This window comes from Lepisosteus oculatus, chromosome 18 (assembly GCF_040954835.1).
Source record: "Lepisosteus oculatus isolate fLepOcu1 chromosome 18, fLepOcu1.hap2, whole genome shotgun sequence".
Taxonomy (NCBI): Eukaryota; Metazoa; Chordata; class Actinopteri; order Semionotiformes; family Lepisosteidae; genus Lepisosteus; species Lepisosteus oculatus.
In genome coordinates, this window is record NC_090713.1 from 13997328 (window position 1) to 14119223 (window position 121896).

General features: G+C 39.8%; 1 long non-coding RNA gene, 1 pseudogene and 2 gene segments (V, D, J or C); 2 read left to right on the plus strand and 2 right to left on the minus strand.

Annotated features, from left to right (window-relative positions):
• Positions 1 to 47048: 47048 nt before the first annotated feature.
• LOC138223993 (uncharacterized) lies at positions 47049 to 61514 on the minus strand (annotated as a pseudogene).
• Positions 61515 to 81696: 20182 nt separating this feature from the next.
• LOC138223994 (Ig kappa chain V region K29-213-like) lies at positions 81697 to 85766 on the minus strand. The segment is given in 2 exon segments: positions 81697 to 82028; positions 85694 to 85766. Coding segments are annotated over 2 exon segments (402 nt in total).
• Positions 85767 to 96277: 10511 nt separating this feature from the next.
• LOC138223935 (uncharacterized) lies at positions 96278 to 102297 on the plus strand. The gene is made up of 2 exons (XR_011182354.1): positions 96278 to 96527; positions 101733 to 102297. It is a non-coding gene; the product is annotated as an uncharacterized lncRNA (long non-coding RNA).
• A 3287-nt stretch (positions 102298 to 105584) lies between these two features.
• On the plus strand, positions 105585 to 110477 carry LOC138223995 (Ig lambda-3 chain C region-like). The segment is given in 3 exon segments: positions 105585 to 105590; positions 106897 to 106960; positions 109929 to 110477. Coding segments are annotated over 3 exon segments (399 nt in total).
• The last annotated feature ends 11419 nt before the right edge of the window (positions 110478 to 121896 follow it).

Genomic DNA, 121896 nt, shown 5'->3' on the forward strand with positions numbered 1-121896 from the left:
TAAATTGATACAGTATCTTTGTCTTCTAAGTATCTTAATAAACTTTCAGCATAGCTTTCTACCCGTTAAGATTTATATTTCTTGGGATTTTGGGATCAAACGTGGAAGGATTAGATTGTAATCGTTTTTATTTGTCAAATACGTGATTGTATTTCTGAATGTTATGTGACACCTACAGTAGTTCGCTGCTTTAAATACATCGAATTAAGAAAGTTTTGTGTAGCACTTTAGATCTTTTTTCTGAACCAGGGAAAATCTGATCATGTTTCTCTATATCAATAATAAAAAACTTTATTTTACATATCGCCTTTAAAAGTGGCATCTCAAAGCAATAGAGTAGATCGAAAAACAGTTAAAAGGGACCAAAGTAAATACCAGACAATCGCAAACGCGTTTTCAATAAAATTCTTTTATTCATTCAGCAGAGAGTGAGAGGGACATCCAGCAGAGAGAGACACACACACCGGTTTTCATTGACAAAAAATAATTGTTTTTTTTTTCCTTTTTTTTTACATTTTGTTTGTGGACAGACTATCCACAAACGTGAGACTGTCTTTCTCAGACTCATATACCCGAATGTCCCCGCCCCGGTCAACAATCCTAGGAAGAACACGAAACAGCCTGTTAATAAAATTGTTACAATTTTGTTCGGTCAGTTCTTCCTCCCAGAATTTATAGATCGCATCGATCATTTCCTGCTTTGTGACGGGCTTAGCGGTTTTCCGAACGTAGTCTTTCAACGAATGCCAAACCATCTCTATCGGATTTAGATCTGGGGATTCGGCTGGAGTTTTCACCCAGTTCACTCCTTCTGCTATAAGCCTCGCCCTTGCTGCTGTGTGTTTCGGATCGTTGTCTTGAAAGAGACGGTGCCTTGATCCAAACTGCTCCCTGATATATGGGGCAGCATGCTGTGTGACCACGACTTCCTCGAAGAATACACGGTCCATAATTCCTTCGAAAATAAGAAGTGGTCCTGGGCCTCTTCTAGATATATCCCCCCAGACGTGAACCTTCAGTGGATGTTTGGGCTTTGGCTTGTCCACATATCTCCCCTTTTTGCAAAATGCCATTGTTGAAAACTGTTCCAGAGCCACTGTTGTTTCGTCGGTAAAAAGTACATCCTGAAATGCCTCCCCCTGTTCAATCCATTGGAGCGCTTGCTTGAGTCTTTCCTCTTTGTTTTTTAGCCTTATCATGGGGCATGTGTTGGTTTTTCTGTATCTCCATCCAAGCCTCCTGCGTACTCTTCTTATCGATGTCGGGCTAATATTCGCACCGAGGTCAGCCCATAGCCGTCTTTGGACTTGCATCGCCGGTAGCTCATCATTTTCATCAGTCAGTTTGTCGATAGCTCGCACAATAGGACTTGAAAAAAAAGAGATCAGCAGTTCGTTTTAAAAATAATGTGCGTAGTTGTATTTACATGCAAGAAAGGTATTTTTAGAAATTTATTTACCTTTGAATCGTCCTCGGTTTAGATTCTCTTTGCCTCCTCTCCCTTTTATAATGCCGTCTCACTGTGCTTTCAGAAACGAAGATGTCCATCGAAGCCAACTGCTGTACAATGTCCCGTGTTGACTTCCCGTTTCTTTTCATCTTCATTATTTGGTGTGAGAGAGTCTTCGTGATTTTGGTCATTGTCCGTCCCCTTACCAAAGCGATACAGTGGTGCAGCTTGAATTCTGTACCTATATACTGTATGGTATGGTACAGATAAAACTTACACCATACCGATGAGCTAATGCCAGGGAAAGACACTCCTATTTTATTTAAAACACAATACGCCAGGAAATGTGTCTGATGCATTAGCAAGTTAAAACAATTGGGTCGAAAACCTGGGCGTAACACCATTTCCTTTTTCTGATCACTCGCTTTCTGGATACACATCTCACCTGTCCTGTTCTTTGTTTTCCTGGTTTGCTGATTATGCCTGCTGCGGTCCACTCCTACCCTCACACCTAAAGAATACTATTTTAAATTTCTTGGCGCAGTTCATTAACCCTTGTATGTGCTGTCCGCGCCCAAAATGCAATTTAAAAAAAGTCAAAAACCGCATTCAAAATGCAATTTAGAGATACACTCCACAGGCATTCACAACAGCAACATATGAAATGTTTATTTTTTAATCGCGTATCTAAGGAAATCTCAGTATAACTTTGTTCATGAACAAACAGTGGCATGTTACATTATTATTAGTTTTTTTGTTAACAAGGCTCGCCAGCTAATGTGAATCGAGACCTGTCTTGCTAGCTTTTAAAGTCGTGCGATGTGTAAACGACAATTGAAATAGAGAAAAAAGACCTGACTGACAAGCCGATACATACTCTTAGAGTTTGATTAATAGGGAATATAATACAAAAAATAGTACTAAAAAAGGTACTACCACTTTTAAAGGTGATATGTAAAATAAAGTTTTTTATTATTGTTATAGAGAAACATGATCAGATTTTCCCTGGTTCAGAAAAAAAGATCTAAAGTGCTACACATAACTTTCTTAATTCGATGTATTTAAAACAGTGAACTACTGCAGGTGTAACATAACATTCAGAAATACAATCGAGAATAGTTTTGTGGTGTTTGTTTAGATGAAACGTTCCTAAAACGTATAACGTAACAAAATTAAAGACGATTAAAATCTGTAATCTTTCCACTTGTACTGTAGTCATCGGAAAGTTTCTGCTTTGTGTAAGGATGGTATCAAAATCAATCTTAAGTGGTGAGAAAGCTGTGCTCAATGTATTTAAGGGACTTAAAAGTAAAAGGAGATGCTTCATATTGCTTGACTAATTTTAAAAACTAATTTTAAATGCAGACGCTCCCTCGGTGCCGCGCCGGGTGTAAATATCTAAATATACATTCGTCCCGGGCAGAGGCCGAAGAGTGCCCAGTTGGGGTGCGCGGGGAAGAGCAAGACAGGAGTGAAAGTGGTCAGGGCGGGGTTTAGGAAGGCGTACAGTCTGGGCAGGTATAGATTACACTTTTCTAAAACGTATTTGAAAAATAAAAACGATTACAATCGAATCCTTCCACGTTTGATCCCAAAATCCCAAGAAAAATAAATCTAAACGGGTAGAAAGCTATGCTGAAAGTTTATTAAGATACTTAGAAGACAAAGATACTGTATCAATTTATGTTGCATTAGCCTGATTATGATTAAAAAACACATATAATTAAACATGCGTTTGCGATTTAAATCAGAACACGATTTAAATCAATATAAATGTTTATATTGTAACACATACTGTCCAGCCTCCTTTTCTCTATAACAATTTACTCTGTTGCACACACACACACAATAGAAGCAGGAAGCAGAAGCAGGGACCGTTGTCAGAAGGGAAGAAGGTGACTATTCATTGTTATCAAAAATGACTTAGAATCGATCATGTTGCGATATTTTGAAATATAAAAGTCAATTGATTGTCCATAATATCGCTATTCTATTTTTTCGAAGAAATGTTTGTTAAAAGAAAAGTCCAGCACCAGATGGATTTAAACACACAACCTGTGAGTTGTTAGTCAGTCACATAGACCAGTAGGCTACAAGACAACTTGTATGAAGAGGGAGGCGAAACAGCCCTACACAGCCCTGTCGCAGTACACGAATATAATCATATCGTTATTAAATTCTTTAGATACGCGATTCCATCTTATATTAGCAGAAAAGCTTAAAACTACCACTTTTTCACATGCTATTTCACATGCTAGTTAAATTTAATTTATTTATATATTATATATTTATATCTCTGAACAAGGGAAACGTCTCATTTTTTCAAAGAAATGTTTGTTTGTTGATTGTTGCCAAAAATGACTTAGAATCGATCATGTGATATTTTGAAATATAAAAGTCAATTGATTGTCTATAATATCGCTATTCTATTTTTTCGAAGAAATGTTTGTTAAAAGAAAAGTCCAGCACCAGCTGGATTTGAACACACAACCTGCGAGTTGTTAGTCAGGCACATAGACCAGTAGGCTATAAAACAACACACATGAACAGGGAGGCGAAACAGCCCTACACAGCCCTGTCACAGTACACGAATATAATCATACCGTTATAAAATTCTTTCGATACGCGATTCCATATTATATTCCCTATTAATCAAATTCTAAAAGTATGCTTGTTGACTCCGGTATCACGTTAGTTAAAGACTTCGAAGCTTAAAATGTTTAGGGAGAAATGGAATACTGGTGTGTATTTTTTTCTTTAAAGTACCAAGACCAGCTATATACTGTATGTTTATGTTCCAAAATTAATATCGTTTATGGCCTTCACACGCGTTACAGTATGCTCCTATTCTTTTTATGCTCAGCTACTAAGATTTCCCTTCAGTGGTAAAATTCAATATCTACAACAGGCACAGTAAAGACGTTTACTGTAAGTCTTTCTACGACAGACCAACGGACCACGAGTGCCCCTGTCTGTCAACCAATCACGTACCGCAGTACCCCGCGTCATTTTGCGTCATGATGCGCGACACCGCAGCCAATTACCTGCGGTACGTGTCTGTACCGGTCACTTTGAATGGCTGCATCTGTAGATAAGATAGGTATATGAGACGACATGACTCCTTTGATCTATCAGAGAGAATAAAATCGGATGAGTTTCCCGGACACATGGTCAAACTGTAAGAGAAGCCAATAACCTCACAGTTGCATCTCTATCCAGTATTGTCCTTGCCCAGCATCTCAATTTGGAGGTACACCTCCTATTTGACAGTATCGAGATTTAACTGAAGGATCCTTTTAATATCTTTGGAATCGAACTGTTACTGTGTTTAATTTGAGCAAATGACTATTTCCATGTCTTGTCAAGATCTTCTGTAAATTAAAACACTGAAGTGGTATTAAATTGTCCCATGGGAAAGGGAAAAACAATACATTTTCAGTCATTATTTCTCCATGTTATGTGCAGAACATTTACAATGTTGAGGAATTAAGAAAGTAGAATTTAAAGTGACTCAGAAAACAGACCTTTGGAACCTGAGCTTGTACAATCTTATCAGTCGGTCAGTATTTTAAGCAAACATAATTTGATTATATAGCTTTCTAAGCTGGAATCATAACTGTTTAAAAAATCATACACGTGCTAATAACATCTTGTTTTCACTTCAGTGTGAAAGATAAGTTAGGCTTTTGTATAGCACACCTTGTATTAGAAAAGGAAACTTTTCACAGCCAATTTCGGGGCACCAACATTTCTTTTATCTCCCTATTTCTAATTAAATATATTTTTGCTTAATTGCATTTCTAATGAAACAATGATTCATGAGTTATGTGTTTATATGTTATGTTTAAATTAGGTGTTGACAGAGATGGATTTCTATTATCAGGTAAGGAGAAATATATCATTGAAACCAGAAAAAACATTGTGAGGCTCGTTCAGTAATTTACTGAAAGAATCTGAAATTGAGCAATACTATATATGTGGAACCTTTTTTGCATGTTTTATTTCCTTACGGGATGTACAACTGTTTAGATGTATACAAAAGACATTACATATTGCTCTTTTATATTAATTAATTTGCAAAAAGAAAAGTATAACAATATTCTTTAATGAAATTTGAACTTTGCATGGAGCAATATTATTGCATATGTATTGCAATGTATAAATAGGGGACAAAGTCGATAGAAAAATATTCACAGTACTAGTGGGTTTTGTGAGTGCAAATCATTATTTTTTCATTTATAAAATAAATGTTCAATTTTGTAACGTTCTATTAAAAAAAGGAACAGGACATACCAAGGAAACCATGTACTGTACCACAGTTTTTAATGAGGCACGTGGGCCGAATACCTGGACATTGTCGCATATCGAGTTATAAAGAATTCAAAGCAGGTCTTCCAAATGAGCCCGAAGGGCTATGAGTCCAAGAAGAGCGAGGCAGAAGAGTAGTCGGGAGTTCTAGGTGAGGCGGTCAAATCCAAGTAGTGAAAACAGAGAGGCAAACAAATCAGAGCGGGGCAAGACGAAAGGGAAGTCGAAAGGGATCGAGGCAAGAAGAGTCTTCATTGTAGTTGTCAAAGACAAAGGTGAGCTCAGGAGGCAGATGAATTCCTAATACCGAGCGAGGACTAGGAGGGTTTAAGTAGTGAAGGAAGAGGAGATTGAATAATGAGGATCAATTGATGCGGGTTGTGCTCGTAACAGACATCCAAAACTACATTTTCCAACCTCCCACACAAGTTAAAAAATTCTGTGAAATTGCAAATTGAAATATTAAAATGACTACATACAATTACTACACAAAGACATATGATCATTAGACTAAGAAAAACACATTTTAAATGAAGCTGTGCACTGTCCAAAACTGTGGTATGCTTATTGTTAAAATTAAATCTGATGTTCTTTCTAGACGACTGCATCTGTAATGCAAAATGTTCCAGCACACACTCTTTCTGGCAGAAATGGCCTCTATATGGCTGGAAGTGGAAACCCACCAGTGTGCTTATGTTTAATCTCCTCTATACTTTGAAACATCTTAGTGACCATGTTTAAGCGCGTGTTGAGTGGGTTTGAATGCTGTGTCCTTTCATTGTTGCCAACACAGCTGTTCACCCAATTAAAAGGACATTGTTACATGCACTTTGGGAATGTTGCACTGTGGCTATCTGAAATGCACAGCTGCAGCTGCTGACAGGTAGAGATCCTGATTTTCAGAGGCTGGCGAGGATGCCAGAGTGGAGGATGAAAGAAGGTCACCAGAGACAGCTGAGAGAGAGGAGAAAGGAGAGAGGAGTTCTTTTGAAAGCATTAGTTGCATATCTGCATAGCAATGGAGTTAAAAAGGTATTGTATGGGCTTTGGTATTTCTGGGAGATGTCAGGGTCCAGGTCAGGAGTTTCAGGTGTTTAGCTTTCTAGTTTCTGGCAGATGAAAACAGGAAACACCCAGACAATAGAATCAAGAGACCTCTATAATTCTAGGGGGTATGGTTGAATTAACTTTCTTCCTTTTTATTCGTTATACTGTAGCTATGGCATAACTGCAACAGGCCTAAGTAAGATATATTCTAAAAGACTTCAGAAACTCAAAATTTTATATTTAGGCTCAAGTTATAAAATTACTATAATTACATTTATTGAAGATAATTTTATGTAAGTTCTGTCTAGAAAAGTACCCAAGCAGAAGGCAAATGCAAATTGCTTATTCCCTTAGGAAGTACACAGATTACAAATGTTTGGTGTGATCCTATTGCTTGTTTTTGAATATTGGGGAAGATTATCACTTGAAGAATGTGTTGTGTGAGATCCAGACTTTGGAGATGATCTGACATTTTTCAAGAGTGCAAGTACATCTGTTGCAGACTAGAGATGGTGGGTAGCATATCAAACTTTGCTTCCCTGGTTCAACAGAGCTATTCTCTACTTCCTCTTGTTTCTTGGATTCGTCTCTTACTGAGTTGTTTACTTTCCGTTTTTGGTTCTTTTCCGTGATATTCATTAGCTGCAGACAAACAATTTTTGCTTGGCTAGTTTAAATTTAACATTAAAATACACTGCCTCCAGAATGGACTGGATGAAATGTTGGAAAGTTCCCATGCATTTGTTAAAACATTAAACTTTTTATATTGATTGTAACAGGTATGATATTCAGATTTCTGAACTACTTGTTGTTGTTTTTTTTTCCTTTTACTTGTTATCAAACACTGCTTAATTCTTTCTATTCTTTCTTAAAGATAGATAGGAAAGACTTTATTGATCCCGAGGGGAAATTGAGGTTAATTAAAGCCTCAATTAATTTGAGGGAAATTAAAGCCATATGTTATGCAATATTATAGTAAGCATACACTTTTTTGTGGGAATGTCACCACATCGAGCACCTCATTCAATCTTTTACCAATAGAAGCAGTCACAATACTATTTTCTTGGTGTGAATTTCAAATTTTCTAATTGGTGTTTTTCCTCATTTCACCACTAGAGGTATTGATTGCTATTTCAAGACCCTTAATCCATGTGGCTTGGATTATTCCCTCAAATCAAAATCTTTTTGATCATTGCTTTTTGCAAAGTGAACTGTTTCATTTAGTATATTGTAAATACGTCTTTAAGACCAATTAAGTGATATTTACGAGAGTTCACTACAGTTTTTTGTTTCTTGGAATTCAGTAGCATTGGTTACAATGTTTCTGGATCTTCCCACACTATTGCTTTATTATCAACAAAATGTACTTCTGGGACATGTGGGTAATTATTAGGAACATTTCCCCAGTTTTTAAAGGATCTAATCTTTTGGAAGGAGTTATTGCACACCTTCCCATCTTTCTGAACCTTCTACTCTGTTACTGGGACAGGAGATATTCTCTTCTTGACTGGAGAGGTGCCATGCTTAATTAGCATTCCTACATGGCAGGAGATTGTATAATGCTGTCTCTTATATTTCCTTGATAAGTAGGTTTATAGTACTTATTGCCTTGTGAAGTCACAAGAAGAGCAGACTTTATTCCGAGATGTCACTTAAGTGGGAAAAGTATACAGACCTGTCTGTTGGCAGCACATGAACAGATTAGCAGATAGTATGTCTTACAGATCAGTGGAAAAATAAATGAGGAAAATAGAGAAAATAGCTTGGCTGTAGATAACAAGAAGAACACAAAAATACGAAGGAGGCAGCAGGAACAGAAGGACAAGACACATCTGTAGGCTCAGTAAATGGAGTCTTGGGCAGCTCAGGGGTCCTTGCAGCTGACTGGAGTGCTGCACCGTGAATGACATCATCAGGCATTGTAGAAGTATGCTGGAGCACCAAGCATTGAAGATCTTGAAGTATAGTGAGAAGCACTTTCCTTAGGTATTTTTTTTAATCCATGTTTCTGGAAATTTTACTGGAGTGTGGTACAGTCCAGCAGTCTTGATTGAATGGAAAAATAGTTGCCAGTGTTCTGAAGCACTTGTGTTCCTCCAGAGCCAGGGTATGCAGGAGAAATTGCCTGTGTTTCACTTCTATCCTAATATTCTGTTTGCCTATACTGCTGCTTCCCCACGTTGTCTAGAAAACATAAATAATGTAACAAAAGAAACACCCAATTCTTTTTTGGTCACTAGACTCTTGTATGTCAGTGCTCCCTTTTTTGTGTTACTATGTGCACAGGATGTGAAACCCTGCAGGTATCGATATTAAACTTCCCCTGCCCAGCGTTTACAGTCTCAAATTTGATCCAACTAATCTTTTTATTTGCTGATTATGGAGTATTTGTTAATCTTACTGATTGGATATCATATGCAAACAAGCCTAGTTTAACTAGATTAACTAGTGAATCTTGATCATTGACAGAAATTAAGAAATGCAAGGATTCTTGCACAGATCTCTGTATTGCTCCAGTTGACCAGAGTCAAAGGAGTTTCAGTAATTGTGCTGACTGAGAGTTTGTGTTCCTGTTGAACTTTGGAAGATTGCCAAATCACATGAAGATTAGAAACATTTCCATGGAAGTGTTGAGTAGGAATTCTTTTGTAACAGTATGGGTGTGTGACAGATGAATTACCTTGAACAAAAAGGTTACCGCAGTCTGCTCCCTACTGTATCCATGTTAATCCACACCCACATAACTGATAGTTATTTGGCCTTTTGAGTATCAGATGAATATGAAGCTACACAAATTAAAAAGTAAACTGTATTAGGTTACCAGAAATATTACAAATGATCAGAGGTCATTTATAGCACATCTAAAATATGTTGAGAATTGATTCAGGGGTATTATTTAGGTTGTTAGTTTTAAATACCATCTTCAACAATGTGGTTGGGTAGCTTATTCCATACTTTCACAATCCTTTTGGATAAAGATGTGCCTCCTGTTCATAGCTTTTACAGTTTTAAGAGCACTTCAACATAGTTTGCACTCGTGGCCTCTAGTTGGGTCCAACTGTTGACTTTTTCAATGCATTTGATTGTTTGAATACTAGTATCAGATCCCCTCCATATTTTTCTCTGTCCAAGGCTTAAAAGTTCAGTTTCTTCAGCCTGTCGGTATAGGACATTGCTTTAAGCCTCGGAATGGAGTTTTTGAAGCCAAGTCTTCACATCTCACAAAACATCCTATTTTCTCTCAGTCTTCGGCTGCTGTCATTCAGTTGCTCTTGAAGTAAGACACAAGATGTAAAAAGGGTTAACTTAAGTCAGTTCTGCCTGAAAATTAGACTTCTAATCAACAGGGGTTTATGGCAGGAAAGGGGGTTAACTGATAAGGATTCCAGATGCGAGCTAGGAACCCCCTGTGGGCGTAATCTTAAACTGACCATTTGGCCAGGGTCTCTTAACTGTCCAAATACCATGACCCCCCCTCTTTACCATAACACAGAATGACATCCGAAGCAGTAGTACTGTTTATTTCAAATATAAGGAATATAATGAATGACCTATTGATATATTGTACAGTATGTGAAATAAATGTCCGATTGCCATATATTTGACTCGCAAGTTCTCAATTTAAATTATATGTCTCAGAATTTATAGAGATGCAGTCATTCAAAGTGTGCGATCCAATCAAAGTGGAGATGTGGCCGGTGTTTGCTGTAGATGTACAGTAACACGCTCTGCTGGTGCAGCTGGCCAGACAAAATAAGAATAATTCAACAGGTAAATGTCACCAGTCAAGTCAAAACAACTTGCTCTGCAATCTTCTCACTCAAAGGAAAGTCGTGTCACTGCCTCTGATCGCTGATCTAAGAAATCTGTTGGCTATTTGGTTGCTTAATCAAAACTATCCACCTTGTTTCCCAAACAAAAGAACTGCTTCTGAAGCGCTAGTTGCTGCAGTGGTTAGGGCTCTGGAATTCTTTAAGGGAGAGTGGGAGTTCAGATCCTACAGTAGTTGAGTCACTGCAGCTACAGTATGCCCTTAAGTGAGATCATTTACTCAGTTTGCTTCAGTTCAGTTAAATCGCCTGCTGTATTAGGACAACATTTTATGGATCAACAAATAAAAGAAATTAATGTACTATTGCTGTTACTTCTTGCTGCTATTATTGTTGCTTTGATATCTGCTTATACATCTTGTAATGCAATAATCAGATTATATAATTATGGTATCTACAGCAAACATCTGAAATGAGAGTCTTTCCTTGTGTTTTTCCTTTTTCATCTGTGACTGGTCAAGAACTGTGCAGATGGGGTAAGGGTTAGTCATGTCCTCATCTCCCTCTATTGAAACTGAGTCTCACAGCACGGTGCTGCAGGTGTAGGCCTGGACTGGGCACAGAATTAATGAGGTGAAGGACAAGGACAGTGAGGTTGAAGAGAATCTTAACATGTTAATTGCAGTAATTACAAGAAATGCAGCTCAAAATGAACAGTAAGAATTATTGAATGTTACAGCTTATAAATATGTGATTTAACACAATTAACAAATTGTGTTTCTTAATATAATATTGTTGAAATCTTCTATAATATTGTTGAATTCAATAAATGTGTTTAACAAACGCTGAATTTTGTAATTTCTTCTTTTTTGTTGACCTGCATTAATAAGAATATACATTTTTACTAGTATTCCCAGTTGTGTATTTTGTGATCAATACCTACTACTGCAGCAGATAGTATTCGTATGGGAAACCTAACTTCACTGTTGCTTTTGACAATCAGTGGATAATTATCTGCTGTGGAAGATTTCTCATATCTGTAGGGTAGCCAGGATTCTCATACTTCAAATTCATCATGTCAGAACTAAGTTACTGTACCTGTTGAAGGTGTAAAAGAAGAACACAGAGTTGCAGTGTACTGTATCAATACAGCTTCCCTGACAGCTAAATCCCTCTGGAGAGTGCTGGTGTTTAACACTGACAAATCGGGTGCCCAGTGTCTGAGTTATGCAGATCTGGATCATTGTGTCCTCTAGTGGCCATCTGAGGTAGCTGCACTCATTTGTACTAAACACCCTTTCCTTCACTGTCCCAATCTGTCTTACTTTGCTGGAGTGCTTTATAAAATCATGGTTTTTTGTGTTATAAAGTATTATTAATAGCAATTTTTATTTAGCTAATTTTATCTCTAAAGACATGAAATTGAAATTAAATATTGAGTCAAGATCTCCCCTTCTCATTTTGAAATATGGCCCTTCTTCTTCAGGAGAAAAAAAGTATTGATAATAAAGTAGAGATGGGTAATAGATTCCTACAAAGGCTGTGTTACCCAAAGACTTCTGCAAAACAGGTTCACAAACACAACCAGACACATAGAAAGAGAACATACAGACAATTACACACAAGCATACACAAAAGGCAATGCTTTCACCACTTTGTAAACAAAACCGGCAGCCCATACTGTATGTCTGTTAAGGAAAAGCTCTCATCCTCTGTCAACTCATTAATTTTTGTCTCATTTTTGAAAAGCTGAAATTGTCCCTTTTGAGTGTTTCCACCATCTTTGACTCTGCATCCTCCACGTGAGAGGACCACTGTGGGTAATGGTTCAGAGAAGACATACACCTCCAGTGTTAGACACACAAACACACAAATCAGGAAGGAAACCGAAAACATTTCACCAGTGCATGGATTGTGCACAGCTGACTCCACGGCTCTCCCAGAACCTTCTGGACTGAAATCTGAATTTCCAGGGTTACACTGCACACCTGACTATCAACACAGATCTATTGCTGTTTCTCATCTTTCAGAAAGGGAACTGAATTCACAGGCTCACAGCTGATCTTGGAGCCCAGTCTCAGACTGACCAGGTGGATCCTGACACTCCACACAGGTACATGATGGTGTCCAGCAGGTTCTGAGCCCCCAGCTCACTTAAAGTCCCCATGAGAGCCACCATGGTGCGCAGACCCCTCCCCAGAGCCCAGCACAGCCATGGGGGAACACAGTCCTGATTGAGGAAGAGAGAAGAAGACAGAATCGAACACAGAGGAAGTTATGGACACCAGGTCTAGTGATTCAGTGACTTCTAAAATAACATTAATACTTATTCATTTTTATAGTATCATCCTTTCAGCCTCCTCTCATTCTGTTTCAGAGAGAATTGAGCTCATATGTATAGCACTTGAGAGGTTTGAGGTTTTCAGATGTGTAATTTTTTCTGAAGCTCTACTGTTCTGATGCAGTGTTGCCTCTCTATCATTTACAGGCAGTGTGCAGCAGTAATGTCTCTTATCTTGCAAACAGAGGGCTGTGGAATTGTTCTCCTATTGCAGCGCTGGCCATCTGCTGTGAGCCAGACACTTCACCTGAACTGCTCAAGTCTTCCCAGCTGTAGAAATGAGAGCAGCAATGCTGAGGATGACCCTATGGCAGACTGGTCTCCATTCCAGGAGGAGAACCTACAGACCTTCTGTCAGTCTGGATACTAGGATGTGTGTGGGGTTTAAGAGTAAGCTTTTGGACTGATAACAGACAGGCTGTTTTATTATATAAACTTAGTGTGTTTACAATATATACAGATATATTTCAGAACAATATTCTTCACTTTTTTGAGTGAACGATGTGAAACATAGTACTGTGTACCAGGCCAGTCTGATTCATATAACAAAAGCGCAGTTAATAATGTTCAAAATACAAAACTAAAAATATATTTTGTTAATATAGTTTAAAAATTGTGTGCAAATAACTGAAGGTATCTAAATTAGTATAGAACAAGAAATGAAGTGTGTATAAATGTTAGTAATTAATCATGTTTTAGTTTGTATCTAATCTAATCTAATATAATCTCTTTATTCCAAAGTTAAATGCTTGGTGTTTGTTCAATAAAACCTTGAATCCTGGGTTCCTGGCTCCTGTTTTTTTAAGGAGTTTTTGAATGGAGTTTGACTGGAGGTCAAATTGTGGTAGAAAACACACAAGGCCAGTACAGTCCCAATGTTCTCACAGACTAATGGAGCTGCACTCCATCTCTGATATCCACACATCAAAGCCAACTAGAGTCCATGGCTTGTGCTATTTTCTACACTAGTTGCTGCTCTTCCTCTAGATTCACACTCCATCTCGACAGTTTAACTAACACAGCAAATGCTGAGGCAAAAATGCCAAACCTTGATTCGGCACTAAAGAGTACTTTGTATTACTGTTGGAGAGTCCACCTGAGGAATGGCTCCAATTTACAGATGAAACAAGGGTGCTGTGTTCCTGATATATTAGAGGATACTGGTTCCTCTTTGTGTTTGTGTAGTGGGCTCGAAATTAGATGTATTAGTTAAAAAAGAAGCACACCTCTTTTTTGTTTGCTTGTTAAAATTTAGTATTTTTTTATTTTTCTTAAAGATAATACACACAATGAAAAATCTGGTTTGAGAACAAGTTTATATGCTGTTTAAAAGTTCATCCTGTAGATGGCATTTGGCAGTGTCAGTGATAAGAAAATGTGGTGTGGAAGTAATTAGAAAGTAATTAGTTAAGCCAGTGTAGAAGCCACACTGGGTAAGGATGTTGTTTAGAGTAAATGTTGATTGGAAATATTATTTTTGCTGTGCGGTTATGCAGGGAAGCAAGATGGCGAACTCCAGGGTAAGGAACGTGGTGCAGATGTAGAGCAACAGGTGACATGGGTGGAGTTGATGATAACAGTGGAACTGTGAATGGACTTCAGTTAAATATGTAAGATTTACACTTGATTTATACCAGGATTGATATTCAGCAGTGGAAAAACACTCCTCATCTCATCCCAATCAAACCCCCCCAAAAGAAGTCCTTTAATATCATTTAACACAACAAGATCATGTCAATATCAATTTGTCACAAACCACACGCAAGCATGCAAACGCTCCTGCGTTTCCACGAGCTCTACTCTCTCTAAACGCCCACGCACCAATTAACTCCACACTATTTAAACCCTCACACGTCTCCTTTTCCTCGCTCACTATTGAGGTTTCCTCCCTGAGCTCAGTACCCTATTACTTTCCCTGCGATTTCCAAATTACTACTCTCCCGGTATTTGACTCCTAGCTCTCGTCCTCGCCTCTCATTAATGTATTTCGCCTCCACGAAACCTTCCTGACCCCAAGCTTTCGTCCAAGACAACGACTGTGCCTACAGCCTTTGTACTTCGCCTCCTTGGAACCTTCCTGGCATTTGACCCCTAGCTCTTGTCCAAGACGACGACTTTGTCCCTAGATTTGGCACTGAACCACAAGGGATTTCCAGCACAGCCAGGCACAGGGTCCTACCTTCTGTTGCTTCGAGCTACGTGACACAATTAACCAAAATGATCCCAAAAACATTGAGTCCTAAATCCATCTTCCTTACTATTCTAAAATATACATTACAATAGAGTTTTTGGATTTTTTTATTTTAAATATGTTGTGCCAAACAAAGGGCATCGGCTGAGAGTTTGTGTGCTAAAAGTCGTCTTTATTTCATATGCATATGGAAGTCTTGCTTTTAGGCACAAGACTTAAAGATAATGCTTACAGTGCTCTTTTATACAGTGAAACAAACGATACAAGATACACTCCCATGTGACTCTCTACTTGCACTGTGCCTATGTATGGTCATTCTAGAAAGCTGACCAGGACATTTATTTTCTTTAATGCCAGCTTGCATGGCAAGCATCCCCTTCTGCTTAATAGACCATTTGTTCCAGGAAAGGTCACTGGTCATTTCCCTGAGAACTATGTAAGCTATGTGTAAAGACCCCATGTGACTATCTTATCTTTTGAGACCAGACATTTAGTAAAATCTAAGTAAAAAGATACACAGTTAACAAGATATAATACAAACTTTTAGTTAATTCCCTCAAATATGAAAAGTAAAATGCAACTTACTGATGGAAAAACATGATTTCTTGTTCAAATAGATTTTATTGCCGTCACTGTCAGTTCTACTATTTTGGCATTATTTTGTTGAAGATACAGTACTTGGATTAGTTTTATCACAACAACAATAATGTTTAGATGTTCCTTCAATGCACTTTTTTAACAAAATGAAATTGCTGTTTTTTCATTTTTCTGCAGTTCTCCATTGTGGCTTGCCAGTACTTCTGACGCTTGTGATTCAGCCCCTGTTCCTCACTGGGAGAAGGAGAACCTGCAGACACTTCTCTGACCTGTCTGCTTGCCAAGTGTCTTTTTTGACCCTGCCACCCTTACAAGTTGGTGCCAGTTAGAGGAGCAGAGAGTTTTTCACTGACACAGGGTCATCAGAAAAGTTAGAAAAGAGAGGAGGCCGTCCAGCCCATCTGCAATGAGGTAGTCAGCCGTTCAAATCGAGTACAAATTGAGTAGTACAAATTGACAAAGAATTGCTTCCTGTGCTCAATTTTAAATGCATGAAATTCAAAGTACAGAATTTTTCACTTCAGCTTGACTAACATTTTTTCTTTTACATTCAGTAAGACTGAGGTTCGGAAAGAGATGATAAGCCAAGGTCCTGACTCTCAGTGGTCATTAAAAATACCTGGGCATTTCTCACAAGAGTAGGGAGTTATCTTGGTGTCCGGTCCAAATTTTCCCCCTCGGCCTTTACCGTGGCCTCCAAATTGTACCCATGTGTGATTGGCTTGCACTTGCCCTGCGGTGGACTGACGCCCTGTCCAGGGTGTAACGAACAGTTCTTTCTGGACCCTATGTGGATGACTCAATCCGAAGAAGTGGGGAAACACTAGGAAAACGTCATGCAGAAATACGGGGCTGAAAACAGGGGGGCGTGTCCAAAGTGCGCTGGTGCACGGGGGAGGTGTGGCCGAGGCAAACAATCCAAAAGAGTAATCCATAGAGGGAATCCAAAAACACAAGAGTAAGTCCATAGCCAGGGGATCCATCCAAACAAGGAATTAAAAACACGAACTGGGTCGGAACCGGTGGACTAGGAACAGGAACAGAGGTTAAAACCTTAACGGGACCAGGCGCTTCCAGGTCCAGGACTCGCACGGTGCGGAAACGAAACCAGATGCAGAGCCAGGATGAGCGTCAGCACCTGGCTTTTAAGGTGGGCTGGGAAAAGGGATCAGGTGCACAGAATTAAGTCTAAAGTGAAAGGGCTGGAGCACCGTTAAGGAGGGGGGGGGGGACTATAATCGTGACACAGGGTGTACCCTGCCTTGTGCTTGTTGCTTTCCAGGTAGACTCTGGCTTCCCACGACACCATATGGTATAAAGCAGTTTAGTAAATGACATGACATGACATTCAGTTCAAAACAAATGGAGATGAGTTTGTGAACTGTATGTCCTCAATAATTGTGTATTAACACTGTGTTACCCTGGTAGTCTTCAAGTACTCAGAGTATAAGAAGGGAGTTGAAATGCTGGCTTTTATCAACTAATTAGAAGTAGTAAAATAACTATTCAACAGTTTATTGTAATAGGGAATTTCAGTACACAACTTGGGACAATATATTCTTAAAGGGCAATATTTGTTGCAGTCAGGACTAAATAGTTTACCATTTGAAATGGAAATCTAATAAGTAAATTGATTCTTAAAATGTAGAGAGCCATGCAAAAAAAAATATTGGTGCTTTTAGAAAATATATTTTAAGGATGTAACTGCTGTGCTACAGTACGTGCTGATTTTTAGAAAACAGTGCGTCAAAGTACACTGTTTAGGTTACTTTAGAAGACAATGTACCAAAACAATATATGCTGTCTGGGTCGTTAGATTAGCCGAAAGTAACTGAATTTGAATAACGAATCTAGTGGTGCTTCTTCTTTCGTTTTATGATATAATCTGTTTTGTCTTAGGGAAAGGGGAAGTTTTAGAAGGGACAAATGCTGAGCTTTCTCTTACAGCGCAACATCTTATAAAAACCCTGTACTGCTTGTAACAAATTGAGTCTCTGATGCACTTTGTAAAGTGGCAGCAGGGCTCCCAATATAACAATATTGAAATAAAGACCTTACTCAGGTGAGAACTCTCTCTTGTGGCTTCCTTGATAGTTATGTTTCCATGACAATTTGGGGGCTCGTCCGGGATCACAAACCTGAGCGCGATCGGCTGCTGAAACTCCATCCGGACCCGGACAATTTTAGCAAATTGGACGAACCTCGGAGGATAAACTGTTTATCCTTCCAGAGACGCGGCTGGAGAATTGGCAGCTGTCTGACGTCAGTAAGTGATCCTTAAAAAAATTAAAAGCGAGCCACAGGGGTGTTCTCACGTGGGTTTGATGAGTCTGGGACTAATATAAAGAACTGATCTTAACACAGACGTGTGGTTTTTGCTCTGCGGAGTAGTTAATGTGATAAGGTTCTAAGTTAGGCACCGATCGGTAAAAATGGGGATGAAAATTCAAAGATGAAAATGGGACCGAGCAGTCCAGCAAAAGTACATGTACGACAAATTCAGAAGCAGGAATAGGTGTAAACGATTATAGTCTGGGTTAGAGTCCCGGCAGAAGATTTTTTTTTTATGTTCATGAACTGTAAAGCTAGGGTAATAGGTGTAAGGGAACTTGCACATAATTTATATATGATAATTAGGGGCCCATAACTGTGAAGGATCTTTGTAAGTGAATCAGAATGGACAGAGGAAAGTGGAATTAGGAAAAAGAAGTTTACTGAAGAAGGCGAAACTTAGAAGAGAGGAGAAGAAAGGAAAGAAAGTGAATTGTAAAACTTATGTAATGGAAAGAGGAATCACAGAAATGATGGGAAGCTTCAAAAAAGACTAGTCTTCAAACTAAAGAACAGCAAGCTGCAGCTAAAGTCATGGCCATGCGTACTAAAAAGAAAAAGTCTCCACCGAAATTAGAAAGCAGTCTGGAGCCAAAGCCTTTTTACTTGTTCGTGAAATGCCAATGTGCACTTTTCCAGGTCCAGAAGGAACTCCAGCATATGTACATTGACCTTGGTCTCCTAGTGAATTATTGGCATTAGTCAAGTCTTTTCCTAAATTTCCTGATGATCGTAAAGAATTTAGAAGAAAGGCAAGCCTTGTTCTTGATTGTCTTAAGCCTAATTACAGTAACATAACCTTGTTGCTAGATTATAATGTTCCTAAAGGTTTACAACGTCCTCTAAAAAGGAGGAGGCAGATTGGCGGATACATGACCCAAATGATGAAGAAGTATCCATCTAAATTAAACCAAACAGACATGGAGAGGAAAAGTTAGGCGGCCGCTTCTAAAAAGAGGTAAGGACTCCTCTTTTCTAAAAAGTCCCTTGTCCTCTCCATGTTGCTGTGGTGGGTTCAGGGTTTTTCTGAAACTGAAGTGAGTACAACAGAAAAATTAGTTAATGGTGTATGTGTTTGTAGACACCTGTTTTGTGAAGGCGGGGTAGAAAAAGAGGGATTGCTGAAGGAATAGCGTCTCGCCCTGCCTGTGCGAAAAAAAAACTGCAGTACAGCTGAAGGTAGTAACTAGAACTGTACTTGCAGAAGAACATGGTTGTGTGTTTAAAGCCAGGATTTGGAACCTGGTCCGTGTTCCCGAATTGTGAGAGTTCGTCAGTTTGTCTCAACTGGGGGATTCCGAGGGGCGCGTGGGAGACGTGAAAATGGTATGGTGTGAAGAAAAAAAATTAGATTAATACAAAGTGAAACTTAAAAACGAAGTTATAGACTGTCAGACGGAATTTAGGCTGAACAGGAATGTAGAAAAGTGTTTGAACATTGGGATAAAAAATAAACAGAGAAGGGTTTTATTTTAGGGGAATATTTGAGAATTCAACAGAATATCATAGATGAGACGCAAAAATCCCTGACGGAAAAGCTAAAAACAATGGCTGAACGAAACGAAGTTATATATGTAGAAAAAGAAAAAGCAAAGGAAGAAATAGAACCCCTTAAGAAATCTGGGAGAAGGGTGGTAATTAGTGTGGAGATTTTTGAAAGAGCAATACCCACTGAAAACTGATTGGAGAAAAGTAACAGCATGTAAGCAGAAGGATTTGAGGATGTTTCTGATTTTACAGAAAGGTTTATAGCTTTATGGATAGTATACTTGGGGTTATCCGATGAAAAGGAAGTGAATGAAGATACTTCCACAGTAATAAAACAAATTTACTTGAGTGGGTTAAAACCTGATGTTGCCAAGAATGTACAACTATGCTTTCCTGATATTACGGAGAGCGGAGACAGATTTGATTTAATAACTCGCGAACCATGTATGCAGAGGTGCGAGCGCTGCAAATAGGAGGTAAAAAGACTCCCAAGGAGGAGAAAAAGGAGCCGCCAGTTTGTCGCAATTATAGTGCGACTTTAATATTATACCAAGATATAAGACCCCTTCAAGAAAATAATGAGGACTGGGATAAATCTCCTGATTGGGGATATCCAGATGGGGGGTGAGTTAACTAGCCCTGGGGGAAAAGGGGGGCAAAACCCCAAAGACAAAACTGCTAACAAGCTGGTGTGCAGTTACTAAAAGAAAAACAGGGTGTTTTTTAGAGAAATTGTAAGAAAGAGGCTTGATTTCATATTTAAAGAAATTGTCAAAAGCTGTAATGTAAAATAATAGATTTAATCTAGTTAGCCCCTTTGTAGCCTTCCTAGGTTTATCTCAGGATTTAAATAAAAGTGAAATAATCTTACAGTGTGCAGTAACTGGGGGACACAGGAGCACAGTTGTCCTGTTTTTCGACTAAAACAGCATAAACATGTGATATAAAGTTTCAAACAGGTAACAGGGGGCTACAGGAGTAGGGGGGCAAGGGTTGTGTTTAAAGCAGATACAGTACAAGTTGTCACAGTACGCTTGGGAAAAGATGTACAGTTTCAACTACTGATGTGGGTGGGGGACACCCCAGACTTATTGGGCTGGGATGCCCTGCAGCATTTATAAGGAATTACTGTATGAAATAGCATTTATGTGCATTACCTCAATAAAGCTATGTGATATTGTGATTGTTTACCTAATGCGGGAATCCATAAGGCCAGGCTTCTCCAAGTATTAGATCTTCAAATGGAAAAAAAGGGTATAAAACCAACTACATAATAAAGCCAGGATGAATTCCTTCTCAGACGTATCATCTGTATGTAATCTGTATGTGAGTGAAAGAAATGGGTTGTGAACTGCTGTGCTGGCTCAGGATCATGGAGGTAGGCATCGTCTGGTGGGTTATTATTCAGGACTCCTCGATGCGGTGACCAAGGGACCATGTTTATGTGTTGTGCAGGCTACCTGCCTGGCTGTATAAACTGTGAATAATCTGGTGTAGAACCAGCCGACCGAATGAAAAGATTTAATTGAAACTTGTAAATATGCTAAATGGAAAATTGTAGCGATTTATATAGACTCTATACAGTATATACATTTGGTGTATGCCACAATTTTGGATGGCGGTGGAGGAATAGGGATTTCCTCAACACGGCAGGGACTCCAGTTAAGAATGCTGGGTTTGTCTCTGAACTGTTAGAAGCTTTGCAGATGCTGACTGAAGTAGCTGTGGTAAAGTGTAAATCACATTATAAAGAAGTGTTTCCAGTAACTCGAGGGAACAACTTTGCAGATGCAGCTGTCAGGTGAGCAGTCCTGGTAGAGCAGGAGTCTGAGACCCCTGTGAAACCTCTGTTGGTGAAAACGGAACAGCTACAGGACATTCAGGCTGAGACCTCTAAGGCAGAGAAATGGACATGGTTAGAAAAGAATGTGGGGCTGCATGATGATTGGGTGTAGGGCTGCTAGCATACTGGACGCCTTGCATGCCCTCACAGCCTAATGCCCTTTGTAGTCCGACAAATGCACTCTGTCGGACACCCGGGTGTGTGTCAAATGGTGTGCCGGTTACCCAAAACTGGGTGGGGACCGGGTTTGAAGCAGTAGCCACTTATGTGGTATCTCGATGTGATGCTTATCAAAGGATCTCAACTACAGTTCAGGTGCGGGTGCTACAGCTCAAAAGGCCAGCTCCTGAGGAACCTTTCATGCACTGGCAAATTGACAATTGTAAAGGGAAACCTTGGCTCTTATAATCTGTTTTCCCAGTGGGTTGCTGCCACTGCCTCTGTGTCTACCAAACACTTGATGACAGAGATAAGCCCTCGGTGGGCACTGACCTGCCTCTTGTATTATGATCAAGGGACACACTTCACAGAGAAGGTGTGTCAGGCTGTGGCTGCGTTGTTTGAGGTGAGATGGGACCTTCATTGCACCCATCACCCTCACTCTACTGGAACAGTGGAATGAATGAACAGAACTCTGAAAGATCTACTAAACATCAGACTGAAGGAACGCCAGGGGTAGATGAAACTGCAAATAACAGCCCCCTAAACTGTTCCCTGACTTGGGAACCACCACTGGCCAGATCAGGAGGCCCTGAAGCAGATGACACCAGTCCTGTGCCACCGGGAACATCGCAGGCCCGGAGTAAAGGCCCAGAAGAAGATGATGGTGGGACACGAATTAAGTACAGTGAGAATTGATGAGCACACCCATGATAAGGGAAGTGAATGGCAATACATACATTTTAGCTTTGTCACATTTGTATGCGAGCAGAGAGAATCAGAGTTTGTGTTGGGTTCGCACAGCGGGGCCCCAACCTGCTGTAGGGGGGTTACCCTTGGGAGTGATTCTCCTAGATGCAAATGATTATTGTGGTTTGTTTGTTCATAATAAGATGTTTTGCAGGAATGGAACAAAGAGAAATTTTACAACTTCAGCTAGAATTGTTCTGCAAAACGGCACAGCTGAGGATTTTTCTAAGAGTTATTAACCAGCTGTTGACCTATCTTGTAAACCCCTTAAGATTATGCTGGGCTCCAGCCCACAGGGATTTACCTGTGCTGTAAGAACTAATGAGTGAATAAGGAGAGAGGCATCAAAGATGCACCCGCTTTTTTTTCATGGTTAAAATCATTATTTGGGTCATGAGGACTGTTTTTCTTGAAAATGTGTTTTTGCTGTTGTGCTGTTGTATGACTTGTATTATTCCTATGCTTCGATCTATGGTAATGGAAACCCTTACGCATCAATATGCAGTGCTCAGAACAGACTCCGAGGAGCCCTGGGACACACCAGGTGACCCCTATGAGGACTCTGTGGTGTGAACGTATTTAAGGATAAAAAGGAAGGAATGGAATGGAAAGTTACTGAGAAAAAGTGTTTTATCCTAAAATGTTGTTACGGACAGAGCTGTGCTGCAGAAGCAGCTGGATACTTAGAACAAAGTGTGATAGCACCCAACTCGTCAAGGGCACGGGATGTTTTAATGATGTTTATCTCTGCTGCTTGAAGAAGGGAGTATGAGAAACTATTTGAATAACTGCTCTTCTTTGCTAAAAGCAAAAACCTATAAGTAATGGAAAATTACTGCTTTGCATGTCCTTGAAGTGTTGCATCAGCTTAAAAAAGATACAAAATAAGGGCTCTCCCTGCTTGCTTTTGAATCAGCTTTCACTTCTCTGCACAGACGGGTGATGTCTTTTTCCCATATTGCAATATGAATAAAGACCTTACTGAGTGAATGAGAATCCCTCTCCTGGCTCTTCTTCGATAAGATTCCACGACAAGCGTTATGATCCTGATGTTAAGTGAAGAGCGCAGTAAGCATTGCTTAACCAAATTTTTGCAAAGTAGCTCATTAGGACTACAAGAGGTAGTTATTCTTGTGTTAGTCCTTAACTCTAAAAGAAAGGGGATGTGATATTTGTGTGCATCAGCAGTGAAACTGCATGTTGATTGGTGGAGGGCTGAGCGGGAATAATGGTTGCTCAGGGTAACAGGCCAAAATGAATGTAGGAGCTACCGGGTTCGGAGTTACAGGTTAAATAATTAAGAGTTTGTTCGAGTGTCACATCGTCGTCCTGGGTTGTTAATTTCTACACTATAAGTGTACAAGAAACAAGACAACTATCAAGAGGTATTAAATCAGAACAACTTTCATGAAATTCAAGTATTTTAAACGTTTAATTAAAAAATGGTTTTTAACTATCTAAACCATTTTTTACAGCCTTTAAAGTAACGCAATGTTTGAGTTAGGCAGGAACACGTCATCCTATCTTATTTTTGATTAAATTGTTGAAATTTTTTTTTAAATCGTTTGCCCATCGTGTTGAAAGGCTGTTCTTCGATTATTGCAATTGTAAAAAAAATAACCATTCCCCCCTGCCTTGTCTAACTTAAAAGATTTCCAGTAGGAAATGCTTAAACACAAAACCATCACGTGTCGATTTAAGTGTCCTTCTTTCAGTTGGGTATGCATGAGGAGCAACAAGGGGTCGTTGTTATGATTTCTCAATTATGTCAAATCCCTCAACTCATTCACTTGTGTTTATTTTGGAAACATTTTGACATGTTCCTTTTAACTACATTGCTGTCGATTATTGTAGGAATAGACAAAATGAAACGCTTGAAGTTTGTAATGTAGGGCGCTCTGAACGAGTTAAACTTTGATGCAGGACAAATAAATGTATTTCCCACAAACTATACTGTAGTGGCTTTAAAATTATACTGTACGTCATCGCACTATATGCATGTGGCTCATCTTTGTTCAAGTTATAAGGCTACATTACGGAAAAACGAGTGTTAAGAAAAATGGACATTTGAATGCTGGTTGCCTCATGTTAAAGAGCAACAATGACAACAGAGCATACTACTAAAAATGATCCTCTCCCCTGAGCAGAACTGTCTATTTTACATAACCAACAGTGGGGTGTAACACTCTTCTATAAATTGAAGGTTGTGAAAACAGTGAGTGACAAATCACCCCAAACAAAACACAACTTTAAAATACAAAAAATTTGAAATTATTCGTTGTTATTAATAAATCACTTAGCTTTGAACATGTTGTCATATTTAGAAATATAAAAAATGTCAATATAGTTTCTGTAATATTTGCTATTTTAGTTTTTCAAAGAAATATTTTCGTTAAAAGAAAACTCATCGTGACAGCTGGGTTCAAACTCTAAACCTCCAGCATACAAATCACACACCTAACCCATTAAACCAACGCACTGTTTAACAACTTAAGCTGTAGCTCAAAGGGGCAGGCAAAATGTTTTCATGTAATCACGGGTGAATGAGTTAAACTGATGCAGATGTTTACAAAGAAAGTGGACCACGGTAATACCTTGAGCTTACAGCCTGTCCAAGATCATTCATTATTAATACTATTAATAATATCTTCCGTATCGCATCAAAATTGGAACATTTTAACAAGCGGATGAGGTGATACACAGTGTGTCTACAATATAACTCTTCAGTATACAGAATAATTTCCACAGAGTTACACAACTTTGTCACAGCATAGTAAACAGTCACAGGCTTACTTCATTGTACCATCACTGTCATGGTACAGTTTCAACATACTGTACCGTATGTTCTCCTTTACCACTATAAGAACAATACACGCTTAAAAAAAAACAACGTCAAAATGTTTCTAAAATGTCCAAAATATGTTTCCAAAATATATTAGTTGATTAGTTACACGACTCCATATTAATATTACTATCAAGTGGTATTAAATCAGTACAACTTTTAGTTTTGTACAGTAACAGCAAGCGGTGTTCTTACTACTTATTCTTAGAAAAGAATAAAACATTATAACTTTTTATGAAGCATAGAATATGAAATTAATAATGCTAAAACAAGTAAGTTAAAACCAGAACCCATGTAAGTTACCAAGTTAAAGACTTTGATGCATAAAATATTTATGATGAAGGTGGAAGGTTGTGTACTTTTGTCCAACTGAGCAATCTTGCTCTTATAAAATATACTGACTTTTTAATGTTTAATGATTAACATGCTGTAATACACAGTTTAAAATTATTAAAAATCTAAAGAGTATACACCTTAAATTCTTAATTGGAAAAAGATTGTCCCTCAGCAGTGACCGAGATTTGAAACTGGATGTTTTCTGGCAACAGCTCACATGCTGTACATTAGATGTTAAGCTTTTTTAGCTCCACCTGGCACTTTTACAAGGTGCTTCCGGTTACTATTATCATATTTCAGTTTGCATGAGGTATGATGCACCACGCCCACCACGTTTTGACGCAGTGTACTCCGTGCATTTTGAATGGCTGGATCTGTATATTAAAGGGGAACTGCGATGGTTATTTTACATTTTGGGATTATAATGAATCTGCAATGATGAGTGCATTTCAAATCATTAGGAAACTACCAAGTACAAGATAACATGTACCATAACAATCTCCAATTTATATCACAAAACAGATGAAGTGTCAATGTATGGGTAGTGCCATATTGCCATCATTGTCTGTGATTCAGAATGAGGCATGCCTTAGACCAAGTGAATTTTGCTACTATGTTAATTCTAAATATTTTCATTTAACCGACACATACAAGACAACATGTTTTAGATTCTTTTAATGAGAGGTTAAGCTTTATTAGCTCCACCTGGAGGTATCACAAGGTGCTTCTGGATACTATTATTAGGCTGGGCAAACGATTTTTAAAATTTTTTAAAAAGAAATAAAAAATGAGATATAATGATGTGTTCCTGCTTAACTTAGACATTGCACAACTTTAAAACCTATAAAAATAGGTTTCAAGAGTTAAAAACCACTTTTTATGCGTGAAAAATGGGTGATTTTTCTTCCTCGTGATCAGCTCAGAATCTTTGTGTACGCTGTAAGGTTTTTACTTCTTAATTAAACGTTTAAAATACACGAATTTCATAAAGACAACACACGTTTCGAAGAGAAAAAATCCCATTCTTTTCTCTTCCTGTTGTGTGAAACTCATCAGCAGGTCTTTTTTTCCCAATCAGAGGCTCTGAAAATAGCGTACCGCCCACTGCGGCACCTAGAGAGGGAGGAGGCGCGGAGCTCAGCAGTACAGAACGAACGTTCTACTGCCTGGAGCGCTTATGGCAGCGATCGCGTCTGCATTTATAACTTAGTTTTTAAAATTAATCAAGCAATATGAAGCATCTCTTTTTACTTTTAAGTCACTTAATTATCATTAAGCACAACTTTCTCACCACTTAGACTACTTTTTGATACCATCCTTAGACAAAGCAGAAACTTCTTGTTCTGTCTAATGACATTACAAGTGGAAAGATTACAGAATTTAATCGTCTTTAATTTTGTTACGTTATACATTTTAGAAACGTTTCATCCATACAAACACCACAAAACTATTCTCGATTGTATTTCTGAATGGTATGTTACACTTAGTTCACTGTTTTAATTACACCTAATTAAGAAAGTTAGGTGTTCGCATAAACTATTAGCAATCAATATTAAATTTAGCACTGTAATAAGTTGTTGCACTTTCCCCCGCATCTTGTAAAAATATATTTTCATTGTTCAAATATACATTAAATCTGACTATCATATAATAAGTTAAATACAAAACTAAAGAAGAAATAGGGTTAAATATAATTCAAAATATTTTGCTAACAATGTTAACTGTTTATAAATAATAAATTGTATTAACTAAAGAGTAGGATGGCACAGTTGTTAGTATGCTTTTTGTTTTGTTTCTTTTTCATAAATACAACAGTAGTACCTGATGTCTCAGCGCCTTTCAAAATTAAATTATGCATGCAAACCTGTGAACTAGAAAGATAACTAAGATATCCATCCATTTTTAATGGTGGCAAAGTGGTTAGCATTGCTATCTTGGAGCACTGGGGTCCTAGATTCAATTCCTGCCATCCTGTGTGTGTGGGGTTTGCATGTTCTCTCTGGGTTACATGGTTTTTCTCCATATGTGTGATATGACTCCCTCTCGCACTCCAAAACATACTGGTAAGTTAATTGGTTTATGGGAAAACTGGCCCTGGTGTGTGTGTGTTTGTGTCTGTCTGTCCTGTGATGGACTGGCGCTATGTCCAGGGTGTATTCTGCCTTGTGTCCGTTGCTTACTGGGATAGGCTCCAAATCCTCTGTACTGGATAAAGAGATTAGAAATAGATGGAACTATACACAGTGTTAGAAACCCACTATGAAATGGCAGCATCTCACTGAGAATAAAATATTTTATAGTGCTGGCCTTTCCACCTCTCTTGCACATCAGTATCCATACCTAGTTATTTAAACAAATTACCTCTAATTATAAACATCTTAATATGCTGGCTCTGTGGCTCCGCATCAGCTATGTTTGCCCATTCCTTCAATTCATGTGCATCCAACACACAGTTCAATGCTAGTAACTGCACAAAATCTAAAATACAATCCTCATTTCAGTATCTATGTAAACATACAGTCTGTTAACTTCATCATCTTCATCAAAAGTATGCCTAACCCCATTAGGAAGTGTTCTTGTTATCAGTGTATTCCTTAGCTTTCCCAAAATTATCTTCTTCTTACCAACATCTCTAGTCTTTTATCCTGCAATAACTCAGCCAACACTTAAATCCCCAAAAGCTGCTTGTGTTAATTTCTTTAAATCACAAATATCATGTGTAAATACTGGCCATTTAATACTCTGCATTGTGGGATAATAGTTTATTTTAAAGGGAACTAGAGAAACTAAGAACTAGAGAAATTAAGAAAGTCTTTTTTTTCTAGAATTAATAAATGCACATCCTGTTCACTGGGGAAATTAAATCCACACTGAGCAATCTTCAATATGTTCAGAATATGACAGCGAGAATCCTATCAGGGATGCATTACACCTGTTTTCAAGTCCTTGCACTGGTTACCTATCAGGTTTCGAGTCAACTTCAAATTCCTCATCCTCATTCAGTACCTACAGTATATGGCTTATTATCTGTCTACCCCCCACCTTTGTCCGTCTGACTCTGGTCTTCTAGCTGTCCTCAAGAACATCTACATTCTGTGGGTGACAGGGTCTTCTCTAGCTGCACCCCAGAGCTCTCAATTTGTATTCCCAGTGATATTAGTCACATACCCTGAGTGCATTTAAATCTAACCTCAGAACCTTTCTTTTCAGAAGACTTAGTGTCTGTATCTGCTTCATTTTCTAATTTTGGTAGCACCTCTAACTGCTTGTCTTTCTTATATGTATTTACTTTGTAATCTGTGGTCCTTTTATCTGTTTTTATATCTACTGTATTGCTTTGAGATGCCACTTTTAAAGGTGATATATAAAATAAAGTTTTTTATTATTGTAATAGAGAAACATGATCAGTTTTCCCTGGTTCAGATAAAAAGATCTAAAGTATACTAGTTTGTCACTCTTCTCATTCCCTTTGCTAAATAACTTTTCATACTAATCTGATCAATCTAACTGCCTGTTTTCTGTGCTTTTTCTATCCTGCTAGATTTGCAATTATTCTGAAAATTTTCTTCTTGAAATAACTCATTTCTAAATACCTTTTTTCACTGTTAACATCTTGCAGCAACTCTGCGACAAAATATACACTTAGCACAGTTCATCCTGCTACCAACATTGAATAAAAAAATCTTATGATTTCTATATTTATGTCTTTATTTAGTGGTTTCATTAGTGACAAAGGCTAAACTTTCTTGGAAAAATGTATTTTATGTGTTGCGGAAAAAACTGACTTGCTTTAACAAAGTATGTTTACAAATCCTTTCACCTGGCAATCTACCTGAATGCCCAACTATCTGAGAAGCCCTCCATGAAACCATGGTTGCTATTAATTCATTTAGGGCTCATTGACAGAATTGCTGTTTTTTATGCATGCTAATTTTCTGATTCCTCACTCTGTTTCATGTTTATAGATAAGACTTTACTGATCGCGAAGGGAAATTGATGTACATGTTCATGTACATGATGAACATGTTTGCATGTTCTTTTGTAACATACACCTTTTTGAGATTTTTTTGTATATCTAAGCAAGTGTTCCTGCATCCCTCTTCTGCACTATAGTCATGGCTTTTTTTCTGTTTGTTTATTTCAAAGCAACACCTGCTCCATTTCTAAAACTTTTTGCCCATGTGCATTTTTGTGCACTTTAACGTCCTGAATTTTCATTTGCATTAATTTGTAGAATGAATTTGAGTTTTAGCCTTAAGTTTTCACTATCTTTTGTTTCTTGTCCTACAACTGTTATTATTGATCACCGAATTATTGTACTTGACATGACTTCATTCAGCCTTTCCTGAACGTCTATGACAGGCAGAGAGAGTGCTGTTTCTGGTGCGATCTTTTGCAGCTGACATTTCACTGTTTTAAACGAACAAGAAATTAGATTGCTCATAAATCACTTATTCTATATAAATACAGCGTAATTGCCCTCCGAAAATCCTCTTTTTCTTGTTCATTTTAGAGACCTTGATCGAAACTGATTTTAAATGTCAGAAAGGATTTATTTTCTCTGTATTTCCTACATTGCTTTGTCGAGATTTTAACTTTATATTTAGGCTCAGATTTCAACTATAAATCGTACACTAATTAATAGCAGTAAATACTGATGTTTTGCTCCCTCTTACCACAAAAATATATATGTTTTGTAGCTGGGATAAACTTTATTTCGTACGCGTAGCTACTGCGATTTGGACACGAAGCGGTTAAAGATGGCGGCAAATCAGGCACCCAGAGAGCGGGGGGGGGGGCGTCTTCTCGCCTCCATAACTAAAATGCCAAATAGGAGTGGCTTAAGCGACATACACAGTCGTGTAACTGACAGTTTGAGGTAGCCTATCGTGTAAATTTCGCTTTGTTGCTGATAGGTTAAGCTTTCGAAACTCTGCCCCAAAGTCATTTGACTGATTTTTCGCCCTGTTTCGTTGGTTAAACGCAATGATCACAAGCACCACCATGGTAACTGGGATGTGTAGTTTTTAATTCCGTTTGAATTATAACTGTACGTACTGTCTTCATATTTGGCCAGGGCTTTAAAGAGAAGGCGCGCCAAAAAAATTTGGTGCCGTCGTCTCCGCTTTAAAGGTACCCCCATGCTGGAAGAATTTGACCTCGGAACGTTTGCCCAGCGTACTGTTAAACCAACGCATTAGCATGTTAAAGCGATTCTATTGAGGGAGTAGCCCAGCTACCACTTAACACTGTACTTCCTACTTTGAATACCTGTGAAACCGGTTTAATTCGTCACAGCCAGCACTCTGGCAGAGAGAGGGTTGAGTAGTGGAAGCAGGCGAGATTTCCAGCGAAAGACACCTCCTCCTCAAAAACCCAGTAAGCAGTAATGCTTTAAGTTGAAAATCGAGGTAGATTTTGAGGATGATAAAGAGGGTAAACTGGGATGGGAGGAGGGTTTGGTTTTGCATAAGGAGCAGAAGATTTCCCTTCTGCTTTGTGTAAGGATGGTATCAAAAGCAATCTTAAGTGGTGAGAAAGCTGTGCTCAATGTATTTAAGGGACTTAAAAGTAAAAGGAGATGCTTCATATTGCTTGACTAATTTTAAAAACTAAGTTATAAATGCAGACGCTCCCTCGGTGCGCTGCTCTGGTACGCCGGCTCTTACACAGTGCCTGTCGGCCGTAAGCGTTACAATATACATACCCAACACTGCTTGTACCCATCTGTCATGCAAATAAAACACCTTGAATTGAATTGAATTGAGGGGAGAGGGGGGGAATACTAAAGCCAATACTGGCTCAATACCCTCAATGGGCTTTGACGTGCTAATGCGTTGGTTTAACAGTCCCGGTGTGGCAAGCTTCCAATGTCAACTCGACTCGATTGGAAGACAATGAACGTATTTTAGCCCTAAATGAATTAATAGCAAACATGGTTTACATAAAATACATTTTTCCAAGAAACTTTATAATAATACGATCTATAGTTGAAATCTGAGCCTACTGTAAATATAAAGGAAAAGCATTTTCAGAGAGCAATCACGCTGTGTTTATGTAGAAAAAGCGATTAGGTTTATGAGCAATCTAATTACCTATTCGCTTAAAACACTATATAAAATAAAGTTTATTTAGAGATGCATGATCAGTGTCGCAGTTTAAATCATTTTTGTAGGAGGGCTTGGACAGATTCCAAGTGCATTTTTGCAATTTACGTTGCATTGTCCAATGTTCTGTTGTAATACAGGCTAGAATACAGTTACAGTAGTCTAAGCTTTATCAGCCTATTTAAAATAATTTTTTTGAATCCCCGGCGAAACACACTCCATAGGAATCAGTGCTTTTATACAGTATATCGCCTTTAAACACATATATTTAAACACGCGTTTACGATTTAAATCAAAACGCGATTCAAATCAATATAAATGTATATTTTGTAACGCATAGGTGGCTATTCATTGTTATTAAAAAGACTTAAATTCGATCATGTCGTGATATTTAGAAATATAAATTTGTTTGGTGCGAGTGAGGTTTTATTTAATCTCTGACCAAGGGAAATGTTTCATTTTTTCAAAGAAATGTTTGTTAAAAAATAAAGTCATAGTTCCATGGGATTCAATCACAGACCATGTGACATGGGAGTCAGGAAACTAACACACAGCGCCACGGGATTTAATGACGCAATAAAAACGCTATAAAATCATAAATTTTATGATTTAAGAAGCATAAATTACCTTACACTCAATTTAAACACAAGCTGTCTTTCTGTATGAACCTCTAAGCTGGTTCATACAGAAAATGTAGAAATGCATTAGCCTGATTATGATTAAAAAACATAATTAAACACGCGTTTGCGATTTAAATCAGAACACGATTTAAATCAATATAAATGTTTATATTGTAACGCATACTGTCCAGCCTCCATTTCTCTATAAAAATTTACTCTGTTGCACACACACACACAATAGAAGCAGGAACCGCTGTCAGAAGGGAAGAAGGTGACTATTCATTGTTATCAAAAATGACTTAGAATCGATCATGTTGCGATATTTTGAAATATAAAAGTCAATTGATTGTCCATAATATCGCTATTCTATTTTTTCGAAGAAATGTTTGTTAAAAGAAAAGTCCAGCACCAGCTGGATTTGAGCACACAACCTGTGCGTTGTTAGTCACGCACCTAGACCAGTAGGTTACAAGACAACTCACATGAACAGGGAGGCGAAACAGCCCTACACAGCTCTGTCGCAGTACACGAAGATAATCATACCGTTATTAAATTCTTTAGATACGCGATTCCATATTATATTCCCTATTAATCAAATTCTAAAAGTATGCTTGTTGACTCCGGTATCACGTTAGTTAAAGACTTTGAAGCTTAAAATGTTTAGGGAGAAATGGAATACTGGTGTGTATTTTTTTCTTTAAAGTACCAAGACCAGCTATATACTGTATGTTTATGTTCCAAAATTAATATCGTTTATGGCCTTCACACGCGTTACAGTATGCTCCTATTCTTTTTATGCTCAGCTACTAAGATTTCCCTTCAGTGGTAAAATTCAATATCTACAACGGGCACAGTAAAGACGTTTACAGTAAGTCTTTCTACGACAGACCAACGGACCACGAGTGCCCCTGTCGGTCAACCAATCACGTACCGCGTCATCTTGCGTCATGATACGCGACACCGCAGCCAATTACCTGCGGTACGTGTCTGTACCGCGCACTTTGAATGGCTGCATCTGTACACACTATTTCTGTAAAGCTTGTTCACATAATATGCTAAAAGCTACTGTATATGATCTATCACAAATTCAAACTATTATGTTTAAGTCAACACCCAGCCATGTACTAAATTGTACTCTGAGCAGAGATGAGGAGTGTCCAGAGGAAGATGGTGATGAAGGTCATTGTGGCTGTGGGTTCTGTTGCCATGAAGGGCAGCTCTCAGTCATGAAGTGTTAAACTCACAGGGCTATAAACACTCCCAGAGCACTGAAGCATGTGCTGCCAATGCAAAGTGTCTCTTCTATGCAAATTGTCTTCCTGGGTTCAGCAGCACTTGTAGCCAGTCAGTGCTGGAAACACAGGCTTGGTGCTGTATGTTGTGACAGTGCAAGATGAGCAGTTTAGCATGAACACTCTCAGGACAGCAGGACTAGACAGAGAGCAGCTTTATAAGGAGCAGAGGATGAGACACAATCAGCTGAGCCCTTATTGCACTCAACATAGCTGGAATGGAGTGGAGTGTGGTGAGTCTGGTTACAGCAGCACTTAGCTCTGTGTGTTCAAATGTAAGTTGCCATTATAAGACATCATTTAACTTCTTCTTAATGTTCAGTGACACAGATGATTAAGTCTCTCCTCAGTTCCAGCACTTTGTATGTCGGGCTGGAGAGCAGCACATTGAACAGGACATCTCTGACTTCAGGGATAGACTCTGGAGGAGTTTGCCTTCTTGTGGCACCAAAGTGGTTTTACTTTTCTGTGAAAAAGAAATTGCAAAAACTGTGAAAAAGAAAAGTACATTGAATGTACAGTACTTTTCTAAGCCAATATAATTTTCCATTTCCAGAACTCACTGACCTTGTGTAAAACCTGAAAACCGTCAGAGAGCCAAACATCCCCTTGTAGCACCAGTTGTGCTTCCCCCTGAAGCACCTCAAATCCAGTACAGAACAGGCTCTTTGCAGGTCCTGGCAGGAAAATATCATCCTGGTTTCTTACAAAATACAATCATATTAAAAATGATACATACTGGAGATCATCGGATTTGTAATAGGTTTCAGATCTGTACATGTTTTGGAGTTTCACTCTGGTGCCTGAAATGCAACCAATTGGATCTGTAGAAGGAAAAACCTCTCTGGGTGTGTCTGATAACTTTTCTGTCTCCAAAGTGGTTCATAACGTGTCACTCCCACTGTGGGCGTGTGTGATACCACATCACTCCCACCTAACTATTCATCTTCAATTGATCAACTAGTAGGATCTGTTCAATCAGAATTAAAAGCTGACAAATTGAAACCAGGTCATGTAAAGATCTGTGTGCTGATGCTGCACAACTGAAGTGTGATAAAAGTCTAAACAAGCAAGAATATCAATAAAGTTATGAACACACACTGGAGCAGCAGAGCTCAGCTAGAATGAAAACCAGCAGACTGTGTTTCTGCAGCCCCAGGGCTGGGAGCCACTGCTCTGATTTATTTTCATGCCCAGGGAAATGTGAGAATGACTGTCAGTGAGGCTCTGATCTCTGGAGGGGCTGTGCCTGGGCGTACAGACCTCCAGCCTGTAAAGATCACTGTGCTTTAGAAAGAAGAGCCAAGAAGCCCTGCAGATTTTTTTAAAGCTCTGTCTTTTCATGTGGAACGTCTTCGGCAGATGCTCTGTCATTCACACACCAGTCCGCCTTCACATCAGACTTTCTGGGTGTCTTGATCCCCATGTGGGGCAGGGCTGTGTGCTCCCCTTTGAAGCAGACTCTCTGAAAGGGCATGAGCAGGTGCTGGTGATAATCCGTCAGCTGGAAGGGCGTGAAGAGTGCAAAGGTGCCCAGGCTGGACTCATCCAGGCTCCACTTCTTCACCAGCCGCCCTCGCCGTGGATGGCTGCCAGTAAGAACAGAGACTCGTCCGACCTCATGTGAGACACCACACCAGCCCGACCCCGCTCTCAAGTGCTTTGCTCATGTAGTAGATAAAGATCGAAGAGTGATCCGTGACAGACTTGTTCCCGCAGATCCCTTCCTTCTCCCAGAACCGCTCCTTGAAGCCCAGGAAGAGTTCAGTCCAGCTGTGGTAGGGGACTCTCTGCAGGGCCTCTCTTTTGTGCAGGAGGAGAGGGGGGTTAAATCTGACTTATACGAGGGTCCTATACTATGACAGTGAAACCAGGCACAGAGAAACAAGACCTATGGGTGTAATGAGGCTGTTTAAGGTGGAACTGTAATAAAGGTCTGTAGGTCATAAGATGAACCCTAAAGCTGGAACAGGTCAGCTGGTGAGCAGCAGGCAGGAGCAACAGACAGGCAAAGTACAGTCCAGAACTGAACTGAAGAAACAATCGTAGCTCGGAGCTGGAAAGACATAACAAAGGAACAAGGAAACATCTGATGAGAAGCAATCCAGGTACACAGTTGAAACTCAAGGAAAATGCAAAGCTGGAGTTGAGACAAATCAGGTTGATAGCCCAAAGAGAAATACAAGCACAGCCAGGAACAAGGCAGTGGCTCAGAGATAAAGCTCTATACAGGAGCCCAGAGCAGAGCTCAATCAGACCTTAAACAGCCTGCTTCACCAGGAGACAGGGAGGACATGGTGATACACAGGTGAAGCCATCTTCCTGTCGGACTGCATTACCATGGCAACCAGCTGACTGGTAGAACTAGTCAGCTCCATAGCGCCCCCGCGAGGACGGCAGAGACAAATGGTACATTGTACTAACAGCCAAACCCAGACGTCACTGTGTTCCTGAGATAATAAAACTGCAGGTGAATGTCTTTAGTTTCTTCTAAAGAAATAAGAACTGTCTGAAGAGCAGCAGTGTTTCAGTAGTACCCAGTAGTAGTAGGAGATATAATCTTACAATTTATGTTTGAAATATTCAAATGTAAACATAAACATAAAAGAATTTTAAAAAATATTAACAATTGGCAGGTTCAAAACATTTTCCTGAAGCTCTAGAGACTGGTATTGACCTCCCTAGGAAATGAAGAGGAAAAATTCAGCATCAGCCCAATGTAACATGACAAAATAAGGATGAGACTTTAGTGTTAGAGAGCTGTGATATACTGTACATCCATCCATCCATTTTCACTTCCGCTTTTCCTGGTGAGGGTCGCGGTGAAGCTGCGCAAGGCAGGGTACACCCTGGACAGGGTGCCAGTCCATCGCAGGGTAAGTGCAAGTCAATCATACATGAGACAATTTGGAGGCCACGGTAAGAGCAGAGGGTGGAAATTTGGCCCAGACACCAGGATAACTCCCTACTCTTATCAAGAAATGCCCGGGGACCTTTAATGACCACTGAGAGTCAGGACCTCGGTTTAACCTCTCATCCGAAAGACGGCACCCACTACAGTTCAGTGTCCCCGCCACTATACCAGGGCATTAGGACCCACACAGACCGCAGGGTGAGCACCCCCTACTGTTCCCACTTACACCTCTTCCAGCAGCAACCATAGCAACCATAGCTTCGCAGGAGGTCTCCCAAACACGTACAGTACTGACCAGGCTCCACCCTGCTTAGCTTCGGTGGGTTGCTAGTTGAGAGCTGGGAAAATTGACCCTGGCGTGAGTGTTTGTCTCTGTCTGTCCTGCAATGGACTCCTTCAGAGTGTATCCTTTCTTGCACTCTTTGGAAGTAATGAAAGTCATGTAGCATCATACTGTATTCTGTATATACTGTATGTGTTTGTATGGTTTTTATCTTTTTTCGTATCTTTGATATTTCAAGCACACCAGAAAAATCCCTAACAACACAAAGGCTTGGTTTGGCAATCAAGTTTACTTAGTTTAGAATGCTTTGCTGCCTGTACTGGATACAGTGGTTTGAAAATGGATTGATGGACTGTTTGGTGCCACCAGAGAACACACTTCCCATGAGCAAGAAAGCAAAACCCATTGAATATCAGAGATGGGAGACGTGATCAGTATCTCTCTCGGCAGCCTCAAAGTCAAAATGATTGAAATGATAAATAATATAATCAAAGTGTTTTGAATACTGTAACTGTGTTAAATGATCTCTTGCAGTAGAATAATAAACTTGTAAGTGCACCTGCAGGAGGTCCCAGCTGCAGCAGTGCAGTCGCCGTGCAGCCCTGCTGAGGGAGGTTTTTGTACAGCTGTGTAACACTGTGTGAGCAGAGCTTTACCACTGGGCTGATGGTAACTCTGACAGTAATAATCTGCTGCATCTCCAGCCTGGACCCCTGTGATGGTCAGAGTGAAGTCAGTCCCAGATCTACTGCCACTGAAACACCCTGGGATCCCAGTCTGACAGGTAGTTGCAAGATAGATCAGGAGTTTAGGAGCTTCTCCATCTTTCTGTTGGTACCAGGCTAGGTAGTTGTTATTCTACACTGCAGGCTTGGACTTACAGCTCATAGTAACTGTCTGTCCATGAAGAACAGATTTCACTGCTGGAGTCTGAGTCACAGTAACCTGCCCACTGGATTCTGAAAACAAGACAAAATACAGGAAGTGCAGCAATTAAATAATGTGAATGTTTTAGTTTCTTTCAGCTATTTTACACTTTTTTGTAAAGCTTCTTAACATAATAAGCTAAAAGCCATATCCTCCCTCATTAATTAAAAAAACATTTTAAGTCAGCATCCAGCCAAGTTTTATATTGTATCTTGAGCAGAGATGAGTAGCGTGCAGAGGAAGACAGTGATGAAAGTCATTGTTTCTGTGGGTTCTGTTACCTTGAAGGGCAGCTTTCAGTCATGAAGTGTTAAACTCACAGGGCTATAAACACTCCCAGAGCACTGAAGCATGTGCTGCCAATGCAAAGTGTCTCTTCTATGCAAATTGTCTTCCTGGGTTCAGCAGCACTTGTAGCCAGTCAGTGCTGGAAACACAGGCTTGGTGCTGTGTGTTATGACAGAGCAAGATGAGCAGTTTAGCATTAGACAACTGCTGTTTTGCCCTTTTAGAATGCACCTCAACCATATTGCTCTCATAAAATTGAATGGGACAGCCAAATTAAGTGGTAATTTTTTAATGATCTGAGATACTCATCCATCCTCTTCTTGACTAGAATCACCGTCAACATTGTAGCTATGACAGCTTGTTCCACACACCCACACTTCTGTGTGTAAAGAGTTACCTCCTGCTCTTGATGCTATAAACACTATTTCCACTCTGTGGTGGCTCAATCCAAGGCTTTGTCCAGGGCCTCTCCTGGGAGTGAGAATTGGACACACCTGGCTTAACTGCCTGCTTAGTGCCCTGTGTGACTGGAATGCCTCTGGAGCTCATGTGATTGGTCCAGTGAGAAATTCCACATCCCAGTGAATTTATTATCAGGTTATATGAGTAGAAAGGTGTACATAAGCTACAGGCTGTGTCTAAGCTCCTTCTGTTTAGGGAGAGAGGAGAGTAGACACTGTAATGCTTTAGGATCAAGGGAAAGGCTTTTGCTAAAACCCGTGGGTAAAGTGGAGTCTTTCAAACAGGATAAGGATAGGTGAATAGTTTTATATGGTGCACAGCTGGGGTTCTTGTGGCAGTTTTGTCTATGTTATGGAACCCTGTCGATTTGCTCCATTACTTTTGTGCACATACTGTACGTCTACCCAGTTTACACTACCTGACCCCAACCCATCAACCTTGATGCCTAATATTTTTATTAAATCCTTTCTATTTATGTCTATTTTCCATCTTATCATCCAGTTACCATTAGTAATAACTTCACATTTCATCTAATTTCATCTGATTAAAAAAAATTATTTAACATAGCTATTTTAAAGGTGGCTTCTTAAAGCACTTTACAGAAAGACAACAATAAAAAATATACAAGATATAAACAATGAAAATACACAGTGAGAGGATAAAGTAGATGGGGTTACTGAATACGGTAGTGTCATGATAGTTTGAACACACTCCCTAGAGTAAGCTGGCGAGAGTTCGAAGTTGGCTGACCTACGAACAAACTGCTAAATAATCCTTCAAGTACAAAGTTAAGTTAAACACATTCCTTGTGTTACGCTCAACTGTGTTTAAGATGTATATTTAAACGAACCCAAAAGGTGACAAGTTGGAGCAAAGGGATAAACAGAGCTGGTTAAGCAAAGGCCCTTCTAAACAAGAAGGTTTTAAGCTCTTTGAAAGAAGGAATCAGCTATTGCAGACAGCAGATCGTTTCACAAATATATTCTATTACATTTGTTATTTGTCATATATTTAGAACCCATGTGAAATACTGTAAATTACTGTATCATTTTTGATTGGTTCATAAAAGTTGTCAAGTGTTCACACAAATGTAACATTACAATTTCAGAATGTATTTCAATTTCAAAACCCCACATTATCTATACATTTAACACAGGTGTTTCACTGTAATTTAAGAATGTATCGAGTTAAAAACTAATGCGATTGTATTTCAATTCAAGAGTAAAGAGGGTTAGTAGGAACAGCCTTAGCAGCTCTTGAAAACTGCACCATCTGTAACGATCTCGTGTCTAAGGACCCTATGCAGAATTCCTCTGAACGTAAATTTTCTTGTAGACACAAATCCAAATTAATGAGTCCAAAATCCAGGCCAGAGTCAAAAGGCAAAAAAATACACAATCAAATCATGAACTAAGAGACCTACAGTAGTCAGTAAACAAGCCGACGTCACAATCACTAAAACTAGGAGTCTTTTAGAGAAGCACAGGAACGATGTAGCTCTGGATAGGAAAACCCTAATACTGAGCAAGGAGTGGAGTGTCAGGCTGCTTGAAGTAGACAGGTGGGAGAGGGTGTGTCTGATTATTTAATTAGAGACTCCACTGGAATGTGAAGGAGTTGATTGAGGATGATGAAACCTCCGGGGGCGTGATGCGAATGACATAACACCATTTCCAACTCAATAGGTATGATCAATGATAAAGTGCTGTACATGAAAAAAGCAAAGCTCATGCATAAACTGACTTGGTTTATCCAGTGTGCAGCCCCACCTAGATGAAGCACCAGCAGCCGGAGTGTGCCAGTAGGCTCCCCACACACTAGCTCTCAGAGTGATGGAGAGTGATGGAGCCAGTTCACAGATGGGGATTATTAGGAGGCCAGGGAGGCATTTGACCAGGACACTGGGGTTAACTCCCCAATCGTAAAACCCCAAATTTATCAAAAGAAAAGTTGGTTTAAATGTTGAAAACATAAGTTTTTTTGTCACAGCGGGTGTTATGAATTATAGCATTTATTAGCTTGAGCCACAACTAATAAATAAAATCACAAATCCCAGCAAAGCCCTCTTTTTCTAGGGAAGGAGTGGGAGGAGGGGTGGAGCAGAGGGGGTCAGAGTGACAGTACTGCTGGTCCAGTCCCTAGGGCAAATCTCTACAGTACTACAGTATAGTAACTAGCAATGTACCAAGCATGATTTGAGAAGTAGACGATACCTTTATTGTTTGAATTGGATGTGTACTTTGCTTTGATATGTCATTCAGTAGGACTACTTTATACAGTGACTGGGTGATTCAGTACATAACATATAATGTTTCTGGGTAAATGTCTGCGCTGAAACAATTGTGTCCTGTGAATGAACATCTCTGTGTTAAAATGCATAGAAAATTACAAAACATTCTCAATGAATCTTACAAAACTATCAGTGCACTTGGAACTTATACATGGTTCACCTCCATTATAATTTAGGAGAAGCTCAGGATGGCAGGACAGTAGTCAGTTACCACCTGGGCAACAGCAGCTTCAGGGAATAAAGTCCTGAGAAAGAAGAGCTGTGAGCTTCCCTGCTGAGCCTGTGTCTCTCTGAGCAGAAGGATAAAGAGAGAACTGGAGGGAGAGGAAAGAGAGATGAGGAGGAAAGCAGAAGCCAATAAGACTAGAGGACAGGAACAAGAAGCACAAGACCCGAATCCAAGTGCACAATGAGAAAACCAAACTGAAATGATTAAAAAGACACTTTTTCAGGGGGCACATCAACAAACCAACTCTGATCATTCCATGCCTGGCATGATACACATGGGGTCACTTTCTTGTCCATAAATGTAGACAAATTTAGAGTTATTTTTGGGAATTATTGGAAACGTAAACCGTGTTCCACTGAAGCCACAACACATTGTTGGAGTGTGTTTATAAAAGTGCTTTATAAAGTACTGGAAATAGTGGTTAGAAAATGGATGGATGGACTTTTTCGTTGTCACCAGAGAACACACTTCTCATGAGCAGGTAAATTAAACACCTTGAGTATCAGAGATGACATATTAGAATTTCTCTCCAGCCTCACAGTCAGAATGATGAAATAATATAATCCCAGTTCTTTCAATACTGTAACTGTGTTAAATGATCACTTGTAGTAGTAAAAAATATAGATTTTTTTTATTTTAAAATAAAGTTTTTTAAGTGCACCTGTAGTAGGTCCCAGCTGCAGCACTGCAGTCGCTGTGCAGTCCTGCTGAGGGAGGTTTTTGTATGGCTGTGTAACACTGTGTGAACACACCACCACTGTGGTAATAATCTGCTGAATCTTCAGCCTGGACTCCTGTGATGGTCAGAGTGAAATCAGTCCCAGATCCACTGCAACTGAAACGCTCTGGGATCCCAGTATACCGATTAGTTTTACACATTTTTTTTGTGTATCTGAACTTCCCAAAGATTTTATGATGGAAAGGCTATCTATTTTGTAGGACTGGAAAGACGTAATATTGTGGTTGGGAATCATCCAGGATGTTCCACTTGTTATTTAAGATGTAGACCAGAAGCTTGGGGACCACATCTCAGGTGGGTTTTAATAGAACATTAGGGATATGACTGCCAATTGTGTGGTGATTCATAGGACTGTTAATATATGATGATTGGCAAGTGTTGTGGAGTGCTGTGTCTTTTTTCCTTTAGTTCCCTCTCTTTAGTGTTCTGTCTGTCCCTCTATTCCAGGTGTGGGCCAGACTGCACACATCCATTCTGACTGTATGGTAATTGATGAGCATCCAGGCATCTAGACAAACTGTATGAATCTTCTTCTATATGTAAAGAAGCTTCTGTTGTGCTAATTGCACTAATAGAGATAGCTTTTAAAATTATTTTCAATCAGAGCAATCCAATTGTTAATTATGATATCATTGATGCATTTTCAATTTTTTTATCATACTATGTTGATCATCACATTCCATTGGAATATCCCTTACTGCCAAACTTTTATTAACTTTTTATTTCTGTATTTTGCTTGTGCAAAATGTTCTCCCCGTGTTCATATGGGTTTCCCACCAGGTGCTCTGATCTCCTCTCACAGTCCAAATACATTGTTAGAATAACTGGCTGCTGGGAAAATTGACCCCAGTGTGAGTGTTTGTGTGTCTTTTTGTGTCTATCTGCCTAGCAACTGACTGGCTTCTCTTCCAGAGTGTATCCTGCCTTGCAACCTTTGCAAGTAATTCAAGTCATGTAGTTTTACAGAGGGTTCTCAATTTATGTGGAGGTTGCATTCGGGAAACCCACGTGTACTGTAAATTTTGTGTATTTTTAAACACATTTTTCCTATTTAAAATATTGGTAATTTCTATAGTTGCATTCCACACGCGTAAGTTTGACTCTGCTTACACACTATAGATGTGAATGATGGGACGTGGCATTCGCTAAATACCTTCAATACATCAACTTGTGCTATGTATAAAATAAAAACACATGTATAAAATAAAAATTCCCAATGCACCAATGAGACACTCGCATCAAGCGGCCAACTGCATAACTATGTGGTGCTCGTTATTTTGACTCGCACTACATAATTCAAACAAAAATATACTTAAGGGTATATGGTTTTAAAAACGCATATTTCAAACTCCCGTAAGACTGTACCGTAAGATTTGCGCCCCTGTACTGGGTTCTGTGGTAAGAAAATGGACGGATGGACTTTTTGGTTGAATATGGTGGCATATGTGATTGGTATCTCTCTGTCCAGTCAGTATGATTGTAATGAGAAATAATATAATCACAGTTCTTTGAATACTGTGACTGTGTTAAATTATCTCTTACAGTAGTATAATAAACTTATAAGTGCACCTGCAATAAGTTCCAGCTGCAGCAGTGCAGTTGCTGTGCAGCCCTGCTGAGGGAGGTTTTTGTATGGCTGTGTAACACTGTGTAAACACCCATTTACTGCTGAGGTAGTGAGCACTCTGACAGTAATAATCTGCTGCATCTTCAGCCTGGACTCCTGTGATGGTCAGAGTGAAGTCAGTCCCAGATCCACTGCCGCTGAAACGCTCTGGGATCCCAGTCTGATGGTTAGTTGCATAATAGATCAGGAGTTTAGGAGCTTCTCCAGCTTTCTGTTGGTACCAGGCTAACCAATTGTTATTATACACTGCAGGACTAGTCTTACAGCTCACAGTGACTGTCTGTCCAGGGGGAACAGATTTCAATGCTGGAGTCTGAGTCACAGTAACCTGTCCACTGGATTCTGAAAACAAGAAAAAACACAGTAAATGCAGGAATTTAATAACTAGAATGCTTTAATTTCTTTAAGCTATTTTACACTTATCTGTAAAGCTTGTTTACATCATATGCCAACTGCTATATACTCCATCACAAATTTAAAAAAAATGTTCACATCAACACCTAGCCAAGTATTAAATCTTACCCTGAGCAGAGATGAGAAGTGTCCAGATGAAGATGGTGATGAAGATCATTGTTGCTGTGGGTTCTGTTGCCATGAAGGCAGCTCTTAGTCATGAAGTGTTAAACTCACAGGGCTATAAACACTCCCAGAGCACTGAAGCATGTGCTGTCAATGCAAAGTGTCTCTTTTATGCAAATTGTCTTACTGGCTTCAGCAGCACTTGTATCCAGTCAGTGCTGGATACACAGGCTTGGTGCTGTGTGTTGTGACAAAGCAAGATGAGCAGTTAAGCATGAACACTGCCAGGACAGCAGGACTAGACAGAGGGCAGCTTTATAAGGAGCAGAGGATGAGAAAGTCTTCTTAATGTTCAGTGACACAGGTGGTTAAGTTCCTTTCAGTTCCAGTATTTTCTGTGTGGGACGACTTCTTGGAGAGACTCTGGGGGAGTGCGCTCTCTTTTGGCACAAAAAGTGACTTTATTTTCAGTGAAATTATATTTACCGATATCTGCTCCCCACAAATTGTCTTGGCACCTGAAAACAATTCCTATACATTGTGTTTCAAAATGGAGCTTATACTTGTTTTGACTGGCTGGCTCTGGCTCTGAGGGAGGAATGAGTTACCACTGAACTGAAATGGGCTGTGTTAATTGGAACTCTTTACTTTGGGAACATGTACAGTACAAAGGACCACAAGTTGATTACCATAAGCCTGGTAAGGTAATTCTGTTAGTAAAATAGTACATATGAGCCAGTTTCTGCTGACTGAGGCTATAACTCCTAAACTATTCGTCTTCACAGAGCCTGTCCTGGTGTAAATCAGATGTTTCAGCCATTAAATGGCTCTGTGGCTAAGGATCTGCGCCTATGGCTGGAATGCAGCTGGTTTGAATCCCACGGCCGGCAGAGGAATCCTGCTCCGTTGAGCCCCTGAGAAAGGCCCTTAACCCCAACTGCTCCAGGGGTGCTGTATAAATGACTAACCCTGCGTTTTGACCCCAAGCTGTCTGCCTGTCTACTGTATATGTGTCTGTGTGTCTCATGGAGTGTAAGTTGGGGTAGGTGAAAAGATGAATTGCTAATACAAGAAAATTGTATTTGGCCAATAAAGTGTATCTTATGTTAAATTATTTTTCTTCCTCAGGCTGTGTGTGAAACATTTTACTACAACCAATGTATTAATGTTTTAATACATTATACATGCAGATATCTGGGTCTTTGCAGTAAGACTACTGGAGCAGTCCCTGTGTCCCCAGGAAGCAGCGATTCCATGAGGAAGCCATGAGGATAGTGTAGATTAGAAATGTGAAGATTAGAAGAGGTTTTGTGGGGAACAGACCTCACACTTCAATGTGATACTATGTACATAATGTCCTTTCATTTAGTGTAGACTGGATTTCATGAAATGTAAACTGACAGCAAGTTATTGAACTTTCTGTTTTTAAACAGTAATTGTCTTGTATAAGCATGTCTGAAACACTTCTCCAAATATAAACATAAAAACAAGATTTATTATAATGAATCTCAGTAGTTTCACTGACGAAATCATTGGTCCTGTTACAATGAAGACAGCAATGACCTGTTCTGTCCCCCTCTTGTGGTCATTATTAATATTGCAGTCATTGTTGATTCTTGTGGTTCTGTTTGATTAACTTATCTGAATGAAAAACATCCAGATATCCAGTGTCACACTGATGACGTACAGAATTCTGTCCAAGATATTCTTTCTGTAACCGAGGAAATCTTCTGTTGGTGAACCCACTCTTATCTTTGCCTTATATTTCAAAATAAGACAATTTGACACTTTCTTTTTATTGACACGTTGAATGGACAAATCGAGTTCACCCACCTGTCTACCTTGTGGCCAAACCCAGGAAATCAAACTGTGCAAGATTGTTTTTAAAGACCGAAGTTCAGTAAGACGTGGTTATCCACAGGTGAAACCAGCTTCCAGTCAGACTGCATTTCCACGGCAACCAGCCTGACTGGTAGAACTAGCCAACTCCACTGCAGCCCCACAAGAACGGAAGAGACAACTGGTACATTGTACTAACAGCCAGATCCAGACATCACTGTGTTCCTGAGCTGATAAAACTTCAAGTGAATTTCTTTAGCTTCTTCTAAAGTATAAGAAATAAAAACTGTATGAAGGACAGTAATGAATCAATAGTGCAAGCAGATATAACCCTGAAATATATCTTTGAAATTTTCAAAATCTAAATTATAAACAAAACGGGATTTTGCTAACATTTTTTGAAGTGCTGCAGTATGGTATTGAATGAAGGGCACAAAATTCAGCATCAGCAGAGTGTAAAATGACAAAGTGGGCAGGAGACTTCAGTGTTAGAGAGCTGTGATACACAGTTCAATGAATATCATGAAGCTGACAAGAGCTCCACACTCACATGTCATTCTGAGAGCGGTCTGAGTAAAACTACAGTTTATAGGAATGATTTTTTGAGTTATGGCATTGCTGCCTGGCAGTGCTGGAGCCCTGGATTCAATTCCCGGGGTGCTGACTGGGTGGAGTTTGCAAGTTCTCTCCGTGTTCATGTGGGTTTCCTTCATGTGCTCCTGCCACAGTCAGAAGTCATACTGGTAGAATAACAGGCTGCAGGCTGGAAACCTTACCCCAGTGTGAGTGTGTGAGTGTGTGTCTGTTTGTATCTGTCTGCACTGTAGTGGACTGGCTTCCCATCCAGAGTGTATCCTGCCGTGCGCCCTTTGCAAGTTATACAAGTAATGTAGCATCACATTGTATTCTGTATACATGGAACAAGTAATAGGTTCATTCCAGGCTGAAAAGAGAAGAAAGAAAACACAACGTTTCGGCCGTGGAGGTATGCACCTGAAAAAGGCTCCCTGACCTACCTGAACTTCTGTATACTGTATATGTATTCCTTAGGATTTTTCTTTCTGTTCTTGTATCTATATCTGTTATATCAAGCACACCATAAAAACATTCTTAGCAACCAAAATGTTTATTTTTGCAAGAGTGTTTATCTTGACCTTGCTCCCCTGTGTATAAAGTGGTTAGAAAATGGATGAATGGAATTTTTGGTGCCACCAGTGAACACAGTTCTCAAAGCAGAAAAGTAAAACCCATTGAATATCAGAGATCTCAGATGTAATCAGTATCTCTCCAGCCTGACACTCAAAATTATTGAAACAAGAGATCATTTAATCACACTTGTTTGAATACTGTGACTGTATTAAATGATCTCTTATAGTTTTAAAATAAACTTGTAAGTGCACCTGCAGTAGGTCCCCGCTGCAGCAGTGCAGTCCCTGTGCAGTCCTGTTGAGGAAGATTTTTATACGGCTGTGTAACACTGTTTGAACACCCATTTACTGCTGGGGTAATGCCAACTCTGACAGTAGTAATCTGCTGCATCTTTAGGCTGGACTCCTGTGATGGTCAGAGTGAAGTCAGTCCCAGATCCACTGCCACTGAAACGCCCTGGGATCCCAGTATAAAGATTAGTTGCATTATAGATCAGGAGTTTAGGACCTTCTCCAGCTTTCTGTTGGTACCAGGCTACAGATGCAGCCATTCAAAGTGAGCGGTACAGACACGTACCGCAGGTAATTGGCTGCGGTGTCGCGTATCATGACGTAAGATGACGCGGGGTACCGCGGTGCGTGATTGGTTGACCGACAGGGGCACTCGTGGTCCGTTGGTCTGTCGTAGAAAGACTTACTGTACAGTAAACGTCTTTACTGTGCCCGTTGTAGATATTGAATTTTACCACTGAAGGGAAATCTTAGTAGCTGAGCATAAAAAGAATAGGAGCATACTGTAACGCGTGTGAAGGCCATAAACGATATAAATTTTGGAACATAAACATACAGTACTGTATATAGCTGGTCTTGGTACTTTAAAGAAAAAAATACACACCAGTATTCCATTTCTCCCTAAACATTTTAAGCATCGAAGTCTTTAACTAAAGAGATACCAGAGTCAACAAGCATACTTTTAGAATTTGATTAATAGGGATATAATATGGAACCGCGTATCTAAAGAATTTAATGACGATATGATTATATTCGTGTACTGCGACAGGGCTGTGTAGGGCTGTTTCGCCTCCCTGCTCATACGAGTTGTCTTGTAGCCTACTGGTCTACGTGCCTGACTAACACCGCATAGGTTGTGTGTTCAAATCCAGCTGGTGCTGGACTTTTCCTTTAACAAACATTTCTTTGAAAAAATAGAATAGCGATATTATGGACAATCAATTGACTTTTATATTTCAAAATATCACAACATGATCGATTTTAAGTCATTTTTGATAACAATGAATAGTCACCTTCTTCCCTTCTGACAGCGGTTCCTGCTTCTATTGTGTGTGTGTGTGTGCAATAGAGTAAATTTTTATAGAGAAATGGAGGCTGGACAGTATGCGTTACAATATAAACATTTATATTGATTTAAATCGTGTTCTGATTTAAATCGCAAACGCGTGTTTAATTATGTGTTTTTTAATCATAATCAGGCTAATGCATTTCTACATTTCTGTATGAACCAGCTTAGAGGTTCATACAGAAAGACAGCTTGTGTTTAAATTGAGTGTAAGTTAATTTATGCTTCTAAAGTCATGGTCAGCATTTATTATTGTACTGTGCTGTAAACTTGTTCTGTGCCTAGTCACATTATTTTATAGCGTTTTTATTGCGTTATTGAATCCGGTGGCGCTGTGTGTTAGTTTCCTGACTCCCATGTCACATGGTCTGTGATTGAATCCCATGGAACTATGACTTTATGTTTTAACAAACATTTCTTTGAAAAAATGAAACGTTTCCCTTGGTCAGAGATTAAATAAAACCTCACTCGCACCAAACAAATTTATATTTCTAAATATCACAACATGATCGAATTTAAGTCTTTTTAATAACAATGAATAGTCACTTATGCGTTACAAAATAAACATTTATATTGATTTGAATCGCGTTTTGATTTAAATCATAAACGCGTGTTTAAATATATGTGTTTAAAAGCGATATACTGTATAAAAGCGCTGATTCTTATGGGTGTGTTCCGCCGGGGATTCAAAAAAATTTCTTTTTTAATCGCGTATCTAAGGGAAATTGCAGTATAACTTTGTTCATGCACAAACAGTGGCATGTTACATTATAATTTGGGTGTCTCCTCTTGCCAGAAAGCTCTAAATTGCAACGTAAATTGCAAAAATGCACTTGGAATCTGTCCAAGCCCTCCTACGAAAATTATATAAACTGCAACACTGATCATTCATCTCTAAATAAACTTTATTTTATATAGCGTTTTAAGCGAATAGGTAATAAGATTGCTCATAAACCTAATCGCTTTTTCTACATAAACACAGCGTGATTGCTCTCTGAAAATGCTTTTCCTTTATATTTAGGCTCAGATTTCAACTATAGATCGTATTATTATAAACTTTCTTGGAAAAATGTATTTTATGTAAACCATGTTTGCTATTAATTCATTTAGGGCTAAAATACGTTCATTGTCTTCCAATCGAGTCGAGTTGACATTGGAAGCTTGCCACTCCCGGACTGTTAAACCATCGTATTAGCATGTTAAAGCGATTCTATTGAGGGAGGAGCCCAGCTACCACTTAACACTGTACTTCCTACTTTGAAAATACCTGTGAAACCGGTTTAATTCGTCACAGCCAGCACTCCGGCAGAGAGGGGGTTGAGTAAAGTAGAAGCAGGCGAGATTTCCAGTGAAAGACACCTCCCCTTCAAAAACCCAGTAAGCAGTAATGCTTTAAGTTGAAAATCGAGGTAGATTTTGAGGATGATAAAGAGGATAAACTGGGATGGGAGGAGGGTTTGGTTTTGCATAAGGGGCGGGATTATGATAATTGGAGGAATTTGCGAGAGTATAATGGTTTGATCTATTTGATTTTGTATTGTGGTTGTTATCTATGTTTTTGGTTGGTATTATGTTTATATGGTTGTTTTTGTTGGTTGGTTGTTATTATGGTTATTAATAATACGATCTATAGTTGAAATCTGAGCCTAAATAAAAAGAAAAAGCAAGTGATTAGGTTTATGAGCAATCTAATTACTTATTCGTTTAAAACGCTATATAAAATAAAGTTTATTATTAATTTGCTAGACAGAGCGGTGAACATTATTATGCATAAGACAAAGATAACGAAATCTGTGTACGCTGTAAGGTTTTTACTTCTTAAACTTTTAAAATACACGTTTCGAACAGAAAGAAATCCTCTTCCTGGTACAGTACTGTATGTATAGCGAACCAGCACGTCTTTTTTCTCCAATCAGAGGGGTGTCAGATGGTGTCAGCCAATCACCATTCTGAAGCCCTACCATAATCTCTGGTATGGGGAGACCCCAGAATTCTGTCCCATAGTTTAGACAGATGATAGATACTTTTATTGATCCCGTGAGGGAAATAAAGTAAATCATTTTCATTTTAGGAAATTATTAAACGCTCGGTTAAAAGCAAAGGAGTTTGTCTGTTATAGTGGACATAAAATCAAGTTCGCTGGCATTATATCCTAGAAGACACAGACCAGGAGAATGCCCACAGCGTAAAAGAAAATGCCAGATGAACTGGGCATTTGCCCAGCGTAGTTATAGTGGACATAAAAACAAGAGTTTGCTGGCATTATATAATTATACGAATTACACGAATATAATTATATCTTATTAATTTCTTGAGATACGCGATTCTTTTAATACAGTCTTTGCTGTGCTCTAGAGGATCCTTGTGATATTTCGAGCTCTTGGTGAATGATAAGTGTCGCAGTTTAAATCATTTTCGTAGTTAGAAATTATGGAACGCTCTGTTAAAAGCAAGGGAGTTTTTATGTCCGTTGCAGTTCTTTTGAAACTGAACTTGTTTGAATTGACTGAGCTCCGTGCTGTACCACACAATGTCTGTTTTTTTTTGTGCTGTCCTACTGTACTTCCTACATTGAAAATACCCGTGAAACCGGTTTAATTCGTCACAGCCAGCCATCCCGCAGAGAGGGGGGTTGTACTCGTTAATGTCTTAGCACAAAGCAGAAACTTCTTGGAAAGATTACAGATTTTAATCGTCTTTTTTCTGAACCAGGGAAAATCTGATCATGTTTCTCTATAACAATAATAAAAAACTTTATTTTACATATCACCTTTAAAAGTGGCATCTCAAAACAATACAGTAGATGTAAACCACAGATTACAAAGTAAATACCCAGACAAAAGCAAACACGTTTTTAATAAGATGCTTTTATTCGTTCATAATCCGACGATCTCAGGAAGACTAATGGGGGTCTGGCTTTTTTTCTGGAAAACCATAACTCTGGTCTTGTCCAGATTGACTGTCAGCGCCCAGGTCTGACAGTGCTGCTCCAGCCTCTTCTGTGGGCGACAAAAAAAGGAGGAAAGAGGAGGAACTCGATTTCTGTAATTAATGAAGATCAGTAAATCAAGGGACAAAACAGTTATTGCGCCCGGCTCCTCAATGGGCTTCGACGTGCTAATGCGTTGGTTTAACAGTCCGGGTGTGGCAATGTATTTTATTATTGTTATAGAGAAACATGATCAGATTTTCCCCGGTTCAGAAAAAAAGATCTGAAGTACTTTACCGTATACTAGTTTGTCACTCTTCTCATCCCCTCTTTGCTAAATGGCTTTGGAATCGAGTCACATGAAGACAGAGGTGAAAGAGCCCTACACAGCCCTGTCGCAGTACACAAATATAATTATATCTTATTAATTTCTTGAGATACGCGATTCTTTTAATACAGTCTTTGCTGTGCTTTAGAGGATCCTTTTGATATTTCGAGCTCTTGGTGAATGATAAGTGTCGCAGTTTAAATCATTTTCGTAGTTAGAAATTATGGAACGCTCTGTTAAAAGCAAGGGAGTTTTTATGTCCGTTGCAGTTCTTTTGCAATATGAATATAATTACAGTATATCGTTATTAATTTCTTTAGATACGTGATTCCATATTATATTCCCTTTTAATCAAATTCTAAAAGTATGCTTGTTGACTCTGGTATCACGTTAGTTAAAGACTTTGATGCTTAAAATGTTTAGGGAGAAATGGAATACTGGTGTGTATGTTTTCTTTAAAGTACCGAGACCAGCCATATACTGTATGTTTAAGTTCCAAAATTAATATCGTTTATGGACTTCACACGCGTTGCAGTATGCTCCTATTCTTTTTATGCTCAGGCACTAAGATTTCCCTTCTGCTTCCCTTCTGCTTTGTGTAAGGACGGTATCAAAAGCAATCTTAAGTGGTGAGAAAGCTGTGCTCAATGTATTTAAGGGACTTAAAAGTAAAAGGAGATGCTTCATATTGCTTGACTAATTTTAAAAACTAAGTTATAAATGCAGACGCTCCCTCGGTGCCGCGCCGGGTGTAAATATCAAAATATACATACCCAACACTGCTTGTACCCATCTGTCATGCAAATAAAACACCTTGAATTGAATTGAATTGAGGGAGAGATGGCTATGGAGGGGGAGAGACATAGCCAGGACTCAAGGCAAATAAGATACTTATGGGTACACAGGCGTTTGCACGTATAGTTAAGTTATAGTTAACGTATGAAACGTTTGCACATATAGTTAAGTTATTACTTGGTTTTCAAAGTGCAATGAAATACAATATTGTTGTTGTTGCTGTTTTGGTTGTTTTTATCCTGTAAAGCGTTTTGAGAAGCCACCTTTAAAGGCAATATATACTGTAAAAGCGCTGATTCTTATGGAATGTGGATTCAAATTTTTTTTTTAATCGCGTATCTAAGGAAATCTCAGTTTAACTTTGTTCATGAACAAACAGTGGCATGTTACATTATTATTAGTTTTTTTGTTAACAAGGTTCGCCAGCTAATGTGAATCGAAACCTATCTTTCTAGCTTTTAAAGTCGTGCAATGTGTAAACCACAATTCAACTAGAGAAAAAAAGACCTGACTGACAAGATTTAAGATGTGGCTGTCAATGTTGAATTAAAAAAAACACATTGCCCGACGTTTGTTGCATTGCTTGAAAAATAACTTTATTTCGAGAGACTGGATAAGTAATTCAAGTGTTTTTTTTAACTTCCTGAAAAACAACTAATAATTTAACTATATGTGCAAACGTTTTATGGTATGTCGCTGTTGTGAATGTCTGTGGACACGTGCTGGCTGGACAGGAGGCTCCACTGCACACAGAGAGGGGCGGGAGGAGGGGACAAGCCGATACATACTCTTAGAGTTTGATTAATAGGGAATCTAATACAAAAATATACAGTGCCTTGCGAAAGTATTCGGCCCCCTTGAACTTTTCAACCTTTTGCCACATTTCAGGCTTCAAACATAAAGATATAAATTTTTTATTTTATGTGAAGAATCACCAACAAGTGGGACACAATTGTGAAGTGGAACAAAATCTATTGGATTTTTGAAACTTTTTTAACTAATAAAAAAATGAAAAGTGGGGCGTGCAAAATTATTCGGCCCCTTTACTTTCAGTGCAGCAAACTCACTCCAGAAGTTCAGCGAGGATCTCTGAATGATCCAATGTTGTCCTAAATGACTGATGGTGATAAATAGAATCCACCTGTGTGTAATCAAGTCTCTGTATAAATGCACCTGCTCTGTGATAGTCTCAAGGTTCTGTTGAAAGCGCAGAGAGCATCATGAAGACCAAGGAACACACCAGGCAGGTCCGTAATACTGTTGTGGAGAAGTTTAAAGCTGGATTTGGATACAAAAAGATTTCCCAAGCTTCAAACATCCCAAGGAGCACTGTGCAAGCGATCATCTTGAAATGGAAGGAGTATCAGACCACTGCAAATCTACCAAGACCTGGCCGTCCCTCTAAACTTTCAGCTCAGACAAGGAGAAGACTGATCAGAGATGCAGCCAAGAGGCCCATGATCACTCTGGATGAACTGCAGAGAACTACAGCTGAGGTGGGAGAGTCTGTCCATAGGACAACAATCAGTCTTACACTGCACAAATCTGGCCTTTATGGAAGAGTGGCAAGAAGAAAGCCATTTCTCAAAGATATCCATAAAAAGTCTCGTCTAAAGTTTGCCACAAGCCACCTGGGAGACACCCCAAACATGTGGAAGAAGGTGCTCTGGTCAGATGAAACCAAAATCGAACCTTTTGGCCACAATGCAAAACGATATGTTTGGCGTAAAAGCAACACAGCTCATCACCCTCAACATACCATCCCCACTGTCAAACATGGTGGTGGCAGCATCATGGTTTGGGCCTGCTTTTCTTCAGCAGGGACAGGGAAGATGGTTAAAATTGAGGGGAAGATGGATGCAGCCAAATACAGGACCATTCTGGATGAAAACCTGTTGGAGTCTGCAAAAGACCTGAAACTGGGACGAAGATTTATCTTCCAACAAGACAATGATCCCAAACATACAGCAAAATCTACAAAGGAATGGTTCACAAATAAACGTATCCAGGTGTTTGAATGCCCAAGTCAAAGTCCAGACCTGAATCCAATCGAGAATCTGTGGAAAGAGCTGAAAACTGCTGTTCACAAACGCTCTCCATCCAACCTCACTGAGCTCAAGCTGTTTTGCCAGGAAGAATGGGCAAGAATTTCAGTCTCTCGATGTGCAAAACTGATAGAGACATACCCCAAGCGACTTGCAGCTGTAATCGCAGCAAAAGGTGGCTCTACAAAGTATTAACGCAAGGGGGCCGAATAATTTTGCACGCCCCACTTTTCATTTTTTTATTAATTAAAAAAGTTTCAAAAATCCAATAGATTTCGTTCCACTTCACAATTGTGTCCCACTTGTTGGTGATTCTTCACATAAAATAAAAAATTTATATCTTTATGTTTGAAGCCTGAAATGTGGCAAAAGGTTGAAAAGTTCAAGGGGGCCGAATACTTTCGCAAGGCACTGTAGTACTAAAAATAAGATGCACTCTACAGACATTCACAACGGCGACTGTCAGAAGATAGGACACAGCGGCTCAGGCACCCGCTGAATGGAAAAGGGGCACTTTAATGTTCTGAATGGCTAATACTAAAGCCAATACTGGCTCAATACCCTCAATGGGCTTTGACCTGCTAATGCGTTGGTTTAACAGTCCGGGTGTGGCAAGCTTCCAATGTCAACTCGACTCGATTGGAAGACAATGAACGTTTTTTAGCCCTAAATGAATTAATAGCAAACATGGTTTACATAAAATACATTTTTCCAAGAAAGTTTATAATAATACGATCTATAGTTGAAATCTGAGCCTAAATATAAAGGAAAAGCATTTTCAGAGAGCAATCACGCTGTGTTTATGTAGAAAAAGCGATTAGGTTTATGAGCAATCTAATTACCTATTCGCTTAAAATGCTATATAAAATAAAGTTTATTTAGAGATGAATGATCAGTGTCGCAGTTTAAATAAGTTTTGTAGGAGGGCTTGGACAGATTCCAAGTGCATTTTTGCAATTTACGTTGCATTGTCCAGTGTTCTGTTGTAATACAGGCTAGAATACAGTTAGTCTAAGCTTTATCAGCTTATTTAAAATAAATAAATAAAACACACTCCATAAGAATCAGCGCTTTTATACAGTATATCGCCTTTAAACACATATATTTAAACACGCGTTTAAGATTTAAATCAAAATGCGATTCAAATCAATATAAATGTATATTTTGTAACGCATAGGTGACTGTTCATTGTTATTAAAAAGACTTAAATTCGATCATGTTGTGATATTTAGAAATATAAATTTGTTTGGTGCGAGTGAGGTTTTATTTAATCTCTGACCAAGGGAAACGTTTCATTTTTTCAAAGAAATGTTTGTTAAAACATAAAGTCATAGTTCCATGGGATTCAATCACAGACCATGTGACATGGGAGTCAGGAAACTAACACACAGCGCCACCGGATTTAATAACGCAATAAAAACGCTATAAAATAATGTGACTAGGCACAGAACAAGTATACAGCACAGTACAATAATAAATGCTGACCATGACTTTAGAAGCATAAATTAACTTACACTCAATTTAAACACAAGCTGTCTTTCTGTATGAACCTCTAAGCTGGTTCATACAGAAATGTAGAAATGCATTAGCCTGATTATGATTAAAAAACACATAATTAAACACGCATTTGCGATTTAAATCAGAACACGATTTAAATCAATATAAATGTTTATATTGTAACGCATACTGTCCAGCCTCCATTTCTCTATAAAAATTTACTCTATTGCACACACACACACACAATAGAAGCAGGAACCGCTGTCAGAAGGGAAGAAGGTGACTATTCATTGTTATCAAAAATGACTTAAAATCGATCATGTTGTGATATTTTGAAATATAAAAGTCAATTGATTGTCCATAATATCGCTATTCTATTTTTTCGAAGAAATGTTTGTTAAAAGAAAAGTCCAGCACCAGCTGGATTTGAACACACAACCTGTGCATTGTTAGTCAGGCACGTAAACCAGTAGGCTACAAGACAGCTCACATGAACAGGCAGGCGAAACAGCCCTACACAGCCCTGTCGCAGTACACGAATATAATCATATCGTTATTAAATTCTTTAGATACGCGATTCCATATTATATTAGCAGAAAAGCTTAAAACTACCACTTTTTCACATGCTATTTCACATGCTAGTTAAATACTTCGATGCTTAAAATCGTTAGGGAGAAAAAGAATACGGGTGTGTATTTTTCCTTTAAAGTACCGATTCCTGGAATCTGACTGGCTGACACACTTCTGAAGTGGTTCCATAAAATCTGGTATACGGAAAGAAAGCGTTGATACATACAAGTATCTATTAATACACTCTTTGCTGTGCTCTTGAGGATCCTTGTGATATTTTGAGCTCTAGTTGAATGATAAGTGTTGCATTTTAAATCATTTTCGTAGTTAGAAATTATGAAACGCCCTGTTAAAAGCAAGGAAGTTTTTATGCCCGTTGAAGTAAAACAAAATGCCTGACAAAGTATGGCTTGGACAGATTCCAAGTGCTTGTAGAAATGTGCTAAAGAAATTATACTTTGAGTATACAGCTTGTCCAAAGTCATCCATTATTAATACTATTAGTAATATCTTTAGTAAAGGTTTTGATGCATAAATATTTCTGATAAAGGTAGGTTGTGTACTTTTGTCCAACTGAGCAATCTTGCTTTCATAAAATATACCAACATTTTAATGACTGATGATTAACATGCTGTAATACACAGTTCAAAATTAAAGGCTCAAATGCTGTACATGAGAGGTTAAGCTCCCCCTGGCGGTTTTACAAGGTGACGCTGGATAGTTTCCGGCAGAGCGTCAAATGACGCGCGATTAACCACGTGACACTGCGTGACACCGCGTGACACCGCGACACGCCCACCGGGGTATGCCGCGAAATACCACACCCATTTTGAATGGCTGCATCTGTAGGTAGTTGTTATTATACACTGCAGGACTGGTCTTACAGCTCACAGTGACTGTCTGTCCAGAAAGAACAGATTTCATTGCAGGAGTCTGAGTCACAGTAACCTGTCCACTGGATTCTGAAAACAAGACAAAACACAATTTTTACAGGAATTTAATAACTATAAAGTTTGATTTCCATTTTTTTATTTTACACTTTTCTGTAAAGCTTATTTTAATAATATTCTACAATAACGTTCTATAATCTTCAAAGATTGAAAAAAACTGTTAAATAATATGCTAGAAGCTGTATACTCCATCACAAATAAAAAAACTTTTTTAAATCAACACCTGGCCAAATATAAAATTATACCCTGAGCAGAGATGAGGAGTGTCCAGAGGAAGATGGTGATGAAGGTCATTGTTACTGTGGGTTTTGTTGCCATGAAGGGCAGCTCTCAGTCATGAAGTGTTAAACTCACAGGGCTATAAACACTCCCAGAGCACTGAAGCACGTGCTGCCAATGCAAAGTGTCTCTTCTATGCAAATTGTCTTCCTGGGTTCAGCAGCACTTGTAGCCAGTCAGAGCTGAAAACACAGGTTTGGTGCTGTGTGTTGTGACAGAGCAAGATGAGCAGTTTAGCATGAACACTCCCAGGACAGCAGGACTAGACAGAGAGCAGCTTTATAAGGATCAGAGAATGAGACACAACCAGCTGAGCCCTTATTTCACTCAACACACCTGGAATGGAGTGGAGTGTGGAGAGTCTGGTTACAGCAACACTTGGCTCTGTGTGTGGGGCTGGAGAGTGAGACATTGAAGAGGACCTCTCTGATTTCAGGGACACACTCTGAGAGAGTGTGCCCTCTGGTGGCATGAAAGTGATTTGGTTTTCAGTGAAAATACATTTATTGGAACCTCTTCATTATAAATACATACAGTACTTACTCTATACATACTCGTCTAGCTTGAAAAATCATTCCTATCCATTGTGTTTCAAAAGGAATGTATGCATTGAATGTACATTCCTAAGCCAATACATTTTTCCGTCTCCAGAAATCACAAACCATGAAAACAATCTTAGACCCAAGCAACCCTTCTTAGCACCAGTTGTGTTCCTGTTTTATTTAATTTTTTTCCACGATGCTCCCCATGAAGCAGCTCCAGGAGATAAACATGCTCCATGGTTGTCCTGACATTAAAATAAATTATCACCCTGGTCTCAAGCAAGATATAATCATATGAAAATAGAAAAAAGAGACATACTGGGGGGTTTACTGTACTGAGCAACGGCTTCGGCAGCAGCTTTGTCGTTCACACGCTAGACCACCCTCACTGCGGACTTCCAGCAAGTCTTGATCCACACATGGTGTTACAACCCCAGGTGTCTAGGGGTAAAGGGGTGTAACACTTAGGATAGTTTTTAGATGCAGGTGGGTTCTGATAAGGGACTTAGGAAGTGTGACAACAAGTGTTGGTGCAAAAGTGATTTATTTTAAGGTGAATAAGTGACTGGTACTGTACATATAGGACACAATAACACACAGGGAGAGGGAACTAGAGTGGTGCCAAAGGAAAGAAAATAACAAACAAAATGGAGCTGGCTAAGAAAGTGAGGGAAAGCTGACCTAACTACAAAAGTACTACACACAGTCTTCGGCTTCTTCAAACACCCTAGCTAACCTTCACTGACTACCCAAAACCATACAAGACAAACGGCACTCACCCATACTAAAGTAGTGTAACTAATACAAAAATCAACTACGCGTGCAAAATGTACCCAACAACCTAAACTAACTCAATACACAAAATTTCACACAAATACACAAGTGAACTACGAATACCAATAAGGGAAAACGAGAGTAGACACAAGTAACAGGGTACAAAAGAACACAGAGTTTGATACAATACGTTTGGACAAGGTAATGGCTAAATACAGGATAAACACACAAACAAACGAAAGTACAAAGAGACGAATACAAACCAACAAAAGCCGGAGCTATAGGAAAACACACATGTGCGCATACACACACGCGCTGTGGATGGCAGCCAGGTCACTCAGCACCAGCCCCTGGCAGGCCTTGTCGCTCCTCTTCAGGAAGAACAGAGGCTCGTCTGACCAGGTGTGAGACACCAGACCAGCCCGACCCCGCTCTTGAGCGCTTCGCTCACATAGGAAATAAAGATCGATGGGCGATCCGTGATGGACTTGCCCCCGTGGATCCCTTCCTTCTCCCAGAACCTCTCCTTGAAGACCAGGAAGAATTCAGTCCAGCTCTTGTAGTGGACACTCTGCAGGGCCTCTCTCTTGTACAGGGGGAGAGGGGGGTTAAATCTGACTTATATGAGGGTCCCATAACTATGACATGGAATCCAGGCACAGAGAAACAAGACCTATGGGTGTAATGAGGCTGTTTAAGGTGGAACTGTAATAAAGGTCTGTAGGTCATAAGATGAACCCTAGAGCTGGAACAGGTCAGCTGGTGAGCAGCAAGCAGGAGCAGCAAACAGGCAAATCACAGTCAAGAACTGGAGTCAGGAAAAAATCGCAGCTCTGAGCTGGAGTGACACATCAAAGGAACAGGGAAACATCTGATGTATTAGGACAAGAGAAGCAATGCAGGTACTCAGTTGAGTGAAATATAAGGAAAATTCAAAGCCAAAGTTAAGACAAATCAGGTCGATAGTCCAAGGAGAAACACAGACACAGCCAGGAACAAGGCAGTGGCTCAGAGCCAGACCTTATACAGCCTGCTTCACCAGGAGACGGGGAGGACGTGGTGATCCACAGGTGAAGCAGGCTTCCTGTCTGACTGCGTTTCCACAGCAACCAGAACTAGCCAACTCCACAGTGCCCCCACGAGGATGGGAGAGACAACTGGTTCACAGTGTTCCTGAGCTGATAAAACTGAAGGATAATTTCTTTAGGTTTTTCTAAAGTTTAAGAAATAAAAATTATCCAAATCCAACTAACTCTTAAATGGACCAGTGGTGTTTCATTATTACCAGGAGATATAATCTTACACTTACATCTTTGTATCATTGCATTGTATCTTTGAAGTGTTCAACTGTAAACAGAGGAGGATAAAGACTTTAAAGAAATATAAAAATAGGGTTTTTCAAAATGTTTATTTCTAAAAAAAGCACTACAGTCTGGTATTGAGCTCACCTGTCATTCTGTGAGCAGTGTGATTAAAAATACAGTTTGTAGGAATGATTTCTTGAGTTATGGCATTGCTGCCTGGCAACTCTGGGGCACTGGATTCAATTTCCTGGGTGCTAACTGTGTGGAGTTTGCATGTTCTCCCTGTGTTTGGTGGGTTTCGTCCAGGTGCACTGGTCTCCTCCCACAGTTCGAAGACATGCTGGTAGAATTACTGGCTGCTGAGGAAATTGACCCCACTGTGAGTGGGTGTGTTTGTGTCTGTCTGCCCTGCAATGGACTGGCTTCACATCCAGAGTGTATCCTGCCTTTTGCACTCTTTGAGATTAATTCAAGTAATGAAGCATCATATTGTATTCTGGATATATGTGTTACTTATGTTTTTCTTTCTCTTCCTATATCTATGTTTTTTTTTGTATCTTTATTATTCAAACACGACACTTTTCAGTTGCAGGAAAATAAAACCCCTTGGATATCAGAGATGGCATATGTAATCAATATCTCTCTCCCCTGCTTCACAGTCAAAATGATTCAAATGATAAATAATTTAATCACAGTTCTTTGAATACTGTAACTTTGTGAAAAGGTCTCTTATAGTACTAAAATAAACATGTAATTGCACCTGCAGTACTGTAGGTCTCAGCTGCAGCTGTGCAGCCCTGCTGAGGGAGGTTTTTGTACGGCTGTGTAACACTGTGTGAACACATAGGTACTGCTTGGATAGTGGAAACTCTGACAGTAATAATCTCCTGTATCTTCAGCCTGGACTCCTGTGATGGTCAGAGTGAAGTCAGTCCCAGATCCACTGCCACTGAAACGCTCTGGGATCCCAGTCTGAAGATGCATCATAGATCAGGAGTTTAGGAGCTTCTCCAGCTTTCTGTTGGTACCAGGCTAGGCGGATATTACCATACACTGCAGGACTGGTCTTACAGCTCACAGTGACTGTCTGTCCAGCGAGAACAGTTTTCACTGCTGGAGTCTGAGTCACAGTAATCTGTCCACTGGATTCTGAAAACAAGATAAAACACAGGAAATGCAATAATTCAAGAACTAGAATGCTTTAATTTATTTTAGCTATTTTTACATTTCTGTAAAGCTTGTACATAATATGTTAATAGCCATATCTTCCATCACAAATTAAAAATATGTTTAAGACAACAACTACCCAAGTATTAAATTATACCTTGAACAAAGATGAGAAGAGTCCAGATGAAGATGGTGATGAAGGTCATTGTTACTGTGGGTTCTGTTGCCATGAAGGGCAGCTCTCAGTCATGAGGTGTTAAACTCACAGGACTACTGTATAAACACTCCTAGAGCACTGAAGCATGTGGTGCCAATGCAAAGTGTCTCTTCTATGCAAATTGTCTTTCTGTGTCTGTAGAAAATGGAGAAGAGCAGCTGCTGTAGTTGTTAATTAAAACAGTGTGGCTCTGATATGCAAAGCGCTTTATTCTCCTGTATATAAATCCTGTGCCAGAGCTGCCATTGTGATCTGAGCAGTGAGCAGAGGTAGGACTTGAAAATAGACAGATAGTTTTCCTCTGTTCTGTATCATTCAATAGTCACATTTTTTTTGAAAGATGAGATAGAGGGGCTTTCTGTCTGATCCCTGACTGAATTTAAGAAAGACATTGAGCAACAGGAGACCCCAGTAGGTGAGGGCCAGGGAGAGATCATAACATCTCACTCTGTACAATATCTCCCTCTGCTGGGGACTGTCGGGAGAGCATTATCATTACAACCCTGCTCTCCTCACGATCTCAACCCAGGAGGATGAATTTCTCACACAGCCTGTGCTCAGCCTGCAGGGGACAGCAGCTCCCTGTAGAAGAGAGCAGGGACTTGTAGCCTCCAGTCGACAGCAAAGGGAGGCTACGCTGAGGGGGCTGTTCTTTCCACTTGCTGGAGGGTAGAATTCACACTTTCACACACCGGTCTGCTGAAGTGGTTTCGTTATATACAGAAAATTCAAGATGGAGGTTGGTGTTGGGTTTTGAAGATCCTCCAGAGGAAAGTTTTGCTTTATTAAAAACTCCTTGCACTGTAATTATTCTGCAATTGCAATTTTAATGTGCCAAGGCCGCATGATCCGCATGTCACAAACCGTATTCCCGCGTGCACCTCTGTCCGTCAACACCTGCGCACTAGTTAAGCTATTATCACTTCTCACACCTTTTCCTATTTATACCCTCTCACTCCTCTCAGTGCCCGCTCAGTGTTGAGCTCGACTTTTGACTTTCTCTTGTGCACATACCTTTCTGTACTGACCTTTTGGCTCTTTGGCTTTGGCTTCGACTTCGTCTCTGTCTAGCATCTTTTGTATTTGGATACTCTTGACCTGACACTCCGGAAACCCGACCCAGCCTTCCTACCCCGACCTCGTATTCTTCCTTTTGCTTCTGGGATTTGGACACCAAACTCATTCAAACTACTCTCTCAGCACCGCGTAGGGTCTGAGCAGTTATTCTCACACGTCCCTAGTGACAACATTGACACCGCAGGTATTTACAGTACGTTGAAAACTATCACAAGCAGATATTTCTTATAGCCAATCACAGTACTGCTAGGCTTTTGCACAGTGTTGCTGTCTGAATGCTTGTGGACATTGCAGCTGTTTTACTTCTAATTTATACTACCGCTATTGTGTTCTGTATTAATTACATCCATATTCCTCCAAACCACAGTTTTATTTTGTTTTATTTTATACTATTATGCTGTTGTCACACATTCCATTATGTTCCTGTCTCCAACAATGTCATGTGTTATGTGGGGAAACAGTCAAGTAAGCATTTCATTGTACTCAGGTACACATGACAATAAACCTGAACTTGAGGTATGAACAAAAGTGACCCTTGTGTTTTATGGGAATCAATCATTAATCAAAAATAGGAATTTTATTTTGTTCAGTGCTAGTAGTATTAGAGTACTGTATTTTTAGAATAGTTTAAAGGAGGCTTCAATATCTTAAATATAAAGATTTCTGTCATATGATGTTGTTCGTTCCTGTTTTATCTGGGGAATGAATATAGCTGGAGCCACTGTGTCTAATAATTGAACTCCATATTACTGCAGATATGTCATTCATGAAATTCAGTGTGTTTGTGTGCAGTTGAGTTATACTTCATTGTCTTCTCTCTCAGCACCTGCAGGAGGTCCCAGCTGCAGCAGTGCAGTCACTGTGCAGTCCTGCTGAGGGAGGTTTTTGTACGGGTGTGTAACACTGTGTGTTTGGCCAGTTACTGTTGATGTTGTGCAAACTCTGACAGTAATAATCTCCTGCATCTTCAGGCTGGACACCAGTGATGGTCAGAGTGAAGTCAATCCCAGATCCACTGCCACTGAAACAACTTGGGGTCCCAGAGTTTAGTTTATTTACAAGATAAATCAAAAGTTTAGGAGCTCCTTCAGATTTTTGATGGTACCAAGCCATGCATTCACCATAGCTGTCACTGTAAACTGCAGGACTGGTCTTACAGCTCACAGTGACTGTCTGTCCAGAGAGAACAGATTTTACTGCTGGAGTCTGAGTCACAGTAACTTGCCCAGTGGATTCTGAAAGGAACAAAAAAGAACAAGAAACATTGAAAGTTATACTAGAATATTGTTCAAATATGTAGTACAATATTTGTTTACATACAGTATTTCTGTTACAAATTCTTTCTACTGTATACCATTCTTACCTTGAAAACAGAGAAAGAGAACAGAGATGAAGATGGTGATGAAGGTCATTGTTGCTGTGGGTTCTGTTGCCATGAAGGGCAGCTCTCAGTCATGAAGTGTTAAACTCACAGGGCTATAAACACTCCCAGAGCACTGAAGCATGTGCTGCCAATGCAAAGTGCCTCTTCTATGCAAATCGTCAGCAACAATTCTAGAAAATATTTTGTCTTTGAATGGACTAAGATTAGCATTAAAACAGCCATGAAGAAAACAATTGATCATGACAAGATTTATAACAAGAACATGATAAGGCAAAATTGGTCGAGATCATATTGTATTTGTTGAGGTTACGAGGTTTCTGATAAATGATTTTGAGAAGTTATGGTTTGTGACTTGATTACATTTTTATCTGAAACCTGTTCTTATACTGTACATTCTGTATGTATGGTGTTTCTATCCTTTCAATTGTGAAGATTAAAGTGTGAAGGAGGTGAATATGAAAATTATGAGAATTTATCATTTTATTGCAATACAACAGATTCCTATTCTTATAAATATGTACAGTATGATATCACTGTCTGTTGAGTTGTGATTAAAAGGGCAGTAAGAATAAATAAATACAGACTGAGTTACACCTCAAAGCAACTTAACCAGAGCCTGAAGATACACTGTTGGCCACACCTGAGAGTGAAAGTCAATTCTATTGTTGATTCTACTGGAGATGAAGAGATTTGACAACCAGACTGTCACGAATATAGTCCCCCCTCCTTAAGGGTGCTCCAGCCCTTTCACTTTAGACTTAATTCTGTGCACCTGATCCCTTTTCCCAGCCCACCTTAAAAGCCAGGCGCTGACGCTCATCCTGGCTCTGCATCTGGTTTCCGCACCGTGCGAGTCCGGGACCTGGAAGCGCCTGGTCCCGTTCAGGTTTTAATCTCTGTTCCCGTTCCTGTTCCCTGTCCGACGGTTCCGTCCCGGTTCATGGTTTTAATTCCTTGTTTGGATGGATCTCCTGGCTATGGACTAACTCTTGTTTTTTTGGATTCCCTCTGTGGAATACTCTTTTGGATTGTTTGCCTTGGCCACACCTCCCCCGTGCACCAGCGCACTTTGGACACGCCCCCCTGTTTTCAGCCCCGTATTCCTGCATGACGTTTTCCTAGTGTTTCCCCACTTCTTCGGATTGTGTCGTCTGCATAGGGAAAGAACTGTTCTTACACAGACACCAGCAGTGAAATCACAATGAGGTACAATGAGGCAGCAGATGTTTCTCACTTTAAGGTGCTCAGACACTGGTGGCTGATGTTACTTTTATATTTCTGCCAGGTTGCTTGTAAGTCAAAGCTATGCCATGGTCACTGCCTGTGTGTAATCAAAATGGAGCAGCTTGACTTCCTTATAAATACATCTTTCTCGTTAATAGATATTTGATGTTAAGTCATAAATGTCAAAGCAGTGTGACAAATAATCAAGAAGAATTAGGTTTTGGACCAAATTAGGGATGAAGCGTGCAAAAGGCACTGATCAGTAGAAGATTACTTTTGTCTTTAAGTATAGTGACGTTCATCATTATGTCCTTGAATGTGCATCATATCACCTAGACCCCTAGATAAGACTCCTGCTTCTCCTGCTGCTCAGTGTGGAAGAGGGAAGTGATTCGAAATGCCACTGTAAAGCTGGTCTGTATCTGAGCCTGTAGTCATTGTTCACACATTGACAATATTCTAATCTCTATAGATACAGTAACTCATTTGTATGGGTAGAAATGGACTAAGTAAAGTGTGTAATTCTAGAGGAAATCATATTTGACTTACACAATAAATTAAAAATGAGTAGAAAATTAACTTTTCATTAGTACAATAACCCGAAGCTCAAGTCCAGAGCCACACTGAAGAGGTCTGTCAAGAAGAGACTGAATGTCCTTGAGTGTCCCAGTCCCAGTCAAAGCCCAGATTTGAATCCCATAGAAAAGTGATGGAGAGGCTTGACAGCTGAAGTTCATAATCAATCCTCAACAGACCAAGTGAGGACTGAAGCAGTTTTACCAGGAAGAACAAACACAATTATAGTACAACATCCTGCTGTTCACATCTGAGGGAGATGTACTGTATCCAGGAATGTTGACAACAGTACTTACTGCCAAATCTGCTTCTCAGCAATGACTGCCTTAGGGTACTGAATACTGATGCTTCGGTAAATGTCACGGTCTATATCATCCTCGAAGGTTTTACTGGCATTTAACCTTCTACACCTATAACAGAGTTGATTTAAAACTCAATGAAAAGAAATGCTTGAAAAACAAAATTAGACACATTACTTGGAATTCAACAAAGTGTCTATATCATGTAGTATACTGTACTTTGGAATACTGCAGAATTACTTGTAGTTAATACCATTCATTTATACGTGTAAATAGGAAAGTTTTGAGGTACATATGGAAAAAAGCCATTATTTTCAAGTGCAAGAAAGTAATAATGTATTTCAGGCATTAAAAACTGAAAATCTCTTGAATCACAAATCTAAACTACAATCACAGACCTGAAACTCATGAAAAAAGATGAATTGTGTTTCACTTCTTGTACTGTAAATCAATGATAGACGATATATTAAACTCTGTGAATTGTCTGTACCTGTATAATTTTTTACTTATTGAATTCACATGTTGTATCTAAACAAAGGCATTCAGAATGTGGGAAACTGCCTAATTTGCAGAAAGACCTAATTTCATAAACATGACAATATTTATGAACATGACAAACAAATGCCACGTTCACGAGGAATGTGTCACGCTCATAAATCCCTCCTCTTAAGGACGCTCCAGCCCTTCCTTGTTTAGATCTCATTCCCTGCACCTGCCTCCATTTCCTGTCCCCCGTCCTATAAAAGCCAGGCGCTCACTCAGTTCCGGGCTCTGCATTGGTTCCTGGACCAGGCAAGTCCGGGACCTGGAAGCGCCTGGTCCTGTCAAGCTTTTAAGTTCCTGTTCCTGCCTGTTCCGACCCGGTTCCCGTTTTTATTCTGTTCGTCTTGGATGGACAGCCCGGTTTGGGATTTTCGCCTTCTCTTGGATTGCCCCCTTGGACTTATTTCTGGATTGTTTGCCCCCGAACACCAGTGCACCATGGACACACCCCCTGTTTTCATTCCTGACTCCTGCATGCCTTTTTCCCCATGTTTTCCTCGCTTACCCCGGATCATGTTGTCTGCATAGGGTCCTGAAAGAATGACAACGCCCCAAAATTGAGGCTTGATGAACTATTGTGGAGTGAATATTTGGCTTAACCCGCTTTGCTGAGAGCTGACCTCCTGGACATAGGACGAGGAGGTCAGGAACCCCCCACAAAGTAACCAAGGGGTAGCTGCAGAGGTGGAGTTGGGGTGGAGGTGAGAAGCAAAGTCGCACGCAAGGGAGAGGGAGATATCGCATTTGGTATTTATAGCATTCGGTGGAGGAAGGATGAAGGGAGTGATTGCTAATCGCTGACGGCTGGGGATGATTGAGCGTGGTTGTTGTCCTCCCTCCAGAATTTTAGTTAAATAAACTCAGTATATCAGAAAGAAATGGGATAAATTTGTCTTTAATGTGAAATTAATAACTATGGATAAGACTGAGGATTTCTAATAATGACTACAAGTAACAGAATACAGTATGAATTTGAAAAAAAACTTTTAATATCCCACTTTATTAATTCTGTTTTCATGTTTGAACACGTGCATGAAACTTTTATTTTCCCTGTTGTTTAAAAATAGTATAAATATTAAATTCTTGCATTACACCAATTTTTTATGTCAATCAAACCCCATCTACACACTGTTCTGATTGACTGAGTGTGGACTGTGGGCTCAGGATGATCTGGGATATTACACAGGGTCACTATGAGCTCAGACAGTAGAGACAGTGAGAGACTGTAGGTGTGAGATGAGAACTTCAATTACATCACTGTTCTTTTATTAACACAGACTTTCAGATTTATAAACTGGGCTTTACGATCTTGTGTTTGAGCTTTCCTTCTGTTATGGAGTGCATGACCAATTATTTTCAAATGAACACAATTGAATTAAGTGTATAAAATACATTATAGAATTTGCAAACATGTTTATGTTATACCTAAAAATATTTTTGTATATTTTATACTGTGTTTAATTATTAAAAATATTTGAATTCAGGGCATTTCAGGAATCCTTCTTTAGGTGCTTAGAAAGAAATTCAACCATTGGCACAGAGGAGACAAATGCCAACAGTCTGCAATGAACTGCAATGCGTTTTGGTGGCTTTATCAATGTACTATTGAACAGTGCAGGAATCGGTGATCTGTCTCCCTCTTTTGGTCAGTGTTGAAAACTGCAGTCTTCAATGATTGTGCTTCTATTGTTCTATGTAACAATAAACACACCAGGAGAATCATCAAGAGCTTCAGTGTCTTCAGGCTCCTGATTCATCTGATTGTCATTCTAACAGATCCAGTGTCCTTTGAACAGCCAGTCACACATGTTAATAAGAAATTAACTCTACTGCCTAAACAGCAGCTTTTGCTTTCTCTTCTATATTTAACATATTATCTACATAGCTGTTAAAAGCAAAAAATATTCATATTTTTTACAGTCTCAGTCCTCTGTGGTTCCTGTTGATGAGCTCCTGTAGAGCTGAGGGAGGTTTTTGTACAGACGTGTGTCACTGTGTGAATGGAGTGCTGTAGCTCTGCTGACAATAATAATCTCCTGCATCTTCAGTCTGGACTCCAGTGATTGTCAGTGTAAAGGCTGTTCCAGACCCACTGCCAGTGAATCGATCAGGAACCCCAGACTGACGGTTTGTTGCAACATCTGTGCAACAGCTGTGGAGCCTGACCAGCTTTCTGCAGGTACCAGTTGAGCTCATTGCTAAAAGACTGACTGGCTGTACACCTGATAGAGACAGAGCTTCCTGGGAGAACAGACTGAGCTGGAGACCGAGTCAGAACAATCTGCCCACTGGACTCTGGAGGTGAAATAGCAACAATAATTAATTATTAATACATACTTAATATAAACACTTGTATAATATATTTGCCCTAGAAAACACATTTGCTACATTTCTATTGATGTTTTTTAAATTTTAGGTTTATTCTAAATTGATACCAAGTTCTTTAAAACTTAGGTTAATATTGTGAAATTAATATTAATAAAATAAAGATAAGAGAATTAGAGTCATATTTTCTTTAACCCTCACCTTGAGCAAAGAGCCCCAGTGTCACCAGCAGTAGAATCAGTGGCATCATTGTCCTGTGTGTGTTAGTGACTTTGAAAGGGCTGAACAGTGACTGATCGACAATGAGCAGTGAGGCAGCACAGGTATGCAAAGCTCCTTCCTGTATACAAATCCTGTTACAGACAGTTAGAAAAGGCCTGAGCTGGGAGGACAGGTGCAATCTGCAAGGGTTGGGTCTGTTTTTATGTGTATATAATATGTAGTGCACATACCGCTAGATCAGTACTCTGACGTTAGAGCTCTACCACATTTAGACTGTGCATATTCATCTCTTAAAAACAAGCCTTTTCTCTAAACATTCTGAAAGCACTGATCCAGTGGAGACTCGTCTTCCATGGAGGTCCTCTTGCCAGCACTTGGGGATCCCAGTCCTCCGCTGGCCTTGCTACAGAACCTGCTATTCCTCTGTCTGTTTACTCCCGGTGAAAAATGATATAAGATGTGAAGAAGGGGTTAACTGATTCCTTTCTGCACAAGGACTTCTTTTGACACAAAACATTCCAGGCTTTGAGTAATGACAGGGTTGGGGGTTAAATGATAAGAATTATTGATGCAAGCTAGAGACCCCCCAACTAAGGAAACCTAAAACTGACCATTAAGAATGGTCAAAGTCTGGTAACTGTCTGAACACTGTGACCTCTCCCCATAACCATGGTAACAAACTGCGTCAGAAACGGCTGAAATGTGCTATATAAACTGAAAGATCTGTACCTATATTCTGAACAATACTTCAGTCTTATTGTTCCTTGCATGCAATAAACTCAGTTGTTTAAACTTCATCTCAGGATCCAGAACTTATTTTTCTCTTACAACACCGTGAACTCTCCCCAGTGACCCTGCTGTCTACTTTCCACACAGCTCCTCTCGCACTGATCTCCCCACCTTCTCCACAGACAGGTCCCAGTCTGCAGACTGCAGCCTTCACTCGCTCCCAGCCCAGTCAGCCCACACATCTCTCGCTCTCTGCTTCCTGCTCGCTGCCTCACACCCATCTCATCTCTCTGATCTCCCAAAGATCCCTGCAGTCCTGCGCTTGGGGCTCAACTTGTCAGTTCACTGCAGGGCTTAATAGCGGCTGCAACACAACATACTGTACATGGTGTACAACATATTGATACAACACCAGAACATGCAACAATAAGCCATCAGTCTTAAAAGAATATATTTGTGAAATGATCTGCTGTGATAGGGAAAATTGATAATTCCCTCAGATATTACCAAGATAAGACTTAATAACATCAGAGTTGATATGTTCCTGTTGTTATTTAAGATGCAGACCAGAAGCTTGGGGACCACATCTCAGGTGGGTTTCAATAGGGCTTTACAGATATGACTGCCCATTGTTTGGTGATTCATAAGACTATTACTATATGATGATTGGCAAGTGTTGTGGAGTGCTGTGTCTTTTTTCCTTTAGTTCCTTCTCTTTTGTGTTCTTGTCTGTCCCTCTGTTCCAGGTGTGGGCCAGACCGCACACATCCATTCTGACTGTGTGGTAATTGATGAGCATCTAGGCACACTGTATGATTCTTTATGTGAAGAAGCTTCTGTGGTGCTAATTGTACTAATAGAGATAATTTTTTTAATCATTTTCAATCAGAGCAATCCAATTAATCATTATGAAATCAATTATGTGTTTTCAAATTATTATCAGACTATGTTAATAAGCAGATTCTATTGGAATATCCCTTACTACCAAACTTTTATTAACTTTTTATTTTTGTATTTTGTTTTTGCTACAAAACACTAGTTTCTGAATACCCTTCCACTCACCAGATATTCTATTACTACCAGTGTCTCACATCTGAAGTCATAGTAATTATTTTTAATAAAAGGTCCATCTTACTTTGTAATCTCCTCATACAATGTTTCTGACAGCACAGTCTGAATTTTAATTTTTAAATTTATGTCGTAATACCTGTTTAATCTGTTTCCTGTTGATTCCATTTTCTGTGAGCTTTTCAAATGATTATGTTCTTTCTACATTGAAAGAGGAGTACCAGAAGCATTCTAATACTTTTCTAATCGTCTCTGTGTGCCTTGAGCAAGCAGAAAGGGCACAAGAATGTAGCTAAAGAGGCCCCTGTCTTAAGCTCCATACGGCTCTCATGCTGTGATCTCAGCCACAGAGTGACCTGGTGCTCTTTGTGTGTGGGGAAGTGAGGGAGATTAATTTGTCTTTCACAGGACAGTGATGACCCAGTACTCTCCATGGTGGATGTTTGCCAAAGGTGGCTGGATGTCAAGCAGAAAGTCATCTAGACATGATCATAAGGTCCAAGGCCACTGTTCATCACCCAAAGGAAGATCCACTAGTGGGAGATCTGTAGGGTGGTACCAGAACTTAACCTGACAGCATCTCAGCCAATCACCAGCTGTGATGTACATAATTCTGTTCAAGATATTCTTTCTGCAACAGAAGAAATATTGTGTTCATGAACCAACTGTTATTTTTGCTGTCTATGTTGCTGTCTTAGACCATTGGACTGTTTCTTTTGTCGACATGTTGCATGTCCGAATATATTAAAAAATAAGTTGTAGCTGGGACAAACCAAGTTCTCTCATCTGTTTACCTAGTGGCCAGAACCAGAAAATCAAATGGTGTACAAACTTTGTTTTTAAAGACTAAAGTTCAGCAAGACATGGTTATTCACAGGTTAACCCAGCTGCCTGTCTGACTGCGTTTCCACAGCAACCGGCCACACTGGTAAAACTAGTCAACTCCACAGCGCCCCCGATGCTGGGAATATGGACCTTGGTGTGAGTGTGTGAGTGTTTGTGTTTGTGTATCTGTGTAGTGTGCTCTCACGAGGCACCAGTTCTGTAGGGGTTTGGGCATTTAAATCACATAAATCACAAAATGATTCTTTTAATGGCTTTAGAAACCAACCATGCGGTATAACTCAAACAACGCACACACACAGGTACTCATACACGAGAATACATTTATTAATACATACAATATGCATGTAAACCTAACAGATTTTATGGTGAGGGTGATCAGAATACAAAAGATATATATTCATTCAATCACAAAGAGTTACATATATCAAGAGGACATACGCTCAGTATATCATTCATTTAGAGCGTTTCGTAAATGAACTTGGTTATAACGTCTACATTAGATACTCAAAACAAGTACATAACTCTTAGGAATTAAATTGATATCAACTGGTTGGGATAACAATTGAATTCTCGAGCAGTAATGCAGTGAAGTTGAATACTCATCCAATCTTTGGGGATTCAGATCTCCTGCGGGCACAAAGAAACAGTTGCAGGCTTGTTGCTGTCCAATCCGCGCTCTCTGGCTGCGTGCCAGGCTGTGCTGTACGGCTTGCGACGGTGCACTGCTGATGCTCTCTGAAGACCGGCTAGTTAGTTTTGGCTGAAACTAGCAAGAGTTTGTGCACAGGAGAAAAGATGACTGTGGGTCCCAGCAGGTCAGGAAGAGGACCGGTTCGTTCCTGATGAAGTGCTAGTTCTGAATAGTGATTCAGCTGTCCACAGTTCCGACCTGTTCACGAGGCTTGCTGCTGATGCTAACCTCTGGTGGATCCTCTGGTTACTCTCTGGCAACCTCCGCTCTAGACTCTTAGAACAGAGGAAAGTTCTGGCACTCGGACACACTGGCCGTTACGTGGTTGTCCGGGCTGAGTCTCAGGATGGTCAGGAGGCGCTCTGCGAGAATGTCCTGCCCTTGGGAGCCTTTCTGCTCCTGGGCCGTCCTGCCCTGGAATTCTCCTCGCACCCCTGGAATTCTCCTTTGAGATTCTCCTACTCCAGGCTCTCTGTGTTGCCTGTTTTTACCTGGAGGAACTTCAGCTCGTTCATTGGCTGAAAGTTTCATGGGCATCAGAGACCCACGTGGGTTACTCTGCCCTACCAGTTCCTGATTGGTTGATCAAGGTGAGATATGAGTCACTTACTACTGACACTTAGGAATGCAGTCCAGATGTCCATCTGGCACTCCCTAGACATATAGGCGCCAATGGATGACCATTGATCATGATAGCCAGGCTTAGCTAAGTGCATCCCCATTTGGGAGCTGTTCCTTATATTGAAAATAAAAGCTGAATAAATCACAAAAAAAGAATAAATCACATTTATTCACATATACAAGTAAATATGCTTTCACTATCAGGAACTATCAAACATGTCAAGACAAATTTTGGCATTCATACTGTATATATATATATTTTTTTTTGCGCCTGAACTTCCCGAAGGTCGATCTGTTTTGTAGGACATTGCAAAGATGTAATTTTGTGGTTGGGAATCTTCCAGGATGTTCCACTTGTTATTTAAGATAAGACCAGAAGCTTTGGGACCACATCTCAGGTGGGTTTTAAAAGGGCTTTAGGGATATGACTGCCAATTGTGTGGCGATTTAGTGTTCTGTCTGTCCCTCTATTCCAGGTGTGGGACATAGTGCATACATCCGTTCTGACTGTGAGGCAATTGAAGAGTATCTAGGCATTTAGGTACACTGTATGATTCTATATGTGAAGAGGCTTCTGCTGTCCTAATTGCGCTAATAGAGATACTGTAGTTTTTAAAATCATTTTCAATCAGAGCAATCCAATTGTTCATTATAATATAATTGATGCATTTTAAAGATTTTTTATCATACTTTGCTAATTAGCACATTCCATTAGAATATCCCTTACTTCCAAACTTTTATTAACTTTTTATTTCTGTATTTTGGTTGTGCAAAATGTTCCTCCCGTGTTCATATGGGTTTCCCACCAGGTGCTCTGGTCTCCTCTCACAGTCCAAATACATTGTTAGAATAACTGGCTGCTGCGATAATTGACCCCAGTGTGAGTGTTTGTGTGTCTTTTTGTGTCTATCTGCCTAGCAACTGACTGGCTTCTCTTCCAGAGTGTATCCTGCCTTGCACCCTTTGCAATTAATGCAAGTCAAGTAGTTTTACAGAGGGTTCTCAATTTTAAGTGAAGGTTGTGTTCCGGAAACCCGCGCGTATTGTAAGTTTCACATATTTTAAAGAAATGCTTCCTATTTAAAATAATGGTTAATGCTATATTTGCATTCCGCACACATAAGTTTGACACTGCTTACACACTATAGATGCACACTTTATAGATTACACACACTAAATAATTCAATACATCATCTTGTAACATGTATAAAATAAAAATACATGTATAAAATAAAAATTCCCAATGTACCAATGAGACACTCGCATCGAGCGGCCAACAGCATAACTATGCGGCTCTCGTTATTTTGACTCGCACTACATAATTCAAACAAAAATATACTTAAGGGTATACAGCATTATTTTAAAGACGCTATTTCAAACTCGCGTAAGACGTGGACCCACTGTACTGTGTATTGTATTTTGTATGTTTGTGTAATTTATGAATTGTCTTTATTTTCTTCTATCATTTTTTGTATCTCCGTTATTTCAAGCACACCACAAAAATTCCTCAAAACCCCAAAAATGGCAAGTAAATTTACTTTGATTTTGCGTACTGGATACAGTGAAAATTAGAAATGGATGGATGGACTGTTTGGTTGAATATCAGAGGTGGCTTATGTGATTGGTATCTCTCTGTCCTGTCTCACAGTCAGCATGATTGTAATGAGAAATAACATAATCACAGTTCTTTGAATAATGTGACTGTATTAAATAATCTCTTATAAAAGCAGAATAAACTTGTAAGTTCATCTGCAGTATGTCCCAGCTGCAGCAGTGCAGTCGCTATGCAGTCCTGCTGAGGGAGGTTTTTGTACAGCTGTGTAACACTGTGTGAGCAGAGCTTTACTGTTGATGTAGTGTTCACTCTGACAGTAGTAATCTGCTGCATCTTCAGCCTGGACTCCTGTGATGGTCAGAGTGAAGTCAGTCCCAGATCCACTGCCACTGAAACGCTCTGGGATCCCAGTCTGACGGGTAGTTGCATAATAGATTAGGAGTTTAGGAGCTTCTCCAGCTTTCTGTTGGTACTAGTAGAGGTAGTTGTTATTATACACTGCAGGACTGGTCTTACAGCTCACAGTGACTGTCTGTTCAGAGAGAACAGATTTCACTGCTGGAGTCTGAGTCACAGTAACCTGTCCACTGGATTCTGAAAACAAGACAAAACACAGCAAGTGCAGGAATTTAATAACTACAATGCTTTAATTTCTTTTAGCTATTTACACATATCTGAAAAGCTTGATTACATAATTTGCTAACAGCTATACACTCCATCACAAATTTAAAAAAATATGTTTACATCAACACCTAACCAAGTATTAAATTATACCCTGAGCAGCGATGAGGAGTGTCCAGAGGAAGATGGTGATGAAGGTCATTGTTGCTGTGAGTTCTGTTGCCATGAAGGGCAGCTCTCAGTCGTGAAGTGTTAAACTCAACGGACTATAAACACTCCCAGAGCACTGAAGCATGTGCTGTCAATGCAAAGTGTCTCTTCTATGCAAATTATCTTCCTGGGTTCGGCAGCACTTGTAGCCAGTCAGTGCTGGAAACACAAGCTTGGTGTTGTGTGTTGTGACAGAGCAAGATGAGCAGTTTATCATGAACACTCCCAGGACAGCAGGACTGGACAGAGAGCAGCTTTGTAAGGAGCAGAGGATGAGACACAAGCAGCTGAACCCTTATTGTACTCGGCACAGTTGGAATGGAGTGGAGTGTGGAGAGTCTGTTTAAAGCACCACTTGGCTCTGTGTGTTCAGACACAGGAGGACTGAAAGATTAAAGTTCAGACTGTAAATTGCTGTTATAAGTCATCAGTTAACTTCTTCTTAATGTACAGTGACACAGGTGATTAAGTCCCTCCTAAATTAGAGCACTTTTTGTATAGGGATGGAGAGCGAGTGTTTGAGCAGGACATCTCTGACTTCAGGGAAATAATCTGGGGGAGTGTGCCCTCTGGTGGCAAAATAAATTTACTAAAACCTCCATCCTACAAATTGTCTTTTCACCTTAAAATGGAACCTGAAATACCATTCCTATGTGTTTCATAGCTTATGCTTGTGGAAACCGCTCAGATAAAATGGTCAAAGATGGTACAAATAGCTCAGAGACACAAGGAAGACGAGGAGGCTAGTAGGCTCATCTTGCTTTCTCAGTTCTACTTAGCTAACTGGTAGGCTGTGTGTTGAAATCCTTGTTAGTCCACTGCTGTTGTGCCCTTTTAGAATGCATTTCACCCAGTTTGCTCCAGCTAAGCGATTGGTTGAATCAGTGGTCATTTTTGATGATCCAAATTGCTCATCCTGCATCTTGAATAGAATCGTCTTTAACACCACAGCTGTGACAGCAGCTTGTTCCAGACAACTGGGTGTAAACAGTTGTCTCCTGTTCTTGAGGCAATTAAATTTCAACTCCTATTGGTTGTCCCAAATCCAGCCTGGATCCAAGTGTAGATCTTGATCTAGGATATTTAAAAAATTAAGACTGAAATAATTTTTCACAATTTTGAATTTTCAATCAGAGCGGATACCCCTCCTGTATTCGCTGTTTTCAATCCAAATGATTTGTGTAGTGCATTAGGCGCCATTCAACATGTTTTGGCCACAATATTTCACCAGAAGCTAATTTACTGTCACACAGAACAAGAAGATGGTGTCCTTAAAGAATGACATGGCTGCCTAAAAGGTGGTGAACCCCTGCAGAAAGAACTAGAGAAAGCAAAACCTGCTTTGTAGCAGTTTTATAAACATACTTAATGTACACTGAATGTACATTTTTAAGCCAATACATTTTTTCCATCTCCAGAACTCACTGGCCTTGTGCAAACCCTGAAAAGCATCTAAGACCCAAACATCCCAATGTAGCTCCAGTTGTGTTTTGTGTTTTTAAGGATGTTTTTTTCAAACACTATGTTCCCCTTGAAGCAACTTAAATCCAGTAGAGCTGCAAGCTCTGTGGTTGTCCTTATGTGAAAATAGAGAATTGTTACAAATGGAAGGTTTTGAAAATGGTGAATAACAGGAATTGACCAAGCAAATAAATCAAGAAGTAAAATAAGTAATCAGAGTGGTTGCTATAATTAGAAGTACATGGATTACTTGTTCTCTGGCACAGTTTTGGTGAAAAGAATACTAATTCAGGCACACTGGGTTAAACAAATATTCATTAACAGTGAAAATACAAAGTGTATTAAACACAACATAAACATGCAACAAGTTACTGTGCTTACAAGTACTGTAGATATACAAGGCCTGCAGTACATCTACAGCATCCATAAGACCTCACTTGGTAAATGACACTTAATCATTTACCCAGAACTTAATTAACCAGGTAAACCAAGGTGAACTTCATGATTGCTTGTGATCACAGGATCCAGACCCTTGCATCTCAGTAACCCCCCCCATTTGCTTTGAAGCTGGAAATGTTTACACTGCCAGGTGTTACACACTTGAACTAGATTCCTAGACAAGTCAAGGATGATGAGCCCTAAAAGCAGTTTTGTAGCTGACTGACTGCACCACCAGACACCTTGAAGGGTGCAAAGACCCTTTTACCCCTGTAACAGGCCCTGAAAGACTTTTGCCTATCTGGCACTGAGAACACTGCTGAGAGAAAAGCTATTTTGTTTTTTTCTGTTTCTAGTTCAAAAATGGGGAAGTTGCTCCATCTTATGGCCATTCTGAGCTTGTGTCTCTCACTTTAGCATATTTGTTCCGCACTGTGTGTTGATTCTGGACCCAGACAAAACATCTCCAAGCTTGTAACTGAACAGCTTAGTGTCCAACTACCAGCCCCTCTACCAAGTGTACAGGGTTTCTCTAAACAAAGGGAACATGATTGAGAACAAAGGTGTCATTTTGATTATGTCAATTTCCCATTAAATATGAACTCTGTGAGGAATTGATTATTTCAATATTTTTTTGTAAACAAGAAAGTATTAAATAAAACCTCAAAAACAAGTTACCAGATTACAGAGTCAGGAATACTGCCTGATGCACGCAGGCTGTGGATGGGCTGTAGATGGGCCTTTTCACACCTCCTCCTCCCTATCCAACCACCTCTCAACACTTTCCACCCTTGTTGAGCCCCAGACAGTGCAGAATTCTTCTGCTGTAGGAGACCCAGTCTTCTGGAGAAGCAGAGCTCTCTGCTGTCTGGGAAGTGGTGCTGTATAGCTCTGAGCCTTCAAGTGACATGATCACATCTAGGCAGGGGAAGAGCTGCTCTCAATACAGTTATTTTATATCAGTTGAGCTCAAGGGTTACTAAAAAACAGAAAAATATATGTCACAAGTGTCAACAGTTGAAGAAAGGCCAAGGCTCGGAAGATTAATTGAGTTTGTACACAGTATATAGTGGCCAGTGATTTTGTCATTTAAGGCCTGTTTTTCTTTCTCCAGTCTGTCTGTTTCCTCTTCCTAATCAAAGTCTTCAAAAGTAAAAATTGGGGCTGGTGATGATTAAAAAATGTGTCACTGAGGGACGTACTGACCCCGTCCACCTGTAGTAGGTCTGTAGTTGTTCTCTGCTTCAGTTTTCTGGGGTTCCTGTTGATGAGCCAGAGCAGCTCTTGTACAGGGTTTTTCTTTGAGTATGTAACACTGTGTGAACACAGGACCACTGTGTTTACTCTGACAGTAATAATCTCCTGCATCTTCAGCCTGGTGCCCTGTGATGGTCAGAGTGAAGTCAGTCCCAAATGTCTGCCTGCCACTGAAACATTCACATATATATGATATATGTAACCTCATACTGTATATCAGGAGTTTCATAGTTTCTCCAGGTTTCTGATGGTACCAAGCAAAACAAGGGTTTTTTGAGCCACTATCATAACAGGTGTACACAGACCTGCTGGTCTTAAAGCTGACAGTGACTGTCTGTACTGGGAAAAGAGATTTCACTGCTGGAGTCTGAGTCACAGTAATCTGCCTGCATGAACCTGAAATTTTTTTTTATACGTTTCACTTTTGAAACACTTAAAATGACATTTCTGCTAATTACAAATCTTCTTGTATTAATTTCTTTGCTACTCGCCACGAGTACAGACAACAAGTGTCCATATGAAGACACTGATAAAAGTTATTGTTGCTGTGGGTTCTGTTGCCATGAAGGGCAGCTCTCGGTCATGAAGTGTTAAACTCACAGGGCTATAAACACTCCCAGAGCACTGAAGCATGTGCTGCCAATGCAAAGTGTCGTCCTTAATTAATTAACCAAGCTGAGCTGTAAACACGTTTGTGCACTGAGGTCTGTGAAGAAATGTCTGGTTCTGCCTCATTATGCACAATAAACACAACTTCATAGCAGGAATATTTCAGGAGTACCTTTTGTCAACAAACCTGAGGGCTCAGTTTACCTTATGTTTTCCTGCAGATGTAGTTCATGTTATCTGATGGCATTCAGTTTGTAATCTTGTTGTATTCTAATGATAGTTAAATAGATAATTTGCTTGTTGTTTTGGTTAGTGCTGCCTGTCAGGCAACACCAGGTTAAATTATTAAATGTATTGCAGTTTTCCAGTAATTCCAGTAGAGGTCACTGTTGCAAACTAGAAATACACTGACTTTCAGTACTTTGGCTCCTCTTCTCTAACACAGAGTGGCTCATCTTTGTCAACACACAATGATACAAAATAAACTTCAAATGCACACACGGATCACATTTCTAATTTTATGGGTTATATACTGATAAGTATCTGATATAGTATTGTATATTGATCTATTTATGTTTATTTATTCTATATAGATATACTGTAGCATATTGCATTGTAGTCAATGATTTAATTTATTCGCAAAAAAGGAAATTGTATTGCAAGAATTTGAATGGTGTAGTGGAGGTGTGAATACAGTTTGCACTGATTGACAACTGTTAGATGTTTGAAGGCCATATTTTCTCACAAATATTGTACCTGAAAACAAGCTATTTGTAGGTAGAAAGGATTACAGTATTTAGATACAGTATACATTTCTGATACAGTTTACATTTAAAATCAAAACCTTATTGTTTAAACCAGTCATCTACAGTTTCCATGACATGTAAAGCATCCTGGAAACACTCCTGCAGTCAAACTACATCTGTGGTACCCGTTGCACATTTCAGATACTGAAGGAGAAGTTTAAATGCTGCAGAAGGAACTAAACAAACAAACGGCCACAAAGAGATTGAACTGACACCATCAGGGTCCAGGGAGCTGTGTACCTGGTTTGTCAGAGAAACACAGAGACACAGTCTGATAAATTTCAACTCTCCCATCTGAGCAATTTCTCCCAACAACACAACAACTGACAGATTTTCCCCCACTCCTCTCTCTAAGATGGGGTGTGTATCAAAAATCAATTTGATATTTTTGAAGAACATATATGTATTTCTATAATGTGAAGTACTATATAGATCTCAGTCCCCTCTAAACTCTCAGAGCCCCGGGTCAGCACAGCTGCAGGGAGAGGTCCCAGTCAGAGCCCAGGAACTAGGAATCATCAGGGAGCTCAGGCTAATGGAGTGAGGATCTCCAGGCATCATAACAGAATCAGGATGCCTGGCTCCCTAGGAAGGAATAAAAAGGCTTTGCTGGGGAGCAAGAAGAAGAGGGAAAGAAAAGTAACCCAGACAGCCCGAGAGAAAGTGGTAAGGAAAAGAAAAGAGTCTGATGTAATAACAGGGGCTAACCAGAGCTGTACTCAGACTATAAAACATCCTGCAAAACTGCTGGGATTCAGAGCACCAGAGGGATACACCTTGTGTGTAACTTGTTGCATCTCTGCAGAGTGTATGACATAAGAACTTATTCTAGTATAACTGTGAAACTTAAAAATGCCAAAGATTTACATTTCTTTTCCTATTCACTTTGATAATCTAAGATGAATGATTTGTAAAAAATTTAACTAATGTCATTGCATTTCCTCCAGCACCAGCACATACAAACTCCACAGCAGATTCAGAATTGAATCCAGGGCACCAGCACTGCAAGGCACAATAGTACCACTGTGCATCATGCTGCCATATCTATTAACTTAGATACATTAGAAATGTATGTGTAAAAATGTAAAATAACAAATATCTACAGTACTTTCAAATATATTCAAATATAATATAAATTTGTACATTATGAACAAACCCAGTGTTATTCAGTTCTCCTGTAGCACCTCTGCTGTTCTTCTGTCTGAGACCTGCTGATGAGCCAGAGCAGCTCCTGTAGAGCTGAGGGAGGTTTTTGTACAGACAGATTAATGTACTCATATTTAGTTAATTCTGTAACCCTGCTTTTATCAACAGATATTTGCTATTTGAGTGGAAGTTGCACAAATATGTTTAAAGAATTCAATTATAGACGTTCAATTTGTTGTGTGTATTATTTGACATTTTTTCATCACCTTCAGTCATAGGTCATAAGTTCCAACTCATGTACAGCTACATCATTATTAAGCTTGGTGCAGCTACAGTAACATTGTTAATGAAGATCAGTGTTTGTCTCAGTTGTGTTCCTCCACAGGCTGGGTCCTATTTCTTTGTCTTACCTCTCAGCACCTGCAGGAGGGCCCAGCTGCAGCAGAGCAGTCGCCGTGCAGTCCTGCTGAGGGAGGTTTTTGTACGGCTGTATAACACTATGTGCATGGCCAGTAACTGTTAATGTTGTGTAAACTTTGACAGTAATAATCTGCTGCATCTTCAGGCTGGACTCCTGTGATGGTCAGAGTGAAGTCAGTCCCAGATCCACTGCCACTGAAACGACTTGGGGTCCCAGAGTTTAGTTTATTTACTACATAAATCAGAAGCCTAGGAGCTCCTTCAGATTTTTGATGGTACCAGGCCATGCGTTCACCTGCTGAGCTACTGTAAACTGGACTGCTGGTCTTACAGCTCACAGTGACTGTCTGTCCTGGGAGAACTGATCTCACTGATGGAGTCTGAGTCACAGTAACCTGTCCACTGGACTCTGAAAGGAACAAGACAGAACAAGAAATACTGAAAGTTATACTAGAATATTGTTTAAATATGTAGTACAATATTTGTTTACCGTAAAGATTTACAAAATCTTTCTGCTATATATATAAACACTCCCAGAGCACTGAAGCATGTGCTGCCAATGCAAAGTGTCTCTTCTATGCAAATTAGTTTATTTTGAATCAGGGACACATAAGAAAATATTTTATCTTTGAATGGAGAAAGATAAGCATTAAAATTTCCATGAACAAAAGAGTTGAGGATTTCTATGGAGAACATAATCAGGTAAAATCAACTGACGACATATTGTGCTTTTTTTTCTGCTGTTATTTTGAGAAATTGTTTGTGACTTGATTACATTTTTAGCTGAAACCTGTTCTTATACTCTTACATACTGCATGTATGGTGCTCCTGTCCTTTCAGTTGTGATGATTAAAGTATGAAGGAGGTGAATATGAAAATTATGAAAAATTATAATTTTATTGCAATACATCAGAGCCATATTCTTATCAGTATGTACAGTATGATGTCACTGTCTGTTAAGTTGAATTTAAAAGGGCAGTAAGTGTTCAAGAGGCACAGATTAGATGAAAATGACTTTTTTCTTTAAGTATAGTGACGTTCATCATTATGTACTGGAATGTGCATCATTTCATCCAGACCCCAAGATAAGACCCATCTTCCACACTGAGCAGCAGGAGAAGCAGGAAAGGGATTAGAAATGCCATTATGAAGCTGTTCTGTGTCTGAGACTGGAGTCATTGTTCACACATTGACAATATTCTAGTCTCTACAGATACAGTAACTAACTTGTATGCTAATTAATAATTAATCGAAAATGAATAGAAAATACACTCTTCGTTGGCACAATGACTTGAAGCACAAATCCAGAGCCACACTGAAGAGGTCTCACAAGAAGAGACTGAAAGTCCTTGAGTGTTCCAGTCCCAGTCAAAGCCCAGACTTGAATCCCATAGAAAAGTGATGGAGAGGCTTGACAGTAAAGTATGTACAGTATGTATCTTCACAGCATGTGTCTTCATTGAAGATTTTGCGAACATTTAACCACCTACACACATAACACCGTTCCTCTGAAATGAAAAGAAAAATCACTTGAAAACAAGCATTACACACATTACATTCAACAAAAGCTGATATCATTGGCGGAAGGTGTAGTGTTATTTGTAGTTAATACTATTCATTCCTATGTGAAAGTAAGAAAATTTGAGGTGTACAGTATATACGGAAAACAGTCCATTCTAGTCCAGTCTAATTATTTACAAATTGATTACAAATTTACAGTTGATTACAAAGTAATCATTTATTTCAGGGTTTAGCAACTGCAAATAACTTGAATGGCAAGACCAAACTACACAAAAAACGGACTGAAAACTCACAAAAAGGTTTTATGATTCTTTGTTAGATTTGTGCTGTAAATTTGCAGTGATGGACTATATACTGTATTAAACACTGTGAATTGTCTGTACTTGTATTGTTTGTTCACGTATTCTATTGACATATCGTATCTAAACAAAGGCATTCTGAATGTGTGAAACTGGCTGATTTACAGAAAAACCTCATATCTTAAACATGAAGACTTTAGAAACAGATGCCAAGATGTCAGATAAAACAGGGTACATTTGTCTTTTATATGAGAATAATAACTACAGATAGGACTGGAGAATTTCTTATCTACAGACTGTTGTGATTGTGTGTGGACTGTGGGCTCAGGATGATCTGAGATATTACAGAGGGTCACTGTCGGCACAGAAAGCAGAAACAGTGAGAGCCTGTATGAGACTTTAATAACCTAATTGTACTTTTCCAGATTCATAAACAGATTTATGTGTCTCAAAAACAACATTGGACAGCAAGTGTTTGGGCTTTCTTTCTGTTACAGAGTGTATAAACAATTACTTTCAGATTATCAGAATTGAACTGAGTGTATGATAGAAAATTGTGTAGGCAGATGTTCATATTGTATATAAAAAGGAAAATTGTGTATATTAAAATATTTTAATTTGAGACATTTTAGGAATCCTTCTTCAGGGTCTTCGAAAGAAATTAAACGACTGGAATAGTGGAGACAAATGCCAGTAATGAAGGAACTGGATTGACAAGGGTGAGAACTGCAGGCCATTCTGTTGGCTTTATCAATGTGCGATTGTACAGTGCAGGTAGCAGTGATCTGTCTCCCTCTTGTGGCCAGAGTTGAGAAATACAGACTTCATTTAATGTGGTTCTATTTGACTGTAAACACAACAGAATGTGAACCACCCAGAGCTTCAGTGTCTTCAGGCTCCTGCTTCGTCTGATTGGATCGGTAAGAGTGACAGTGTCCTGTGCACAGTCAGTCCAACATATTCATAATAAATTAACTCTACTGCCTGAACAGCAACTTTTTCTTTCTCTTCTTAGTGATGGAAGTTACCACTTGTTTTATTGGAAAAGTAAAATATACGTATAAATGATAAACATTTAATATCACTGAAAATGCTAAAGGGATATACATTTATTTGATATGAAGAATGTATAAAAATATTTTCTACATAGCTGTTAAAAGTACAAATAATTCTTTATTTTTCATCTTCGGTTTCATTTAAAAACATACCGTAGATACGTTTAGAAGTCATTTGGGTAAAAATACTGACTATAACATTAAGGTAAAAGTTTAACACATTATTTACAATTTTATTTGTGCTCAGTTCACTTGTAATAAGTTGCCTGTTCGAATTCCGCGGCCGGCAGAGGAAATCTACTCTGTTGGGTCCCTAAGCAAGACCCTTAACCCCAGCTGCTACAGGGGCGCCGTATAAATGGCTGACCCTGCGCTCTGACCCCAGGCTTCTCTCTCCCCATCTGTGTGTCTCATGGAGAGCAAGCTGGGGTATGCGAAAAGATAAATTCCTAATGCAAGAAATTGTATAAGGCTAATAAAGTGATCTTATCTACAAATTATTTATGTGTTTAGAACTCAATATTTAATGATGCACAAACCCAGTGCTCTTCAGTGCAGATGAAGCAGCTCTGCAGCTGTTCTCAGCCTCAGTCCTCTGTGGTTCCTGTTGATGAGCCAGAGCAGCTCCTGTAGAGATGAGGGAGGTTTTTGTACAGACATGTATCACTGTGATACCCACTGTAGCCCTGCTGACAGTAATAATCTCCTGCATCTTCAGCCTGGACTCCAGTGATTGTCAGTGTAAAGGCTGTTCCTGACCCACTGCCACTGAAACGACTTGGAATCCCAGACTGACGATATGTTGCTCCACATATCAGGAGTTTAGGAGCTTCTCCAGTTTTCTGATGATACCAAGCAAGACAGGGGCCACTTGAGCTACTACTACCACAATAACAGGTACCCACAGAACTGCTGGTCTTACAGCTCACAGTGACTGTCTGTGATGGGAGAGCAGATGTCACTGATGGAGTCTGAGTCACAGTAACCTGTCCACTGGAACCTGGAACAAAATAAACAAGTAAATGTCTCACTAGAAATACAATTTGATTATGTTACAATTCCTGAAATGCCTACTACAAATTTGTGCTATCACCTTGCAAACCTTTCAATCCAGTTTTCTAGTTTGAAAAGATAATATAAAATTACATTGCAAATCTCCTTGAATTGTGTTACTTTGCATTATTTTCATGGCTCCTCACCATGAAAGAAGACAAGTGTCCAGATGAAGATGGTGATGAAAGTCATTGTTGCTGTGGGCTCAGTTGCCATGAAGGGCAGCTCTCAGTCATGAAGTGTTAAACTCACAGGGCTATAAACACTCCCAGAGCACTGAAGCATGTGCTGCCAATGCAAAGTGTCTCTTCTATGCAAATTGTCTTCCTTGACAGGGCAGGACTTTTAGCCAAAATGAGCTGTAAACACAGTTCGTGCACAAAGGTCTGTAAAAACATGTCTATTAGAATCTGATCTTGCATCATTCTGAATGATAAACAAAACAAGGTTTTCTTTATCACAGGCATATTCCAGGAGTCAATACAGCTAAAAAAACCTATCAGTTGTACCTCATGTTTTCTTGTTTCTAATGAAATTCAGCGTATGCCAATTACTTTTGTGTTTAGTTAAGACTCACAGTGTGGATCAGTCAGTGTTCAGCCCTTTCAGAGTCACTGACACACACAGGACAATGATGCCACTGATTCTACCGCTGGGGACACTGGGGCTCTTTGCTCAAAGTGAGGACTGAAACAAACGTCAGTCTAGTATTTCATTTAACTAATTAGTAAAGTTAATTTTAGTCCAACTATCTTAACACTAACATAATCACAAGAGGTTGATAAAAAAAAGAAATATGAAATACATGGAAATGTAGAAAATATGTTTTATTAGGTAAATCAATCAATACAATATTTACAGCAAGAAAGCATTCTTTCATTACTTGTTACTTTTTCATTTCCAGCGTCCTGTTGCCAGACATTTGGAAATGGAAATTTAGGCACATAAATTAAAAAATGTTTCTCACAAGCAATTTTAATTATTATATTATAACAATTTGTTGTTCATCATCATCTTACCTCCGGAGTCCAGTTGGCACATTGTTGTGACTCAGTATTTAAAATAAGTATTTCAGTATTTAAATTTCAAAGGCTTTGCAATTGAATTGCCAAAAAATAAATTATAAAAATATAATGCCAAAAAAATAGCCATTATTTGCCATCAGATAAAATATTTTAACAGCTTTTTTGCATTTCTAAATGTCTATTTTTATTTTGTGATATATATTGTTTCATGTCAAAATGCCTTTCCATCAGCTACATTTCCAAAGAAGGTACAGTACATGGACACTACTGTTAAAGCAGAAGGATGGTGTGTTATTTCTGAAGGATTTATGTCTGAAACATGATGATATTGTTACAAATGGGGGGATACAAAAATAGTGAAAATCAGGACCTGAATGAGAGGTTAAGTCAATAAGTGAAATAATTATTCATAACCCTCAACTTGTAAGTGATTTCTAGCAATATACCCGAGCGGTTGGTATAATTAGAGGCACATACTCAGGTACTGTGACAGAATGAACAAATCTTGGTTCATTTCACATGTTTTAAACAACTGTCCACACTAAATGAATAAGAACATTATGAATATGGTGCTTGGTCTTTTGTTTTATTGTCTGCAATAATCTAAATTATGTCATGTTCTAGTTTGAGGCTCTTTATAGATTCCAGCGTACAGGTGTGCAGAGAACAGAACTTTAATGCTAACAACTTACAGGAAGGCTTAGTATCATATCTGTGCTATTCCATATCTGTCATGGATGTCGGAAGGGACAAACCGTGGAGAGGCAGGAGAACGAAAAAGACCTATGCGAACGGGGAGTTAGCCCGGCCTCAGCAGTGCAAAGAGTCCTGGAGTGCCGTATAGAAACCTATACCCTCAGGCCACGGACAGAGTGGTGACCTGGTGCTAGGCGGGTCTCAGGACATCCGAACGTCAATGCTGAGCCAAGCAGAATAAGTGACCCGGAAATATATAGCCCCAGAGAGAGAGACACCGGAAGGAGAGCAAAGCACAGGAAACTAGGGACAGGACAGAGTAGGAGCGCCGTCTGGCTACAGAGGGCGTGACAATATCCTTAACGGTCGCTCATGATAACTCTAATCTTCTCATTAATCCCAAAGAGGCATTCAATTCCTCCTCCAGTTCTACTCATCTCCTCTCTGGAACAATCAGCAATATCCAGGCCTAGTGTCAGTCACTTAGCCCCAGCGTATCTCTCTGACAAATTCTTCCTGGGAAAACAGTGAACACTACTACTACAATACATTAATCTTACTACACCAGCCCAGATACCTACACCAGGTCAGTCACTCAAACCCTGGAGTGTCTCCCTGAGAAATATCCAGTGTTCTGCTGAAGTATTTCAGTTTTCACTGCCACCAACAAGAAATTCATTTTGAAATAATTATTTCCTGTGAAAGGTCTGAACTTTTGAAGTGAAACTGATAAATGAAGTCATCAAAATGACATCTTCTTGCTTAATCAGGCTCCTCTCCATAGTTCTCTTTGTTTAGATGAACCCTGTGCGTTAGGTAGAGGCAGTGGGCTGGTACAGTAGTTGGACACTGGGCTGCTCAGTTACAAGGCTGCGGACTTTCAATCTGGGTTCAATTCAATGTACAGTAAATTATGATCAAGGGAAAGACACCAACTCACAATGAGATTAACATGGGGCAACTTTACCATTTTTTTAACTAGAAACAGAAAACACTAAAAGCCTTTCTCTCCACAGTTGTCAGGAAAGAGTTCTTTCCAGGCCCTATGCAGACAACATGATCCGGAATTGAGTGAGAAACCACTGGGAAAAAAGTCATGCAGGATTCGAGAATGAAGACAGGGGGGCATGCCCATGGAGTGCTGGTGGTCGGGGGAGGTGTGGCCAAGGCAAACGATCCAGGGATGAGACGAACGGGAAATCCAAAAAGGGCAAAAGTCCAAAGCCAGGCGATCCATCCGAGACAGACTATTTAAAAACAGGAACAGGCATGGGGCACTGGAACGGGAACAAGAAACAGAAACTAAAAGCATAACGGTGCCAGGCGCATCCAGGTCCCGGGCTAGCATGATGCTCAGAAACAGATTCTCGAAATGTCTCTTTGCCAGAGTGCTGAGTGCAGTATAACCTGATCTTAAGTAGCCTGCACCAGGCTGAAGTGCTGAAAATAGACCACAGGTGATCAGGCTTCTTGTCTGGTCATGTGTCTATGGTGAAGGAACAAAACATGTACAAGACTTGTGTGGTCTAACATTGGCTTTACACCCAGAATGTAAATACGGAACTTGTTTCTGTCAATAAAACAAGAGACATGATCTTAGATAAAAGATTCTTATTCTGCATGTTTATTTTAAACTTTTCGCTCAGATATTTATACAGGAAAATTCTGCTTATTAGTACATTTGAGCAGTTTGTCATGTATCACTAGGTAAACTCACTGAGACACAGTTATATGGGCAGTGGGCTAAACAGTTTGTTTCACTAATCTTTGCATGAACTTCATGTGATGTATATCCATATATAGACATATGTATGTATTACTATTAGGGGGAGTGTCACTTTAGCTTGTGTGTTTCACAGTATAATAGACCATCTTTAGTTACTTATTTTCGAGTTTGGTGGTTGTAATAAAGGGACTTCCCCGACACAGACACCTGGACTCTTGTCACGCCCCACACTTGCCCTCGCAAACCCCATTACATTCCCAAACCCACAGTTTCACGCTTTCATTCCTAACTGAACCCATCACATTCTCACAGTCACCAGATTCCACAGATTCTCACTCTTGAACCAATTATCCTACCACATCCCTCTCTCTTCACTATTTAAAGTTCCCTCACGCACCAGACCTGGCTCACTATTGAAAAGCCTCCTTTAGAGTTTTCTAGTGCGCATTTTGTCTTGTTGGATTTCCCAGTTTTTGGACTTTTTGCTTTTGATCTCGTCTCTTGGATTTCACCTTTTGGATTGTCTTTTCGGTTTATCTCTGCTCTTTCTGGTTAACTGATCTCTAACTTCTCTTATCGACCTTGCTTCTGGATTATGATTTTGGATTGTTTGCCTCTGCATCCCGCAGAATTCACTGCAACACAAGATCCTCGGAAAACTACCTGCCGGATCCCTGACACTCTGACATTTGTATGACACAAATTACATGCTGTAGGCAGTAAATGAAGAAGATTACTACTGAGAGCAGAGATTTAGCTTCCATCTCATACAGTGATACAGTACGCACCTGGGCAAAATCCTCTTTCTATTGTACAGGAGGTGGTGTGGTTAATTGAAAGAAACCACAGAGGACTGAGGCTGAGAACAGCTACAGAGCTGTTATAATTGCTTTTTTAAATTTTTTACATTGATATACAGTAAACCTATGTATTGTTAAGTTGTTGGATCTCTATTTTCACTGTAATGTAGTGTTACCACCCCAAGTGTCTAGGGGTAAAGGGGTGTAACATTTAGGATAATTTGTGGATGCAGGTGGGTTCTGGTGAGGGACTTAGGAAGCGTGATAACAAGGGTCGGTGCCAAAGTGATGATTTTAAGGTGAATAAGTGACTGGTTTGTAATTGGACACAGTAACACACAGGGTAAGGGAACTACAGTGGTGTCAAAGAAAAGAAAATAACAAACAAAATGGAGCTGGCTAAGAAAGTGAGGGAAAGTTAACCTGACTACAAAAGAAAACCTGAAACACACGGTCTTCAGCATCTTCAAACACCCTAACTAGCCTTCACTGACTACCAAAACCATACAAGACAAACGGCACTCACCCATACTAAACTAGTGTGACTAATACAAAAATCAACTACGTGTGTAAAGTGTACCCAACAACCTAAACTAACCCTATACACTAAAGTTCACTCAAATATACAAGTGAACTACGAATACAAACAAGAGTAGACAAGTAACAGGGTACAAAAGAACACAGAGGTTGATACAATAACAGGTTTCGGCAAGGAAATGGCGAAACAAGAATAAACACAATCTAACTAACTAACAAAGCCAAAGCTATAAGAAAACACACACAAGAAGCAAAACGAAGCCGAAGCAAAAACCAAAAGTGAAGCGAAACCCAAAGCCGAGTGGGACTGAAGTTAAACGAAAGGCTCCTTCCTTCTGAAAACCTTCATGTTATATACTGAATAAGATGAGTTGTGATTGGTCGAGAAGCTGAATGAAGACGATGTCATACAGAAACAACAGTGTAATGGTGGGCCAATGGGGTAGGGAGAACAATCAAAGCGGTTGCCAGCAGCCTTATCACCCTGCAACTCACAACTGGCAACCCACTGAAGCTAAGCAGGTGTGAGCCTGGTCAGTACCTGGATGGGAGACCTCCTGGGAAAAATTAAGGTTGCTGCTGGAAGAGGTGTAAGTGGGGCCAGCAGGGGGTGCTCACCCTGCAGTCCATGTGGGTCCTAATGCCCCAGTATAGTGACGGGGACACTATACTGTAAACAGGTGCCATCCTTCGGATGAGATGTAAAACCAAGGTCCTGACTCTGTGGTCATTAAAAATCCCAGGGCGTTTCTAGAAAAGAGTAGGGGTGTAACCCCGGCGTCCTGGCCAAATTTCCCATTGGCCCTTACCAATCATGGTCTCCTAATAATCCCCCTCTATGAACTGGCTACATTACTCTGCTCTCCACTATCTGATGTGTGGTGAGCGTTCTGGCGCACTATGGCTGGCGTCGCATTTCCAGGTGGATGCTGCACATTGGTGGTGGTGGAGGGGAGTCCCCATTACCTGTAAAGCGCTTTGAGTGGAGTGTCCAGAAAAGCGCTATATAAGTGTAAGCAATTATTATTATTATTATAAGGTCAGAAGCGTGGAACATAACAAAAACACAGACCACACACTGGGATGTAAGAGTATTTTGTATTGATACATTAATGTTATTTTTTTCTTTTTATCTCTGTCTTTTGTACCACAAAGAATTCTTAATAACCCTAATCAGAGTTTAGGGTTAATCAGAGTTGGTTTGGCTAAAGTGTAAAGCTGATTTTGATTTTCACTTTGTGTCAAATATGGTCATTTTAGAAAGCTGACCAGTACATACATTTTCTTTACTGCTGGCTTGCATGACAAGCAGCCCCTTCTAATGAATAGATCATGTGTTCCAGGAGAGAGGCCATTCGGTCATTTCCCTCGGAACTATGCAAGCTATGCTTAAAGACACCATGCGGCTACACTACGGTATGTTATCTTTTGAGACCAGACATCTTGAGACGGAGTTAGTAAAATATAAGTAAAGAGATACATAGTCAACAAGATATAATCCAAACTTTTAGTAAAACTTTTAGTTAATTCCCTCAGTATTCTGTTCAGACTCAATGTCTTGGCATTATTAAGAATGGTCAATCCAGTTCATTCAAGTCATCCTGGACAGTGAAAGTCACCTTCATCCTTATGGTATGATGATGCTTCAGCTTCCTCCATTAAATCACCAAATCAGATCTAATTCTCATTCTAATAAGACTTCAGATATTACAGCTGAGGAAACCATTCCTTCCCATTAAGTTACTTCTGAAAGCTTTTATTATTGGTTTATTGGTTTATTATTTTGTTTCAAGTAACAAAACCTGATGGAGTCTGAGTCACAGTAATCTGGCCACTGGAACCTGGAACAAAATAAACAAGTAAATGTCTTACTAGAAATACAATTTGATTATGTTACAATTCCTGAAATGCCAACTACAAATTTGTACCATCACCTTGCAAACCTTTCAATCCAGTTTTCTAGTTTGAAAAGATAATTTAAAATAACACTGCAAATCTCCTTGCATTGTGTTATTTTGCATTTATTTCATGGCTGCTCACCATGAAAGAAGACAAGTGTCCAGATGAAGATGGTGATGAAAGTCATTGTTGCTGTGGGCTCAGTTGCCATGAAGGGCAGCTCTCAGTCATGAAGTGTTAAACTCACAGGGCTATAAACACTCCCAGAGCACTGAAGCATGTGCTGCCAATGCAAAGTGTCTCTTCTATGCAAATTGTTTCACTTGATAGAGCAGGACTTTTAGCCAAGATGAGCTGTAAACACAGTTTGTGCACTGAGGTCTGTGAAGAAATGTCTGCTGGAATGTGGTCTTGCATCATTCTGAATGATAAATAAAATAAGGTTTTTGTATCTTTATCACAGGAATATTCTAAGAGTCATTACAGCTAAAAAAAACGTGTTATCAGTTTTACCTCATGTTTTCTGGAAACAGTCCATTGTTTCTGATCAAATTCAACATATACCAATTACTTTTGTGTTTAGTTAAGACTCACAATGTGGATCAGTCACCGTTCAGCCCTTTCAGAGTCACTGACACACAGGACAATGATGCCACTGATTCTACTGCTGGGGACACTGGGGCTCTTTGCTCATAGTGAGAACTGAAACAAAAATCAGTCTAGTATTTCAGTTAATTAGTCAATTAATTAAGTTAATTTTAGTCCTACTATCTTAATACTAAAAGATATCCTAATCACAACAGGTAAACTAAAAAAAAGAAATTTGAAATACATGGAAATGTAGCAAATATGTTTTATTAGGCAAATATACAATACGCACAGTAAGCAACATACTGTACAATGCAACATGCAAGTTACAATATTTACAAACAAGGTGTGCATCTTGATTAAACAGAAAACCCCAGACCACTGCCAAGTATTCAAATCCTATTTTTTTTTCAGTTGAGCTTCATTTTTATTAAAATTTACTTTCTCCAATATTAAAAATTGGGACCATTCTCAAGAGACACTGCCAGGTCCCTTAGAGACAGTCCCTCAGTTTCTAAGGGCCGCATCTCCTCCAGGACAGGGTGTTCCGACACAGCGCTTGTCAACATCTGGGTTTTCCAGCACTGGGATTTTGTAGCCATCAAAGCAGCCCTCCACACTCTACTGCTCAGATGGTAGGCACACTTCAGACACACAAGGACAAATTATCAGCTTGTGCTGGCTTCTTCAACAGCCCGGCTATTTAGTCTTTTAGCGTGAAGCTCCAGAACAAGACAGTGCCCGTCAATATCTCCCTGCTCATTAGTCCAACCTGTGCTCCTGGACTTGAGCATCGTCCTCTTCATCCCTCCACCTCCTGTTGCTTGAGCTTCATTCCTGCCCCTGACACACAGCTCAACATCAGCCATCAGCAGACAGAGAGAGCCATTGGCCTGGTCTTGTCCTCTTCATCCCTCCACCTTCCGTTGCTTGAGCTTCATCCCTGACCTTGACACTCAGCTCAACATCAGCCATCAGCAGACAGAGAGAGCCTTTAGCCTGGTCTTGGGCACCTTTGGTGTTTAATTCCTCCACTTCCTCCCCTACAATATCTCCACATACTGTGGGATGTAGAAGGACTCCTCCTGAGCACCTTTAATGCCTGCTCGGATCCCATCATCTCTGTCTTCTCTTCTGCTTTCCAGGAGACCTTCAGACCTTCAAAAAGGTTTTAAACATTATCTCAATAAAGAGGCAAACTGCCAGTCTAACTCCCTGGGACCTTCCCAAATTCCTCCATCAAACGACTCACTGGGCTGTGGGATGGTTTAAAGTAAATTTTGACTAATATTCTTTTTACAGTGCATGATTTAGACCAATATCCTTTTTTATTTTATTTTCCTAGATGTTTTTAAGGGAGAAAAATAGAAGAGGAGTTAAGAGATAAGCATATTTGATTAATTAATTGAAAACAATTAATCAAAGATATACATCAACAAAATGAATGTTCCAAAGTACAAGACTATTGCCTCAGTGGAGCTCAGTGGAGTCCATTGTACAGAAGTGGAAGAGTATGAAACTACAGCCACACTGCCTAGATCAGGCCACCCCCCTAAACTTAGTTAGTGAACTAGAAGGGCACTTATCAGAGAAGGTACTGCGAGGCCAACTGTGACACTGAACGAGCTACAGCAGTCAGTGGCTGTGATGGAAGTTAATGGGTCAACAAGGCTTTCCACAAAAAGAGAGCCTATGGGAGGGTTGCAAGAAAAAAGCCCTGGCTGAGAAACCCATATCTTTGCCTGCAAAGTTTGCAAAATCCCATCTAGAAGATACTGCAGAGACGTGGCAGAAAGTCTTGTGGTCTGACAAAACTAAAGTGGAACATTTTGGCCTGAATGGTCAGAGGTACTGCATGTACTGTATGGCTCAAATCCAACACTGCACATCAGCCAAGTTACACCATCCCCTCTGTGAAGTATGGCTGTGGCAGCATCATGTTATCAGGATCAAGAAGATGAATAGTGTATATCACCGACAAATCCTGGACAAAAAACAGCTACCCTCTGCCAAAAAGCTGAAAATGGGGAGGACGTTTGTTTTTCAAGCAACAAACAGACTAGATAGGCTACAAAGGCCTTTGAGCCTGTCTTATGTTCTTATTTTTATTGGCAAAGTATATTTCTTCCATGATTAAATTTCAGATGTAGGAATACAGTAACTAACATTTACTATCTATGTCTTACAGTACTTTCAAATTCAGAGTTGGGCTTTACTTAAAAACATTATTAAGCCCCTTCAAAAAAGAGAGGGCTACATGTCCAAATTAAATAATCATAGCTGTATTCATATTTTTTCATCCCAAAGAATTGCAAAGAGCCATATACATATGAGGTCAGCTCTTCTGTTCCAGCTACCCCACTGCACAGAAGATCAGGCGCAGATGTGAGAAATTACTTCATCAGCTAAACTAAGATGAAATAAGGAGAGGGCTGATTGTGCAAGCACTGCTCCCTATTGAATTACCACATACAGTAGATAAATAAAAGAGACACAGATTAACATTTAGCCTGGATAAAGTGGTTAGAAAATGGATGAATAGATAAACAATTATCAGATCTTTCTGAAATATCAAGACTCATCACAATGTTAAACATCAACACCGGTGCTCCTAATAACCAGAGGTATACAACTACAGTAGAAGCCCTACTTCCACACAAAAAGGCCAGTGATAAAAAAAAAACATTTTATCATATATTTATCATTTATTTTTGCACGTATGCTTTATTTTTATTTGGTCATATTGACAAGATGTTTAACCCTTTTTAGTTTAGAGTTAGATGTTTCATGTCCTGTACTATTTAACTATGTCCTCAGGTTAGCTCTCTCATTTCTTAATGCCTGACTACAGGGATTATTGAGATATAATGCTGGGCCTCTGACACAGATAAAAACAAATTTCTGAGTCTCTGTCTCCCCCTATAGGTGTTTCTTGCAGCAGAAGGTAAAAATAACTTGGTGGACAACTTTCCCAGATGGCTGCACTTCTTCTCTTTGCCTTGAAGACACCTCAGTGCCTTTCCTGTCACTCTGATTGTTGAAGTAAAACAGTCCTTTTACACTCCTTGCCTGTTTCTACAAATCAATATCCTCTACCTTAAGAAATTCAGCAACTAAAGAAAGTTTCACCAGGCTCCCAGAACTCCTTTTCAACATACAGAAATGCCTTTGTTTTATGAAATACTGCCTCTTTAAGTCTGGCTCAAGTCACATTGAGAATGAGAAAGGGAATATATTACCAAGCCAGTGAAGGAAGTAAAATATTTTTTCTTTAAGCGGACAGGCATTGTGATCTTGAGTTATTATTTACATTCGCCCCTTGATGTCAGTGAAAGATTCTTGTTCTGTTGTTGTGTGCTGTTAGGTGTTTTTTTACTTGTAGTACTGCACTCTGTTTATTGATATATACAGTAGTGGAGAATAGTTCACTCTGACACCACAGAGCAGGAAGATGCACTGAGGCAGAACAGACCAATAAAATGCAGGTTCACATAATCCACAGTTTACTGACATCATTAATCACAAGGGTGACCTACAGTGTACATGCAAATTGCTTAGACCACAAGCCTGTGTGGTTTGCATAAAGGGAGTCAGACAGCATTAAATCTGAAGACTCATCACCACGCGGACATTTTTTCAAATCAGAAAAAGACATTAGCCATGGTGTCAGTCATTTCAGTCACCTGGATTATTTTATTCTACACTTTTGGTGAGTCAAAGAAATATTTATCTACATTTAGTTCAAGTAGGTAGCTGCGTCAGCATGTGAAGGCTGCAAAGGAACAAGTTAAAGGAGTATTCCCCGCTGAAAAGATAACAAAGAAAACACAATGTTTCGGCAGTGGAACCTTCTTCGGGTGTTAAAAATGTTGTGTTTCCTTTCTTCTCTCTTCAGCATGGAATAAACCTATTATTTGTTCCTTGCTCTACATTTGTTTTGTATTTTCACTTAAAATATATTACTATAAAATGTGATCAGTCTGATACACATTGTTTCTGTGTTGTTTCTGCGGGTTCTGAGGGTCAGATCACAATGACTCAGACTCCAGCCACACTCTCAGTGTCTACTGGGCAGGATGTCAGTCTCCAGTGCAGCACAATTCAGGACAGGACATAGCTGGAAATGAGTCTGCTTCCAACTCCAGGCTGGACACGGTCCTAAATTGCTGATTAAAGCTGGAGATTATACATTTGATGGGTTTCCAACTTGATTTAATGACAGCTGATCCAGAACCGTTTTCACCTTCAAAATCACTCCAGGACAAATGGTGGCAGATGCAGGATATTCTTATTATCAGCAGTATAGAAGCTTTCACAGAGTGATACATAATAATAAGGAGAACAGAGTGATGCACTTAGTAGATTGGGATTATTAGGAGTCCAACAGGAAATTTTACCGGAATGCCAGGTGCTTTCTTCAAGAAACACCCTGGGATTTCTAATGACCGCAGAGAGTCAGGACCTCAGTTTTACATCTCATCTGAAGAATGGCAACTTTTTACAGTATGGTGTCTCCAATACTGGGGCATTAGGACGCACACAGTCCACAGAGTGAGCACCCCCTACTGGCCCCTCTTATATCACTTCCAGCAGCAACTTTAGTTTTTCCCAGGAGTCTCCCAACCAACTACTGACCAGGCTCACACCTACTGAACTCCAGTGAAGCTGCCACTTGTGAGTTGCAGGGTGATATACCACTCTTTTGGAAACTGAGAAAGGACACATACAGTAGAATGAGGCAAACTGCCAACCAGTCTTTCTGTTGTTTTCTGATTGGCATTTTGGCTCCTTCTTGCTCATACTCTTGCTCATAATCCTTCTTTATCTCACTAGGAGTGAATCTAATGTGAAGTTAGCCTGTGTTACTGTACATACTGTTCGTCCTCAGTTTGTCTCATACATCTGTAGGTAGGATACTCTATATTTTACCACTCCCCACCAGATTTATACAGTTGTAAATACTTAGTAGTTACAAATGAGCTTCTATATTCTTGTTCACTCGAATGTTTTCTAACACAGAACACTTTGTTCATCACATTTCTTTCCTAATGTTTGCTTTCGAATACTGTCTGTAACACTGTTTGCTTTCACAATAATCTCTTTGTTTCATCCTCTTTTTCCTTTCATTTGAAAGGGGAGTTTGATCTCTTTTTTAGATTTTCCTTTCTCTGTGCTTGAGTGGGCTGTTTTTACATAGCTCAGTAATAAAAGAGTTAAAGAGCAGGAAAAACAATGTCTTACATCAGCTATTCTCAGAATTCTGCACATAATTTGAACATGATCGTCATACCTTACTTCCCAAACTTCCACAGCAACACTAACTATGAGAGAAGGATGTCCTAGAAGGACTGCTGGTGTCATTCATGCATTTTTCACCTCTGCCCTAACCCTAGGCCATTGGCTTTTAAATCACATCACTCTTCAGCCCCTTCCTCATTCATAACTGAGCTTCAGGTCCCTCTCTCTGTGTGCACACATTATGATGGCCCTTAACAATGACCAGGATTACTCAGCCCATTCCAGGTGCTCTTCAGTATAAATAACCTGACCTGAGAGAGCTTGGAGCTCTGTCATTGCGTTTGACACCGAGCCCCTCGAGATCCATCTCCATGTTTATTCCCAAGGTCCATTTTGCTCTCTTTCCTTTGCCTCTGGACTGTGTTACCAGATCACCCCTCAGCTCTGCTCGCTGTGTGTCTCTCGGCTTCACCCCTGGCTTTTAACTTGACCAAACCTCACCCTGTCTCCTGATCAGCCCTTGTGCTTGACTACAGCGCCTCCCCAGTGACCCCCACTTGTTTTGCATTACGACCCCGGACTGTGGTTACCAGCATCCTGCAGGTCTACCAAACAATCATGACCCAGGAAATTCCATGTGAGCTGTGACCTGTGGCTGACCCGAGAGCAGCCCCTGACACAACACGATCCTCTGATGAAACTGTCAAGATCCTTCCCAGAATGTGTGCTGGACGTCACCCATTTGGATCAACTTCAACACCATGACTGGATAGCTTGTTATAGACTCACAATCCCATGGGGTTAAAGGGTTTGTTACAACCTGATGGGTCATAATGACTGTGCAGTAGCTCCTTTTAATTTTACTTTCACCTGAGAAAAATCTGAAACTGAAAGCATTTGTTTGTGATGTTTGGTCAGGAAGAATCTTAGTTTCTTTGTCTCTCATTCATGATCTATGTCTGGGCCTTTGTGCAGAAGCCAGGTGCTTGGTGTCTCTAACCCTTCTGGCTGCCTGACCCACCTACTGAAAGGAAGCCCATGTGTAAATGGGGTGGATTGCCCTCTAACACAAGATCAGGCTGCGGGTGTTAAAAGTGAAAGTCTGGGAGGATGAAAGGAGCTGGAGTCTAACGCTCTGTTAAGCTCATGCAGTTCCCCCAGCGCAGCAAGAGGCAGCCTTTGAGGCAGAGCTGGGGGAGATGAGCAGGGTTTCAGCTCAGGGCTGTGAGGGGAGGCAGGTGAAGGCAGCAACCATCTGACTGTGTGGTTTCTCTCTCTGCTGCTGCCCTGAAACTGACTGTCAGGCTGCTGTTCTGTGATTGCAATCTCACACTTCTCTTGGGATTGTCTCTTTACTGCTGTTCTGTGATTCTCATTCTGCCTTCCTTCTGTGGTTCTGCCAAAAGCAAAACAGACTAAATTAAACTTACAGTTTAAAATCTAATTTAAAGCTAATTTAAAACAAATTGAGCTGGATTTCAAAGGCTTGTGAGTATTATCTGTAAAATACCATGTTGGCACTGAATGTGATTAATTATTTCTCACTTTTTGTTGAAATGTGAAATGAACTAACATAGTACGTATGTGACAATGCAAAATGATCTTATAAAGTGTGTCTATTATGAAGAGGCATGTTCGGCACATCATATTAAATGAACATTGTATAATGTACAGTATATCATATCTTTCTGGAAATTTTAAGGAAATTTTCTATGAGACCTGGCTTTCATTTTTCTATATTTTAAAAGTATAATATATATCTGACTATATTTGTCCTCACAGCTCTCTGGTCCTGGGATGCCTTCTGTGTGGAGTCTGGATGTTCTCACTCTGATCAAGCAGGATTTGTCCTTGTCCTCCAGTTCTTCCCGCCTTCCTGAGCCCTGATTGCCGGAATAATCGATCTCTGCAAGTTATTGCCCCTGTCTGCTGGTATCAAAGTGCGCTGTGATGAACTGGCATCCGAGCTGCTGTCCCTCCTTGCGCGTAGACCTCCAGATTAGACTCTGGACCAGGAATAAGAGACTTTTCTGATGATGGATGGACTCAATAGGATGTTTGATACAAGAACACAACCACATGCATATTGGTTGCATATTATCAGGTATGTCTGTTGTGGCGTTGGAGACATCAGTCTGAGATGTACTGTAAGTTTTAGTAATAATTATTTAAATACTGCACATCAATACAGCTTCTAGTCTAATAGCAGAGAAAGAAAATCAAGTCTGAATAAGAAAGAAGAACTGAAAGAAAGACATTGGCAGTGGAGGGCTGGGAAAGAGCAGTTTTGTGCAGGTTTTGTACAGCTGCATATGAAACTTTATTTTCACTGACACAACTCTTCATTCTTTTAAAAAAAAATTAAAATTATAAGTAATTAAGATTATAAGTACAGAAGATATACTGTAGTGCTTTATTGAGCAATCTGTGTATGTAAACTCATATATGTACATGGTGACATATATACTGTACATATACAGTATTATTGGCCCTGATGTGCTACTGCAGGCAGTGAAAAGACATTAATTGTGCAGCTTGTGCCCTTGATGGGCTGCTGGAAAAGGACTTAGTGCTGCTGTATGCACATATGTTGCCTTTGTGTGTTTGTTTCTTCCCTGTAGTTGATCTTCCTAGTTAGATTCCTCACTGTGTCGCCGTCTGTAACCCTGTCAGCAGCAGAACCATGAGTCCCCCCACAGACTGGACTCCAGTGGTTTGGTGGTGAGCAACTGTGTGACAGAGAGTAGGAGGTGGTAATAAAGCAGGGTCAGTCAGCAGGGCTTTGAAGTGTTGTGATTGCTTCTCTTTGGCTTCCTCTGCAAAAATTAAACCCAAGAGTGAGATTTTTTTATGGGAACTAGAAGAAGCTGAAAATGTGAGAGATTAAGATCCTGAGGAGATATTTTGGAGACAGGTTGGAAACTGTGAATTGGCAGAACAAACTACCAATCCAAAATGGAAACTCATGCAACAGAAAGACTGTAACCTCTCCCTGACATGGAAGGTGCTGGTGATTAAAGTCAAGCTCTTGCCTATCTTGAATTTTCTAGCTCCCATCTTCTCAATCCCACACTGTTATGTGGCAGAGCTGGGGAGAATGGTGTTTCATTTTCTATTGGTTTGGAAGCAGGAAAGACTCAGGAGGGAAATAATGTACAGGCCGCTACCCTTGGGGGGGGAGTTTGTCCCAGACGTTGCCATGAAACTGCTGTGCATCTTCCTGACCTCTGTACTGAGAGGTCTTGCGAGAGCACCTGAACCACAAACCTGTATTTCCCCAGGTGTTGGGGAGGTAGGGAGGTATCAGACCCAAACTGGATGTCCCATTCTCTGAGACATGCCCTGCAAGTTACAGCACAGATAAAAGCTTTTTAAGATCTCATCCAATTGGTGATAAGATCCTCCATCTGAGACCGGAGATGAAATTATCTCTTCCTTACACACATTGAACATTACTCACATTGAATTCATTTATTTATGCTTCTAGGATCTCAGTATTCTAAATGAGGTCGGACAAGTGTGAGGGATCATTTTAGCTCAAATGTCCCTCAATTCCTGTGTGAAATGTATTTTTATTTCTTTATGTCTGGTTCTCCCACACCTCTCGTCGCTGCCCTATGCTGAGAGACGATGTGCCTCTTCTCTCCAGCCTCACTCCATGTTGCTTTTCTCCCAGGTGACACTCGGCCCTCGCTGACAGTCCTGCCCACCTCCAGCAGGGAGCTGTCAGAGAAGAAGTCAGCCGTGCCGCAGGGTCTGGCCAGCAGTGGCTTCCTGTCCAGCTGGAGCCTGTAGTGGACAGTGGATGGCCCCTTCAGGACCAACGGGGTCACCACGACCCCAGGCCTCCTGGATGGCACTGACCTGTACAGCTAGAGCAGCACCCTAACCCTGTCCTAGGCCAAGTGGTCCTCGGTGGGCGCCGTAGTCTGTGAGGCCCCCCACAGCTCCCAGACTCCCCTCTAAACAGCCCTGAAGAAATCCAAGTGTACAGTATAACCCAGCCTGGATTCCCAGCTTCATTCCCAGCCTAGAACTGCAGATAGTGGTGTTTAACTATAACCTGGCTGTGCTGTGATTGAGAAGCAGAAGGCTCTCGCCCCCTCGCCTGTGTGGCCCTTCGTCTTGAGCCAGTGAGCTGCTTGTGTTAGACCCCTCTCAGAGCTTTGTTCACCTCTGTGTGTGAAAATGGTCTGTTGCTGCTAGTGACAACAGAGTAATAAAGAGTTTTTGGATCATGAGTATTGATGTTCTGAGTATTATTGACAAACATTTTGTCTCATATTAGACTCCTATAGCTAAACTGACAGAGTTACACATGATTTATTCTTCAAGACAAGCAGGGTCACCATTCATCTACTGCCGGGGATCATTCTTACACAGTACAAATGAATAGACTTTAGAACAAAAGTTCGGGAGGGATGACAAAAGCCAAGTTCAATCATACTCAGTTGTCAGTAATTCAAAATCACCTCTGACGTCACTTCCTCACCTAAAACATTATAAATACTGTATGTGAGCCAGCAGCCATATCACCCTGCAACTCACAACTAGCAACCCACTGAAGCTAAGCAGGTGTGAGCCTGGTCAGTACCTGGATGGGAGACCTCCTGGGAAAAACTAAGGTTGCTGCTGGAAGAGGTGTTAGTGGGGCCAGCAGGGGGTGCTCACCCTGTGGTCCACGTGGGTCCTAATGCCCCAGTATAGTGATGGGGACACTATACTGTAAACAGGTGCCGTCCTTCGGATGAGACGTAAAACCGAGGTCCTGACTGTCTGTGGTCGTTAAAACTCCCAGGGTGTTTCTTGAAAAGAGTAGGGGTGTAACCCCGGCGTCCTGGCCAAATTTCCCATTGGCCCTTACCAATCATGGCCTCCTAATAATCCCCATCTATGAATTGGCTTCATTACTCTGCTCTCCTCCCCACTAATAGCTGATGTGTGGTGAGTGTTCTGGTGCACTATGGCTGCCGTCGCATCATCCAGGTGGATGCTGCACAGTGGTGGTGGTGGAGGGGAGACCCCATTACCTGTAAAGCGCTTTGAGTGGAGTGTCCAGAAAAGTGCTATATAAGTGTAAGCAATTATTAATTATGTGATCCCCCTTTCTCCCTCACATACATCTTTTTACATCCCTCCTTCACCCCATCTCCACCTCTGCAGCTGCCCCTTCTCCTCACTCTGCAGGGGGGGGTCTCAGCCTCTTTGTCCTCTGGCCAGGAAGTCAGCCCTCAGCCAAATTTTCACTGAATTCTCCAGAATCCTTCAGTACTCTTAATTCTTAGGTGTTATTCCCAGTGAAACCAATGTAAGACAGGAATGTAAGAGAGAGGTGGATGTGCCCTGTGGTAAAGTGGGCTGTGATATACACTCACACTCAGCTCATCCCAGAATGAAGACTGACCCTCTGAGCAGCAGATTAAAAACTCATTGCTGTCAAATATCTGCTGCTGTACTGGCGACTACCTGTCAATACAAATCATTTTAGGTTAGTGGATCACTAACCTGTTGGGATAGTAGATCAGTAGATAGTAGATCAGCAATCGGTCATTTACATGTACATGCTGAAAGCTCTTCTGTTAGCCAGTTTTAAAGAATGAAATGTGTTTTTGAAATTTGATTTTGTGTCTGATATTCTTCAGTGTTCTACAGCATTGACCCCAGACTATACCCCAATTTGCAATGTGACTCAATGGTTCTGAGCCCCTGTTTTGTTCCTTTTGTAGGGTTTCATTACAAGCACCTGAATGAATAAAACATCATGCTATTCACAGCTACCCTGAAAAATACACAAACCTGCTTTGACAAAACTACAGTGAAAGAGGTGCCAGGCAATATTTTTAGAGCGGCAAACAAAACACCAGTTTAGCTACAGTATATAAGAAATAGGTTTACAGACTTTTACAGTGCAATTTCTTCCAACGTGAGAAGTCTAATCTGTCTGGAGTACTTCTTATGTATGATTCATAAACTGAACATTAATTAAATCCTTCAACATTTCCAGTTTTAGCCTTGAAACTTGAGAGTTTATCATTCCAAACAAGGATTCGGGGATACAGGAAGAAAGCAGGAGACAGCTTTTTTTCACAAACAATTGTAAAATCTATCTAGATTTTCCATTTACTTTGTTTTTTTTTGTAACACTGAATTTTTATTTTGATCACAATTGTTTTAAGAAAATAATTAGTTTCCATGTGAGCTTTTCACCACATTATGCAGTAACATCTTGTAAGTCACAATACAGTATGTACACATACAAAATGGAAGATCAATCCTTTTACAATCTCCTCCAAAAAAAGACAGTATCAGTTGAAGTTCACAGACAATGGTTCTGCAGTCTAATATGTGACCTCTGTGTTTTAGATAGTGAGGATGCCTGAATGGCTTTTTTCTGTTTGTAATCTGTGGTGCATTTAATTATTGTTATTTTAACTGTAGCCATAGTCAACAACCCATGTTAACACCTGTGTGTGCAAAGCACCAGTGAACTTACAATTTAAGAAGGGATTCGATGTGCACAGTTTCTGTGCTCTTGAAACACTGGGACTGGGCAGGAAGGCTGCAGGACCGTAAGATATATATTAATTGGTAAACCAGGCAGAAACCAGGGGGATCTGTTGGGAGAATCTTCTAGGATCACTTCAGTACTCCAGCCTTACAAGGGCTGCTTGTGTTCTTCATGGCTCTTACTCACTTCACAAGAGGAATGTTGTTTTGTTGGTGGTGTGTTAGGATAGGAAATCCTTGCCTAGTCAAGGCAAGATCTGAATGAAATGCAGAAAGACACTGACCATGATATGGAGGAGGAATCTATTGAAAGAGTCTTAATGGATTATGGAGCATATTGATTATCCAACCAGCAGTTTCTTTTATTACTGAAGTCATCATTAGGATCAAGGATATCACTTACCAAGAGCAATATTGTCTCTTGTGCCCTAGAAGAATTGAATAAATTGTTTGTTTATCCGGGATGAGAAATTAAAGGCCATTTCCTGACTCATTAACTTTGGAAGTGGGACACATCATCGGATAAATACAAAGAGAGACATCATCACGGAGTCTTGGAGATCCAGCTTGATTTGGTCTTTGTGTCAAATGAAATGAGTCTTTGACACATGGCTTTTGTCCAATCCATGCTGGACAGAGTGAGCAGCACACAAGACAGGAGCAGACACTGGGCGAAAATTGTTTCTAAGAGAACAACAAGAATGCTGGACACATTCCATAAATCATGGAGTGACCTTTTGCTTTAGAACTTCTAATGAATCCTGAAGGATATTACAAAAAATCACTGAATGATCCTGAACTCCTTGGTCCAAAGTCCATTCTTGACTGTATTTCATGGGAATAACTTACATTGGCTGGAAACTGCATTCTTTACTGACCTTCACATGGAACTGAAATCAATGTTTCATGTTTGGAATGTGTGCTCTTTGGATGTTTTTTAAAAACATTCTGGAGAATTATTATTTTTATTGGACTGTGGATTCATCTTGGAATACATTTAATCACAATCCCGAGGAAAGAGATGAAGGTATGTTAAGTTTACATAAGTCACATGTGAGTCAAGAATAGACTGTGATCAGAAATGACCTCCAGGTGTTATACAATCTACTAAAACTTCACCAGTGCATCTGGTGGATATACTGTGCTGCACAGATTTTACATTACAAATGCTTCTGTCAGCAAAGACAAATTAAACAACCTTGATTTATACATATACCCAGATACCTTTAATTGACAGTTTACATTCAGGTATCAGGATCAGGCAGGATTTCCTTGTTTAGTTACATTTGGCTTAAATGCAACAGCAGGCTGGCTTTCAAAGTGAAGTTTGCTCCAGTCTTCTGAACTCTAAATAAACCCCAATTTTTCTTCTCTTAAAAGTGGTCATCAATTGAATAATACTTTGTTCTATTTTCATTGTCATTTGCTACATTTAACATGTATGATGTCTTTTTAAAAATGAGGATAATATTTAACTGTGAAACAGAAACCTGTGAAAGTCTCTCTGTAAGCATCCTGCACTTCATCCATACTTGAATCCATAGGATAGTGATAGCCCTCGTGTTTTGTCCTTGAAAATAAAGTGCATTTAAAAATGTGATAAAGAGAAATAACATGTTATAACTGCAAAGCTTAAAGAAAAGCATTATTGGAAGTAGGCAGTGTGTTGAAGAGCAGGGTCTGCTCTCTGCAGCAGCAGGAGGTTTTTGTACAGTGTCTCTATGGCAGTGAAGCACTGTGGTACACTTTTGGACAAGGCACCAAGGTGGTGGTGAAATGTAAGTGACTTCTCTTCTTTTATTCAACTCTGCAGGCTTGTTTGTCTGCTCAAATGTTTTTATGATGTTTTAACTGTGATCCTGTGTGCTTTGTGCCTCCTAATCTTGGTCATTCTTAACTGATGTACAGTACATAATATTTATGATTGAGGAGGGAAATCTTGACAGGACAGTTGCTGCTTCAGTTGAGCTTCTTCTGCAGGATTTTCCTCTCTCGTGATCCTAAACGATCTTGGGTCACCCAGTCTTCTGGGCTTGTTCATGAAATTAATGCTGATTCTTTCACAGGGAAAAGAAGCTTTCACACACTAACCCTCTTTGTAAAAAGATCTAAATGTAGAGTTTGAGAGTTGTTTTGGGCACTTAATGAGAGAAATAAAAGAGGAAAAACTCAAACTCAGCATGTTCATTTCTAAAAGAGGTATTTTAAACTCATCTTAACTGCAGCACAGTAATATTACCATTAACAAAAAGAAAGGTATTAAAGAATAGTGATTACATAGAGCAGGCAGTGCACAGGAGAGCTGGGTGCTCTCTCTGGAGGTTTTTGTACAGCCTCTCTATGGTAATATAACACTGTGGTGGACTTTCGGGCAAGGAACCAAGGTGGTGGTGAAATGTAAGTGACTTCTCTTCTTTCTCTCAACTCAGCAGACTTTTCTTGTCTTTTCAAATGTTATTATTATGTTTTAGCTGTGATCCAGTGTGCTTTGTGCCACCTGATCTTGGTCATTCTTAACTGATGTACAGTACAGAATATTTGTGGAAGAGTAGGGAAATCTTGACAGGACAGTAGCTGCTTCAGTCGAGCTTCTTCTGTGGCATTTTCCTCTCTCATGATCCTAAATGATCTTGGGTGACCCAGTCTTCTGGGCTGGTTCATTAAATAAATGCTGATTCTTTCACAGGGAAAAGAAGCTTTCACACAAACGTTCTTTGTTAAGAGATCTGAATGTACAGTTTAATTAATGCTCTTAATTATAGAAACAAAAGAGGAAAGACTCAAACTCAGCATGTTCACTTACAAAAGAGGTATTTTTTGCAGCACAGTAATATCACCATTAACTAAACTGAGATATTAAAGTTATGGAATTCAAGTGATCATAGAGCAGGCAGTGCACTAGAGAGCTGGGTGCTCTCTCTGGAGGTTTTTGTACAGCCTCTCTATGGTAATATAACACTGTGGCTCACTTTCGGACAAGGAACCAAGGTGGTGGTGAAATGTAAGTGACTTCTCTTCTTTCTCTCAATTCAGCAGACTTGAAAGTCCTGGAATTATTACATTTTAGCAGTTTAGAATCTTTAATTTCTCCTAGAGCCAGACTGTCCTGTAACATTATGCTTCAGAACCTGCTTACTTTTGAATCAGCTCTAGCCCAGTCTCTTCTGTGACATGTCCAGCTGTAATAATCACAATCAGCCGTGTGCTGTGTTCAGGTTGGCTTTCAAAGTCTTCTCTGAACTTTTTGTTCAAGTCTTCTGAACTCTAAATTACCCCCAGCTTTTCTAGTGGTCATCAATTAAAAAATGCTTTTTATAAATGTTCGAACAGGGAAGAATGTTTCCACTCCCAGTGTCAGTGACTGAAATCTGTTTTATTGTATTTTGTGCCAGGTTTCTAAAAGTAAATCAAGATCAGGCACTTCACTTACATAATTTAATTTTCTATGCAGGCTAAAAACAAACCGCCAAAACTCCACTAATAGTGGTGTTCCTAATACTAATGAATTCCTATTGCCAGTCAGATTTGACATAAAGACTGCAGTGAGTCTAATCACTGCAGTTCACGTTCAGACAGGACTGGTGAAGAAAACTGTTTTTTTTTCTTTTATTGTATTTACTCAGCAGAGAAAAAAAAACCTCTTTAGGCTCTAAAGTATACAATTTTTAAATATGATTAAAAGCAATTGCAAGGCAGTTTTGATCTTCATCAGAAGTAAGGCTATTTTTCAATACACCTTTACTGATCTGTAGGCAACAGAATCTAACTGAACTGGAGGCTGCTGTCACTGTTGAGGCTGAGGTCAACTGGCATTTTAAAATTCACCCCATTTGCGATGGAATGGTTTTCTAAAGATACTGTTGCTTTTTTCTTAGACAGAGACATTATGTAAAGATAGAAATGATCAACATTCAATATCTACTACTTACGGGAACACTAGAATAGTGTAGGAATTTACAAATCATCATCATTATTTTCAATATTAAATGTAATTAATTTCAGTTGATTAATCACCTTTGTTATAGAAGTAATAAAATTAATAATGATATTGATATTAGTATAATGCACTGCAGTATGTTCATATTAATATATTAATATACTTGCAATCCACAACTGCTGTCTTTAATTATCTATAAATGATCAAGTAATGATCAGATGGGCTGATGAAAAAATAGTATTTGAGAATGTAATCACGGACAAACTGCAGGTAAGTCTTTTATACTTTTTTATGTGTAGAAATTGATGACTTCTAATGTACTGATCAGCACAGGATCAAAAGCGTTGAAGTTATTTTATGAACCTTGTGAAAGTATTTCAATTTAAATCTTCAGGTTTTGTTGCAGCTGTTTCTTCAGACACATTTTCCTCTGCTGTGCTGCTCAGTAAAGCATGAAGTGGAATACAGATGACAGACCTAGCGCAGTTGTTTTATTAATAATGCCTAATGATAGTATTAGACTTTAATTTATATACAGTACGAACTCAAAAAATCATTTTAAAGTGCTTATACATTGCAGGCATGTGTGTTTACATGATTCTTGTGACATTTTGTAACAAATGAAAATTATTCCAGCACTAAGTCCAGACCAGCATCAGCCTGTGCTTTTTTCAGTCTCAGCTAACAATTACCTCCACAGCTGAAGTTTAGTTTACAGCGCAGAGAAGTGACACTTACAGTATAATGTTTAATAAGATCCTGTGAAGTGATATGTGTTGCAGATATATTAATGCATGTTGTCTTTAAATTGAGAAGATTCTGCATTGGCTTATTTCAAGTCTTTCATGCAGACAATCCTCCTAAAATAATCACTATTTGTTGATTTTGAATTTCAGCAGGAGGTGGAATGGGGAGTTAGTTCACTTGGTGGCTCTGTCTAAGTATCAGTGAACTCATTGGAAACTGGGCTGGCTGATTCAGCAGACCTGTTCTATCTGTATCAGAGGCGAACAGGCTGCTCAGGGTCACAGCTTGGAGTCCAGGCTGGTCCAGGACACCTGGTGCAGAGAAAGGCGCCACGATTCCAGTGACGAGTCATCAGAACCTCAGAAAGGCTTCAAACAAGCACAGACCTGTCCTGCTCACTAGGATACTTGTAGCACATTGATCTAAGGATGTCAAGGGGCTCCTTTGAAAGCATTCTCATTTATGATATGTGTAACTTTAAAATATATGTATTGATGTTAATTGTTGGGTTTCAAAACTACAGATACAGGAGTAGAAGGAAACCTGATCTTTGTTTAGAAGCGCATGTGGTGTTTCTAGGAGTCCCAAAGTGCGGTGTGTGTTTTCAAAGTTAGTGAGGCTCAGTCTTCTGCTGTACACCAGTCCTGACTCTCTGCCCTGCTCTGTCTCGCTCTCTCCCAGCCGGCGCCAGCGTGAAGCCCACAGTGTCGCTGTTCCCCCCGTCCCCCAGTGAGCTGTCCGCCAACTCAGCCACGCTGCTCTGCCTGCTCAGCGGCTACTCCCCCGAGGGGGCCAGCGTGGAGTGGACGGTGGACGGCTCCAAAGTGACCAACGGGGTCCTGACCAGCGCCGAGGAGGGGAGGGACGGGAAGTTCAGCCGCAGCAGCTCCCTGAAGCTGAGCAAGGCCGAGTGGGAGGCCAAGGAGGAGTACGTGTGCACGGTGACCCACGACAACTCGCCGGCCTCCTACAGCGTCCGCAGGAGTCAGTGCGCGGGCGCCGCGGCGTGATGCTGTCCTGGGAGAAGAGGGGAAGAGCAGCCCTCCCCTCGGCCCCAGTGTGCCTGCAGATCCTGTCGAGCCACGCAGCAGCTCAGTAGCCTCGCATGTTAGTCTCAGCCTCCGGCCGTCACTAGAGCTTGTCTGGTAACTGGTGTGTGTTTGTGTAGTCTAGGACATTTTTCACTGTTTGTTTCGCTCTAGATGTTCAAATAAAATATTGAAGTCAGAATCTGGAGTTGTGTCACTTTGTGTGCGTTTGATTTTCTGAAAAGGAATATAAGATCTCCGGGTTGAGAAAGGTCCCAGTTTGACCCTGTGGCACAGAGAGCCTCCATATCAAAGGCAGCTGGCAGCTCTTAACTGAAAGACAGGGGGCCAAAGCCAGTGAGGGGAAACCGTCTTCTTATTACAGTAAAAATAATAATTTAATTGATTTACCTGACATCTTCATCATCAAAGATACCCAAAAATTAAAGAACTTAAAAATAATAATAATAAACTTTATTTTATATAGCGCTTTTAAAGGTGGCTTCTCAAAGCGCTTTACAGAATGACAACAACAATAAATAAAAAGAATACACAAGATAAAACACAATTATAATATACAGAGGAGACCGTGGATGGTGGTACTATGTATAGTAGGAGCAGAGGGGTAAAGAATGGAACAAGCTGAGTAAAGGCTCTTCTAAAGAAGGTTTTGAGTCTGGATTTGAAGGAGTTTAGAGAAGGTGACTCTCTGATATCCTCGGGGAGAGAGGATATCATGTATTATCATACAGTACATGATTATACGGTATATAATATATAATATCTATAACATATACTGTAACATATAATATATTATATATTATGATATGTAGACTGGGTGGATTAAAAAATCTCCTGTCATGGGTTTTTATCAAACAATTCAGTGACTAAAAGCAGTGCAGCTTAAGGGACAGAGACTTCAGTGAAACCACAGACCAGCTCGATGCAGAGTCAAGACAGCAGGGGCCTGAGGAGGCTGGAGACACACAAGTGTGTCTGGGGATCTGGCTCCTCCTCAAGGGTGGACAACCAGCACTACTGGAGGCTGGAGAGCGAAGAGAAGCAACAGCTGGACATGAACAGAGAGGAGGAGGAAGAATCAGAGATTATATACAGTGTATATTATATGTGTACTGAGTACTGACACTGTGAAATGTTTCACATTACTCTGAATTGCAAACTCAGCACTGACACACCAGGATCTACAGTACCACAGTGTTATCAAATTAACAATTGTTTTTCCTGCATACTGACAAAAAGAGTCGGTACACAAGAGCCATTTTGTGCTTGTCCGGCCGTTACTTGTCCTGTTTCTAATCTTTCATAGTTTGTATACATTCTGAAACATGCCTTTGCATTTCACATGTATAATCTTTTATCTAGTAGTGACGTTTACACACCCTGTGAATATATATCAACAGCATACATGTATCACATATAATGTGTGATAAAAATCAGAATAAGGAATATGGTCTTATAATATGGTCAGGCCAGCTCCTTGAAGAGTCTGACAGCAAGGCCCTGAGGAGGCTGGAGATAACCAGGAGTGTCCAACAGCAGGCCAGTTGGCTCATCTTGCTTATTTGGCAGTTTAGTAGCAAATTTGATCTAACATTTTACTCAGACTTTTCTTAAAGGTGCCCAGAGCTATAGACTCATCCACCTGGGTGATATACTGTATTCTAAATACCCAGAACACGTTCGTTACAGTCACAGTTTTCATTATTCATCCTGTATTATTTCCATTTTAGTTCCAGTTATGACTTTGCATCCTTGTTTGACTCCTGAGTGTGTAAAAGAGCCTGTATGTTGAATTTGTCTATACCCATTATAGTTTGTATATCTGGAACAAATCTCTCAATTTCCTCTGTTCTAGTCAGATGACTAGAACTTGTCTGTATACAGGTATACCTGTATATGACTTGGGCTTGTCTGTACAGTATATGACAATCCACTGAAACTAGGATTTATTATTGTTGCTCTTCATTTAACTCTTTCTCAGACTCTATTCTCCTTTTTGATATGCTGCCCAAAACTGAACACAGTTTTCTAAGCGAGGCCTTAGAGGTGCCTTGTAAACCTGGAGTATAACCTCCCTGGAATTAGATTCCACTCTTCCTGCTCAGACTCATCCATGCTAAATATACACAACGTACACTACCTGCCTGGATCACCTTGCACTTACAGTAACAATGTTAAATTTCATACCAGGTGTCTGCCCAATTTCTGATTTTGTCTTTAAAGTCTTATTTAGTTCCCTTACCGCTGCTTCTGTGTTAACCACTCTCTCAGACTTTAATTGTTTAAAATTTAACCAGTTTGATAACTATACCTGAAGCTGATGTTTATATGGACCAGGAAGATGATGGGGCCAAATACCCATCCTTGAGGCACACCACTAGTTTCATCTGCCCAAATAAGTGTGGTACCCCTTAAGATTATGAACTATGCGCTTAAGGTTATGAACATAATGTTCCCTCTTAGCCAGTTACCAATCCATATACATAAGGTAATGAGACTAGAACAGTGAATTTGGCCATCATGAGTTCTGTTGCATTTCAATCAGATTTCAGATTGTTCCTTCTTTCTTTTTAGGCCATGAGGTGTTTTGATCTCTGTTCCATTTAACTAAACCCTACTGGACACTATTATGTTTTTTTTTTTTATTTCAGGTTCTCCACTTAAATGTCTAGTCACTTTAAAGCACACAAACAACAAACAAAAGAAAAGTGTTGAGGTTTTCCTAGTTAATTCAATGATTAGTGATTAGATAAAAAAATCTGCAGATCTAAAGGAGCTACTTGCAAATGTAAGTGGTAAGAATGGGCAAAAGAGCATCCTCTAAGTTGTACTTTCTCTTACAGACAGTCTGACGGAAAGTGCTCAACTGGTAAAGGCACCTTTTGGAGTTCAGACTGGGCTCTGAAGAACATATATTACTGGACTGAATCTGTTATATAACTTACTCAATCCCATAACTTAAACACAGACTCTGACACACTCAGTCCAGGGACAATCTTCCCAGAAGCTAATTAACCTGCCAGTATGTCTTTGGACTGTGGAAGGAAAACAGAGCACCTGGAGAAATTCCAGGTAACCACTGGGAGGACATACAGACACTACACAGACAGCACCCCAGGTCTGGAATTGAACCCAGGACCACAGTGCTGCCAGGTATCTGCTCTCATTATCATACATACAATTTAACAGAGTCTTCTAATAAAGTGTCTCTTTCCTTCCAGGACCCAGCTACTGTCTCTTTGACACTACCTGTGCTGAATCTACAACAATCATTTCCAAAACCGTCAATATTAATTAGCAGTGTGTGAGCATTGGCCTTTTCCTAGGGAAATCCTAGGGATTTTTGGGGGTTCTCATCTTAATTATTTTAATTACCATGCTGTACTGTGAATGGCCAGTGTGAATATTAATATTAATCGAGTTAAAGCCTTTAAAAACCTCTGAGGGAACTGCACAGTATTCTAAGTGCTGAAGAAAGAGAGTCAATTAATTTATCATGAAAGGATACGGGTGATGGTCTGTGAGACTGGAGCTGCCTGGTGCTGTCTGTTGCTCTTGGAGAGACTCTTGACACCTGCAGCTGGTCTATTCTGGGAGCGCGTCGGTCACGCTTGCGCACCTGCGCAGCTCGATATGCAAATCCTCTCGGCAGCGGTTTCGCTTTCTCCTCCCCGTCTTCCAGTTTCACAGCCAGAAATAGCCCGGGGGCGGCGGGGCAGCGGAGCGCAGCCGGGGAGATTTGCCTGCCGTGGCAGAGAGCCAGCCGGGCGCACAGCGCAGTGGTTTCGGAGAGCCCAGCTGTCTGAGCCACAGGCAGGAGCCCAGGAGGAGGAGCTCAGCTGCGCTGTTAAACTACATGAGAGACGGAGAAACGCGAGGTGCTGTAACGATGCACAGATAATTAATTCAGATTTCTAGATTAAATGTAATTCTCCGAGACTGAAGCCTTCTGGATCTGTCATTTAGTAAGACGTTCAAGTAGGGAGCTGTGTCAGCGTGCGTACTATAGACTGCAAAGGAACAGGTAAAGGTTTATTCCAGGCTTAAAGGAAAAGAAAAGAAAAAAAGACCTTTCAGGTGAGAGAAGAAGGATGCACAGCTGAAACGTTGTGCCTGTTTTCTTTTCAGCATGGAATAAACCTCTACCTGGTCGTTCACAAAGATAGTTGTTCAAATCTGACATATTAATAGAATAATACAGATTAATTTAGTCTAATTCCCACCAGAAATCTTAATTCACAGTGTGTGAGCAATGGCCTTTTTCTAGAGATCATCTTCTAACATATGTGTAGATCTTTTGTGATTCCCCATTTTATTGATTTTAATTACTATGTTTTTATTTATACTAAAATATTATCCAGGTGTCAGAGTCTGAATTTTACTTATTAATCTGTAGTACACAGATAATATATCATATCTAGCAAATAATTTACTAACATAACTTCATTTACAATTTCCTACCTGTACTTTTGAGCATTAAAATGACCATTTTATTTATACATCTGACACATGCTTCAATTGCACCCAGGTTTAGTCTGAGTGCTGTATGAATGTTGGTTAACTCCTGTTTTTACTGCATTGATGAATGAAGACATCAGCAATAAGAAACGGTTTAAGAAACTTAATCTGCCTGGGCTCCTGTAAAATCAGCTTGTAAGGCATGAGTTTTACTTTTTTAGCTTGTTCTCATACTTAATCTAGGATTCTAGCCTCTTTCTTAAATATTACAGCATCAAGTACTTTGTGAAACAATTCATACTGAACACTGTTTACTCAGTGTTTATTACTCATCTGGTGTTGTTTCTCCTACTAAACTTCACCCAGTTGCGAACCTCTGTGTGAACTTTATAATACATCTAGTATATGCCAGTATAAATCTTATAAAACATACAGTACATACCAGATAGTATACTGCTCAGATATCTGTCTTTACTTGTTATTTATGTGCTTTGTTTTGAATGAATAATGAATTGTTTATTGATTATTGGGCTGCCAATAGGCCAATGGATATCGTGGAGGCTTAGAAATTTATTTTTTTGATAACCTGAGATCTGGACATTTCTGTCCTAATTTTCACTATAAGACTGGGGAGGTCTGTGTGAGGGATGAATTGCTCTTGAATTAGGGCAGGGTGATTACCCAACTCAAAAAAAACTTTCCAGGTGTTAGGTTCCTTAGACACAATGTTTTTACATGGTTTTTATTGGAAATATGCAGTTTCCTTATGTCAGACATCCAGACATAATATTAATGCTGCTGTATTTTCGAAATACTTCCCATGTTTATGTTGTGTCCTTGATTTGAGTAAGTGTTACTTGCTGGTGTTTTGTACACATTGTAAAGCACGTTATCTAATCCCTAATCATTGCAGCCGAATCGGGCCAAAGATGTATTTTGACTTTTTCAACATTCCCTGGAGTCTACAAATTAATTCAGCAACAATGATTTGAAACAAAGTTGCAGCTTTTTTATGATATCACCACAGTGTTATTTGGTTAGCAGGGTACTTTTTTAATCAATGTGTTTTTCCTTGTTTCTGTCAGCTTGTAATGCTCTAATTGTCTTTATGCTTTCTCTAAGGAATATCTCCACTTGATGTTTGTACAGTATCTTGTGAAAGACGGATCTTGTGGTAGTTTGGGAATAATCTCTATGAAAAAGATTACTTTAAGCCTGTCTGTTGAATCTGTCTGTACTGATCACAGCAAAACAAAAGACGTGCTGAAGTCAGAGGAAATAAACTAGGATTAGCTGTGGCAAAGAGTGAAAGATAAACACAAAGCTTAGCAAAGCAGAAAAATGTTCAAAATACTGTGGATACATACAGTATGTGATCTTTCAGAAAGTTTTTTTTTTTTAATTGAATGGGAAAATGATAATATCTCTGCTTTCCCAGATAATGCAGGTATTAGTAATGTAAAATGAGGACTTAGACACCAAGTATTTTACGTGCTGTAAATACACATACAGTACTGTACTGTTGCGATAATATTTTACTGCACTCACTGGGTAGAAAAAAGCTATTATTCTTGGAAAACAATTGCAGTGTTTCAGATTGTGTATGACTGTTCCAGCCTGTATTAAGATTAATGTAGTTCTGAAGCTGAGGTAACCAACTGCTATTCTTTGTGCTGGAGGTGACTCAGCAGAGTTACCAGCAGTTGCAGGAAATGGCAGGAGAATTGAAGGAGATTCTTCAGTCTGTTCACTTGCATTTCAGATGCAGTATATACAGTACCTTATTATACACAACTAAGACTCACATCACATAAATTACAATCCACAGGGAGTTCTGGGATAAATAAACCTTTATTTTTTTTGTCTGCTTCTCCTTCAACTGTAATTGAACTTTTTATTGTTTACTGTTGCTTTTTTAAGTAAATTGTCAGAATTTGCATTCTGATATAAGTTATAAATTAAATGCCCAAATGCTGCACTTGTAATAGTAACAATCACACTTTACAGTTTTGCACTTAGATAAAGAAATAAAGATTTACTTTAAAAGTAATATGTGCCATTGGATTTCTTGTTCATTTAGTGGGAAAATATTGTGATTGCACAAAGACAAAGTAAAATACAATAGAAATGCCGACAGTGGAGCACGGAAGCGTACGGAGTCTTATTATTATAAAATATATCATTTATACGAGATAGCATTGCGTTTATACGATAAAAGTATCTGGTATATATGACACATGTATTGTATTTACACAAGAGTTAATTTGTGAACAATGTTGCCTACTATATTAATACTCTATATTGCATTGTACTGCATATTGTAACGAGACGGGGTCAGTGAGGATGGAGACAGGAACTTGGGCTCTTTTAAAACCACAGCGCTTTATAGTCGGACGTGCGTCTGGCTCAGCACCAGCAACAGAGAAAGTAGGAATAGAGAGACACAGCGTACAACACGCTGGGTCATTTCGTGTACAGTACGTGGTATAGAGTGGTAAGTGGGTACAGATATAAAAGGGGCTGCAAAACTGGGATAACTATTTACAGGGACCCCGGCAACCTATCAACGGTGTACACCCGTTCAGAATGGTCAGCGGCACTGGCCAGTGGCTCCCCTAGACCCCGCCCTGACCACTACTACTACTCCCGTCCTGCCCCTCGCCGCGCACACCAGCCGTGCGCTCTTCGGCCGCAACGCCAGGCGAGGACGCCACACTATGAAATAATATTGTCCCCTGCAAAGTAGCATTGACTTAAACAGTAGAATACTTCCACACTCCTCTTTTCGAAAAAAATCTAAAGTGTTCAGTCTTTTGGATACATGAAGTACAACGCAGTGTCAGTAAATACGGAAGCGCATTGCTGCCAACAAGAGTAAAAAAATCACCCTTTTTACGAGATAGCAATGATTACTTCAGTGTATACACAACCTGTTGTGTGGTGCACTGAACGCATGCAGAAGCTACCGTGAGCTTAGCTTGCACTTTCGGTTTAATGATCGTGTCAATGTCCGGCGCTGCAGAATTTGTACGGATTTACTTTCGACTGGGGTTTAGTCATAATGAAGTCTTGCAATTGTGAGCAAATATGAACAGAATCATTATAAGCATTAGGACCAAGTGTTTGGGATTTAGAGTTCAAAGCAATGATGGCTCCGTTATAAACAGTTATATGTGCAATCAGCTCCACTGCTTAAAACTGTAAGTCCGCACCGAGCGATAGAGGTATTACAGAATATGGCGATCGTGCTGTCGCATGATCACATAGAGTCCGCGAGAATTACTCGTACGAGAAAATTCCTCAGCGAGAATTTTGTTTTCCTTAGTGGCAGCAATGCGCTTCCGTAAGTAAGCATTCCCAGGTTAAACGTGTATTGTTTTCGCCGTTTCTGTGAGAAGAGACGTCACGGCTTTCCAAACTTTCAGTATGTTCTTGATGTGAAGCTGCAGAAACATGTCCTGTACATAGGTTGTACATTGCCTCCTCTTTAAACATTGAACGCAGTACGTTCACTTGACTTGATAGTAAGACTTATGCCAAGTGTTACCGCTGGAAACAGTAAACGGAACGCCAGCCGTGTACAAGCTGTAATACGGGTTGTGTGCCGTCCTGGAATTCTTCTTTTTCAAAAAGTTTTAGTTTGGCATTACCCTCTCTGTACAGATGCACATCCGTGCAAACGACAAACACTGTTTCTTCTCCCATCAAAATGCACTTTTCCTGCATTTTGCTGTGTAAATCCAAATTCAAATTCATTTGATGTCAGCATACTGTAGTCTAAAAGCTTTTAATAATTATTATAATTGCTTACATTTATACTGTTCTGTATAATGATTAATTTTTTGTAAGAGGCTGCACAGAGATTACTGTATTATTAGTCAACAGAGGGCAGCACTGAAAACTGAATTGAGAGTCTCCGTCCCTGCTAGCAAACGCTGCTGCTCTTCTTACTGATGTGACTCTTGTCTCAGTGTAATTGCCGTATTACTGACACTAGAGGGCAGCACTGAACACTAAATTGAGAGTCTCACTTTAAAAAAAAACACTGCTCTGCTCCTCTTACTGTGACACTTGTCTCAGTGGGTGAGAACAGTGCTGCTCTTTCATTTCTCCCTGCCTGTCCAACACATTGTTTCATCCTATAAATACAGCTTCTCTTAAGAATCCAGTCTGCCTGATACTGAGATACCTCACCTGTGAACCTATCTGAGATGCTTTGCTGTCTCACACCTCTTTGTACTTCAGGATGTTCACCAGTTTCACTCTGTTTCATCAGTTTCTGTATATGATGCACTGAAAGTATTGAGCCCTCTGTTGACTAATAATACTGTAATCCCTGTGCAGCCTTTTACGAGAAAAAAAAAATCATTATACAGACCAGTCATGTATGCGAAACTCTTAATACAATGATTCAAATGACTCAAACAGGAGCAAAAATTCTATAATTCTATAAATGGAAGTGAAGAATTCAGTCAATACTGTCAATTTTAATGATTCAAACAAAAAAAGGAAAATGGTCACTTTTAAATTGGCTCCTCAGACAGAATAATTTGCTCTAAAGTGCAATTTACTGTACATCAGTCACATTTTGTGCACATCTATCACAGAACCTCTTTGAAGACAAAAAATTGTATATAGTAACACAAGTCAAAATAAACATGCCAAGACAATCAATCCACATTTCTCTTATTGGCCTATTTAGGCATTATGTTTGACACTGCATAATTAGGCAGTTGTTGCAGCTCTAATTTCATTTGAGACAGTGGCATATCTGTGCTGTTGACCTCAACCTCACAAGCAAGTCTGACTTCTCCAATCCATGACCCCATCCATGAGTACCTGCAGGTTCCAAGATATCAAGGGCTGCTGGCAGCTAGTAGCTTTTATATTCCTCTGTCTTGATGACCAATATTTCAGCCCAGCAGTTATGTCACGTGGTGGTCTGAAATGAGCCACATGTGTGACTGGATGCTGTGCACGACTGGCAAATAGCATTTGAGTTTGGTTTAAGTGTGGACCAGAGTCCTTTAGGAACCTGACTAGTTTGCATTTAGAAATTAACAATGATGTCAACTGTATCTAAGGCCTTGGGTTTTGCTATTCAGTTTGGTTCATTGTATTAAGAGTGTGTTCATAGGAAGACTGTTGTGTGTAATTAGTCAAATCATTTGTAAAAACTGAAATAAGGCCACCTGGCCTTTTGTTTTGGCTTCAGTAATAGGGTAATTTCTCTAAAATGAAAATAACATATCTGTGTAATCCAGTTCGGAGGGGTTTGAAAAGGTTATTTGCATATAGGTGGTTATTTAACCGAAGTGTAACAGCACATTCTAGTATTTTTGCAAGAAAGGGTAAATTGGAAATGGGGTGAAAATTATTCAGATTGTCCAGAGCCATGTTAGGCTTTTTAGCTACAGGGGTAATAGCAGCAGTTTTGAGGACCATTGGTGCAACACAGTGCTCAAGGATTCATTTATTATATTGAGGACAATGGGGCAGAGAAAAGTGAAACAGGACTGAAATAAAGTGGTGGGGATTGGATCTAATATACAGGTGGTGGATTTCATATAGTACGTGAAGCTAGTTTTCTGATGGATGCAGAGTCAAGAAGAGAGAAGGGAACCAATAAAGTTGGGCAAGCAGAGAGGAGGTGTGGAAGTGACATGTGCTCTGGTAAGAATGTGATGCCGGAAATTGTCGATCTTGGAGCTAAAGAAATCTAAGAATGTGTTGCAAAGTAGCGATGAGGCAGGTGATGTGGTGGGGCAGTTTGGCTTAAACAGTCTGTTGGTGGTGGAGAAAAGGTGTCTGGGGTTGTTATGGTTATTTTCAATGATGTGAGAGAAATAGATGGATCTAGCAGTCTCTATCGTATCCTTATACTCAGACAAGTCATCTTTCCAAGAATGATAATGTATGTTTAGGCCAGAAAGACGTCAAAAGTTTCTGGGAGACTGCCTTCATTGATTGCAGATGGTCAGTGTACCAGGGGGCAGAGCGAGAAAAAGAGATGGTTCGAGTTTTTAGAGGAGCAAAGGTGTTGAGTGTAGATAAAAGAGCGCTATTAAGCAAATTTATTTTATCTTTTAGAGGGTCAGAGGAAGAGAAACAAGATAAGGAGGACAGAACAGAATTTGTGAACCTAGGTTGATCAACTGATCGCCAGTTGTGGAAATTTACAGAGCATGTGGGGGAAGTGTTGGAAACAGGAAATTTTAGATTGAAAAGAATAGCAAAGTGGTCAGAGAGGTCTAGTTCAAGGGAAGTCAAGTGAGAAACTGAAGAGCCAATTGCAATGATGAAATCTAGGGTGTGTCCTTTGTTATGTTTCGGGCTGAGAACAAAGTGGGTTAAATAAAAGCATCTCAATAGAGCTAGAAAATCCTTTGCCAAACTGGAAGACCTGGAGTCAATATGTATACTAATGTCCCCAAGAATAAGGATCCTCTTAAATCTGAGGCATAAAAATTCAAACTCACCTAAAAAGGCAGATCACTAGCTGATAATTCAAGCAGGTAGACGAGAGCAGGAGTGCCTCTTTAGGAAAAGGACCAGTGGAAACAGAGACAGAGAAAAGAAGTCAGTTATATTTAAACAGCTGTTATTGTTTGGATGTTCTGAAGTTTGTAACTAGTCCTGCTTCATTTCTCATTAGATAAAAAAATTGCTTAAAATGTAGTTGCTGTGGGACTCCAGTAAGGAGTATGGCTTTTGTTTTAACTGTTTTTATATCAAAAGGGAATTCACCTGCCTGTCAAAAGTAGGAAGACTGGCTATTGGTGTAACTTTAAAAACAGACACTTTATTAATTGAACATTAGTACTGTATAATGAGGTGAATGAGTGCTCAGTTGATGGTGTGACCTGTTTATTCTATTTATATATTCCATAGTGACATCTAGAGGGGATACTGAGAATTGACAGTGAGCTGGTCACTGGAGTTGATCCAGTAAATCTTTGGACAGTTAGATAATTATGTATATAATCATGTTCCTAAACCCACTCACATCTTACTTTCACGTGACATTTATGATTATATATGCATCTGTTATGGGTATTTGTTCATGGTATGTGTGTTTTGCACAATATTACATGTACATCTGTCAGAGTGTTTTTAATCTGCATCAGTGTGGCCTGGCTCTG